The 130,931-nt window shown below is 44.1% G+C and overlaps 2 protein-coding genes across 5 annotated transcripts; one reads left to right on the top strand and one right to left on the bottom strand.

The window, feature by feature from the left end:
- Window positions 1–9,426: 9,426 nt before the first annotated feature.
- Window positions 9,427–36,502, bottom strand: IFT20 (intraflagellar transport 20). 3 transcript variants are annotated; one of them, XM_056558472.1, is made up of 5 exons: window positions 36,388–36,502; window positions 29,341–29,472; window positions 28,437–28,522; window positions 15,658–15,761; window positions 9,427–9,934 (listed from the first exon to the last, which is right to left on the bottom strand). In XM_056558472.1, the coding sequence occupies exons 2-5, from the start codon at window positions 29,465–29,467 to the stop codon at window positions 9,853–9,855; spliced, it is 399 nt and encodes a 132-aa protein (XP_056414447.1). In that variant the 5' UTR covers window positions 29,468–29,472; window positions 36,388–36,502; the 3' UTR covers window positions 9,427–9,852. The 3 variants fall into 3 exon arrangements, with proteins under 3 accessions (XP_056414447.1, XP_056414446.1, XP_056414448.1); XM_056558471.1 differs by lacking the exon at window positions 36,388–36,502 and adding an exon at window positions 36,043–36,182; XM_056558473.1 differs by lacking the exon at window positions 36,388–36,502 and adding an exon at window positions 36,043–36,149 and having other exon boundaries at window positions 29,341–29,469.
- TNFAIP1 (TNF alpha induced protein 1) lies at window positions 36,157–79,508 on the top strand. Of its 2 annotated transcripts, none has more exons than XM_056558470.1 (7): window positions 36,157–36,262; window positions 54,276–54,617; window positions 59,819–59,988; window positions 67,153–67,242; window positions 72,127–72,179; window positions 73,145–73,340; window positions 75,596–79,508. In XM_056558470.1, the coding sequence occupies exons 2-7, from the start codon at window positions 54,404–54,406 to the stop codon at window positions 75,830–75,832; spliced, it is 960 nt and encodes a 319-aa protein (XP_056414445.1). In that variant the 5' UTR covers window positions 36,157–36,262; window positions 54,276–54,403; the 3' UTR covers window positions 75,833–79,508. The 2 variants fall into 2 exon arrangements, with proteins under 2 accessions (XP_056414445.1, XP_056414444.1); XM_056558469.1 differs by lacking the exon at window positions 36,157–36,262 and adding an exon at window positions 36,464–36,569.
- The last annotated feature ends 51,423 nt before the right edge of the window (window positions 79,509–130,931 follow it).

Below are 130,931 nucleotides of genomic sequence, written 5' to 3'. Positions count from 1 at the left end.
AACCCCCTCAGGGGTGACCCTAAACTAAAGACAATAATTTTATCGGACTCAGTAGAGTTAATTCTACCCAGTGATAACTTAAAATCACAGCTAAGCCTCTGAGCCTTTGACAAAGCCGATTTATCGGCAAAACGTCGGGGAGGTTATTCTGCAGCAGTGTACTCTAAGCAAACAACCACAAAGTGGAAGCCCTAAGAGGTTACACGTATAGTGCATTGTCACAGGGAAAAAATATACCACACTGTGGAAGTGAGATCTGCACAATTATATGGTGTATAATGGTGCTCAAATCACAATATTAGAGTCATGCTGTGATTTTAATTTATCACTCGGTAGAATTAACTCTACGGAGTTAAATAATAGTTTAGTACCCTGGGACCTTCCGGGAGATTTGTTTATTGAGAGTAAGATTCTGTCAGGGACTTCGGCACATTTTAAAAAGGTCCACAAGAGTAATACTGATTCTATGCAGGTTATTGCCGTTGGACGGTTCTCCAAACCCACACGAGGTGGGAATCGGGGGAAAAAAAAAAAACTCTTGCCAGAGAAGCCTTTTGGATTCTTTCAATGGAGAGCAGGATGAACGAACCTTTGGTCTCACATACCACGGTAGCAAACTGCATGCTTAATGTCCTCTGGCAATCTGTTATGTATATCTGTCTAACTAAAGAATTTTGCCTTACATACAATGTATTTAAAAAGCCTTCACTCACTTTTTCCACATTTTGTAATGTTGTAGCCTTGTGCTTAAAGGGGTAATCCAAGTTTTTTCTTTTTTACAACTTTGGCATATAAAAAAAAAAGCTTTTACTCACCTATTGCGCTCCAGCGGTGCCTACGGTGTCCCACTCAGGTCCTTGCCTGTGCTGGTCTTCATGCCAAAAATCGTAATGCCTGAGCCTAGAGTGACGTTGAGGCCCAGTGTGTCACACTGCACCTCAGTCAGTCACTGGCTGCAGTGATGTCCCACCTCGGCAGTGATTGGCTGAGGGGCAGTGTATATCTCTGTTGTATTGTGGGATCAAGGTTGGAGGAATGGTTGCATTTTATGGGGTCTCATCCTACTTATTTTAGAAAAACTGCCTTGAGCCATTTTGAGTCTCATTTGGTATGTACTTTAGTAGGAACATAGCTACATACTGTGATTTTTGTTTCTGCATCTGACAGATATCTGGAAGTGGTTACACCCTGACAAGGCATGATTCCTGCCATTCAGGCCCTGCTCTTGCGCTAAGGCTGGGTTCACATCATGTTTTCTCCCATACGGGAGCGCATACGGCAGGGGGGAGCTAAAACCTCACGCTCCCGTATGCCTTCGTATGCGCTCCCGTATGTAACTCATTTCAATGAGCCGGCCGGAGTGAAACATTCGGTCCAGTCGGCTCATTTTTGCGCTGTATGCGCTTTTAACCCGGACCTAAAACTGTGGTCAACCACGGTTTTAGGTCCGGTTGTAAAAGCGCATACGGCGCAAAAATGAGCTGACCGGACCGAACGTTTCACTCCGGCCGGCTCATTGAAACATATTACATACGGGAGCGCAAGGTTTTAGCTCCCCCTGCCGTATGCGCTCCCGTATGGGAGAAAACGTGATGTGAACCAGCCCTAACTTGGCCGTTGCTATCACAAATTTCTGCTATAAAATACCTCCCCAAAGGGATATCTTGTCGCATTGCAAGTGATTACTACACAACCTACAAAGCACCCAATGGAGATTTAACTTGCTATGGCTGGAAATACCCTCTACAGAGAGAGAATGTCAATTGAAAATGGAGGCATACAGGAGTGGAAACACTGGGTCTTCTAACCCAATTACTGAGGAGTCCTGTAATATTGCAGTGATGAATGGGAGGTTTGGTTGGGGCAACCCACAGGGTGGACCTAACAGCTGAGCAATGCTTACTGGAATCAAGCCCCATGATTAACCATTTAGAGGGCATAAATTGACAGGTGATATTCGCAGAAATGGATAAAAATGGGGAGGGCTTTCGCATGAGCTGAGACTCTGCAGACAGTAAAAGAAATTGGAGACAAAACAGTGGGTGTTAGAAAATAGGTGTTAGGTTCTAAGGATATATGTAACTGATTTGCGAACTACTACACTCATCCCATGCCTTATATGCCTCACACCAGTTATCTAAGTGACCACCTAGCTGAGTCTTACCATGTTGCATTAGTGTGGATTGGAATAAGGCTCAACTATTTCAAAGGCCAAAATTCAGATAGCTATAAACAGAGTCAGCCACTCGCAAATCCCCTAAACACAACAGGTTAAATGAGCTACATATGGAACAGTATCACGCTATCTCCCTTTTTTCAGGACGGACTTTTTACCCCATCATTTCAAGGACCCACAATTGTGGTCATCTACACATAACTAGGTCGAGAGTGGGCACAGATCAATCAGGCTTTCTGCCCAGAAAAATTGCAGACATAAATTTCACTCTTTAAAATTAACCATGACAATTCAGGTAGCAGAGCCATTGCATTGTTGGACAAAAAAAAAAGCTTTTGATTCAGTTGAGTAAAGGTTTATGTTTTTAAGTAGGGAATCAACAAAGGAAATTTTGGGCAAAAACTTAAAATTTAGGCTGTGCTTGGCTGAAAAACGAAAATGCATTGCCTCGTCCAATTTTTTTTATTCTATACTTTTTGTAAAATTGTATTAAGATTTTTTTAATTCAATTTGTGAATTTAAGTGATCTGCAATTAAAAATAATAAAATAAACAGTTATTATTAAATAACACAAAAATTGGCCAACATTTTGTCCAAAATTGTCCATAATATCAGTAAAATGTAATTAATTAAATAAAACATACTGATGTAAAACAGTAAATTAAAGTGTCTGATCATGGGATCTGACCTCTGGGACCCTCCCCCCCATTGAGATTTCCTGAACGGGGCCCGGCTTTTCTAGATGAGTGCTCCAGCCCCCACCTTCCGAGACACACTTGTCTCTACAGTGATTGCCCGCTTGGTCAGTCACTTGCATCCGATGATTGGCTGATCAGGCAGTCAAAAAAACATGGAAGGAGGTGGCAGTGTGGCGCCGGAGAGAGCTGGCAAGCCTGAATTATTCAATACATCATCACGCCCTGTACACTAAACCAGCCCCTTTATAAACTATAGGCCAATGTGGGAAAAATGCAGCACGCATTATGTACTGGCCCTGCTTCAGATGTGCTGAGCCTGGGGGAGATGTGATGATCCTGCTGGTACTTGGCGCCAACTGCGCTTCTTCTGCCGGACTTGCCTGAGTAAGTTCCAATCCATAACCCCTTCGTTTTTTTGCTCCTCACATTCTACGACCCATCACACTGATAAAGTTATATTAGGGCCAACTTTTTATTGGTGCACTGTATTTTATCATAATATGTATTACGGAGCCAGAAAAAAAATATATGTAAGGCAACATTTTTTAAAGATTACATACATTTTTTTTTAAGGGTTCCCAATAATGGTTCCCAACCTGACGTCACGGCGTAGCGGCGTCTATGCAGCGTACTAGGCCGGAGCCTGCCCGGAGTGGAGAAGAGGACCCCTGGAGAAGGACAGCCTGGACCGGTTCACCCTCCACCCAGAATGCCGCCGGACACTACAGGAAGGATGGATGGCCCGGACCACCCCCATTACGGGTAAGTTTATATATTTTTTTATTTACTCAGAGGGTGGGGGGGGGGGGGGAGGGGCCCCACCGGTATAGCGGTATGGGCAAAAATCCATACCGTGGGAGAGAAAAAAAAAAACGGTATCCGGTTCATACCGGTATACCGCCCAGCACTACGGTGGGGGGTGCGACGCGGTGCAGCAGGTCGGGGGGGCGATCGTGGTGCAGTGGGGGTGGTGCGGGGGGCGGGGCATTATCGGCTTATCGGCAAGGTAATTGCCGATACCGATAATGCCCAAAATCGTGATTATCGGCCGATAATATCGGCCATACCGATAATCGGTCGATCCCTAAAGCACATAGAGCGGGACAAGGTCCGTAGCCTGTGAATACCCTCCATACACGTCTGCCTCCTGCATGTTATATTATGTTTGTTTTTTGCAAGATGAAGATATTAAACATCAATTAATGAAGTAATCCGTATGCACTGTCCTTTTACTCAATTGTTTCCACCTGCAGCCTTCAAATTACAGACCCAAGGGATTACCGGGATCGCAATTGATAATGGTACTTAACCATTTAAATGACGGACAACGAAGCCAGCTCCAATGTCCGTCATTACCGGCAGATGTTAGAGGGGATCTGTCGATTATGATGCGGACCCGATCCATGAGCCTGCATCATATTCTCCTCACACAACCCATGAAATACGGGTACGTCATAGGTTGGGAGGTGGGTTAAGCCACGCCCACCAAAATTATCGTCAGGAAATTCCCTTAGCTGAAAGTGCCATTTTCACCCGATAATTTTCGGCAGCCACAATTCGGTGCATCCCTATTTTTAAGCCTAAACACCAAATATGAAAATACACCTCAAAAATATACATGAAACACCAGCCATACAGTAGAACTCAAGAACCCAAACAACTGGCCAAAAATATAACAGGAACAAATTTAAATCCAATATTATATATTTTATTGCAATAAACATGATCAATAATTACATATCCCGGAGGAAGCAGTGGCGAAACGCGTCGAGGGTGAGCACGAGGTGAGGAGGGGAGCATGTTTCTCATTGCATGCTGTTCATGTGCCTTACATGATCACATCTAGACTGTATACCAGGTTACGGATCTAGCCAGGTTTACATAGAGTAAGCACTTTGCACCTTATAGATTTTGTCACCCCTTAGGCTGCTTTCACACTATAAGGAAGGAAATCGGCTGTTATACGACCGGTACAAAATCCGTAAAGGCCGTTAGAAAAATCCCATAGACTATAATGGGATTTTCTAATAGCCGTTTTAACCTGTTATCCCCTGTTATTGATAACTGCCATTATTTGGTGACGGGCGATAGTAACGGGAGAATTAGTGCATGGACTATTTCTCCCGTTCATTTGCCAGTCACAAAATAACATCCGTTATTAATAACAGGCGATAACGCGTTAAAACGGCTATTAGAAAAATCCTATAGACTATAATGGGATTTTCTAAAGGCCTTTAGGGATTTTGTACCGGCCGTATAACAGCAGATTTCCTAACGGGCGTTCATAATGGAAGTTGTTTTATAGTGTGAAAGCAGCCTTACCCATACTTCAACATTGTTCCATCTCGTGTCTTCCCACCATTATTTTAATTTGTCTTATGTGTTTATGTTTTTATGGGTATTTTTTGGCACTTAAGTTTTTAAGTGGTTGGGCATATACTGAGATTTTTTTATTTTATTTATTTTTAATTTTTTTTAATGGCTGCATCTACTGTACTAAAACTTGAGTGCCAGATTTAGAGTAGACACAGTCAGTGTGTCTGACTCATTTCCATTGACAACAGACAGGGGTGTTCGCTTTTGCCCCTGCTCTTTGATCTAGTAATGGAGCCTATTGGAATATATTAACCAGAATTGAGCCATTGTGATAACCTATGAAGTTGGGGCAGATGAGGTAACTTGTCTTAACATACATCACAAAAATGGCTGCATATCAGTCTTACATACAAAAAGTTTTGGTGTATGCATCGGAGCCTTGTGGTGTGGAAGCATTCTTAAAGGGGTTGTCCGGGAATAGAAAAAACAGAGCCAATTTATTTCAAAAACAGCTCCCCATCTGTCTCCAGGTTGGGTGTGGTTCTGCACCTCAGTTCCATTAAAGTGAATGGAGCCAAGTTGTAATACCACACACAACTTGGGGACAGACGTGGAGCTGTTTTTGAAATAAATTCACTTTCTATTCCTGGATAACCCCTTTCAGAAAATTTCTGTTTGATGAATGATAAATGATGATAACCTGCAGACTGGAAACAGATTACCTGTTATACTGTATATAGAGATGTATTTTCACACAAAACAAGGCAGAGCCTAATGGCATTATAAAACAAAAGACAAAAAAAAAAAAAATGACAAAAGTTACAAACAAAACACAAGCACAACAATTTGATTTCAACTCCATTTTATAAAACAAAAACAAATACAATACTGCATGTAAAGGCACTCAATTATAAAATACAATCTAAACGCACTCACTTTTTAAGTAAATCTAGAACAAACGTTAACATTTTTTTTTGTGTGTGTGAACACAGCCAAAAGGGTTCTCCGGGTGAGTAGACATCCTCTGTCCATATCAGTGCTGGATTCACACATTTTGCAGTTACTAGTAAAGATGACAGAAAAATATTTTCATGTCATTTAAAAAAATAAAATAAAATATTAAGGAAACAGCAGAAACCTCAGCAAAAAACTGTGTTTCTTAACTCAAGTCTCCTTAAAGGGGTAGTCCAGTGGTGAAAAACTTATCCCCTATCCTAAGGATAGGGGATAAGTTTGAGATCGCGGGGGGGTCCAACCGCTGGGGCCCCCTGCGATCTCTCTGTACGGGGGCCAGGCTCTCCGGCCAGATAGCGGGTGTTGACCCCCGCACGAAGCGGCGGCCGACACGCCCCCTCAATACATCTCTATGGCAGAGCCGGAGATTGCTGAAGGCAGCACTTCGGCTCTGCCATAGAGTTGTATTGAGGGGGCGTGTCGGCCGCCGCTTCGTGCGGAGGTCGACACGCCCCCTTCCCGCGGGCAATCTCAAACTTATCCCCTATCCTTAGGATAGGGGATAAGTTGTTCACCACTGGGTCACCACTGGACTACTCCTTTAACAGGCCGAGATTTTAGGATATCCATATGTAAATGTATATAAGCAATGCTAAAGCTGTGCACGCAAGAATTCTAGAAACACAAAGGCTGCACAGTGATGCAAAAATAAAAACAAACCATAAATGTCATAATGACTTCAAAAGCAAAATATTATCTGTATTAAAATAAGGAATGAATAAATATTTATAAATGACATACAGTAAATGACAATTCGGAATGCAATGTTGATGGACCGGTAACATATCTTACATACACATGTACAACATGATTTAGCTGGACTTAAAGGGGTATTCCACGAAAAACATCTTATCCCCTATCCAAAAGGATAGGGGATAAGATGTCTGATCGTGGAGGTCCTGCCAATGGGGACCCCTGCGATCTCCACTGCGGTACCCTAGTTATCCAGCCACGGAGCGAACTCCGCTCTGTGCCGGATGACTGGTGACTACAGCTACTATGGGAGGGGGCGTGGCATGACGTCATGAACACGGAAGCTCCAAGCTTCAGTGTTCCGGACGCGGCTGCTCCCCAGCGGCAGACCCCCGTGGTCAGACATCTTATCCTCTGTCCTTTGGATAGAGGATAAGAGGTTTTTCGGCAGAGTACCCCTTTAACCTGTTGTTTTGAAATGTTTATAATATATTACATAGGTTATCTAAGTGTATAATAGGGGTTGTCCTGGATATTGAAAAAGGGTATGCCCTCCCAAAACAGTGCCACTTTTGTCCATGGGCTTTGACTGGTATTGCAGATTTTCCCTATACTGGGCAATGCCAATATTTAATATGTAGTTCATTTCAGTGTTCCACTCTTTCTCCGTTATGTGGTATAGGTTGTATCAAGTGGTTTATCAGTAAACAAAGAAAACTACATCTGTGGCCAGTAACATTCAATGCACAAACAGTCCCCATGCATATAAGAAAAAATAACAGGGCAAACCCACCGATTTCAGAACACTTGAACACTCAGCCGTGCCAAGTGTGAATGGAGGGATCAGGAGAGGCAGCTGTCAGCCTGGACATATGTTCATCTGACAGGTATCCCGTGTACATGGGTACATTTAGGGCTTCAGCTAGACTCCATAAATGTTGTAGGTCCATCTTTGTCTATTGTACCTGTATAACTTATGTGTCCGAACCATTTTGTCAGGAAGCTTGTGCACTGTAACACATGAAGAACAGGATCTAACACACAAACTCCCAAAATTATTTTTTGAGATTGAACTTCTTCTGTCTACAGTATGCACACTTGTTAGGGTTAAAATAGCCAGTGAACATAGCTGTGGATTCTGCAATGAAAATCCACAACAGTTTACAGTGCACAAGCCCCCTCCACACACGGCGAGGAAAAACCCAAGAAAACAGTGTGCTGTGGATTTCTGTGATTTCATGGTGGGTTTTACACATTGGAATACAGAAATCTCAGGCAATCTTACACTGGTCTTCAGACTGTACACGGATATAATGTATAAAAATATAATGCACAAAAACTTTCCTTGTGAAGAAGAGTTGGTTGGTTTTTGAGGACATGCCCATCATCTTTCTGACAGATCTATTAATATTAAGGCCAGCAAATATTGGAAATTTCAACACAACTTTAAGAATTCTCATAACAGACATAGGTTACATTTTCTGTCTTTAGACTAGACCAAAATGTACCATATTGCCTTCAATGAATTTTATGCCATTTACTCCAATAAACTTCAGCTTTAAGGGGTACTCCACTGCTCAACGTTTGGAAAGCCAGCAGCTTGTGACGTCATAGCCCCACGCCCTCATGATGTCACGCCCCCTCCCATAGACTTGCATTGAGTAGGCGGGAGTGACATCATGAGGGAGCGAGGCTATGATGTCACAAGCTCCCGGTGCCGGCTCCAACGTTCGGAACAGTTTGTTCCAAACGCTGAGCAGCGGAGTACCCCTTTAAGGCAAATTAAATGAAGGCCTCTCTGTCTGCTGTAAATATTAAATGTATGCACATATCAAAGGCAATGTAATAACAGTTACTTACAATGATTAGATTTGATTCTTCCATCTATAATAAAGAAAACAGTGGCCACACATATTAGATGAACATCAGCCACTCCAACTATCTAATGTATATGGAGGTCTCCCGGCTCTGCCCCCTACAACAGGTGTTAGGGAAAGACCAATCGTGCACTTGGACTTAAAGGAGTTTTTCAAGAAAAATTGGTTGATGGCCTCTCCTTCCCTTATTAAAAAGTGTTGAGTTGAGCTGGAAGCCTTAACTCCATACATTGTAAAGAGGCCTGGCCAGGTTGCTGCAGTTCAGCTCATATTCACTTCAATGGGAGCTAAGCTGCAGCCACCCGGCACGGCCACAACACAATATATGGAGCGGTGGTCAGCAGATTATTTCTCTTTATTAAAAAATATGCATGCTCAGCCAAGATGAGCATGCAGGTGTATCGGGGAATCAGGATAAATTGCTGTCAGCTGAATAAGTGTTCAGCTGACAACTATCTAAGGTGCATGGCCAGCTTTAGTGTTATATTAGGGCAAAGTTAACACACCCTGATCTGCCTTGTATTCTTACAATAATGATCACAGAGAGAATGGATCTGAATGGTATTTAACTTTTATAATAGTTTTTCCAATTTGACCACTGATCATCGTGATAGCAGTTAGAAAGAAAAGAAAGAAGAAGAAGAAAAAAAAAAAAAAAAGAGGTGGGAGACCGCTCCTCATTATGGAGATTAGCAGGGATTTCTAAATAAAAAGTCTGTATGCGGGAGAATGGGGACTACTGAACTATAAACCCAGAAAGATTGTAATCCTGAAGTATTGTATAAAATAAGTAAATGCTCCCATGATAATGCAAGTATTGTAATATTTTAACCAAATTGGAGTAGGAAACAAAAGCCATGCCCTATGACACTTTACGTGGTCGTGAAAAGCATTTGTGTTAGCTTAATTTTACAATAGATCATATTTTTCAGAGATGTACATCCATGGAGAGTTGAGCGAGTTCCAAGCCTTTTAATAATGGTGTTCCAGTAAGGAGAGACCATAATACCACAAGTGTCTGGGGAAAACTGTAATATAAAATGTGTCCAGAAAAGAATTTCTTGAAATGTATTTAACATTATTTCTGTAAGATGAACTGGTCTATGAATTCATTCTGCTCCGCTTCTACTTTGCATAGTGCCTCATATTCTATTCGATACCTGAAAAGATAAAAAAAAATATATATATAGTTAAAGAAAATACAGTATGTCTGAAAGATGTTCATTTTACAAGCCTTTCTACATTAATTTCAGCAAGCTTCATTCCAACAAATGAAACCATTTTAACAGTGTATAGACAGTTAAAGAGAAGAAAGAATCCGTTATAAAGCTATTCTGTCTTCTCTGGGTCTCAGCTGAATACCTAATCTGTTCCTTCTACATTGCAGAAGTAGCTTTAAATCATCAGTGCCGTACATGTACAACACAAGGCCATACTAAAACACAGGGTTATAGAGTGGGTCAACCTAATTAAAATGATATATAACTTACTAACACCAGCGCCTCCCTGTCAGAGATAGAGGATGTATTAGCCACCGTTGGTAATATGTAAATATCACAATGTGCAATGGCGGCGGGACCCTGCATATCAAGCATTCCTCTTTTCCCTCTGCACCAATATGCCCATCCACCTCACATGGGTGAAGGGTCCTTCATGAATATTCATGAGGTGGGGGTACATATAGGAGCAGAGGGGATAGAGTCAGGGATGCTGGTTCCTGCCTCCATTGCACAAAGGCGACATTTACATGTTATCAACGGAGGCCAACACACCCTGTATCTCTTGAATGCGGGTAAATCATACCTAATTTTAATCTACATTATAACCCTGTGTATTGGGATTAGTGTGGGTGATCGGGCTGACATTTTTCCTTAAAAAAAATAAATAAATAAATAAAAAAAGCCACATTTTGATTGCTTGTTATGGGTATCAAAACCTGTATTACTTCTATATTATATTTAATGTTTTATTTATTGATAATTTATGCTATAATATATTATGTTAAAATTAGAGGTGCACCGAAATGGAAATTTCAGAACCGAAACGAAACTGAAATAAAAAAAAAATGTCCGGCCGAAACTGATACTGAAACCGAAAAGGACTTCTCCCCGTCTTCTGGTAAAATGCAGCGCTCCGCTCATTAGATTCCCCCACATTAGATTGCCAGCTCCCCCACATTAGGTCGGGAGTTCCCCCACATTAATAGGCAGCTCCCCCACAATAGTAGGGAGCTCCCCCACAATAGTAGGCAGTTCCCCCACATTAGGTCAGCATTTCCCCCACAATAGTAGGCAGTTCCCCCACAATAGTAGGCAGCTTCCCCCACATTTGTAGGCAGCTCCCCCCCCCCACATTAGGTCAGCAGTTCCCCCACAATAGTAGGCAGGTTCCCCACAATAGTAGGCAGCTCCCCCACAATAGGTCAGCATTTCCCCCACAATAGTAGGCAGTTCCCCCACAATATTAGGCAGCTCCCCCCAACAATTAGGCAGCTCCCCCCCCCACATTAGGTCAGCATTTCCCCCACAATAGTAGGCAGGTTCCCCCACAATATTAGGCAGCTCCCCACAACAATATTAGGCAGCTCCCCCCACATTTGTAGGCAGCTCCCCCCCCCCCCACAATATTAAGCAGCTCCCCCCCAACAATATTAGGCAGCTCCCCCCAACAATATTAGGCAGCTCCCCCCAACAATATTAGGCAGCTCCCCCCCACAATATTAGGCAGCTCCCCCCACATTTGTAGGCAGCTCCCCCCCAACAGTATTAGGCAGCTCCCCCCCCCACATTTGTAGGCAGCTGCCCCCCAACAATATTAGGCAGCTCCCCCCCAACAATATTAGGCAGCTCCCCCCCCAATATTAGGCAGCTTCCCCCCCAATATTAGGCAGCTTCCCCCCCAATATTAGGCAGCTTCCCCCACATTTGTAGGCAGCTCCCCCCAACAGTATTAGGCAGCTCCCCCCCACATTTGTAGGCAGCTGCCCCCCAACAATATTAGGCAGCTCCCCCCCAACAATATTAGGCAGCTCCCCCCACATTTGTAGGCAGCTCCCCCCACATTTGTAGGCAGCTCCCCCCCACATTTGTAGGCAGCTCCCCCCCACATTTGTAGGCAGCTCCCCCCCACCCCACAGACATACAGCTTCCAGCCATATACAGTGTATGGCTGGAGGCTGTATGTCTGTACTGCTGCCCCAACAGTGTTTCGGTCACCGCTCCTCCGGCCCGGGGTCACATCTACTGCTATGGCATATGGACCATAGCAGTAGGTGCCGGGACCAGGGGAGCGGTGACCGGAACACTGAACAAGATGACGCGGTCACTTACCAGGCCCCGGCCGGCGTGCGTTCTCCTGCGACGATCCTGCGGTCCTCCTGCATCTCTATGGTTGTACGCGCGGGACGTCAGTGACGTCCCATGCGTACGACCATAGAGGCGGAGAAGCGAGGGACCGAAGGAGGATCGCGGGAGGATCGCAGGAGGACGCCAGGGAATGGTGAGTGACCGGCGGACATCCTTATGTCCCGAAAAGATTTTTCGGGACACAGGGATGTCCGGGATAGGAATACTTTTTTTTTATGTGCCCGGGCCGGCTCCCATGCGTGGCTGCAGGCGGGGGTCGATCAGAGCATATAAAAACTAATACTGTATACTAAAAACCAGGGGGCCTCCAGCTGTTGTGAAACTACAACTCCCAGCATGCCCGGACAGACTTTGCCAGTCCGGGCATGCTGGGAGTTGTAGTTTCACAACAGCTGGAGGCCCCCTGGTTTTTAGTATACAGTATTAGTTTTTATATGCTCTGGTCGGCCCCCGCCTGCAGCCACACACGGGAGCCGGCCCGGGCACATAAAAAGAAGTATTCCTATCCCGGAGAGCGTGCCCCCCCAGATGTTGCGCCCGGCCCCCCCTGCACCCCCCACGAGTGCCTCTGCCACTGGCAGTGTTTGCAACTTGTGCTGTGGGCGGGCAGGGGAGGTGGTCATTATCAGCACATTTTTTGTTGTGTCGGCATTTCCCCGAAACAGCTATTTTCGGCCGATATGTATCGGCCGCCGATATATCGGTGCATCCCTAGTTAAAATTATACTGAAAAGACTTCTTGAAGTTTGGGGTTATTGCATTGAGTTAGAGGATATTGCACCATGAGAGACCAACTGTCATATCTTGTGACTACAAAATGCATGAACTGCCCATTGAGCATTGGTATCCCGGCCTTCTGGCTAGGATCAGCTTCATCTGGAGAAAAATGGACAGAGTTAAACAAACTTATGTACAAGGAGCCCAGCAAGGGTGACAAGGGAGTCCCCGATATCCCCACTCTGCTGCCGGCTTCTTTTGCATGTGTCAGCGTGCAGAGGACTTTGGTCGAAAAGAAAGGCTCCGCGGGCAGGTCCATGTCCCACCTGTTTCTCCTGCCCCACTGGAAGAGGATCGGCTGGGACAAGTGGGAACGCTCCATCCGTTACAACTTGCGCACTCCCTGGTTCTATGGGGATGTCGTCCGGTTCATAGGGGAACACCAACTGGAGGGACTCAAGCCCGACTTGTGGAAGCCTAAGACTGTTTACAAGCTCATCAGAGCTAAGGACTTGCTGGAGCCAGTTCCAGGGCTCCCTAAGGCCAGAGGCAGAGATTGTTTGGGACAATTTAGCCTCTGCAAGGCTAATCAATAGATACAAGGACTTGTCGTGGATGGCCATTCAGGGGGTGAGGTCATTCATGCATGTCTGTGGCCTGTGCAAAACCAGGTACTGCCCAGATGCCCCTATGTGGAGGAAACATCTATGCACGTCTTTTCGCAGTGCTCCTTTGCGCAGGGCCTATTGAACGCCCTGGAACCTGAACTTAGAGACTAGGTACTCAGGAACAACCTATCATACCATTCGGTGCTTTATGGACTTTTTCCTGGGGTTCACGACGTGAAGGCCATCCAGGAAGCCTGGGCCTTATGAACTGTTTTAAGGACGCTATATGGCTGGCCAGGAATCGCCTAATCTACAACAGGGAGGACATGTCCTTCCAGGACTGCTACAAGCTGGTCCACAACTGGCTTAGAGACTATTCCGTCTTGGACCATCCAGACGTCGATGAAGAAGAGGATTAACACCCCTCTGCTTCCCCTACCTCCCCATTCGATTGCCCAGTAGTTTGACCCTTTGATCCGCCCTTCCCTTCTCCTCCCCGATCACAGACTGTAATATGTTATTTTTCAAATTTGATTCTTCAATATCGAATGATGGAGCAGAGTGTTAGTGTAGCATGTGGTACGGTGTATAGCTTAGGGAACCTGTGCTGTATATTGTACTGTCATGCTTTGTGCAATTGTAATTTATTGTATGACTTGTAAAGCTCTTTCAATACCTTCTGGCTAGGATCAGGGAAATTTTTATAGATCCGACTGGATGACCGGGCAGCATATCTGCACTATTTATTTTTGTTTGTCACTGTGCCACTTTTGCATCTTTGGTTTTGTACACAGGATTTGTCAGGGTGCGGTAGCCCTTCTCGGTGTCCCTCCTGGCGGTCTAGGGGAGGTGTGTGTGGCCATCAGGTTCCTCACCTCACTGCAACCCCTGGGCATCTTGGCTTCAGTCGAAATATCATCAGTATATGACTCCTTGGCGGATACCTTGGTTAACGCCTAGGTTGAAGGCAGGTGCATTTGTGGCCTCTTAGTAGTTTTGGCAAAAAGGGGCATCGAACCTAGATCCTTGCAGGTGCTTTTTGGCCCGGAGGTGAAGGGTAGGTTTGTTGGGGGGGGGGGGGGGGGGCTCTCTCCTGTTGGAGAAGGGCTTAGTGACAGACCGCATCCTTTGTGCAAGTTTTTTTAGTGTGACGAGTTTTTCTTGCACTTCGGGTGATAGAGAACACTTGTCTCAGATCTAAAGAACACACAAATTTTAAGCTGCCTGAACAAGCTGCCTGAACACAGTCCCAAACACTCTCTTTGGGAATGGTTCATTTCCAAAGGAAAGTGGGCAGCTACAAGGCACCTCTTATCTGTGAAGCACATTAACCCCTTCTTAGTAGCAAGCTGGAGATTAATGGCAAAAGCAACTGAAATGCAACATTAGCCACCGCTACCTCCCACCCAACTCCCGTGTCTCCGGCTGTCTGCTACCTCCACCCGACCAATGTGTGTAAAATATGGTGCTGGAGCATGGGGGAAACATAAAAAAAAAAAAAAAAAAAAAATGATGTTTACTTAGTCCCCCTTTGGTCTGCCACAGATCCCTTTCTCCTCAAAGTAGTGGGTGTCTTCTCTGTTCTTCCTTCTTCCGAGACAAGCAGCTTGCTCTAGGACCTTCCTGCACAGCCAATCACTGGCCTCAGCAGTGTCCTGTTTTGGCTAGTGATGAGTAAGAAAGTCCTACAGAAAGCTGCTTGTCTCAAGAGTAGGAAGCACAGAGAAGACACCAGAACCACTCAGAGGAGAAGGGGATCTGGGGCAGACCAATGGGAACTGGGGAAAGGTGTGACAACAAATCGTGCAGCTCCAAACAATACCAGTAGAAAAGCAGTTCTACACAGAAAAAGGCTAAAGTTCCTTGAAGACATTTGAGATGATCAGTAGTTCCTGTATCAACTACTCAATCACTGAATATAACTGAATGGGAACTGTCAGTAAAATAAATCTTAGACTGGCTCCAAAAGGGTTAAAATGCAGTAGGAACCAACAATTATCAAGGGAAATGGCTCAGCAGCATTGTCCAATGGATGTCTAATCCTTCTTGTTTTTTTAAACTGTAGCTCAAATTTTTCAGATTGGCTCTTATACATAGGCACAAGCCCAGCACAAACTAATGCATACAGAGATGACTAAACTACAAGGGGCCTGGAGATCCCACTAGAAATTAGAAAATAAAGGCTACATCTACCTTTCTAGCTGCATCTTCTTTTCTGCTATCAATGCCTGCAGCTGTTGTTGCTGTGCTTCTCGCTGCTTAGCAATCGATTTTAAGAGATTACGAGCTCCAATGGCCTGAAAAAAAACAAAACAAATTTACATAAAAAAATTAACATACATTACAGTATTTTTAGTCAAGAGGAAATACTCTTTACAGTGTTATGGCTGCATCAATGGCATTGAACAGATCAGTCCTTTCACCAGTTGTAAAAAATTGTCTTAAAAGGGTCGGTAAGCCCTTTAACCCCTTAAATGAGCACTGTCAGATACAAAAACTTTTGATATGTTGTAAAGCATGCAAAACCAATAGGTTTTGCAATTGCTTTCATTCGAATATTCTCCGTATTTCATACTCAAAAAGCCAGTCAGACAACTGCCCCCCCCCCCCGCCTGCTTGGACACATACTAGTCCTGCTGTGTCCATGCCTCATCACCTATGTCATGGACACACTTCCTTGATTGACAGCTGTGAGTGCAGGGCTCACAGCTAGAGGAAAAATCCTCCCACTGTCAGCTTGTGTCCCGCTACTGTCAGTGAGGACAAGCTGGGAGTTGTAGTTTTGCTAATGCTAGGGGAGATGCGAGCAAACAGCATACTGAGGGAGGGGGCGGTGACCTGCACAGTGAGGACAAGCTGGGAGTTGTAGTTTTGCTAATGCTAGGGGAGATGTGATCAGCCAGCATACTGAGGGAGGGGGCGGAGACCTGCACAGTGAGGCCACGCCACTCCCTTTGGGAAGGAATTCAGACTAGTGAACTAAATTATAAGGGTAATAAAAAAAAATAAAGGTGCTAGACACATAAAAATTTGATGTACATGGTCAGGATTAGGTACTGAGTGATATATTTAAAAAATATGTTTTTGGTTGGATCTGACGGGCACGCTTTAAGGACGCAGCTCATTTTCACCTTAAAGGGGTACTCCGCCCCTAGACATCTTATCCCCTATCCAAAGGATAGGGGATAAGATGTCAGTACGCCGCAGTCCCGCTGCTGGGGAGCCCCGGGATCCCCGCTGCGGCACTGCGCTATCATTACAGCACAGAGCGAGTTCGCTCTGCACGTAATGACGCGCAGTACAGGGGCCGGAGCATCGTTACGTCACGGCTCCGCCCCTCGTGACGTCACGGCCCGCCCCTATCAATACAAGTCTATGGGAGGGGGCGTGGCGGTCATCACGCCCCCTGCCTTAGACTTGCTTTAAGGGGACGGACGGTGATGTCACGAGGGGCGGAGCCATGACGTCACGCGGCTCCGTCCCCTGTATCGCCCGTCATTAAGCACAGAGCGAACTCGCTCTGTGCTGTAATGATAGCGCGGTGCCGCAGCGGGGATCCCGGGGCTCCCCAGCAGTGGGACCGCGGCCTACTGACATCTTATCCCCTACCCTTTGGATAGGGGATAAGATGTCTAGGGGCGGAGTACCCCTTTAAGGACTCAGCTCTTTTTTTTGCAAATCGGACCACTGTCACTTTATATATATTGATAGCTCTGGGATGCTTTTACCTTTCATTCTTATTCTGAGAGGTTTTTTTGTGACATATTCTACTCTAACATAGTGGTAAATTTTTGTCGTTACTTCTTTCTTTGAGAAAAAAAAAAATTCATGAAAATTTCACATTTTTCTAACTTTGAAACACTCTGCTTATAAGAAAAATTGATATTCCAAATAAATTATATATTGATTCACAAATACAATATGTCTACTTTATGTTGGTATCATAAAGTTAACATTAGAGGGCTTCAAAGTTTAGCAGCAATTTTCAAAATTTTCACGATTTCAAAATCTCAATTTCAGGGACTAGTTAAGTTTGAAGTGGATTTGAGGGGCCTTTCTGTGAGAAATACCCCATAAATCACCCTATTATAGAAACTACACCCCTCAAATTATTCAAAATGGCATTCAGAAAGTTTGTTAACCGTTTAGGGGTTTCACAAGAATAGCAGTAAAGTGGAGGAGAAAAATCTCAATCTGCATTTTTGATGCTAACATGTTCTTGTAGCCCCATTTTTTTTTTTTTTAAAGTGGTATAAGGAGAAAAAGCCCCCCAAAATTTGTAGCCCATTTTCTCTCAAGTATGGAAATACCGTATTTATCGGCATATAACACGCACTTTTTTAGGCAAAATTTTTTAGCCTAAAGTCTATGTGCGTGTTATACGCCGATACACCCCCAGGAAAGGCAGGGGGAGAGAGGCCGTCGCTGCCCGCTTCTCTCCCCCTGCCTTTCCTGGGGTCTAGAGCGCTGCTGCCGGCCCTTCTCTCCCGCTGGCTATCGGCGCCGCTGCCTGTTCTGTCCCCCTGACTATCGGTGCCGGCGCCCCGTTGCCTCCCCCCATCCCCGGTGGCATAATTACCTGGGTCGGGTCCGCGCTGCTGCAGGCCTCCGGTGTGCGTCCCTGGCATCGTTGCTATGCGCTGCACGGCGCGGCGACTGACGTCAGTGCGCCGCGCCGTGCATAGCAATGACGCAGGGGACGCGCGCCGGAGGCCTGCAGCAGTGCGGACCCGACCCAGGTAATTATGCCACCGGGGATGGGGGGAGGCAACGGGGCAGCGGCGCCGGCAATGGGTGCCGCTGCCCCTTCTCTCCCCCTGGCTGTCGGCGCCGCTTCTCTCCCCCTGGCTATCGCCGCCGATACCGATAGTCAGGGGGACAGAACAGGCAGCGGCGCCGATAGCCAGGGGGGAGAGAAGGGCCAGCAGCAGGGCTCTAGACCCCAGGAAAGGCAGGGGGAGAGAAGCGGGCAGCGACGGCCTCTCTCCCCCTGCCTTTCCTGGGGGTGTATCGGGGTATACACGCGCACACACGCACCCTCATTTTACCATGGATATTTGGGTAAAAAACTTTTTTTACCCAAATATCCTTGGTAAAATGAGGGTGCGTGTTATAGGCTGGTGAGTGGTATACCCCGATAAATACGGTACCTCATATGTTGACATAAAGTGCTCTGCCGGCCCACAACATGGCTCAAGAGGGAAAGAGCAACTGTGGGATTTTTTTTTTATAACAAATTTTGCTGTCATGGTTTTTGGGGGCCATGTTTCATTTAGGAAGCCCCCATGGTGCCAGAAAAGCAAAAAAAAAAAAAAACACAGGGCATACTATTTTGGGAACTACACCCCTCAAGGAACATAACAAGGGGTATAGTGAGCCTTAACACCTAACAGGTGTTTGAAGACTTTGCGTTGAATTTGGACGTGAAAATGGAAAATTTTATTTTTAACACTAAAATGATGGTGTTATCCCAAATTTTTATTTTCACAAGGGGTAATAGGAGAGAATGGACCCCAAAATTTAAAGCCCAATTTCTCCCATGGTGCCCACATGTGACACCATTTTGGAAACTAAACCCCTCCAGGAACATAACAAGGGTTACAGTGAGTACTTATACCTCACAGGTGTGCCGCAAAAGTGAAAATATGATGGTCAGTGATGGTGTTACACCATGTGAAAATGAAAAATTTGGAGTAACAGGAGAAAATGGACCCCAAAATAATTTGAAGCCCAATTTCTCCCGATTAAGAAAACGCCCCATATGTGGACGTTAAAGGGGTACTCCACTGGAAAACATTTTTTTTTTTAAATCAACTGTTGCCAGAAAGTTAAACAGATTTGTAAATTACTTCTATTTAAAAATCTTAATCCTTCCAGTACTTTTCAGCTGTTGTATGGTCCACAGGAAGTTCTTTTTCTTTTGCATTTCCTTTCTGTCTGACCACAGTGCTCTCTGCTCACACCTCTGTCCATTTTAGGAACTGTCCAGAGTAGGAGCAAATCCCCGTAGCAAACATATCCTGCTCCAGCAGTTCCTAAAATGGACATAGGTGTCAGCAGAGAGCACAGTGGTCAGACAGAAAGGAAATTAAAAAAGAAAAGAACTTCCTGTGGACCATAAAATAGCTGATAAGTACTGGAAGGATTAAGATTTTTAAATAGAAGTAATTTACAAATCTGTTTAACTCTGAATTGAAGTTGGGGCCATGTGCATTTACAAACCTCCCATGGAGCCAGAACAGAAACCCCCCCACATGTGACACCTTTTTGGAAACTACACCCCTCCAGGAACGTAAACAAAGGTTACAGTAAGTACTTACACCTCATAGGTTTTTTGAACAGTGGGCCGTAAAAGTGAAAAATTAGATTTTTCGCACTATATTAATAATGTTACCCCAAAATGTTTCTTTTTCACATGAGGTAATAGGGCAAAAGGCCCCCCAAAATTTGTAGTGCAATTTCACCTGAGAAAGAAAATACCCCATATGTGGATGTAAAGTGCTCTGCAGGACACTGCAATGCTCAGAATAGAAGGAGCGCCATTGGGCTTTTGGAGTGAAAAGTTTGTTGGAATTGAAGTCGGGGGCCATGTGCGTTGAGAAAGCCCCCATTGTACAAGAACAGCAGTAACCCCACACGTGACACCATTTTAGAAACTACACCCCTCAAGGAACGTAACAAGGGTTATAGTGAGTACTTACACCTCACATGTTTTTGAACAGTGGGCCGTAAAAGTGAAATAATTAATTTTTTAACACTGAATTGCTGGTATTAATCAACATTTTTTTAGTTTCACAAGTAGTAAGAGAAAAATGCTTCACAAAATTTGTAGCCCAATTTCTCCAGAATAAGGAAATACCCCATATACCAATTGTAGTCCAGAATACAATCGGGCTTTAGGACCGGTCCCACGGTACCTCGCACAGGGACAGGGCTGCTGCCGTTCCCATGAATTGTGGTGAGCATAAGGACATCCCTCTTTGTCCTTATACCTGACCTGCAACAGGTTTTCATGGGTAAGGACACAGGACTCACTCCGGGGGATAGGAGTCTGCAGGGGATAGGAAGGAAGGCCTCTTTGATTCTTCTGGACTGTCCCACAAGAGAGCGTGGATCTGGCAGCAAGGGATGTGAAGAGAGGGATACTAGTATAAAAAAAGTTATCCATGTAAAGGTGGTAACCTTTATCTAGCAATGGGTGCAAAAGGCCACAAACTACTTTCCTGCTAACACTCAGAGTGGGGGGGGGGGCATTCTGGGGGTTCAAGATGGAAATCTCGTCCCTCTTACACTATAAACTTGCAAGTGTACCCTGAGGTACTCTCGCAAAGTTTATACATCTTCACGCCATACCTCGCCCACTTGGTAGGGATGCATTGCCAGAAGCTGAGACTCCCCTTAAAGCTGATGAGCAACCTCCCTTCCAGGGACATAGGCCTCCCAAAATTTGGACCCAAAGTGATTGATGATCGGCCTGATTTTATACAGGCGGTCATACGCGGGATAAGTTAGGGGGGGGACATGCCGCATTATCAGCATAATGCAAACATTTCCAAATGGCCTCGAACCGGGGACGTGCCATGGCCATATTGTACAGTGCGGTCTGGTAAAGGACGTCCCCACTCCAATATTGCCTGACACTGGGTTTTTTGACTAGGCCCATATGCAGCACGAGGCCCCAAAATGTCCTAATTTCGGCTGCATTGACTGGGAACCAGCCACTGGACAAAGCCAAAAGTGAGCCCGGATTTGCGGCGACGAACTGTTGGGCATACAGTTTAGTTTGCTCAACCACCAGATTGACAAAAGTCGGCACTGAAATAATGACTAAAAAAGTCTATTTCAGTGAACCCGACAATGTCAATCTTGATTCCTGAGTCTGCTGGCTCAGTCCAGACAAGTTCTCCGGTACGGGGCACCAGTGAACTTAGCTGGGGGGGCTTGACTAGTATGAGCGCCAGGGGGACTCCTACTAGCATGGGGCACAGGTTAAGAGCAGAGGAGGTTTGCGGTCCCGCATGGCGGAGTCTACGCCGCCTTGGTGGCTCATCATCAGAACCAGATGATAAGGAGGACGAGGAAATAAGGAAGGTGGGGTCTTCCTCGTCCCCTGGGGCGCTTTCAGTGTCGGAGGCAAGTATGGCATATGCCTCCTTCGCTGAAAACGCCATGCGGGCCATTTCCCTACTCTAATGGGGATGGGGGTGTGTGTATGTGTGTGGGGAAAACTTTATTTGTGTGTGTGCTGTGGCGAGAGACTACCTCCCCTAGCCCGCCCAAAAAAATAATTTACCTAATCAGTGGTGTGCACACTGATTAGCGCTTGGTGGCTGCTAGGGGTGCAGAAATCAGTGGGGGGGTCCGGCCACTCAGCCCAGAACTGTGGCTGGTGGCACGTACACAGACCCCCACACAAAATACCCGAAAAATTAAAAAAAAGGTTAACCCCGAAAAAATGCACCCGCCTGAACCCCCAAAAAAATGCTGATCAATGATAAATCACTGACAGCGGTGGGGCAGGCCGCATACAGAGGTACGGTCCGTCCACACAGCGCAGGCCTGCTACTGGTGGCACAGACCGCCTATAGGTGCAGAAAAAATAAATAAATTAAAAAGCCGCTATAACCCGAAAAAGTGCCTGCACAAAAAAAAAAAAAAAAAAAAAAAAACGCTGATCAGTTTTTTTTGTTTTTTTTTTTACTCCTAACCTGTCCCTACCTAAGCTTAACTGTCCCTAATTGCTTTCTGTACCAAGTGGCCACAGAAAGGGGGCACCTTTTTCACACTGAGTGGGGAGATGACAGCACGGGGCTCCGTCCTGCACCCCAGATCACAGAATTGTGGTGGGCACAATGGAGCAGCATGCTCCTTCACCCATCTCCCCCCCCCCATACTGCAGTGATGGGTGCAGTCACTACGGCCGCCCAATCACAGCTGTACTGGGGGGTGGAAATGGATCATCCTCCTTATCCAGGTCATAAGACCCCATGACCCGGATTCGCCGCAGATCGCCGGTTTGTACTTACTGGTGATCGCTAATATGAGGGGGAACCAAAATCACCGAAAATCACGGAATTGTGGTGGGCAGAACGGAGCAACATGCTCCTTCCCTTCACCCACCTCCCCCCTCCCCATACTGCCGTGATTGGTGCGGTCACTACGGCCGCCCAATCACAGCTGTACTGGGGGGTGGCAACACTGCCACCTCCCAGTACAGTATGGATGAGGATTGGTGGTGTATATTACACCACTGATCATCATCCTTATCCGGGTTATGGGTTCACATGTGATCCCCATGACCCGGAATCGCCGCAGATCTATGTCGACTATCACCAGTAAATACATACCGGCGATCTCCGGTGATCGTCGACATAGGGGGGTCTCAGGACCCCCCTCGGCAATGTGCTGGGATGCCTGCTGTATGATTTCAGCATGCATCCCTGTCCCTGACTGGCTAGCGGCAGGGACCGAAATTTCCACGGGTGTGCCTGTACACGCTGCGTCCTTAAGGACTCAGGGCGTATGCATACGCCCCGAGTCCTGAAGAGGTTAAGCCCACCCCAGTACCTTGTAGATGAAATCCAAAGGGGCAATCAAAAGCTTGTATAACATCTGTTCGACTGGCCTGTAAATGTTGTATCTGTACGATTGATGATACTTAACATTATAGTTAGTAGTGAGCTATAACCTCTTGCAGGGCCCTGCCCATAAAGGGCCAAAAAAAAACAATATCCTTTGACTCCCTACCATCACCTACCCATGATATTATTGCTCTGAGTACGTGTCAGTGACAATAATTACGTAGTACTTGACCCTGCAGGCATAATAGGTATGCTACCTCCTATGAGTCATGTTATTATTACTATTACTTATTAAGATGTGTCAAAAACAATAGACAGTACATTCCCCTGCAGATGTGGCAGGCACAAAGGGAATACCACCTCATAAGAGCCTTGATATTATTGCTCTGAAAACGTGTCAGTAGCAAATACATAGTGCATCTCCCTGCAGACGTGGCAGGCATAGTACCGCATACAGGACGTTACATTATTGATCTGAAAATGTGTCAGTAAAGTAATTGTGCGGAGCATTCCCCTGCAGACAAGGCAAACACAACAGGTATACTACCTCATAAAGTCGTAATATTATTGCTCTGAAGAGAGGTCAGTAACAACAATGGGCAGTGCATCCCCCTGCAGGCATGACGGGTATACTACCGCCTATGGGTCATGATATTCTAGCTCTGAATGGGTCATTAACAATAATTACGCAATGCATCCCCCTGCAGACGTGGCAGGCACAATGGGTATACTACCACCTCTGAAGGCATGTCAGAAACAACAATTAGGCAGTTCATCACTAAGCCGATGTGGCAGGCATAACAGGTATACTACCAAATGTGAGTTGTGATATTATTGCTCTGAAAACATGTCAGACGCCATAATTATGCAGAGCCCCCCCTTGCCGGTGTGGCAGGCCTGACATGTATGCTATTATCTATGAAAAACCTCTGAATATCGCTTAAAGTTAAGTAAGGCATCGAACACCAATTATTCCAACCTGAAGCAGCAACTCTCATCTATGGTACCATAAATAGAATATCAGCTATAATAACCTAAACACCAAAATCCTCTATGCCGAACAGTATGAATTATGAACATACACACATTCTACAATATAACGTAAACACGGTATATACTATAAATGGGAACATGCTAGAAATGCTAATGCATAATGATGTATTGAAGAAATATACGCTATGACTGCTATGAACGTATCACACTGTAATTCTATTCTATCGAGTGTTTACATCCTGTACGTGTTACCAAGAACATTTTACACTGACAATGCTATGACATATACAATTTTTTTTAATGAATACTATCTATGAATGCTAACAAACCTATGTACAGTAAATGTATGTATTCATACTATGTATGAATGCTAACAAACCTATGTACTTAAATACCGTATGCTGCTGCGTATGACTAATATGTTATGAGTGTGTGAACAGAATGAAAAAAAAATTAAAATTATATATATATATATATACACATACACACAGCAACAGGAGAATACAGCAGCACACTGCTAGCACAAAGATATAGATGAAAATAAATGAATAATATGAAGATATGAAACCATGAAAATATGAGGTACTTAGCTTGCAAATTTGGCGCCAAATAGCGTGGACCGTCCCACCACGGTAAGGAGGCATATACACAGTGTAGGGTCCGTCCCAGAATGAGGTCACCTTACCGTGGTGGGACGGTCCACGCTATTTGGCGCCAAATTTGCAAGCTAAGTACCTCATATTTTCATAGTTTCATATCTTCATTTATTGCATTACAGCTGTATAGCTTTTCATGTTCTTTCTATATACTCATGTTTTATCTATATACTCATGTTTCATCTATATCTCTGTGCTAGCAGTGTGCTTCTGTATTCTCCTGTTGCTGTATATTTAGCCCAGCAGCTTGCACCTGCAAGCCAGGTTTTCACAATAGTTTGGATCAGTAGTGCTGGCCAATTTATTCTTTGGTTATATATGTATTTTTTTTAGTTGTATTATTGTTTGTAGGGGTTTAGAGATGGGGGGGGTAAATAGAAGATAGGGGGAGATATGAGTGGATATACAGATTTTTATGAGGATAATCTATAGAGAGAGAGGGGTAGTAAGGAATACATACTTCGAGTATTGTTTATTAGTTTAAGATATCCGCCCTTATTAGGCGGATGGCTGAAGTGCAAAGATGATATCATTTGATTAGAGATTAACAGCTGGGAGGGGAAAGGCGGGAGTCCATATGTGTTTATAAGTTGTGCTTTACTTTATTATGCCTTACCTCTCTTAACTGTTGTTGTTTTGTTTCTTATGTTGTATGTGTAATTAACTTGAATAAAAATAAAAAAATTTAAATGAATGACTGCTATGAACATATATACCTTATGAAGCTATGAATATATTCCCAGCATAAAAGCTATGAGCTTACGATCAGTATAAAGCTATGCACTTATGTACCGCACCACACTATAGCCCAAGAAACTGCTGTAGGCGTATGTGCGATATACAAGCTATGAGCGTGTCTGCAGTATAAAGGCTAGAGCGTATGTTCAGTATGGGGGCTATGAGCGTACGTGCAAGATAATACTATGAGCGTGCATGCAGTATGAATTCTATAAGCATATGTGCAGTAAAATGCTGTAAGTGTATGTGCAGTTTAAAACTATGAGCATACGTGCAGTATAATGCTATGGGTGTAGATGCAGTGTAATGCTACGAGCGTACATACCGTACTGTTATGAGCGTACGTGAAGTCCGCACAATATAAACACTATGAGCGTGCGTGCCGTGTAAATGCTATGGGTGTACATGCAATAAAACTTAAAGCGTATATGCAGAACAAATGCTATGAGCGTAAGTGCAATAAAAAAAAAAAAGCTATGAGCATGTGCAGAATAAATGCTATGAACATAGGAGCAATATGAATGCAGTGAGTGTACATGCAGCGTAAATGCCAAGAGCGTACGAGCAGTATGAATGCTATGAGCGTGCGTGCAATATAAATGCTATGAGCGTGCGTGCAGTATAAAGGCCATGTGCGTACGTGCCGTATGAATGCCATGAGCGTACGTACAGTATAAATACTATGAGCGTGAGTGCAGTATAAACACTATGAGCACAGTATGATTGTTATGAGCGTACGAGCAGTATAAATGCAGTGAATGTACGAGCAGTGTAAATGCTATGAGTGTAATATGAGCGTACGTGTAGTATGAATGCTCTGGGCGCATGTCCCCATTGCAAAATACCTGCAAACAGAAGTAGGGCAATGATACGGAGTGTAGTATAGAGCTTATCATCCACAATCCAATCTATCATTAGCACAACTCCTAACTATATATTTATTTATTTTAACAATACTCCTACTGAAGCCAGGGACACTGCCGCCAGTGAAATTTCTATCTGTGCGCAGTGACTCTGGCAGCTACCCATGTGACCCAAAGCCATAATAATCACACCAACCATGCGCTTGCTGACTCCAGCGAGCCTGCAGGTTTGACAGGACAACCTGCGTGACACAGCGCTAATATAACAGAGGGTCTGACCTGTGCCACCATAGGTGCTGGGGCTGCGCCAGAACCAGTGACCGCGTCACCCAGACTAAGCTCAACTGATAAACGGGTACTAAAAGCCGAACAGCCGCTGGTGTGCAGAACCTCGTGCAGGACTCTGGCGCCGACTGAAAGCCTGTGTGCCCGGCAGGCAGAGATTTTCTGGCCGCAATACCGCAGCACCCGGCTGCATACCTGAATGCCGGAGACTGGCACTTAGCCCCACGTGTAGACACGTCACTTACGCAAATGTCATGTCACCAAACGCTGTACACGCCCTGACCTGTATGCAGGGGGCATTATGTACTCTCCCTCCCCTCCCAAAAACTTCACTTTAACAGGCTTACACTTGTTGGAGACTGATTTGGATGGTATAGTTGTCATGCTGCAAAGCATCTTAAAAGGTCAGACATTGACTTATAGAGTAGCTACTTCCAATAGGTGGCACTAGAGAGACACCTTTCTACCTTCTGGAGATGGGCTACTTTGCAGATAATAAAGGGAAAGATTCTAAACTTCATGATATGCAGATTTACATGAGTTGATGCTTAAAGGGGTACTACGCCCACAGACATCAAACCCCCGATCCAAAGGATAGGGGATAAGATGTCTGATCGCAGGGGTCCCGGCACGGGGACCCCCGCAATTTCTGTGCAGCACCCAGCATTCTAAACATACTGTTTTGAACGATGGGTTTCCGCGGCCGGACACGTGACATCATGCCGGTCCCCTCATGATGTCACACCACACCCTGTGCATTCATGTCTCTGGGCATCATGCCCCCTCCCATAGACATGAATGGAGGGGGCGTGACGTGACGTCAGTATGCTGGGTGCTGCATGGCGATTGCGGGGGTCACAGTGGCGGGACCCCTGCGATCAGACATCTTATCCCCTATCCTTTGGATAGGGGATAAGATGTCTGTGGACGGAGTACCCCTTTAAACATATGCCTATATATATATATATATATATATATATATATATAAAAATCATATTGCTCAGCTTCTCTCAGGTTTTTAGAATTCACCTGAAAGGTGCGAAAGCTGTCATGTGACCCTCTAGATGTCTTGATCACTATTGATCACAGCATCTAAAAGGTTTAACTGCCAACATCAGACAAAAAGCTATTTCATCAGTTATCAGCTAAAATCTGTCGCATATGGAGTGGGGTCTGCTTCCCTTTGCATTTCACAACAAACATAAGAGGTTGCTGCAAAGAGTGGCCAATGCTTCATTTCTCCTAGGCAGCTGCCTCCAACAGTGATCACAGGGAATTCCCGCTGAGAGACTCCCCGGAATCTATTATTCCGGGGGAAGTTGACAAGAGTAGGGGATTCTGCCTTTCAGAAGACATAAACTCATAAAACATAAACAGTTTCCGGAAGCATTACTACTGACATCCGCAGTGCTCACCTAAGACAATCTTACGGTAAATAGCATTTGTGTATGGGATTCTACAGCACAGCCAACATTACGCAGCCGCTGTATGTGAACACACAGGCTACAACAGCTTAACTCATATTTTATTCAAGAACCATATGTTGAAAGCTTCTATCTGTGATACTGAGAACAGACCCAAGAGTTCATAGCTTACTGAGTGCCAATGTTTTTTAAGCAATTTTTTAAGCAATTCCATATAGCTATAGAGTGGCTCCAATGTGGATACATACGGTTGTCACTCTAGTGCAGTGGTCTCCAACCTGCGGAGCTCCAGATGTTGCAAAACTACAACTCCCAGCATGCCCGGACAGCCGTTGGCTGTCCGGGCATGCTGGGAGTTGTAGTTTTGCAACATCTGGAGGTCCGCAGGTTGGAGACCACTGCTCTAGTGTCATAAGTCATGTAGGGTCTTACCTTCATTTTTTCATTCTCCGTCTCTTTAGCCAGCTGATCCACAAGCTCTATTAAACCTCCCACTATTTTCTGGAAATCATCTATTTCTGAAATACCAAAAAGAAGCTCACGTTACAGGACTATAGTATCAGTACAGGAGAAGAAAACCAGATTTGTGCAAGGGAATAAAGTAAATTTCATACACAGTATTAACTTCAATGCAATGGAAAATTGTGGTATATTTTCTACCCATTAACCCCTTAAAAGAGTACTCCAGTGGAAAACTTTTTTTTTTTTTTTAAATCAATCTGTGCCAGAAAGTTAAACAGATTTGTAAATTCATTCTATTTTAAAAAAAAATGTTATCCTTCCTGTACTAATCAGCTGCTGTGTACTACAGAGGAAGTTCTTTTCTTTTTTAAATTTCTTTTCTGTCTGACCATAGATAGAGGTGACACCTCTATGTCAGGAACTGTCCAGAGCAGTATAGGTTTGCTAGGAGGATTTTCTCCTGCTCTGGACAGTGGACAGAGGTGTCAGCAGAGAGCACTGTGGTCAGACAGAAAAGAACAACAACAAATAATTCAACTTCCTCTGTAGTATACAGTAATAAGTACTGAAAGGATTAAGATTTTTTTTTTATAGAAGTAATTTACAAATCTGTTTAACTTACTGGAACCAGTTGATCTGAAAAAAAGGAATACCCCCTTAGCGGTATATATATATATATATATATATATATATATATAGTACCTTCCTTTTTTCATCCTCACCTTCTAATAGCCCTAACGCTTTAAATTTTCCTCCTACAGACCCATATGAGGACTTGTTTTTTGTGCCACCACTTGTACTTTGTAATGGCGTCATTGATAATAGCTGATAACATGCAGAATTCTAGAAAAAGGTTCAAGAATATAAAACTTACTTTCTACAAACTCTCGGCATTCCTCCTTCAGTTCTGTTGTTTGCTGGGAGACATCTGGATCCAGTATGCGGAGCTTGTTCAGTTCATCAAAGTGCAGCCCAGCTTCAGAGAGGGAGTCTTTAGCCATGGCTACTGTGAACAAGGTAGAATACAACCCCACATGAGTTATCTAGCAGACATATTGTTAGGATACGTTTTTTAGTAGCAGTTGAAGCATTTTGATCAGCTCCAAACTTGAATTTGCTCTAACCCATGCCCTGTTTTCTAAGTTATACAACTGTGCCATGAATGTGAAGCAGAAAGAGTTAATTCATTTGGGGGTAGAGCAACTTAGTCCAGTAGGCATAGTGGGTGACTTAGAATCTACTAGGGGGTCATCTCGAGTCTTTATTGCTGTTCTTACTAAGTTTATGGAAAAGCACCTGTTATTTCTAGGTTTGAGGCGGCCATCGGTCCAATGAGAGGACATTTTACAGATGACTCCTAACTTTCTATAGGGAAACAGCACCATTTATCTCATTTACATCTTCTGTATTGTGTATATCAGTGGTCTCCAACCCAGCCCTCAAGGCTCCCCAACATTCCAGGTTTTTTCAGCTACTCCAACAAAATTGAACAGAAAATAAAATCTTGAACTGTTGGTGGGTCTTGTGGACTGGGTTGGGGACCTCTGGTATATATTGTACTTCAATTTGTAACAGATGTCACATGGAAAAGAGTGTCCAAAACTGTGCTTCCAAGATGCCTACTGCAACATTAACCCCTTAAGGACCAAGCCCATTTTGAACTAAAAGGGGTACTCTGCCCCTAGACATCTTATCCCCTATGCAAAGGATAGGGGATAAGATGTCTGATCGCAGGGTTCCCCAGCGGATCTCCACTGCGGCACCCCAGACATCCGATGCATGGAGCAATGCAGGGCGGAGGCTCGTCATGTCACGCCCACTCAATGCAAGTCTATAGGAGGGGGCGTGACGGCCATCACGCCCCCTCCCGTAGACTTGCATTGAGGGGGCGTGGCCGTGACATCACAAGCGGGGCGTAACCGTGACGTCACAAGCCTCCGGCTCTGTACCTGACGCTCTAAACGAATGCCAGGTGCAGCAGTGAGATCCTTTGGATAATGGATATGATGTCTAGGGGTGGAGTTCCCCTTTAAAGGGGTTCTCCGGTGCTTAAACATCTTATCCCCTATCCAAAGGATAGGGGATAAGATGCCTGATCGCGGGAGTCCCGCCGCTGGGGACCCCCGGGATCATGCACGCGGCACCCAGTTTGTAATCAGTCCCCGGAGCATGTTCGCTCCGGGACTGATTAGCGGCGACTACAGGGCGGGCGGCGTGTGACGTCACGCTCTACCCCTCAATGCAAACCTACGGGAGGGGGCGTGATAGCTATCATGCCCCCTCCTGTAGGCTTGCATTGCGGGGTGGAGCGTGACGTCACGCGCCGCCCGCCCTGTAGTCGCCGGTAATCAGTCCCGGAGCGAACACGCTTTGGGGACTGATTACAAACGGGGTATCATCACGGACAAGCATGGCATGTGCCTCCTCTGCCGAAAACACCCTACGGGCCATTTTTATTTTTTTTACAGTAGGTAGTGTGTGTAAATGTAGTGTTTTCACTTACTTTATTTGTGAGAAGTGTAGGTGCAGTGTAGTGATTTTGCAACAGTACAAAACGTAAACCATTCTGAAAAAGCTCAAAGTGCAGAACAGCGACAGGTGGCAGGGACCACAAACACCCTCTCAAAAAAAAAAAAACTGCAAAAAAGAAAAGAAAAAACTGTGGGGTGGGTGGATTACAAAAAAAAAATAAAAATACCCTGCACCAAAAATATAGGGGCAGTATGCAGCAGCAGAATGCACTGATGGGTCACTTAGACCCACAGAGCATTGCTGCTGCAAAATCCACTACCTGTCCCTAACTGCTCTACAGCCTGACACAGGATGCCATTGCAGCCATGGCACACTACACTTGCCTCAGAACTCCTTCCTCCGCTCCCTGCCCGGACTTGAGTGAGCAGGCAAAGCAGGGGAAGGAGTTTACAAAATTTCTTACTGTGCTGTCATTGACCGACCAATGGTAGCAATCAGAGATTTTACTGAATCGTGATTGGTGCTGTCTCGGTGGTAGGACTCAGGAGGACCCCCGGAAAGGCAGGGGGAGAGAAGCGGCTGGCGGCGGTGTTGCAGCGGTGTCGCGGGGGGATAAATAGCCGATAACTTATACCGAAATATCGGTATAAGTTATCGGCTATTGGCCCTAACCTCCACAGATTATCGGTATTGGCCCTAAAAAAACGATATCGGTCTATCCCTAGTTACTACTTTCCCTGCCCCTACATGTTCCCCTCCGCCTCTTCTTGCCCTCCGGTGCCTCCCAAACGATGCTGCAAGCCTGCGGCCTAGCTCCAGTAATGAGACCATGGCCTGGAGTGCAGTCCGGCGCCCTCTCCTGGTTGCCTCTGGTCCTGACATCCAGGAGCCCCCTTGATCTGACCAGAAGCTCTGTTCTCTATCCTCGCTGCAGTTTTGGTTGCTAAGGACAACAAAGTAGAAGTTTGCCCATTCCGAAAACCCATTTCAGGCAACACCACGCTCAGAGCTAATTCATGTAATCCGAAACATACACTTGAAAGTATACCCGTAGGAGAACTAATCCGTATCAAACAAAATAGCTCCACAGATGAAGTGTACCAGAGGGAGGCCGACAATGTATGTATCAGACTACGACAGAGAGGGTACCCCCCCCCCCCCTCCATGGCTTCTCCATAAAGCCCGGATCTACCCCAAGCAGCGATCACATCTTAGTAAGGTAAAACCAATTGACGATAAAAGTCATAAACTCACATTTGTCACCACATTCAGTGCAGAGTTAAACAAGATAAAAAAATATTGTTAATAAACATTTACCTATACTTTTTTGTGACCCTGATCTTAACAAGCTTTTACAAGGGGGAATGCGCTTTTCTAGCAGAAAAGCACCCCCTCTGTCTTCCATTTTGTCCCCCAGTCTGGTCGATCCTGCGAGCAAAAAAGAATCCTGGCTATCCGTAAAAGGTTTCCACAAATGTTCGGAGCCTAGATGTGTAGTATGTCAATATGCTGTCAAGTGCTCTACAGTTGAGGGCACTATTGACAATAAAAAATATTCCATCAATAAATGTATCAACTGTAACAGTAAATTTGTAATTTACAAGATATCCTGCACAGACTGTAATTTAAATTATATTGGTAGCACCAAACGATCATTGAAAAAAAGAATACAGGAGCATGTGAGACATGCAACTGGTCTTATTACTCCGAATATTTCCAATGTTTCCAGACATGTTGCCACTATACACTCAGGAAATTCAGCAGCTAATAAGTACTAGAAGGATTAAGATTAAGATTTTTTTTATAGAAGTCATTTAAAAATCTGTTTAACTTTTTGGCACCAGTTGATTAAAAAAAAATAATAATAATAATAAAGTTTTCCACTGGAGTACCCCTTTAACTTCCATAGTGTGTACTGTGCAGTGGAGTCCCATGGACAGCAATGGTTTTCTCCTAAACCGGAATTTCTGAGTTTAAAGGGGTACTCCAGTGGAAAACATTTTTATTTAAAGGAAAACTGTTACATGTTCACTCCCGCACTAACCACCGCTCCTAACTGGTCTTCACTTCGCATGTCAGGAAGCAGCACATGCGCATATATAGAAAAACTAAACTTGCGGGCAAACGGCTGACGGATCTGGGCAAGGTAGGGATCATATGAATCAGCGTCCCCCGCACTATCCGTACCTGTTATTAGTGCGGGAGTGAACATGTGACAGTTTTCCCTTTAAATCAACTGTTGCCAAAAAGTTAAACAGATTTGTAAATTACTTATATTAAAAAATCTTAATCCTTCTAGTACTTATTAGCTGTGGAATGCTACAGAAGAAGTTCTTTTCGGATTTCCTTTCTGTCTGTCCACAGTGCTCTCTACTGACACCTCTGTCCATTTTAGGAACTGTCCAGAGCAGCATATGTTTGCTACAGGGATTTTCTCCTGCTCTGGGCAGTTCCTAAAATCGACAGAGGTGTCAGCAGAGAGCACTGTGGACAGACAGAAAAGAAATCCAAAAAGAAAAGAATTTTCTCTGTAGTATTGTACTGGAAGGATTAAGATTTTTCAATAGAAGTAATTTACAAATCTGTTTAACTTTTTGGCACCGGTTAATTTAAAAAAAAATTTTTTTTTAAAAGGTTTACCACCGGAGTACCCCTTTAATTTTGAAGTGAAATTATGCTTGGAAATTTCGTAGTGTGAACTCCTCATAACTGAATGAAATGCGGTACAGCTGCCACTATCCCCATATATCTCAGCCACTGCAGGTAGGACATGTGTAGCTTTTCTTATCTAGCATACACAAATAAATGACTGCAAAGTCAACTGTATCCACCTCAGCCACTTCACACCGCTCCACAACAGCAGTCGTTGTCAGGCTATGTTCACACACAGGCTATGTTTTTGGAGGATTATAAAATATGCTTGTTCTACAATCAAAACAAGCCTCAATTCTTATAATACACATCACATAAAAAAAAATTAAAAAAATTAAAGACACGTCAAAAGTTTGATTGCTTGGGGTCTGAATGTTGAGATCTCGACGGATCGCTAGAACAAGCAGGGGAAGTACGAGGCCAAGGGCGATCTCTGTGCCGGAGACAATCCCATAGATTTACATTGCAGGTTTATCTCCGTCACATGGCACAAAGGCAGGAGAAGAAGGCGCTTAGTGCTCACGTTATATTGATCTGCACAGTGTTTCCCAACACTGCTGTACAAATAGGTAGAGATTTATGAAAACCTGTGTATAGGAAGGGTGGTGCAGTTGCCCATAGCAACCTATCAGATTGCTTTTTTCACAGGCCTCTTTAAAAATAAAAGAAGCAACCTGATTGGTTGCTATAGGCAACTGTACCACTCTTCCCCTACATAGGTTTTTATACATTCCCCCCCCCCCCCACACACACAAACACACAGTTTTTATTTTTTAAAGTGACAGTGCCCATTTAAAACTAGATAATTTTATGTCATTTTCTGGCGATTTTGTTAAGCACATTTTTGTTTAAGGGTACGTTCACACGTGCGGATTTTTTAGTGGGTTTTCCGCTGCGTAGTTGAAAGTGGGCGGGCTCTTCTCGGCTGCCCGCAGCAGATTTTCCGCGGCATAATGTACACTGTGGAAAAACCGCCGCAAGCCCCATTGAAGTCAGCAGGGACTGTGGCGGATTTTCCGCAGCGTAAATTCCGCTGCAGAAAATCTGCTGCGGACAGACGAGAAGAGCCCGCCCACTTTCAAATACACAGCGGAAAACCCGCTAAAATATCTGCGCGTGTGAAAGTACCCTAATCGTGTATTCACACACACACACACGATCCTGCGCATATTTTATGTGCAGGATCTGAAACTGCAGATTTGAATGTAAACTTAAGGGTACACTTTAAGGGTACGGATTTATTTGCGGGTTTCCCTCAGCGTATTTTAAAGGGGGCGGGCTCTTTGCAGTTGTCCACAGCTGATTTTCCACTGCGGAATTTCCGCTACGGAAAATCTGCTGCAAGCCCCATTGAAGTCAGTAGAGTCTGCGGCGGATTTTCCGCAGCAGAAATTACGCAGCAGAAAATCTGCTGCTGACAGCCGAGAAGAGCCCGCACCCCCTTTCAAATACGCAGCGGGAAGTCTGCAAACAAATCCGCCAGTGTGAACATACCCTAAGGGTAAGGTCACACGTAGCACATCCACTGCGGATCTTTTTTTTTCTTTCTTTGAAGTGCCGAGATACGTGCTCTCAAATCACCCAAGTGGAAATAAAAAGTGCAGATGTTCACACAAAAATCTGTGCACGAGGATGTGGTCCATCGCAAGCCCTTCTCCAAAAGGAGAGAGGCCCCCCAAACCTCCCTAGAGCAGTGGTCTCCAACCAGCGGACCTCCAGATGTTGCAAAACTACAACTCCCAGCATGTACGGACAGCCGTTGGCTGTCTGGGCATGCTGGGAATTGTAGTTTTGTAACATCTGGAGGTCTGCATGTTGGAGACCACTGCCCTAGAGTGTGCCTCCTGCTGTGCCCGTGTGTCCTGCTTTGTCTGCTCGTAGCAGCAATCTGCCGCAACAAGCAGACCCACAGGGATCTGCGAGTTGCATGCACATAAGCAGTGTACTCACTGGCCGCTCTTGACCTAGCTCATGGAGCAGGGGGAGAGACCACAATGTCTGGGAGTACACTGCGCATGCGCACGTGACTCACAGATCCCAGTGTGTCTGCTCGTAGCGGCAAATGCCCTATGTGTGTGATCCTACCCTACTGGAGTGAAATATGTGCAAAAATGTGAAATCGCTGCATCATTAAGGGGTTAAAAATTAGTCTGCATGTAACAGAAATAAGAAATTCTCACCAAGGTAGAGAAAAAAATTATAGGGACAGCCCCTTTAATTTTTTTTTTTTAACCTGGTCATCTGACTCTACATGCAACTTTATTTGCCATACATATGATGGGAGTTGTGGTTTTTTTCACACAGACTGGGGATCATTTCCATAGAGCGTGATACAGAGACGTAACAGATGGCGAGAAGAGGCTATGAGGGGTACACAGACCAAAGCGCAGTACAGCTCTGTATTGCAGGAGATGCCCTAATATACAGGTACACCGGTGTATATATGCTTTACCTGCTCACAGCTGTCCACGACCGTTCCCACTTCCCTTATCCGACCCCGGCTGCCACGGAGACAGCCGGCTTATGTTTACTGACGTCACTTCCGGGAATACACTTCTGGTACCATAGATACGAAGCGGAAGTACTATCGCGCAGCAGTCATCTTGTGTGAGGGCACGGTGCCTTTGCTATCTAGTCTCTCCTTTGAGAAGCGGAATGCTGGCGTTATCCCTGTAAGTATGGCAAAAACGCGATAACACAATGCTAGTGAAGGGAGATTTGTTTGAGAGGTAAGGCCTTGCCTCAGTGGATAGCTGCCGCGAAGGACTTTGGGACTTGTAGTTTAAGGACTACTTACTGTACTAGTTGTCTTGATTATAATAGACGGGCTCATGGGACTACACATCCCATAAGGCAGTGCGAAGCAAGGCACCTCCCTGTTCTTCAGTGTGAAGTGTAGTTACTGGGGCAACTGCTTACCGGAAGTGACCTCAGTCAGCTGGACGAGATGGGAGAAACTGGGAAGAAGTGAGCAGAGAGGTGAGAGGCCCTGACCTGGGTGACAAGTGGGTTCAGGGGCCGACACTGCTTTAATGGAGATGGAGGAAGAGTGTATACAGAGAAAGGGGGAGACAACCTGAGACTTGTGGTGCACTCGGGGGGCGTGACCGAGGCTTCTTCTATGGCCACTGGCAGGGAAGGAGAGAGAAGCTGAGACTTGTGGTTCACACAGAAGGGGGATAGCCCAAAACTCTTGATGTAAACAGGGAGAGTGGCCAAGTCTTGTGGGGCACACCCTTATGGTGTAGAATCTGAGACTTGTAGTGCACATACCCGGGGGGGACAGAATCTGAGACTTGTAGTGCTCATACCCTGGGGGGGACAGAATCTGAGACTTGTAGTGCACATACCCGGGGGTGGGTAGAATCTGAGACTTGTAGTGCACATACCCGGGGGAGACAGAATCTGAGACTTGTAGTGCTCATACCCTGTGGGGGGGACAGAATCTGAGACTTGTAGTGCACATACCCGGGGGGACAGAATCTGAGACTTGTAGTGCACATACCCGGGGGTGGGTAGAATCTGAGACTTGTAGTGCACATACCCGGGGGGACAGAATCTGAGACTTGTAGTGCACATACCCTGGGGGGGACAGAATCTGAGACTTGTAGTGCACATACCCGGGGGTGGGTAGAATCTGAGACTTGTAGTGCACATACCCGGGGGGACAGAATCTGAGACTTGTAGTGCACATACCCTGGGGGGGACAGAATCTGAGACTTGTAGTGCACATACCCGGGGGTGGGTAGAATCTGAGACTTGTAGTGCTCATACCCGGAGGTGGGCAGAATCTGAGACTTGTAGTGCTCATACCCTGGGGTGGGCAGAATCTGAGACTTGTAGTGCACATACCCGGGGGTGGGCAGAATCTGAGACTTGTAGTGCACATACCCGGGGGTGGGCAGAATCTGAGACTTGTAGTGCACATACCCGGGGGTGGGCAGAATCTGAGATTTGTAGTGCACATACCCGGGGGTGGGCAGAATCTGAGACTTGTATTGCGCAGAGAGGGATCGTTAGTTACATTAGATTTCTCTGTTTTATAATGTCGATCCCAGTATTGAGGATGTGATATTTAGAATACAATTTTTTTTTTCTATAAAAGTATGTTTTATTTATGAAACTAATGATACATAAGAAAAAGTTACAATGTAAAGAAAGTAGCAGCCTCCGCTAAGGCAGTTTTGGCATGTGTTTATTTTGTGATTTGTAGACATGGATACACATAGATAATTATAATGTCACATGATCTTGTAGATTGTTCTGTGGGGCCTCTGTCCATAGTTTTACTTGTTACCTTCTCCAATGTTAGTGGCAGCAGACACCGCCAACCTCTTCTAGGTGATCTCATTCTTCAATACTATTTATATCAGTAAGCAATGCATAGGGCAATAGCAATGAAAGAAGATGAAAATGTATTTCTACCTAGATAACCAAGAATAGGGAGGGGGGTCTGGTCACTTATTGTGGACTGAGGGAGCATACTGGAGTCATACTAAGTGGGAGATCCATACACACTCTGTTGTTTTCTTCTCTCTTGTAGTGTCAAATTTGTCTGTAATGTCATCATGGAGCCCTAGCCTATGGTCTTTTATTCTTGCTTTGTACATATCTGGGTGTAAGAAAAACTTTCTCCATAGGTCTTCATTACAGCCTCTATAGTTTTCAGTATAAGCTCTTTTTTCTCTCTATACTTCAACACAGCCTATATGATTCTCCCCTGTAGACTGCCTTTTATCTAATCTTCTCTCCATCAAGTTTTCTCTCCCACCCCAGATGCATTTTCAGTACAATTATGCAATATGGCTGCCGAACCCCTGCCACATCCTAGAGCTGGGCGGTATGACCAAAAATGCGTATCACGGTATTTTTGTAAGTTATGGTGGTTCTACGGTATTCCCCCCCCCCTCACCCCCCCAATCATGTGACCCACGGGGGCTGTTCTGCTTCTCTAACCCCCTCTCCCCCCCCCCGGTTTATCAGCCCATTGCTGCACTGTCCCCCACATCGGGGAACTAATCATATGTCACCTCGTCCTCCTGTGAGTTGCGAGCTGTCGGCACTGGAAATCTGTACATATTCCTTGTGCCCAGGCTGCAAAAATAAACTTGAACTCTCCTTCCCACGTTCCCACGTTGCTTCGGTAAGGGCCTCACGCTGGGCATGGGAACTTCACAGCCATCAGCCTATCACTGGTCGCAGCGATGTCCCGCCTCTGTCGGTGATAGGCTGAGCGCACTGTCATGTAAGGAGCCGGCCGGCTCCTTACATTACAGTGCGCTCAGCCTATCATCGACCCTGGGGGTTAGAGAAGCAGAACAGCGCCCGCTGGTCACATATGATTAGTTCCCCGGTGTGGGGACAGCTCGCTGCGGCTGATAATTCATTCATTCGAGGGGGCAGGGGCCCAACCGGTATTGCAGTATCAGAAAAATTCATATTGTGCAGGAAAAAATTTGGTATGAACCAGTATACTTCCCAGCACTACCACATCCCATTCATTTGAATGAACCAAAAGGAGTCAGTGATTCCGATCGGCTCATTTTTGTACCGTATTAGTTTTATTGCCGGACTGAAAACCGTGGCAGACCACGGTTTTATGTCCGGCAATGCAGACTCTTTTACTTTACTACATTCTGAGCTCATCCCCCATTCTGCCTGCCATCGGCGTTCTGGTGTTACAGGAGCAGTGGAGGTCAGGTGACTGCCGCAGTCGATCAACAGTGACTTTCTGTACTTAGTAAATTGGCTGGGGCAGTCACGTGACATCGGTGCTCCGATGGAAGACATCTGCTGCTGCACACCGGAGGCAGAATCAGTGTGGTATTGAAGGTAACTAATAACTGCAAAATGGGGGAGAGGAGAGGACACGGTGACTCACGGGGGAGATGAGGGGATCCTAATGACTAATATAATATCACATATTGTCACGTTGTGTAGTGATGTTACGTGATGCGCAGCATCCTGGCTCTTAACTTTTTTTTGTTTGCTCCTGGATTCTTAATAAATTTGTCAATCCCTGGTTTAGGGTACACAGAGGCATCCCACAGGAAAAAGTGCAGATCACATATGCACTTAAAGTAGCCTACAGGAGTCTTCTGTTGGTGTATTTGTCACAATGCTCCTGATGTATACATTTGACAAAAGACTCTAACATGATGTGAACAGATATTAAATGAGCAAAATACTTAAAGGGGTACTCCAGTGGTTAATTTTTTTGACTATATGGCATCTTCTTTGAAAGTTTAGTTTTTTTGCAATATACATGTGTTATATGTTTTGGCAGCATGTGTTTGTTGGGCAGGAAGTTCTGTAGTTCAGAGGGTTTTCTTTTACTGTTGTCCACAGTTCTGAGTCTGTTGTGGACAAGATGTCACAGCTTTTTTTTTTTTTTTTTTCTTCCTCTGTCTGCAAGAGAAAAAGCCATGCCCCCTCATCTCATCCAGCTGAGTACACAGCTCCTCCCCTCCCCCCTGCTCCTGTATTCTAAGGACACTTGTCTGCACAGGAGAAGGACCTCACAGAGAAGATAAGTGTTATCTGAAGGGGAGGATGAGAAGGTGCACGGGCTGGGGATGTATGGACTGCAGGGGAATAAATCTCATACTGGGAATGATCTCTATATGTGAAGGGGGAGGGGGGACTCCTGAATGACATTCATGCTGGGAGTTGTAGTCCCTGTTGTGTGTGTATGCTAGTGTTTACAAACCAGTGTGCCTCAAGCTGTTGCAAAACTAGCATGCCCAGCATGCCCTGACAGACTTTGGGCATGCTGGGAGTTGTAGATTTGCAACAGCTGGAGGCACACTGGTTGAGAAACACTGTTCTAGCCTATTCAGCATACACATCATGTTACACCAGTGTTTCCCAACCAGTGTGCCTCCAGCTGTTGCAAAACTACAACTCCTAGCATGCCCAAAGGCTGTCAGGGCATGCTGGGAGTTATAGTTTTGCAACACCTGGATGCACCCTGGTTGGGAAACACTGGTGTATGCCCTATAGAGGTGTGGTGAACTACAACCCCCAGGAGACTACAGAGGCAGCATGCTGGTGTTATACCACATACTGAAGACTCCTGAATGACACATGCTGAGAGTTGTAGTCCCTTTTGTGTGTGTATGCCAGTGTATCCCAACCAGGGCTGATTATATTAGTGTGCTGTGTATAAGGGGGCTGCCCCGGGAAAATAGTAGGGTGGGTAAAGGGCGGAACAAACAAACAAAAAAAGTAGCCACCCCAAACCAGCAAGGCATGTGGCATGCTGGGATTTGTAGTTTTCAGCACAGCAAGAAACAGGAACTAGAAGCAAAGATAGGAAAACAAAGTGGGGGATAAAAAGACAACAAAGAACGGAAACAGCAAGAATATAAATGAAACAAAACAAATAGGGTAAGTCAAAAACGGAAAAACACGCTGACCACCGGAGTACCCCTTTAAGTAAATATGTAGGTTTATATAGAAATGTCTGATTTCTTCTTGCAATAGACATACATCCATAGTAGTTCACATGATGTCCACCTATCCTAGCTACTCCTCATTATTGGCTCACTAATGTAGTGTCCTCTGAGTCAGTTATATAAAATTGACGGAAACAGGATGGTGGATAATCGGAACTGAGATTCCAGGGATTAAATTTAGCACAAGGTCCATCCCATAAAACTTCAACGGAAGTGAGCTCACAGTGAAAGCCAATAACAATACTGCTTTTCCTATGAGCTTTCCTGCAGACAGTGTGTATCTCTACATGGCATAGAGACAAGATATATCTAGAAAAGAAGTAAAATGTTCAGACCAGCTTTCTGTCATATGTATATAGAAAAAGACAAATGCATTGGCAGGAGAATAAAAATTCTGCTTTTGTTCATACAAATAGCAATACTCCTTGTCCATGGGCTGTGTGTGGTGTTGCACTTAAAGAGTACCTGTTATGATCTTCTTGAATTTTATAATTCTCCCAGTTCACTGATCCCACCATGATAAACCACCCCCTGCCTTTGTTTAAGTTTTCTGCCTTGATATTGCTCTGTATTTTTTTGCTCAGTCTGTCAGATCCTCAGCAAGCATGACATCATCTAAAGCCTTACAGGGGAGAACTTCCTCCCTCCCTCTGCTACACACAGCCCAGAGCAGTCCAGTGTGAACAGCGTATGGGTGTGTTCCTTGTTGTGCTCCTCCAGACGTCCAGCAGAGCAAGTGATCCATCAGCCTTTCCCAGGAGTGTGGCAGCCTCCTGGGAAGGGCCTCCCTGCATGGAGCCCCGAGAGTCCCAGGCCTCCACCTCCCGTTCTTCCAGGCTTGTGGGGGGTGGAGTGCAAACAGCAACAGCCATTATTACGGCCGGAGGGAGAAGATCAAGCAGAGTCTGCAGCAATGCAGGCTCTGCTTCCCAGACGATGGGTGCAAGCTAGAGATCCAGTGGCGGAAGGAAGGTGAGGAGAAAGAGTGTGGAGATGTGGGCTGAGAGAGGGCCCAAGGAGTTGAGCGCAACAGACTGCTCCCGCATGATCGCACGGATTGAGGAGTATGAACGGTGCAGTAAGGAGCTGTGGTTGGCAAGAGAAGACCTGCGCAGGACTCTGAGTCTGGCAAACTCTGGGTCCAAGAGGAGTAAGCCAGAGCTGAAGAAAAAAATCACAGCCATGAAGGCTGAGATAGTAAAGCTGGAGAAGAGGATCCTGGAGGGGAGCTGTCTCTTCCATGAAAAACTGGTGAATGAAGACTGGTTTGCCGCCGTGAAATCCCCAGGTAAGGTGGAGGTGGATAATGGGGAGAGTAGTGGTGGTGAAGAAAGTGAGAATGGAGTAAAGAAGGAGGAGGGGAAGTTGGAGGAAAGTGTACAGGTTGTGGAGGATGATGTATTGCCTGTCCCTACTCCCTGTGACACCCAGACAGCCAAGACCCAGGACAGCTACATCTAGCCAGCTCAGGTGGCACTACCGCCGAGTGATATCGAAGACGATGATGTGGAGAGTGAGGCTGAGGGATTGCTGAGGGCTATAGTGTTGCAGGAGTCCCCAGCCCACCTCCAGAATTTTACATTCGGTGACGACCAGTGTGATGCTGTAGTAGTAAAGAGGAAAGCAAAAAAAAAAACAGAAGACCCAGGAAACTGTGCATTATGTGTTCTGTCCTGTCCAGCAGTCTGTGCCAGCTGCAAAGCTGGTTAAGACTGCTGGGTCCCCCAGACTGCCATACCCCGTTTCTGTGGTGGAACGGAGCCAGCATGGGGGATACAGCATGGCATCAGAAAAGGCTGCGGACACAATAGATGTGAAGCCCACCCATCCTGCCGGTAGGGAGGGGCAGGATGGGCTCATGGTGGGCTGTTGCCAGGCGAGTTATGCTGCCGTGTGCTCGGTAGGCAGTTCCCTGAGTGCTGTGGGCATTGCCGGCGCTGTGGGGCACTCCCCTGGGAAGGGGGGGGGGGAGTGTCCTGGCCCTGGAATCATCCGCAGAGCCATGTGGTCGGGCAAAGTGGGTGCTGGCATTGTGGGAGGAGCTGGGGTGCGCCCGGTGGGGCAGCCCCAGACTTGGGTAGTAACATCAGACATGGAGGAGGAGCCATCGGCATCAACCCCAGCAGCAGCTAAGCCAGCACAGAAGACTATACTGAAGCCAGCTATACTAAGTCCCAGCCAGCCCAGAAACTATTAGGATAAGAGTGCAAGATGTCAGATTGATGGGTGTAGTAGTGTTGTGGATGAGAGGAGTGTATGTGGGAGTGTCTGTATAGTGAATGTTGGTGGGAGTGGTAGTGGTATGAATGGGAAGTCTAGTATGGAAGGAAATAAAGAGGATGAGTAGTGGTGTGAATGGTGGTATAGGTGGTGGTGGGTCTGGTCTGGCTGCCCCCCCCCCCCAGTAGTGACTGCTCCTAGGATCTATGCCAATGTATCTTCTGGGGGTTCAGGGGGTCCCCATCTCCGTCCGGCTCTGGAGGCCCTTTGCAACAGCGCCTCCTGGAGGCTCTGTGTAGGGGCGACAGGTCGATTCAGGTAGAGGGAAGGGGTGAGGTTGACTTGTCTTTCTGGATAGAGAGGCACGGTTTGGGGGCTTTCCGAGAGCAGAATGGGGAGGTGGTCTGGTCCCTTCCGACAACCGGGTTCCTCTGAAGCAAAGTACCTACTACCACATATACTCCGGAGGGCAGCAGACGACCTTCTTCTACATACCTATCCCATTGTTGTGTATGTGCTTACACAACCACCCAGGGTGAGCAGTTCTAATATATATATATATATATATATATATATATATATATATATATATATATATATTTAGCCCCCTGGGTCCAACAATATTATTCTATGGAGCGCTTACTTCCTTGTCTCTACTTTCTTGTTATGACATCATGACCTGGCTCGAACGGTATGGGGATGTGAAGGACATGCCCAAGAAAAACCTGGATGAACATCGGATCTGGGACATTGGATCGTGCCTAGGGAGAAAGAGCCTCTGGGGGGAACTGGGCCCTGTCCTGTTGGGGCACCTTCCTCAGAGGGCAGGGCTAGACTGGGGCTGGACGGAGACAGGGATGATATGGATCTGTCTTAGTCGCAAGAAAGGTTGACGAATGGTCCTGCCCTCTCAACTTCTTCGGAGGATGAGGCGGCAAAAAAGAAGGGAAAACAAAAGTAAAGGGTGTGGCCGTCTAATTTAATCACCCTGTATGGCGACACTCACCCCATTGACGTGGGCATCTATTAATTGTGCCAGGATAAAGTCTGATATGGCTAGATTTGCAGCCTTTGGTTTTCTCGGCCGTGTTGAAGCTGATATTTTCTTTTTACAGGAGACCAGGTTGTAAGGTCTAGCCTCTCTGGTTAAAGCCAGAAGAGAGTGGAGGCGCGGTCCCTCCCACTAGTCTCCCACAAACTAGGTGGGGTCGTAAGGATCTCTTTATGAAGATCAAGCTCTTTCTTTTTACAAGTCGGCAGATGATTTTTGGAGGGGACTTTAATAATTTCACGAGGTCCCAAGATTGGGGAGGTTCCAATAATCTGCTTACTTATGACTGTGTGGCCCTCAATAATATAGTTAGGGAAGCTCGCCTAGAGGATGCCCACATCTGGAGCCCCTCAGGCCACGCGGGTTTCACCTATCATCGAGGTAGCTGCAGGTCTAGGTCAGACAGGTTTTATTTGAAGGAGGAAGCCGTCTCTTCTGCAGTGTTCGTGGTTGAGGTGGAGTTCTCTGATCACTGTATGATTTTGTTTTCCTTGAATGTTTCAGAAACCCCCGGATTGGTAAAGGTTACCCATCCGGGGGGAATGGGTAACCCCTCAGCACTCCGGACTGCATTTCCGGATTTGTGACTTCTGCCAGGCCAGCAGGAGTCCGAAGTCTGTTCAAGATACTGTGCTCTGGACAAGTAGGGAGACACCTAGTGGCAGCTTTTTTAAACACAAATAAAACATAGACAACTTCATATTTTTTTTTTTTTTTTTTTTAAACAAAGTACATTAGAAAGATTTTTTTATTTACCATAAGGAGTGCAGTAGCAAAAATTTGTTTTAATGACCGTGCCTATTTAAATGTTACTGAGCCAACTTTAAAAATTTAGGAGTCATCGACCACCCTTTGGATCAACACAAATACTGGAAGGAGAGATTGTTAAAAAAATAAAAATAAAAAAATAAATAAAAAGTTGTCCAATGAACGGCAACTGGGAATGTAATGGCCCACCTTTTAAAATAGGCACTGACATTTCAACAAAATTAAACCGGAGCACAAGTCAATATATCATGTATCCTCCACCCTTCTAAACTCATCAATCGCCATGAAAAACTGCTATAAATGAGGGATCAGATTACATGCACGCCATTGAGATCTATGGAGGATGAGGAGGCCATGGCCGAAGAAAGCCAGAGGCTGACAGAGCAATTGGAGAGAGACTTTTTTTTTTTCCAATACACAGCATATTCAGATCTGTACTGGTACAGTTTTTACTTATTCTGTTTTTGCATATTTCACAACAGCAGAAAATAAATACAGATTGCAAATATACAACAGCCACCCTTCTAGAAGTTTGGACCTGACTCCAACAGTAAATCGAGTTCTTTACATATTCCCTGCGTGCCATTAAAAGCCTTTTATACACAGTGACAACCGTGATGAGGCTACTTTTTAATGTATGACTAGATATCCAAATGGGTGTTACCAGTTCGGAGCATGTCCCTACACTGTCTGACATTATCCAATCCGTGCCAGAAAGAACAGGGACCACACCCCATACATTGTTTAGTAAGAATAACTGCGCAATATGAATAACTGCGCAATGGAGCTGTAAAATGTTCCACAATTGTTATTTCATGGGAAATACAAGTATTTACTAAAATGGTCAGGTTACAGGTCATCTTTAAAGTGGACCTATCAGCAGAAATACATGGGTATATGGGTGTATTTAAACACATGGCTGGACAGGGCTAGTCATCAGAATTCTAGGTATACCTATTTATCAAAAAGTCCCATCGAAACAAAAATGGTACCGATAAAAACTACAGATCACGTCGCAAAAAATGAGCCTCTTGTATGGAAAAATAAGAGATATAGGGTCAGAAGGGGACCGTTTTAAAGTGTAAATGTCATCTACAAAAACTTTTTATAAAACGTAGATAATACCATTATATGTAAATTTGTAAATATGTTGGTTGTGCAGTGAGGGTCTGTGACATGCTATGGGCTTACACATGAGGATGATTGACAAGCCAGGAGCCTGCACAGACCCCTGCTTGTCCTCCCCCACTTCCTATTTTTGGACTCCTCATAGACACACACAGGCAATAGCTGCAGGGACAGCATTTTTTTCACCCATAAATATACATATTTTTTAATCAATGTATATTACAAATATACATATAATTGTATTATCTAAATTATATAAAAAGTTTTTGTTGACAACATGTACACTTTAAGCATACTCATTTGCTTACAAAAACTACTAAAATAAAACAAAACCGGGGGGGGGGGGGGGCGTAGCTACGCACGGCATGTGAGAGGACGCACCAGCTCAGGGCTCCACAGACATACTCTCTTTTATCCTGATAATTGGCGACTTACCTCACCTTGCACTTATCTGCAGTCTCCTTAAGGTGCCTGGAGCCATCATCATGACGGGGCGCAAACGTAATAAGAAGACCCCGGAATAGCTGGGCGGTGGGGAGACGGAGGTGCGGGGTGGGCTGCCGCCATCTTGCCCAGCTTCAGTCGCAGAGCACCTACAACGCTTTGCGCACGTGTCTGCTAAGCCGGCTAATATCATGGAGTCGGAGCCGGGGAGCCCCTGGAGCGCTGCGGACGGTGAGGGGACTGATTGGCCAGCTACAGTGATGGATCCCCTGGTGGTTCCGGTGCCCGCAGTGAGTAGAGGGTCTGCGCTGTCTGCCGCGGCTCAGAGCTCCTGCATTAACCCTGTTAGTGCTGGGATGCAGCTTGCTATATCTGGGGACCCATCTCCCATTCCCCCCCAGCCATCATCTGCTGCACAGAGCTCCTACAATAACCCTGTCAGTGCTGGGATGCAGCTTGCTATATCTGGGGACCCATCTCCCAAACCCCCCCAGCCTTCATCTGCTGCTTCCATCCTGGAGCCCCATACCACTGCTACCTGCTCTCCTTTCCATGTTAACCCCTCCTCTGCTGGTGTGGATGGTGTGCCTGCGCCTGTGTCCTTCTCTCCTCCTTCTAATCCTACCTTGAAGGATGTATTCCTGGCCGTATCTAAGGGCAATGCAGATGTCAAGCTATTGCTCGGTAGTCTAAGTGAGGATGTTAATCTCATCCGTCATGACATGCAAGAAGTGTCTGAGAGAGTCAGTGCGGTGGAGGACAGGGTGGGAGATATTGAAGATCAAGTACCTCCGCTACAGAGGGACATGCACCGTGTGATTTCTCAACTGACTGCTCTTACCGCTAAGTCGGATGACATGGAGAACCAACTTAGAAGGAATAATGTACGCTTGGTAGGCGTTCCCGAAAAAAGCGGAAGATCGCAATCCTGGAGAGTTTTTTGAAAGCTGGCTCCTTAACCCTTTCGGTCGGGAGACTCTGACCCCTATATTTGCTGTAGAACGCGCTCATAGAGTGCCTTCCCGCCTTCTTCCAACTGGGGCTCCGCCGAGGGCTGTTCTTATCCAGATTCTCCACTATAAAGACCGGAACATTATTCTATGCAAGGCATGGGATATGGACTCTCTTGCTATTGATGGTCATCGTGTCTCCATTTTTCCTGATTTCTCAGCGAAAGTTCAGAAACGGCGTGCTAAGTTCACTGATGTCAAACGTCGCCTGCGTGCATTAAATGTCATGTACTCTATGCTTTACCCTGCACGCCTCCGTGTGGTTGCTCTAGGAACTACTCATGTTCGATACCTATGTGGCGGCTGCGGAGTGGCTGGAATGACATGAGGCACAGATCCGACGTGCTGGACCTTGAGATCCCTTCTTGGCTGCTCTACTGGCCTCCTGGTAGAGGAGGATATCCTGAAGCTTGGATCTCCTGAAGACTGCACACTGACCCATGTCTGGTGTGGCACTTTTGAGACTGCCCTTATATATAATCCTGTGTTCCTTGTCTTGAGGTGCCTTATGTTGTTGCCAAATATCCCTTTTAAATTTTTTGTGGGAGGGGAGGGTTTTTATGCTCGACCCTGAACGAGGAATATTGGAATTGTGACCTATTTGTTCCCTATGCTACCTGATCACTCTACATGGGCTTTTTGTTTGCCTCTGTTGTCGCAAGTTGCGATTGCTTGGTTTGTTGTTTGTCTGGGGTGTTTATGTGGTACCATGTCTTCCTTCTCGATTTTTTTGTGCACTGATGTCTTCCTTTAATGTGTGTTCGGTCTCTGTATCTGTCTGTTCCTGTTTGGTCTCTGCCTTTTTTCTCTTGTACTTTGCTTCCAATTTCTTTTCCGTCACTGTAGACTGCGCTCTGTGTTGTTGCTCCTGTTCAGGGCCCCTTTGTATCTTCCTGGTCTCCGCCTGGTTCTTTTGCTGACCTACCTGATTCTGTTCTCTACCTTTTGCTTGCTTTTCATATTTCTCTCCTTTTGGTTGTCATTTATATTCCTTAGGTGGAGTTATGGCTAATCGTCTCACTGTGGTGGCATGGAATGGGATCTGAATGACCCTACTAAACGTCTAGCAATTTTTCAGGCACTTAAGCCATATCATCCGGCTATATTGTGTCTCTCTGAGACTCACCTGACTACTGATACTACCCATACTTTCCATGCCACCTTCTCCTCACATGCTAGGGGTGTTAGTGTACTTATCCATAACAGCATTCTCTTTTCTTGTATTTCCAGTTTGCTTGACCCTGAGGGCAGGTTTGTGTGTCTCTATGGCACGTTTAATCGTATTCTCTGTGTGTTGGTTGCTCTCTATATTCCTCCCCCATACTCGGGTGATGCCTTACGCAGAGTAGTGTCCTTCATCTCTTCTCTGCCTGATGCTCCACTCAAGGTAACGGGGGATCTCAATAATGTATTAGACCCTACTGTAGATAGATTTCCTGCCGGGGGCCGGACTGGGACCAGTGGGGCTACTGGCTTGGCTCGATTTTTAGAGGAGGTGGGGTGGGTTGATTTATGGAGGCGTCGACACCCTAATGACTTGCAATTTTCTTGCTACTCCAGTTCTCATGGTACGCTCTCATGCATTGATTTTGCGTTAGGCAACGATTTGCTTCTCCCCTTAGTTAGCTCGGTGAAGTATCTTCCCCGTACCTTGTCTGGTCACTCTCCAATCCTTATACTTTATACTCCTGACCCCCATCCCAGGTCGAGAGGCTCTCTGTGGCGCTTGAACCCGTTTTGGCTTTAGGTTCCTGCAGTGGGTGACACTATTCAATCTGACATCGTTGCCTTCCTCGAGATTAATGTGGGGAGCTCTTCCATATGTACGATATGTGATTCCCTAAAAGCGTATGTTCGAGGTATCTTTGTTAGAGATATCTCGACCTGTAAATCAAAGAATAGGGCTATTTAAACCTCCTTACAGAGACAGGTGCTCCTAGAGGAACGTAAGTTCCTTGACGACCCCTCTGATTTCAATAGAGGGAATTGGCAGTCTACCCAGGCCCTATTGGACGCACATTTGTTACGAATATCGAACAATAAGTGCTTTTTCAACAACAACGTTACTTCGAAAGTGGTGAGAGTACGGGTCGATTACTAGCTTGTACCGTCAGGGCTCAGTCTGGTTCGGCATGTATTCCATGTCTCTGTGATGGTGCCGGGGTGATGATCCAGGATGATCAAACTATTCTGACTACTCTTGTCTCCTTTTATGAGGAGACCTATTCCTCTAAATTGACGTACAGCTCTGCTGATATTGACCAGTTCGTGACTGGTATTTCACACCCCAGCCCTATCGCAGACTCGGAGGGATATGTTGGACGAGCCTATTACAGTTGAGGAATTGGAAGTGGCATTGGGAACATTATCTTCTGAGAAGTCGCCGGGAGTTGATGGCCTCCCTAATGAATATCTCAAGCAATACCGAGAGGTATTGCTTCCTAACCTGCTTGAGGTGTGGGGGGGGCGGCAGCCAGGGGAGAGGGACTGCCGAGATCTATGTTAGAGGCTGTTATTGTATTTCTTTTGAAGCCGGGTAAAAATCTGCTGTTTGCAGGTTCGTACAGGCCGATTTCTTTTTTGTGCCACATGTGATTTGGACCAGTATTTTGGGTTCCATTATTATATGCTGCCCCTTGTGCTAGAATTATAGCTAATGGCCTGCTATCCCGTTCTTTTTCGTTGGGACGTGGCACTCGTCAGGGGTGCCGTTATCCCCCTTTTTATTTGCCATTGCTATAGAGCCTTTGGCAGCATTGGTTATAGCCTCCCCTGATATCCGGGGTTTTTGTTACAGTACCTTGGAAGAGCATATTGCTCTGTATGCGGATGACATGCTCCTTTTTTGGGGCGATGCTCCGCAATCACTGCCCGCTTTAATTGATCTTATTGAATTCTTTGGTAGTTATTCGGGCCTAGCTATTAACTGGGATAAGTCCACGCTACTTCCCCTGGATCCTCTCCCCCCGATGCCTATAACTACTAGGGTTGGGCTTCCCATAGTTTCTGGGTTTAAATATTTAGGTATATATGTAAAGGCTTCCGCCTCTGATTATATTCCTCTCAACCTAGTACCACTGTTGGATCGTAGTTCCCAAAAGGTGGCTACCTGGCGCAAGCTCCCCTTATCTATGATAGGCAGGTGTAACTTGACTAAAATGATTCTCATGCCCCAGTTTTTGTATATTTTGCATAACACTCCTGTCTGGATTCCCATGAAATATTTTCATAAAATTCAGACTTTATTTCGGGAACTTATTTGGAATGTCAAATTAGCTAGGATTCGCCTCGAAACGTTACAATGTGGTAAGGAGGCAGGAGGTTTATCTGTCACTATCCCCTGGTTGTATTTCTTAGCATCACAGGTCCAGCAGCTGAAGGGATGGGCGCAGTTAGATACCATGGGACGTACAGGGGCTCTGGTTGCACAGCGTATTGGGGGCATGACCCCTCTCTATTTCTTGGAAATGGCGGCACAACCACGCCCCCCAGACTTCCCTCCTACCTTTCTTCTTCTCCGTAGGGTGTGGTTGAAGTTTAAGTCTCTCTTGCATTATCCCGCTTTTGTGACATACTCCCCATTGTGGTATAACCCAGGTCTTCCTGAACTGAATTCCCTACCTGATATCACTCTATGGCGTTCTTATGGGATATTATATGTTTCTCAACTGTATGATGGACCGGTGCTGAAGTTATTTGCTCATCTGCAAGAGGAATTTCATTTACCGCACTCCTTTTTCTTTCGTTAATTGCAGTTACGACAAGCACTGGATGTGCAGTCACGAGCGGGTGCCTTGACTATCGATTCCTCTGCAGTGGTGAATGAATTGTTCAGTAGGGTCTCTACTAAAGGAGTGATATCCTTGCTCTATAGGGAATTGTTAATTTCTTACCATGAAGCTTATCCCTTACATGCTAAAGAAAAATGGGAGGCAGACGTGGGTCCCCTATCAGATTAACAATGGGTACAGATTTTGACTATGACCCCGCACCTTGCTGTGTCAGAGGCCCACCGGGTATCTCAAATTTTTCTGTTCCATCGGGTGTATTGCACCCCAGCAATTTTACATTAAAATTGGGGGGCGCCCATATTCCTGTTGTCCCAGGTGCTCCATGTATGATTCCCATTTGTTTCATATGATGTGGGACTGAACTTCTCTATCGCAATTTTGGGCTGATGTAGGACAATTGCTCGAGAGAGTGTTTGGTTGTCCGTTTCCCTTGTCTGCCTTGTCGTGTGTTTTGGGGTATATGGATGGTTTGGATGAAGACGGTGGCTTATACATTGGTACCAGTAGAATTCTCTATCAGGCTAGCAAGTTGATGGCACAACATTGGCTGCGAGCCTCTCCACCTACTATATCCGAGCTTATTACTAAATTGAACCATGTTATCCGGTTAGAGAAGGGTGGGTATCTTAAACGGAAAGCTGTACATAAATTTGAGCTTATCTGGGGGCCCTGGATTGACACCCCGGGTCTGCCTTCCACATATTTGCGGAGAACCCCTGTTGAAGTGTTGTTAGGAGGAGCGAGCTAATCTGCTTATTTCTGTTCTATATTGTCTTCTCTATATCATTTTTGTTCTACATGGCTTTTAGTTCTGTATATGTCTGGTGCTATATTATGTCTTCCTACTGTGCGACCCTTTTTATGTTCCTCTTTGGAGTCCTCTTTCTGCTCTCTTGTTACCTTCTCTAAGTGTGCTTTTCCGAACTCTGTGCGGACTATTGATGGTGGCGGCCCTCCCTTTGCTGCTGTTGCGGCGCCTCTCCACTTTTTTCCCTTCCCTTTTTCCTTTTCTTCCTCTTCCGTTCAGATTGTAATTACTATATATACCCAATGGACAGATACTGCACTATTTGTATATATTGCAGTTTTATATTCTATTCTTCTGTGAGGGTATGACACGGGACTTGGGGCTGGGGGGTGGGTGCCTTATGTGGGTGGGGGGTTGGGGTTTATAGTTTTGTTTTGTTTGTTTGTAAACTGTAAAATGTTTAATAAACCTATTTGATAAAAAAAAAAAAAAAAAAAAAAAACTATATGAATTAGATATTGTTGTAATCGTATGGACCTACAGAATACAGATAATGTATAATTTTACTGTAAAATGCACTGTCTAAAAACAAAAACCCCAAAAAATTTACATAAGGGTTTTTTTTTCCGCCCAATAATTTTTTATTTTTAAATTTTTTTACTTTATACATTTACACTGTAAATGTTGTGGTAAAACAAGGGACATAATTACAAAGTACAATGAGTCCCGTAAACAACAAGCCCTAATTATGGAAAATTGGAAGAGTTAAGAATTTTAAAATGCAAGGAAAAAATGAAAACCGTGCAGAAAATGAAAAATTGCTGTGTGGCTGGGCGGTATACCGGTTCATACCGAATACCGATAATGTTTGTGCTGCACCATATGAATTTTTCCCAATACCGCAATACCGGTTTGGCCCCTCCCCATTTGAAATGAAAGAATTATCAGCCCAGCGCAGCGCTGTCCCTACATTGGGGAACTAATCCTATGTGGCCCGCGAGCACTGTTCTGCCAGCCCCCCCCGCCCCAATTAATTATCAGCCCTCCATCGGGGTACTACTCACATGTCACCCGCAAGCGCAAACCTCCTCGTCCTCCTGCTTGTTGCGGGCCGCCGGCGCTGGCACTCTATACTATACGCCAGTGGTTTTCAACCTGCGGACCTCCAGATGTTGCAAAACTACAACTCCCAGCATGCCTGGACAGCTGGTCCGCAGGTTGGAGACCACTGCTGTACGCTGTATCCCTATGCTCGGGCTCCAAAAGTTAAACAAAATAAACTTTTACTCCCCTTCCCCGTCGGTCAGGACCAGCTACCTGGAGACGGGAACATTGGACAGCCGTCAGCCTATCACCGGCCGCATCGATGTTCCGCCTCGGCTGGTGATAGGCTGAGCTCACTGTCATGTAAGAAGCTGGCTCCTTACATGACAATGGGCTCAGCCTATCACCTGGCAAGGCGGAACATCGCTGCGACCGGTGATAGGCTGACGGCTGTCCGACGTTCCCATCCCCAGCGTAAGGCCGACGTCGGAACATGCGTTCGTTTATTTTGTTTACCTTTTGTTGCAGCCTGGGCATAGGGATGCCGCACAGTATAGAGGTCAGTGTCGGCGGCCGCAACAAACAGGAGGACGAGGAGCGCAGCGCTTCTGGTGATATGTGAGTATTTACCCCCATGGGGACAGCGCAGTGCCGGGCTGATAATGAATTTGGGGGGGGGGTATATTTGGGGAATACCGTTATATACCGTGGAACCCATAAGTTACAAAAATACTGTGATACACATTTGGTCATACCGCCCAGCCCTAAATTGCTATGTCATTAAGGGGTTAACAGTAGTAAAGGCCAGCATGTATTTTCCTTTTATTGTTAGTTGAGGTATTTTCACAGTAGAGGAGGATTATCTCCTACATACCCTGGTGGCCATCATTTTGATCAAATCATAAATGCTAGTATTTACATGTGTCAGGTGGTAAGTCCTGTATATTTGATCATTGCAGTAAATGATTTTCATAACATGTTATAGTAATGGTCTCCCCTTGACCTTTCTTTATTTTCTTTCCAGGAATTTGGATAAGTTAGCAGGCTCCACTTTCCTGCTAACCAGGGTGCGTCTTCCACTCGCGTCCTCCCACCACGGCGGCACACGTGAAGCCCACTGTGTGCAGAGTAATTGTCTATTTGCAACGAGAGATGTCTGGCGACACTTGTCTGACGGCTATGTGCCCCGCTTCAGGGGCCAAACCAAAAACGTACAGCTTTAAAGGGGGCTGCCTTGGGAACAAATATGTGCGACTGAATGTGGGAGGATCTTTGTACTACACCACGGTGCAGGTCCTGACCAGACATGACACTATGCTTAAGGCAATGTTCAGTGGTCGGATGGAGGTTCTGACAGACAAAGAAGGTAAGAGATTCTGATACTGGTATACAGGTGACATTGGTTGGATTACATTTTTATGTTGTTTGGGAGATTCTGAAAACAAAAGCTGTTGAGGTGCCCAGAGCCCGGATTCAAGAAAAGCTAGAATTTGGGAAAAATAGAATATGCAATGGTATAGTGTTATCACATCTCATCTGTTTACCTAATGGAGCTATGCTTTCATCCAGTGATTATCATTAACTACCTGTTTGTCCCATTTTATTTAAAATTCACACTATTAAATTGACATTTATGTATTATGTTGCGACAAAGACATGTGGTCACTCTAAAACCTATTGATAAACCTACCAATAGATAGCTGAGGGGGTGGGGACAAAATTATACTTTGTGCTGTGTTCCATGCGGTAACTGCAACCGGGGCATGCACTTTTTTTCCCCCCTGAATGATAAAGTTTCAGTCCCATTGCTTGCCTTCATGAGTATCTGCACCCCACAGCGACTGCTATGTGCAATGGAAGTCACTTTTTTTCTATGCATCTTTTCTCTCTGAGAATTACTTTGAATGTCTCATAGATATGCATAAACCTGACTGGTCTTGTTAGATTAACCCTTCAGAGTGTTAACAAGGTGGTTTTAGTGTTCTCACTTGTGTTATTGAGCCCCTAAAAGTGTTTTCCATGGTGCACAGCTATTGCTCATTCTCTCCATTTCAGGGGGCAGGGCAAGAGCTGTGCTGTTTGCCAGTGATTTGCGTACATGGACTTTTGTTTCCTCCTTTAGCTAGTCAAAGCACATACTCCTCTCTGCTGTGTCACAACAGTGCTTAAGAAAGTGTACTAGACTGAACAGGCTACACTATGCAGCACAATACTATAGATGGCATTTGGAGAGAGAAGGGGTTGCTCATACACTGGGTTTGCAAGGTGTGCTATGTGAGCAAAAAGAAAAGGATTACAGCAAAGAATGGGTTACACTAAGCACTGATCTGCTGAGAAGCTAATAGGAGAAGATTACACTACAGCACTGTGGACATACAGAATTAAGTACACTATTATTTAGACCAGAACTTTATGGATAGTGAGAAATAAGAGGGAAGCTTTGATTTGTTTTTCAAGAATTGTGTGAATCATCTACAGCAGGCAGACTGCTCAGCGTGCAGGTATGTGGCAAGACTCTGACAGACTCTCTGTCTTGCACATAGAAAACGTGCATATGTGTTACACTAAAAAAAAAATGCACAAAGGATGCGATCTATTGCAAGGCCTTCTCCAAAAGGAGAGAGCCCCCCCCAACATACCTTACTATTCCCCTTAGGGCCAGAAGACACCTGCACCGTTCCAGGTTCAATGTCCCTTTTTGCCGAAGCTGCGAAGGCATTAAACGGTCGTTACCCTGCCTGTGCAGGAGTACCCGGGGTTTTTGCATGGATGTTCGGAATCTGATGGCCACATCTGTGAGTTTCGGCACTTCCCGAGGCACAAAAGTTCCTCGGCTTTAAACCCTCCCAGCCTCGTGGCAAGACCCGGACGGGACAGGTCACATCGGGGCAGAAGTTGAGCTGATTCCTCGGAACCAACCCCGGAATGCCCTGGTACACCTGCCCCCTCCATGCAGCACCCATCCCCACCAGCCCCACATCAGTGGAGCCTGATCCACTGATAAAAACAGATACTACACTTGGTTTTAGCCAAAAGGCTGAGAAGCAATGCTAAACCCTTCCCTTACTTTATTTTCTGAAATTTGGTCTAATCTTGCTGTTACAGAGACAGATTTCCCACGACACCAGGCAGTGGACAGAAGAATGCATGTGAGATTACTGGTGGCCAAGATTTTACAGCTGTTTTCTAGAATAAAGAGTTATTTTTGGTTAAGGAAGTGATTTCCAGATATGTTAAGAATCACACTGGCTATCACATGTTGGGACAAGTTTTAATTTTCAGCGGCACACTTTATTTTATGATGTAACTATGTGTCAGTAGGATTCCAGTGATACCAAACTTACATTTAACCTCTTAAGGACGCAGGGCGTACCTGTACGCCCGGTCCCGGTATATAACGTGGGGTCGCGTTAATGAAAGCCGGGACACTGGGCTAATAGCATGTGGCATCGATTGTTGTGCCGAGTGCTATTAACCCTTTAGATGTGGCATTCAAAGTTGATTGCCATGTCTAAACAAAAATACACTCCCGACAGCTCAGTTGGACTGATCGGGACCATCGCGGTGAAATAGCGATGTCCCGATCAGCTAGAACGGGAGCCTTACCTGCCTCCGTCGCGCCTGATCGGCTATTGATTGCTCTAAGCCTGAAATCCAGGCTTGAGCAATCGACAGCCGATAACACTGATCATTGCCATGTTAATGCATGGGGGTGATCTGTGTATAAGTTCCGTATGTGCAGTGTAATAGCCACTAGGGGGTTATAACACTGCAGAAAAAAAAGTGTGGAAAAAAAAAGTTGATCATTCAACCCCTTCCCTAATAAAAGTAAGAACCACCCCCCTTTTCCCATAAAAAAAAAATAAAAATAACAATAAAAATAAACATATGGTATTGCCGCGTGTGGAAATGTCCAAACTATAAAAATATATCGTTAATAAACCGCACGGTCCATGGCGTACTCGCAAAAAAATTCCAAAGTCCAAAATAGCGTATTTTTGGTCACTTTTTATATCATGAAAAAATTAATAAAAAGCGATCAAAAAGTCAGATCAATACAAAAAACGGTACCGATAAAAACTTCAGATCACTGCGCAATACCGGCCCATACACGAAAAAAATTAAAAGTTATAGGGGTCAGAAGATGACAATTTTAAATTTATAAATTTTATGATGTAGTTATGATTGATTTTTTTTCCAGAAGTACCACAAAATCAAACCTATATAAGTAGGTTATCTTTTTAACCGTATGGACCTACAGAATAAAGATAAGATGTCTTTTTTACCGAAAAATGCACTGTGTAGAAATGGAAGCCCCCAAAACGTCACCTTCCACCAACTGCAGTAACGTTCTCGATGACCTATTACGATATCTCCTGCGGGGAGCACATACAAGTGTATGAAGTATAAATGTATAGCAAACGAAAAAGTGCACTCACCGCTCAACGGAGAAGGCTGCGTCAAGGAGTCCGGTTGGCGGGGTGCTGCGTCAGAGCATAAGCGCAGGTGTGTGGTGCTCGGAGGCGTAGCCTACGAGCGCCAGACACCTGCACTTATGCTGTGACGCAGCACCCCGTCATCCAGACTCCTTGACGCAGCCTTCTCCGTTGAGCGGTGAGTGCACTTACGTGCTTTTTCGTTTGCTATACATTTATACGTCATACACTTGTATGTGCTCCCCGCAGGAGATATCGTAATAGGTCACTGAGAACGTTACTGCAGTTTCCCACTTAATTTTTTTTGTCTGAGATTTGTAAATCACTTCTATTAAAAAATCTTAATCCTTCCAGTACTTATCAGCTGCTGAATACTACAGAGGAAATTCTTTTCTTTTTGGATTTATTTTCTGCTTTTCTGTCTCTCCACAGTGCTCTCTGCTGACACCTCTGTCCATTTTAGGAACTGTCCAGAGCAGGAGCAAATTCCCATAGCAAACCTCTCCTGCTCTGGACAGTTCCTAAAATGGACAGAGGTGTCAGTAGAGAGCACTGTGGACAGACAGAAAAGAAATCCAAAAAGAAAAGCATTTCCTCTGTAGTATTAAGCAGCTAAAAAGTACTGGAATGATTAAGATTTTGTAATAGAAGTATTTCACAAATCTGTTTAATGTTTTTGGCACCAGTTGATTAAAGAAAAAAGTTTTCCACCGGAGGACCCCTTTAACCCCTTAAGGACTCAGCCCATTTTGGCCTTAAGGACTCAGACAATTTAATTTTTACGTTTTCATTTTTTCCTCCTCGCCTTCTAAAAATCATAACTCTTTTATATTTTCATCCACAGACTAGTATGAGGGCTTGTTTTTTGCGCGACCAGTTGTCCTTTGTAATGACATCACTCATTATATCATAAAATGTATGGCGCAACCAAAAAACACTATTTTTGTGGGGAAATTAAACCGAAAAACGCAATTTTGCTAATTTTGGAAGGTTTTGTTTTCACGCCGTACAATTTATGGTAAAAATGACGTGTGTTCTTTATTCTGAGGGTCAATACGATTAAAATGATACCCATTATTACATACTTTTATATTCTTGTTGCGCTTAAAAAAAAAATCACAAACTTTTTAACCAAATTAGTACGTTTATAATCCCTTTATTTTGATGACCTCTAACTTTTTTATTTTTCCGTATAAGCGGCGGTATGGGGGCTCATTTTTTACGCCATGATCTGTACTTTTTTTTGATACCACATTTGCATATAAAAAACTTTTAATATATTTTTTATAAAAAATTTTTTAAATAAAATGTATTAAAAAAGTAGGAATTTTTGACTTTTTTTATTTTTTTTCGTTCACGCCGTTCACCGTACGGGATCATTAACATTTTACTTTAATAGTTCGGACATTTACGCACGCGGCGATACCAAATATGTCTATAAAAAAAGTTTTTTACGCTTTTTGGGGGTAAAATAGGAAAAAACGGACGTTTTACTTTTTTATTGGGGGAGGGGATTTTTCACTTTTTTTTTTACTTTTACATTTTTTTACATTTTTTTTTACACTTGAATAGTCCCCATAGGGGACTATTCATAGCAATACCATGATTGCTAATACTGATCTGTTCTATGTATAGAACAGATCAGTGTTATTGGTCATCTTCTGCTCTGGTCTGCTCGATCACAGACCAGAGCAGGAGACGCCGGGAGCCGCACGGAGGACGGAGAAGGGAACCTCCGTGCGGCGTTATGAATGATCGGATCCCCGCAGCAGCGCTGCGGGCGATCCGATCGTTCATTTAAATCGCGAACTGCCGCAGATGCCGGGATCTGTATTGATCCCGCCACCTGAGGGGTTAATGGCGGACGCCCGCGATCTCGCGGGCGTCGGCCATTGCCGGCGGGTCCCTGGCTGCGATCAGCAGCCGGGATCAGCCGCGCATGACACGGGCATCGCTCCGATGCCCGCGGTTATGCTTAGGACGTAAATGTACGTCCTGGTGCGTTAAGTACCACCTCACCAGGACGTACATTTACGTCCTGCGTCCTTAAGGGGTTAATGTAAAATAACACTGTGTGTAAACTGGTGTCAATAAATGAACTTGGCCTTTAACTCAGTCTTCCTTTTTCTAGGTTGGATTCTTATTGACCGTTGCGGAAAGCATTTTGGGAGCATTTTAAACTATCTTCGAGACGACACCATTGCACTTCCAAAGAACAGACATGAGATTAAGGAGTTAATGGCAGAAGCCAAATATTACCTCATTCAGGGCTTAGTAGACAAGTGCCAGGCAGCATTACAGGTGAGGAAATTTACTTACTAACCCTTCCCCCCTGTGATCTTTGTTTTTATTCCTTTCATGATGTGTTTTATGATAAAATTTGCTCTTTAGTGTGTTTGATACATTAAGTCAGGGTTTCCCAACCAGGGTGCCTCCAGCTTTTGCAACACTACAACTCCCAGCATGCCCGGACAGCCAAAGGCTGTCCGGGCATGCTGGGAGTTGTAGTTTTGCAACAGCTGAAGGCACCCTGGTTGGGAAACACTGCATTAAAGGGGTACTCCGCCCCTAGACATCTTATCCCCTATCCAAAGGATATGGGGTAAGATGTCAGATCGCCGGGGTCCCGCTGCTGCAGCACCCCTCTATCATTACTGCGCAGAGCGAGATCGCTCTGCACGTAATGACGGGCAATACAGGGGCCGGAGCATCGTTACGTCATGGCTCCGCCCCCTTGTGACGTCACGGCCTGCCCCCGTCAATACAAGTCTATGGTAGGGGGCATTGCGGTCGTCACGCCCCCTGCCATAGACTTGCATTAAGGGGACGGGCCGTGATGTCATGAGGGGCGGAGCCATGACGTAACGATGCTCCGGCCCCTGTATCGCACGTCATTACGCACAGAGCAAACTCGCTCTGTGCAGTAATGATGGCGGGGTGCCGAAGCGGCGATCCCCGGGGTCCCCAGCAGCGGGACCGCGGCGATAGAAACATCTTATCCCCTATCCTTTGAATAGGGGATAAGATGCCAGGGGCGGAGTACCCCTTTAGGTGACACAAAAAGACCTGATTTTCCACAAAGTTTGACGCTGAGTCACTCTGATGTAATTCTCGACAAAAAGACACTATAGGTTTAGATTTTATGTATGTTTTATGAGACATTGGGATTAAAGCATTTTTCTGAAGACTGAAAATGATTCATTGGTGTATTAGCTTCCCAGAGGCGTTGGTATGGAAATAAAGGTCATGTATACAGTTGTAGCTTGTGCACTCGTAGTCCAGACACCAGCAGTCCAAGGAGTGTGTGTTGGCCCGTCGTGACCGCAGATGCTTTTGACGTAAAGTAAGGACATCGGGGGACATGTATCATTTCCAGTGTATAATAGAAGTTTTTTACCCCTCTGCCTGTTGTCTAAATTTGGCGCAGCTGCGTTAAATTTATCATTCTTGCGCAGCTACTTTCTTGAATTGCGTTTGAATTTAGAATTCTCCTCAGAGCATAAATTTACACCGCAGCTCTATTTAGTAGGAGCTTTGTCTGCAGCGTATCTTCACCTAAACAGTAATTGTGTCCTCGTTATTAGTTTTAGAATTTTTTCTTCATTATGTAGAGTTTTAATCTCACAATAATACCACTTTTTGCACCCAATTATAACACATCAATTATACCAATGTCCTTATTCTTCATTTAACATCTGTGACACCCCTGTGCAAATCACCTCAAATGTACATGGTGCACTCTACCTTATGGGCCTTGTGCGCCCGCAGAGCACTTTGCGCCCACATATGTGGTATCTCTGTACTCTGGCTAAATTGTGTCCCAAAAAATGTTTTTTTTTTTTTTTTCCCCCATTTACCTCTTGTGAAAATGTAAAGTATGCGGCAACACCTGCATGTCAGTGTAAATAATTTTATTTTTATACACTAACATACTGGTGTAGACTCCAACTGTTCCTTTTCATAATGTGTAAAAGGAGAAAAAGCCCCCCAAAATCTGTAAGGCAATTTCTCCCAAGTACGGCGATACCCCAAATGTGACCCTAAAATGTTGCCTTGAAATACGACAGGGCTCCAAAGTGAGAGCGCCATGCGCATTTGAGGCCTAAATTAGGGTTTTGCATAGGCGTGAGCATAGGGGTATTCTATGCCAGTGTTTCCCAAACAGGGTGCCTCCAGCTGTTGCAAAACTCCCAACATGCCTGGACAGTCAATGGCTGTTCGGCAATACTGGGAGTTGTTGTTTTGCAACAGCTGGAGGCTCCATTTTGGAAACAGTGCCGTACCAGACGTTGTTCATATTTATTGGGGAGGGGAGGGGGGCTGTGTAGCGGTATGTGTATATATAGTGTTTTTTACTTATTTTATTTAAGTGTAGTGTAGTGTTTTTAGGGTATAGTCACACGGGCGGGGGTTGACAGCGAGTTTGCTGCATCTCAATCTTGCAGCACTCCCTGTAAACCTCTGCCCATGTTAGTGTACCCTGTCCATTCACATTGGAGGGAGGGGGGGGGAAACATCCAGCTGTTGCAAAACTACAACTCCGAGCATGCCCTTTGGCTGTCCGTGCATGCTGAGAGTTGTAGTTTTGCAACAGCTGGAGGCACACTGGTTGCGAAACACGGAAACAGACTCAGTGTTTCACAACCAGTGTGCCTTCAGCTGTTGCAAAAACTTCAAATCTCAGCATGCAGTGACAGCAGAAGGACATGCTGGAACTTGTAGTTATGCAACAGCTGGAGGCATACTGCTACAACTCCCAGCATGCCCTTTGGCAGTCCGTGCATGCTGAGGGTTGTAGTTATGCAACAGCTGAAGGCACACTGGTTGCAAAACACTTGAACGTTTTTTACTTAACTTAGTGTTTCCAAACCAGTGTGCCTCCAGCTGTTGCACAACTTCAATTCCCAGCATGCATGGTCTGTCAGTACATGCTGGGCGTTATAGTTTGGAGGCACAGCTGGAGGCACACGGGTTGGGAAAAAGAGTTAGGAAACGAACAATGTTTCCCAACTAGTGTGCCTCCAGCTGTTGCAAAACTATAATTCCCAGCATGGCCAGACATGCTGGAAGTTGTATTTCGGCAATATCTGAAGGGTCAGATTTTGACGAACTACAACTCCCAGCATGCTTGGGCAGTCTGGGAATGCTGGGAGTTGTAGTTTTGCAACAGCTGGAGGTCCACAGTTTGTAGACCACTGTATAATGGTCTCCAATCTGTGGTCTTCCAGATGTTACAGAACTACAACTCCCAGCATGCCTCGACAGAGTGGGCATACTGAGATTTGTAATTTTGGAACATCTGGAAGAGCACAGATTGGAGACCATTATACAGTGGTCTCCAAACTGTGGCCCTCCAGATGTTGCAAAACTACAACTCCCAGCATGCCCAGATGGTCACATGGTAAGATGGCTGGCTATCAGTGATAGCCACCATCTTACCGGGCGCTGGGGGAAAGTATAACGGAAAGCAGCAAATTGTAAAAATAAAAGGAGAATGATCTACAGTGTTAAATGGATTACAAAGCTATTTTAATGTGACGGAGCTTGTGCAATGATAAGTAAGATATCAAACATTTCCTATGTAAATGTATTAAATTGTTGGATCATAAAACAACAAAATACAAGTGATCTAATGAATAACTGAACTGTAAACAAATATTCTATATGCAAATTATTTTAAAAGTGCTTTGGAATAACCAAGGAGTAAAAATATAAAGCAAACCAAATGAGGAATTGAGATAGGAAAGTTAAAACATTCTGGTGGTTCCTTAGTAGAACTTTCCTTCAGAAATAGAAAGGATCGCTACGTGCAGTTAAAGTTGGCTTATATTTACGGGGAAAAAGACGCACTTGCGTCAAAATATTTGGTGCAAAGGAAAAGAACGCAGGTAATAAATCCATGTGTACTATAGATGTCACTCCAAGGTACCCTGATTAGGCCACATCTGGAGGACATGCTCTACCAAAACGTGCGCAAAAAAATACACACAAAACGGGTAAAATCTTTGATACATGTCCCCCATCATTTTTACTTCTGGACAGGAGAGGGGCACAAATCCCTAGTTTCATATGGCTGCACAGGGTTATCCTATATGCCAGAAGAACCCAGGAATCCCATCACTATTGCTGCTTGCCTCCTGCTGCATGTGATCTGTGCTGTTTTCTCTCTTCCCCTTATTCATTGTAATTTCGAGCAGCTAAGAAGTTGTCAGTCACATGCTGTAGGAGGAGGTGTGTGGCGATATGGAATGGAAATCCTGGCCACATGCGGCTTTTGGGATAGACTCATGGCGACCTGCCTCATTTTTTTTTATAAAAAACAAAAACCTACTTGTCCAAGGGACTCAAAGGAACACAATCTACTTGTCCCTCATGGAAATCCACTTGTCCTGGTACACAAAATAATTTCTACCAAAATTGTAAATAAGCTTTTTATTTCGTTTTTTATTAAAAAAAATAATAATTTGTGAGGTGAAATTGAAAACAAAAATGCTAATTTTGGGTTTTTCTTTTTTTACGCCATTAACCTTGTGGTCAAACTTACATGTTCTTTTGATACTTTAGGTTGGCCTGATTACAGCAATACCAAATTTGTTTTATAAATTAAAAAAAAAATCGAAACTTTTAAATAAAAAACATTTCGGACCCCCTATAACATTTTTTTCCCCGTATTCTGGGCTGTATGAGAGCTAATTTTTTTTTCAGTTGTAATCTGGTGTTTGTATTGGAACCATTTAGGTATTGATCTGACTTTTTGATTACTTTTCACTAAATTTTTTCTGGGATATGATGTTATAAACATAAAAAAAAAGGCAATTCTGTGGTTTGGTATTTTTTTATGTTACCCCCATATGAGATAGAGATATATATAGTTATATTTTAATAGTTCAGGCAATTACACAAGTGCCATTACCAAATACATTTATTTTTATATTTTACACTTTACTAGTCCCCTTAGGGGACTTTTAGGAGGAATCATTAGAATCCTCATACAGATCAATGCAGTTCTATTGAACTCCATTGATCTGTGTGATCTGTGCTCATTTGGTCAATCAAATACAAATCCATAGTAGCCATGGATGAGAGGTAAGCCCTCAGTCAACCTCCGCAGTGGATCGCCTTCCACCCACTAGACCACCAGGGATGGTTAAAAGGTCCCTTTAGACGCTGCTGTCAACTTTTACAGCGGCAATCTAAAGGGTTAATAGCCACCCGCGATAGCCGCATGCCGGCTATTAGCGGCAGCCCCCAGCTACTGAAATCAGCTGGGCACCACCTGGTATGGTGCGGGCTCAAGTCAGGAGCCCACTCCATTCACCCTGAGCGCCACCGTAATAAAATCGGTCCAGCCCTGCTTGCAGGGCTAAAGGTATGAAAAATTTGCCTGCCCGGAACTGCATGTCGCAATAAGATTTCCACATCGCTGCCTATGTGCCCCTCTCAAACACATTAAATTATATATATAATTTTCTAGTGCAAAGGTGTTGAATTCATCACATGTACAACAGAGCATGCCACTGAGTTTCTCGGACATCGAAAATGTCAAGTGTCAATACATGACATCTAGATGCTCCTTCCAAGGCCCTCCCAGTTTACCTTCTGTATGGCCACTGTTCCTTCTTGTTTTCTTCCTGTGTATGGGAACAGCACTTGAAATACCATGCAGCACATTGTGTGGCATTTGCCTGCCTAGGATATATTTACCATGGACTGCAAACGTTCTGCAGCACTGTATGTTATTGGTTAATAAACATGTCAAGTTATCCAGCGGCTGACACTGTGAAAAAGCTAAATAGTACCATGAGAAAATTTTACAGAAAGAGATCTGCAAATTTTGGCATCCTCTGTGTTAAAGTATGCAGTTTAAAAAAATAAATAAATAAATAAGTTTAAAACCTGCTCGGATTTGTTAAAGGGGATGGTCAGTATTTAAAAAAAAAAAAAAACTACTTTCTTGCATAAACAGCACTACACCTGTCCACAAGTTGTGTCTGGTATTGCAGCTCGGCTCCATTGAAGTGAATGGGACTGGGCGGCAGTACTACACACACACTGTGGACAGGAGTGGTGCTTTTTTTGCAAGACAGAAAGGTTTCTAGAATCCTGGACAACCCCTTTAAGTAGTTGTGTACTTTTAATATGGTATTGTCTCCAGTTTTTGGCTTTTTCTTTCTCCCAATACAACACGTCATCCTCTGCTGTCTCAGGAGGCTTGGCTGGATCTGGTCTCTTAGCTCTAGTAACGTCATCACCTCTGATAACCTCCTACATCACCATCTCCCTGTCATGTACACATATATCTTTATTGGGGCATTTAGGGGAAAATGAGTTGTGTTTTATTAGCAGTGCTGTGCACGTTCTTGTCATGTCTTATGGAAACTTACCGAAATCTTGATAGACAAATAGCATGTTTTGCTGCAATGTTAAAATTGTGCAGTTTATACCACAATTTTGGAAAATTGTGGCTAAAAAGGAGTAGTACTGCAAATGTCCCTCAAGAGTACTACTAATAATAAAACTCAAAGTGTGAACACAGCCTCACAGCATGGTTCATAATGAATGATCCCTCAGCCCGACAAGCAGAACAGGAAGGAATAGCAGGAGCTGCAACCTCACTATGCAACAGTTTGCTGGGAAATAAGTTGTCTGGGCCTGGAGCTGGCAGGATTGTTGAGGGGAGGGAAGTAGGCAGCGTGCATTCTGGGAATTGTAGTACTGAGAAACTACTGAACAGCACTAAGACCCCCAAAACATATGGATTTTTGGTGTGGCAGACAGGTAAGCAATGCGTATGTGATTCTGAAGTTGTTGTTTTTTTTGTGATATATATACCTACCTGTCGGTGTACTCCGCTGCTAGACATCTTATCACCTATCGAAAGGACAGGGCATAAGATGTCTGATTGCAGGGGTCCTGCTGCCACAAGCTCCTGTAGCACCCAGCGTTCTAAACAAACGCCAGGTTCCTGCGGCAGTGGTGGGGATGTCACGGCCACACCCCCTCCAATAGACATGAATGGAGGGGGTGCGGTCGTCATGTCCCGATCTCTGCCTCCAGCTTAGAGCGTTCTGAACAAAATGTTCAAAATGCTGGAGCACCTGAGTACCTCTTTAAAGGTTCACCACTCAAGCCCTAGTTGCTTCTGCTTTGTATTTTACTTTCCTCACAAAATGTATGTCTGTTTTAACTAATGTAACCCCAGCTTATGTTGTTATTAGAAGGAAATCTGTCTTTTAAGTTACTCTTCCAAATCCATGAAACTTTTGGAAATGTTCACCATAGAATTTTATTCATAGAAAATGTCATCATAGGGCACCAGCTGTTCCCAGCAGGCTGTGATACATTTGATCAAACCTATTTCTGTTCCTTTATAGTCCAGGACATCATAGGGGTGTGGGACAGACACGACTGCAAACAATGTAACAGATTTTCTCTTCTAATTGTCTCCATTTTTCTTTCTGTTAGGATAAGACTGAGTCATACGAAGCTGTATGTAATATCCCTATCATCACGTCTCAGAAAGAAGAAGAGAAGCTGATTGAATCATCTGCCAAGGTGCATACTCCACTGATACATTGTTAATGTCAGCACAGACCAGGCTGCTTCTGCTTTCAGGCATCGTAATGCACGATTATTCTTAGTCTTATTTTTTACATTTAATGGCGCCAGAAACTACAATGACTTTTAGAATAATATTGCGCCAGCTAGCTTATTTTACTGGGGGTATGACAATGGAATGCTTTCACTGAATCTTTAAATGGGCACTCTCATTAAAACGAATTTTAATATACTTTGTTTACAAAAAATGAAATTTTCTATGTTTTATTTGTGCTTAAAAAAAACTCAAGAGAACATTTTCCCGCATCTTATACACAGACTTAGGACCAAAGCCCAAGCACAGGAAGTGCAGCCTGGAGTGCTGAGGGGGGTGTGTCCAACCAACAGCATATGGCAGTTAAGTGTGAGAGGAGCTATGATTGGATGAGACTGGACCCCCCCCCCTCAGCACTCCAGGCTGCACTTCCTGTGTTTGGGCTTCGATCCAAAGTCTGTGTATGAGATGGGGGAAAATGTTCTTTTGAGCTTTTTTAAGCACAAATAAAAACATAGAAAACTTCATTTTTTTTAAACAAAGTGAATTAGAAATGTTTTTTATTTACCATAAGGAGTGCAATAGCAAAACTTTTAATGAGAGTTACCCTTTAAATATTAGAAGAGTTGTTTGACCGGAGTTCTTGGGCGCCAACGAACCTGCCTCAGTCCCTCACTGTGTCTGTCTTGACTCTGCTCATTTGTAGCATACCTTAACCCTTTAAGGACGGACCCATTTTTTACCTTAATGACCAGGCTCTTTTTTTCTTATTTATTTATTTATTTTTGACATGTGTCTCTTTAACCCCTTAAGGACGCAGGACGTAAATGTACGTCCTGGTGAGGTGGTACTTAACGCACCAGGACGTACATTTACGTCCTATGCATAACCGCGGGCATCGGAGCGATGCCCGTGTCATGCGCGGCTGATCCCGGCTGCTGATCGCAGCCAGGGACCCGCCGGCAATGGCCGACGCCCGCGATCTCGCGGTCGTCCGCCATTAACCCCTCAGGTGCCGGGATCAATACAGATCCCAGCATCTGCGGCAGTGCGTGATTTGAATGAATGATCGGATCGCCCGCAGCGCTGCTGCGGGGATCCGATCATTCAGAACGCCGCACGGAGGTCCCCTTTCCTGCCTCCGTCCAGCTCCCGGCGTCTCCTGCTCTGGTCTGTGATCGAGCAGACCAGAGCAGAAGATGACCGATAATACTGATCTGTTCTATGTCCTATACATAGAACAGATCAGTATTAGCAATCATGGTATTGCTATGAATAGTCCCCTATGGGGACTATTCAAGTGTAAAAAAAAATGTAAAAAAATGTAAAAGTAAAAAAAAAGTGAAAAATCCCCTCCCCCAATAAAAAAGTAAAACGTCCGTTTTTTTCCTATTTTACCCCCAAAAAGCGTAAAAAAAATTTTTTATAGACATATTTGGTATCGCCGCGTGCGTAAATGTCCGAACTATTAAAATAATATGTTAATGATCCCGTACGGTGAACGGCGTGAACGAAAAAAAAAGTCCAAAATTCCTACTTTTGTAATACATTTTATTTTAAAAAAAATTATGAAAAATTAATTAAAAGTTTTTCATATGCAAATGTGGTATTCAAAAAAGTACAGATCATGGCGCAAAAAATGAGCCCCCATACCGCCGCTTATACGGAAAAATAAAAAAGTTAGAGGTCATCAAAATAAAGGGATTATAAACGTACTAATTTGGTTAAAAAGTTTGTGATTTTTTTTAAGCGCAACAATAATATAAAAGTATGTAATAATGGGTATCATTTTAATCGTATTGACCCTCAGAATAAAGAACACACATCATTTTTACCATAAATTGTACGGCGTGAAAACGAAACCTTTCAAAATTAGCAAAATTGCGTTTTAATTTCCCCACAAAAATAGTGTTTTTTGGTTGCGCCATACATTTTATGATATAATGAGTGATGTCATTACAAAGGACAACTGGTCGCGCAAAAAACAAGCCCTCATACTAGTCTGTGGATGAAAATATAAAAAAGTTATGATTTTTAGAAGGCGAGGAGGAAAAAATGAAAACGTAAAAATTTAATTGTCTGAGTCCTTAAGGCCAAAATGGGCTGAGTCCTTAAGGGGTTAAATGGTAATAGCTTTAGAACACTTTTTCTGAGCGGAGCGATTCTGAAACAGTTTTTTTTTTCGTAAAATAATGTGCTTTATGCAAGTGGTGCATTTTTGTTGACACATGCAGCAAAATTCCAAAATATTGTAAAAACCTGGAAAACATTTTTGGTCTTTTTTTTTTTTTTTTTTTAAGCTGTTCACTGTGCAGTAAAAGTGATGTTATATTTATTCTGTGGGTCAGTACGATTATGATGATACCCATTTCATATAGCTTTTTATGTTCTTTTTCCTTTTCTGATCAAAATTAATTTTTCCCTTTTTTTTGTGTTATCATTTTGTGTGATCACTTTTTTTTATTTTTCGTCCGATGCCATTGATTGAGGGCTTATTTTTTGTGGGACAAGCTGTACTTTTTATTGGTATCATTTTTGCAATACATGCTACCTTCTGATCTTTTTTTTATTCTGCTATTTGTACCAAAATTGGCGAATTTTGCGCTTTTATGCAGTTTTTTTTACGGTGTTCATTGTGCAGGATAATTTACATTATAGTTTTATAGTACACGTCATTACAAATGTGGCAATACCTAGTATGTATATGATTTGTGGGTTTCTTTATGATAATACAGGGCTTTTATTGGGAATGGGGCATTTATAAAAAAAAAAATTACATTTCATACTTTTTATTATTTTATTTTTCACTTTTTACAGGTTATACTATGCTGCAATACATTTGTACTGCAGCACAGTATAACCTGATGAGCTGCACACACTACAGCTGGCTGGATCTCACTGGCTTCGGTAGCTGGCAGACAGGAGGCCATCAGCTGGCCTACTGTTGCCATAGCAACCAACGTCAACCCGTGATTGTATCGCGACGCTGCTGTTGGTGACAGGGGAGCACCCTCCCCCTGTCAACACCATAGATGCCGTGATCAGGATTGATCACGGCATCTGTGGGGTTAATGCTGCCGGGACCGGCACGATCGTGGCAGCTGCGGCGGGACCCCAGCTGTGATTGACAGCCAGGCCCCGGCAGCTGCGGTGGGTCCCCGGCTGTGATTGAGAGGCGGGTCCCGCCGATGTTTTCCTGAGCAGGAAATCAGCAGGACGTATGTATACGTCCCAGAGCGCGTTGGGTGCTGGGACGTATTTATAGGTCCTGTAGCAGGAAGGGGTTAATAGTACAAGCAGATTAATAGCCCCCCCAATCTCTTGTCATACTGTTTTTAAATATTAAAACCATCTCAGCTTTGTTCTGTGTCTGCAAAAAAGCCAATACAAGTCAATGGAGGTCCTTCAGTCAGGTCCTACCTACATACATACATACCTATCTGCGTGACTTCGTACATATTTACCTACCGGGTGTGTGTTTGGAGGTGGGGACTACCTAATAAGGGAACTATCTATGTTCTGTTGGACATACAATACTTGCCTAATGGGAGAAGTACCTGCCTACTGTGGGGGATATAACTAGTTAATGGGACTTGACTGTGTAGGACACCAAGGGGGGCATTATTACAGTTTGAGGACCTATAGATGGGGAGATTTTATAGAGATGGGGAGGCCATTGGAAAAAAATTGCTAAAGAGATGTGTTTTGGCTGGAAGAAGTTGTCATTGTGGTCTGAGCCGGACAGAGAAGAAAGAACGAAAACTACTGTGATCAGAGAAGATGTCGCCTGTGATTTTCTAAATGTAACTATAATCACTTTATATGGTATACAGATACTGTGTACAGCTGGTATCTACCTCTGTATGGTCACTGTATATAAACACTTATATAGTCTGCAGATTTTGTATAAAGCTGGTATGTACCACTATATGGGAACTGTATGCGGGAATACTGATCTGTGTATAGTGGTTTTATTCAATACAGTATGGTGCATTAGTCAGTGACTGTGATTTATAGTGTATTCATAATGTGCCGGTATTATTTGGTCCTTGTATTGTGCACTGGTATTATTTGGTACTTGTATTGTATTGTTGCTCTGTGTATAGTGGTTTTTACTCAGTAACAGTTTGGTGGTATTATTTGTGTGGTGTATAATTTGTTCCATACATACTGGTATTATTGGTCTCAGTGTAGAGGATTTTGTCAGTAACAGTATGATGGTAATATGGATGGTGATAATATTCCACCTTGTAAACTGGTGTTATTGGTCATGGAAAATTATCTTTAGCTATGTTAAGATTATATATTTGTGTAGGGGGGGGGGGGGGGGGGCATGAGAAGGAATTTGGGTACAATAGGAACGGGGCAGACATGTGACCTGGGATGGGGTCTCAGAGGGGGTCCTTGCCTTATTTGGGGCCCTGAGTGTTGCCAGTCCGCCACTGCATATACAAGTGATGTAATGGTCAGAAATAGTGCTACATGTGAACTTGACAGATTATCCAAAAAAGTAACTTTAAAATCAGAGGTATGCTCTAAATATATGTAATCCCTGGTACAACACAAGTTACACAAAAATATCTGCTTTTGCTAATGAAGAGGTATTCATAGTGTTGGCGTTGGTTGCCTGTTTTGTTGGTGCTGTAGTCTGTACACATCTGCAAATACAATAATAACTATCTGCATCGCAATCTCTGGTTTGTGAATCCTTGACCTATTCTCTGCTTACATACAATCATATTGGAGAGCATGATGTCTACAGGTGACTGACTTTCTTCATCATAACATAGTCATAGTTCACAGTCTGTCTTAAGGTTAATATGTTATGTTTTTGTGTTTCCCAACAGCCTGTGGTCAAGCTCTTGTATAACAGAAGCAACAACAAATATTCATACACCAGGTGAATTACTACTTTACATTTTGTTCATTTACTTGCATTAAATCTGCATATTCACTGTTCAGCAATAACCTTTAAGCTAAACTAGTGCCAGAGCATTGCCAAAGCAGCAGGTATGGGGTCTTTCATGAAGGTCCACCAGGAAGCTTACAAGAGTCCATGCCTTGACAGGTTAGAACAGTTTTGGTGGCACCAGGTGGACCTGCACAATATTTTGTTATGGCTGATTATTATACATTAGTAAAAATAAAATCTGCCTAAGGGTACTTTCACATGTGCGTATTTTTACTGCCCTTTGACTTAAATGGGTAGCAAAATCTGCTACGGCAAATCTACAGCAAAAGTATGCACATGTGAACGTACCCAAATGGGTTCATCTAATGAATGAGTGAAATTTGCTGATTTATGCATTTCAGAAACTGGAATACTCTGTTCTAAAGGGATATTGTATGTTGAGGAATGTTGATTAGTTTTCTGCGATGGTTGTATGTAGATAGATAGATTTATTTTTCAAAATGTATTTTATTCGAAAAACAGAACTATCAATAGCAGAACAGTCAATATCAATATTGTTGACAGAGTGCACCCAGTTCTCAAGGCCTTGGTCAGAGGCCCGAAAGACCAAAGGCAAACAAAATATATATGTGTGTGTGTGTGTGTGTGTGTGTGTTTTCTGCTTGCACATTTTAATGACTGATTCACCCATGCTGGTTTTTGTTCTATTTTTGTTAATTTTCATAATATTGCATCTAGGAGCAATAATCATTTTTACCCATTTAGTTAAAAACTGCAGCAAAAAAAAAAAAATCAACAAAACTGGAATTTAGGATATAAATGACCTTTAACTTAAGCAATGCAAAACATCTGCAGCTGTGACTAATCTTAGTGTAGGTACGGAATAAGCTAGTAGGTCTTTATTAATACCATATTTTAATTTTCTTCTTTTTTAATGAATGTGACTATTATAGCAACTCTGATGACAACCTTCTGAAAAACATAGAGTTGTTTGATAAGCTTTCTCTCCGCTTCAATGGCCGGGTCTTATTTATGAAGGATGTGATTGGAGATGAGATCTGCTGCTGGTCTTTCTACGGTCAGGGACGGAAGCTGGCAGAGGTCTGCTGCACCTCCATTGTTTATGCCACTGAGAAGAAGCAAACAAAGGTATGGAAACACCTCATCCACAGTGACTGGAATATACAATTTGTTTATCCAGACATGGACAAACATGATTTGCTTTATTTAAAGGGGTTTGCTGGAATTTATAGAAAACTGTGTACAGCCTGGAACTGGCTTAACACCTTAAGGACATTTGACATAAATGTACATTCTGTTGCCCTGATACTTAAGGCACCGGGACATGCATTTACGTCTTGAGCGGCATTCCGACCATAAGACAAGTGCAGGAGCAGCTCTCTCTTCAAAGATTGTAAGTGACGGCTGCTATCAGCAGCTGTGCACTTACAGTCCTTGACAGAGAACGGTGACCCCACTGTTGTAAGTGATTAACCCCCTTAAGTGTCGTTATCAATAGCAATAAATTAATCAAATGTAGTGTAGGGGATAGAAAAAAAGTGCAACACTGCAAACCTGACACTATAAAACCTTATCCGCTATGCATTGTCTTACCAATTTTGGATTATCAGGGAGACTGACAATAGGTAGTTGCACCCAGTTGGTCAACTTCGCTCCGTGCCTGATGACTGGCCATGCAGGGGCAGGAGGCTCGTGACGCCACGGCCCGCTTCACTCAGTGCACCAGATGACAGGGGGTGCTGCAGGAAAGATTGCGGGGGTTCCCAGCGGCGGGACCCCCGCAATCAGACATCTTATTCCCTATCCTTTGGATAGGGGCTAACATGTCTAGTGGCGAAGTACCCCTTTGAGGAGATCTTCAAGCTTCTTTACTAAATCAGCCTGCTATACACAGCTGAACAATTGTGCAGTACCCTTCCAGAGGGAAACATCACACTCCTCATAATACAGCTCCCTGCGCCTTCCCTAGTGTAGCATCCTACAATATCCACCCCTCAAGGAGGTGCCACACTATCCAGTGTACCTCATAGGGCATAGGGCTGGGAGTAGCCATTTCTAAATCCAGTTACCATGTCAGTGTGTCCCTGGCAAGCTAAACCCTTGTCAGAATAATCACAGCACCCCGCTGAAGGCCCGAACCATGTTGCCTGCACAGGGCAGATATAAATAATGCAGATCCCAAAGACAAAGATTTGATAAAGTATAAGTACACAATTAATGGATATTGGTAGCGCTAGTCTAGTAGGCTGATTGGTAAGGAAGCTTAGAGTTTAAACTTGAGGGGCACGTTTCAGAGCATAAATATGCCGCATGTCAATATGTTCTCTGCCATTGCTGATTTGAACGCCATTGTCAGTGTCCCTGATGAGCCAAAATTGGTGAAATGCTGTGTAGGAGATAAGGTTTGATAGTGTTGTGTTTGCACTGTTTCACTTTTTTATCCATTACACTGCATTTTATTAAGCTCTGTCTGGTTATATTCTTACTCACTGTTTACATGAGGGTCTTTGTAGAGTAGTATTCAGGGTCCTGTTGCATGGCAGTCACCCTTTAGGTTAGGTTACATACCACACACATACCCAGTTACACACCACACGGTGGGGGGGGGAAGTATATTGCAGGGACTCCACAACTGATTGCTTAGGGACAATTGAGATGGTCTAGGGCCAGATATCCATATATGCTGTCTCCTGGATGTTTTATGAGCGAGTGTTCCTCTCCCGCCCTTAGGGGTCCCACTGTTGATTTTGCTATTTTTGTACATATGTGCTGTGACAATTTTATTTTGCTATTCTCAGCACATTTTGATAAATGTAAACTGTTATGAGTGCTATTACAGTACATATGGAGTTGTGGGTGGGTGATCACTCTCCTGCCATATTATTTTTGTGCAGTAAAAATGATGAATGAATTATCAGAGTAGTGGTACTGTCATTACATGTTGTTTTTAAGGTAGCTCATAAAAAGTTATATTTTACTTGTTACCCCAGTTTTCTAAAGTGACTCCAGATTTATGCTAATTAAAAATGTATCAAAATTAATAGTTGAACAACATAAAATCCAGGGTTTTTTTTTTCTATCATAAATATACATACATTGTTCTGTGCATAAAATCCAGTGTGAAATCTGCTGCATATACTGTACATATGAATATACCTGAAAAGTTTATTTTTTTGTGTTTTTTTGTTTAGTTTTTTTACAGTCCTCTGGGGCATACTGTTTCTCTTTGAGGAGATTCAACTGTGGCATAGCATCTACCAGGCAATGCTCAATGGGAAATGCTATTTTATTCTGAAATTCCTTTAAATCTTACAGTGTGCAAACAGTGAATATGAACTAGACTATGTGCAGTAAATAAGACCAGCAATGTGTTTCTCTCCCAGGTTGAATTTCCCGAAGCAAGGATTTATGAAGAAACCCTGAACGTTCTGCTCTATGAGACCCCCAGAGTCCCAGACAACTCTCTACTTGAAGCCACCAGCCGCACACGCAGCCAAGCATCACACAGTGAAGATGATGAGGGTTTTGAACTTCGAGATCGTGTTCGTCGTATTCATGTGAAAAGATACAGCACGTATGATGACAGACAGCTTGGGCACCAGTCTGCATACAGGGACTGATTCTCTCTGCAGCATAGGTGTTTTCTAAGAACGCGGTCAAGTGCACTTTGCCAAGTGACTTTTGGAGACCAAAGTTTTGGGAGAAATGTACTCGCCAGTTCATGATATTGAAGTCATCCTCTATAAAGGTTTTAGAGTCAATTCCATTATTAGCACAATAATTAATCTAGAAGACACATGCGTCTTAATAGGGAGCTTGATTCTGTCTAATATCCACTACATGTTCTTTCTGCATCCCGCGACATTGAATTGAGTGACCCTTATGCATTAAGTGACCCTGACACTGATCTCTGTATTGAAGGTTTTTAAATATCTGCTTCCTGAAAGAAACCCCTGCAGAGCACTTATCTATTGTAAATCTTTATGCCACTGAAAAATTCCCTTCACCTTTAGAACTTAAAGTAGACTTCTAGCATACTCTCTAGTGAGGGGGATTACATGATAATCTGTTTCTTATCATTAACTTATTCCAATGATAAAAAAAAAAATTTTTTATTGCAGTAATAGAAATTGGCGCTGATGTAGCTTGTGCCTAAACCTTGTCCAATATGAGCCACCAAGCTGCAGTGTAAAGCATGGTAAAGGTGAATTTCACACTATCTAGAATCTATTTTGAAAATGCAGTTAATCTGACGATATTGATCATAGCAGTGCCCTAAATGAATATCAGTAGCTGGTATACCCTGCCAATAGCTAGTGACTTAAAAGTAATAATTGAGACCGTACCTGCAACTCGGCTTTAAAGGGAACCTGCCAGCTGTTTCATGCTGACCAACCATGGGCAACATGAAACCGGAATGGTCTCCATCTCTACAGTGCACTATAAATCAAAGTCGGGAACTTTGTATAAAGTCAAGGGGGCCAGCTCCTTACTGTTTCTCCCTGTCTTGCTGAACTTGACTGACAGGTCTTTATTCATGTATGTATAGGGAGACAACTACCAGTCAAATCCAGGAGGATAAGAACTGAAGACATCATATTAATGTTTAGGTGTCATGGGTTAGATAGTGCCTTTATACTATAGAGAAGTGGAGGTCAGCTCACCCGGCGTAGACCAGCTGCGGCACGGACAGGTGCAGACTTTCACCTTTAATTGAGGTGTGAGGAAAAAGCAAAACCAGCGCAGACTAATGCAGAAGGTGCGGTTTATTCAGTATTGCACACAGGACGAACATGGCAGTGACGCGTTTCGGCCGGCGACACCCAGCCTTACTCATACAAAGGTAAGACAAACCACGCTCAGCGTATGTATGAGTAAGGCCGGGTGCCGCCGGCAGAAACGCGTCACTGCCATGTTCATCCTGTGTTCTGTGTGCAATACTGAATAAACCGCACCTTCTGCATTAGTCTGCGCTGGTTTTGCTTTTTCCTCACACCTGCCTTTATACTATGCATTGTCGGTGATATTGCCTATATTGAGTACACAATATGGGGGAGATTTATCAAAAAATGTCTAGAGGAAGAGCATTGCAGTTGACCATAGCAACAAATCAGATTGCTTCTTTTATTTTTCACAGGCCTCTTTAAAAATGAAAGAAGCAATCTGATTGGTTGCTATGGGCAGCTCAGCAACTTTTCCTCTGCACAGGTTTTGATAAATCTCCCCCTATATTCCTACACTGCATGCATATGTCATGATCAGCTTATTTGCTGCTGAAATGAAGGATTTATGGCTGAAATCAGACTAACTGCATAGTTAATACATATGTGGTGAGAGAAGTAGTTTATTTAGACCACTATGTGTTTTATGTGTTCGTATGAAATTGCGACCGATCACATAGTTTGATCAGACACTTCTTCTCTGCCATGCTGTACAGTTGGCTTCTTTGTGCTTTTTTTACATTTATATTCTAGTATAGAATTTAAACTGGTAATGTACAGTAAGTGCAATTTTAGGCTCTTTTGTTATGAGTAAATAGTTGGGTTCTTTTTATTTTTAATTTTTTTTATTTAAATATATTTATTCTGACTTTGAAGGAAACACTAGTAAAGTATGGTGTTTCATGAACTCTTCATATTGGTGGCACAGTTGATCAGATGGTGAAGGCAGTTATGGATTGAAAACCATTGGCCGCATTTATCAAAAAATTTAATAGTAAGACTGTCATTTTTGCTTGTCGTAGGCAATTAGAGCTCTGCTTAAATTTTTTAAGCTACTATGGAAAAATTAATGCTGTGTGCTAATTCTTTTCTGTGGCCAACAGTCTTAATGTAAAGTCATTACATTACATATACATTAGATCAATGATGTCCAAACCTGCCGATTCCAGAGTAAGAGGATTACAACATACCTGATTCTTTTATTCTCAGTTGAGTTCCCAGTGGTGTTGGCCAGCTGCCCACACCCCTTTTCTGATCCAGACCACACTCAGCTGAGCGTGCATGGGTATGTGGTGATTGGGAAAGAAAGCTGTCAGTTGAATAAGTATTTAGCCAATCTGAAATGTATGCCAGTTTTGATAAATGAGGCCTATTGTAGTACGATTCAACAGATCAGATATTTATATGCTTACATTTACTAAATTCCATCACACGCCTTATATTGTGCATGTTAATAATTTATAAAGAACAAAGCTAGAGGATCAGTCAAGCTTTCATTTAGTATGTTCTATAAAGATGAATTGTGGTAAACAATTCTAAAGTGTAAAAAATTCTCCTTTTTCCTGAAATTTGTATGGTGTAATGGGAGAATTTATAGTTAACTATAAAAACTATTAGTTGCATTGTGCTGACAAGGATTTCCTGTTTTTAGCTAATATATTTTTGTACTACTTAGTCTTAAAAACAAGTCTTGCACATTATGTCTTAACCCTTGTTTGTTTATTAAGGTTTTCTTTATAGTTGGCAAATCTGTTTTTACATTAAAGCAGATATGACAGCTTTCTATGGTTTTGTTTTTGTGTTTTTTTAGCCATAAGAGGTGGATCTTGTAGATGGAGAAGGCCCTCACCTTCATCTGTTATAAACTTAAAATAAAAAAGTTAAAAAAAAACTACCGTATTCAAAGAATATACATCTTCCTGTAAAACAGGTTTTCATTTTTACCATAGTTTTAATGTGCCGTCTCTTAAAGTGTACCTGTCATCAACAAAAACGTTTTATATGTGTATTTTATATGTGTATTTTGTAATATACCTTGGTTAAAAAAATATGTATATTTTTGTCCCTACAGCTATTGCCTGTGCGTCTCTATGAGGAGTCCAAATACAGGAAGTGAGGGTGGACAAGCAGGGCTCTGCACTCTGAGGACAAGCAGGGCTCTGTGCAGTGAGGCTCTGTGACATGCTACGGGCTCACACATGAGGATGATTGACAAGCCAGGAGCCTGCACAGAGCCCTGCTTGTCCTGTCCTCACTTCCTGTATTTGGACTCTTCACAGGCAATAGCTGCAGGGACAGCATTTTTTCACCCATAAATATACATATTTTTTAACCAATGTATATTACAAATATACATATAATTGTATTATCTACATTATATAAAAAGTTTTTGTTGACGACGGGTACACTTTAAGCAACTATATGATTAGCTCTGTGTCCATATGGGAGGGAAGCAGCTCTTTCTACCAGCAGAAAATCTCAGCACAATCTCAAGCACTGTTCAGCAGCACAGTTATATTCTGCAAGCCTGAAATCTACTTTAAAGGGGTACTCCGCCCCTAGACATCTTATCCCCTATCCAAAGGATAGGTGGATAAGATGTCAGATCGCCGCGGTCCCGCTGCTGGGGATCCCCGCTGCGGCACTGCGCTATCATTACAGCACAGAGCGAGTTCGCTCTGCACGTAATGACGGGCAATACAGGGGCCGGAGCATTGTTATGTCACGGCTCCGCCCCTTGTGATGTCACGACCCGCCCCTTTCAATACAAGTCTATGGGAGGGGGCGTGGCGGTCGTCACGCCCCCTGCCATAGACTTGCATTAAGGGGACGGGCTGTGATGTCACGAGGGGCGGAGCCATGACGTCACGCTGCTCCGTCCCCTGTATCGCCCGTCATTACGCACGGAGCGAACTCTCTCTGTGCTGTAATGATGGCGGGGTGCCGCAGCGGCGATCCTGGGGGTCCCCAGCAGCGGGACCACGGCGACCTGACATCTTATCCCCTATCCTTTGGATAGGGGGATAAGATGTCTAGGGGCGGAGTAGCCCTTTAATGACTAATTTAGACTCATTTCAAAGATTTTACAGAGAACACTGCTGAAATATGTAACTTCTGTATTATTCCATTGTTTATCAAACTCTATTTAGGGTCCCTGTAAACTTGCACATGGATGTGTCTCATAGTTAGGGAGTAAAATGTAATTGCGTTACACTGCTTAAAGTTTTTTTTCATATTGTAGTAAGAAGTGCAAAATCTGAATATACAGGTGTTTGTAGTTTGTTATCAAGGAGAAACATGTCTGTATAGAAGCTGTAGACACAACACAATGTGCGATACTCATTGACTACTTCCAAAGTTGCTCCTGTTTTCCTTTTAGATGCATTGGAGCAATATAAATTATGCAAAAGTGGGCACAGCCTTAAAGCATGGAACATTGTGTTTCAGGGAGCAGGTCTTCCTGACATTGTAGAAAATGTAGCAATGAAGCTAGGAACCCCCCCAACGATTATTAACTCTATTTTAACAAATTGAACTGTTTTTTAAACTTGCTCCTTAGTTTTTCAGTTTATACAAAATGGATATAAATCTATGAACTCAAAACTTAAATATGAAAAAGAGGCAACTAATTGCTAAGTTCTGGAGATCTGTTGCCTGGTTTGGACCTATACCGAGATTTAAACAGGCTGGGATGAGTTTCTAATTCCTACTGGGAAAGTGACCTGTAAGGAACCTGCACTGGAAAACACAGTTTTATGCTTCATTCATTCATCAAGAGGGTTGTCCCATCTGGAAAACCCAATATGTATATGCTTTTGGGAATATAGATGCTTAGGATGCCCCCTTTATGCCAGAGCAGGGAGCCTCTATACAGAGCACCTTTCACTCCATCAGATTCAATACATATACACTTTATCAATGAGTAGCCATCTCATGCTACCTTTCCCATGTGGTTGTATTAGAAGAGCACTAGTTCCTGGGCATCTGTGTTTTAAAAGATGTCCCACCTGGACAACACAAGTCTTCCAGACAGAGTTAATGCAGATGCTAAATAAACCTGCAAACCTGATAATATACACGATATACTGTTACACTATGTTATTAAGCTTGTAGAACTGAAATGTGTGGATAATGAATATATTGTAGAATTCTTTGCTGGTTAAGAGCAACAGTTTTATTCTGGTAAATGCTTTATTAAACAAAAAGTATAAGGTGGTTTTATTCATGTTTCCCAGATAGAAGGCAACAAGATCTGCTTTAGATTTCACGATTGGAGATGTCTGGCTGCAGTACACAGTGATACTGTATGAGGAGCAGCTATGCTTCACTTTATTGACTTGGCTTTGACTAGATAATGGGCACATTTCCACTGATGTCTATGGAAAGTATCTACTGTTCTGGCTCCTGTCGTACAGTTTTGTGGCCTCATACGTTATTCTAAAGTTCACTCTTAATTTTTATGCATGTCAGTTTTCCAGTAAAAAAAAAATAGGCTAAATAGCCAAAGATCAGTATTAGCCATCTCAATTATTGTTAACACAATTTCATAATTCTAAATGACGAATTTAATATTCAGCAGGTTTGCTTTTGTTGTCTTCTAACTTATTTAACCATAGAATTTATTTCTGTAATTATAGGAATTTTGACTGGAAAACAAACACTAACTTTTTAATGACAATAAAACTTCATTATTACAATTAACACACATGCCTTCTTTGTTATTTGTCCTAAGATCTTTTATTACTGTGATAATAGGGCTCTTTATCAAAAATTTTAAAGGAAAGACAGTCATCAGGAAATCCACCTTTGTTTGATTACATTTTTGGTAATCCTTTTTTTTTTTTTTTTTTTTAATCATTGTTCCTATTAACCCCTTTAAGGACTGGGACAATTTTCATTTTTGCACTTTCATTTTTCTACCTCACCTTCTATTAGTCATAACTCTTTTAATTTTCCTCCTACAGACCCATATACTGTATATACTCGAGTATAAGCCGTGTTTTTCAGCACGATTTTTCGTGCTGAAAACACCCCCCTCTGCTTATACTCGAGTGAACTCTCCGCCCTCAGTGGTCTTCAACCTGCGGACCTCCAGATGTTTCAAAACTACAACTCCCAGCAAGCCCGGGCAGCCATCGGCTGTCCGGGCTTGCTGGGAGTTGTAGTTTTGAAACCTCTGGAGGTCCGCAGGTTGAAGACCACTGCGGCCTTCTACATCATCCAGCCCCCCCCCTCTCACCCCCTTTAGTTTTGTACTCTCCTCCGCTCGGCGGGACGTTAGGGTGCGCTGGTCCGGTGCTGCAGGACGGTCCGGTGGGGCGGTCGTCCGGTGGGATAGTGGTTCCGGGCTGCCATCTTCACCGGGGGGCCTCTTCTCCGCGCTTCGGGCCCGGCCCCGAAATAGTCACGTTGCCTTGACGACAACGCAGAGGGACGTTCATTATCAACGTCCCTCTGCGTCGTCGTCAAGGCAACACCTCTATTCCGGGCCCGAAGCGCGAAGAAGAGGCAGCCCAGAACCACTATCCCACCGGACGACCTGCCCACCGGACAGTCCTGCAGCACCGGACCAGCGCACCCTAACGTCCCGCCGAGCGGAGGGGAGTACAAAACTAAAGGGGGTGGGGGGGGCTGGATGATGTCGAAGGCCGCAGTGGTCTTCAACCTGCGGACCTCCAGAGTTTTCAAAACTACAACTCCCAGCAAGCCCGGACAGCCGATGGCTGCCCGGGCTTGCTGGGAGTTGTAGTTTTGAAACATCTGGAGGTCCGCAGGTTGAAGACCACTGTATCAGACATTGACAAGCGGTGATGATGAAGGGGGGGGGGGGGGGGGCTGATGACATGTGGTGATGATGACAAGGGGATGATGAAGGGGGGTGTGGGATGATGACAAGGGGATGATGAAGGGGGTGTGTGGGATGATGACAAGGGGATGATGAAGAGGGGGTGTGGGATGATGACAAGGGGATGATGAAGGGGGGTTGTGGGATGATGACAAGGGGATGATGACAGGCGGTGATGATGAAGGGGGGATGATGACAGGCGGTGATGATGACGGGGGTCTGGATGATGACAGGGGGGATGATGTATTTCCCACCCTAGGCTTATACTTGAGTCAATAATTTTTCCTGGGATTTTGGGGTGAAATTAGGGGCCTCGGCTTATATTCGGGTCGGCTTATACTCGAGTATATACGGTAAGGTCTTTCTTTTTGCGCCACCAATTGTACTTTGTACAACCATTTCACCACAAAATCTACAGAGAAACCTCCATAAAATTTTGTGGGGCAAAAATATAAAAAAAAATAACATGCCAATTTGTCTAATTTTTGTGGGCTTCTGTTCCTACGCAGTGCACTTTTCGGTAAAAAATGTAAGATTATCTTTATTCTGTAGGTCCATATGATAACAACAATACCTAATTTATATAGGTTTCGTTTTCTTTTACTACTTTTAAAAAATAACTTTTTGTACATAAATGAGTATGCTTAACTCCATAAGAACCGGGCCATTTTTAATTTTTGCACTTTCGTTTTTTCCTTCTCCCCTTCTTAAAATTATAACACTTTCAGTTTTCCACCTCGAGACCCATATGAGGGCCTGTTTTTTGCGCCACCAATTTTATTTTGTAATACCGTCAATCATTTCACCACAAAATCTACGCGAAACCAGAAAAAAAAATTTGAGGCAAAATTGGGAAAAAAAAACACCATTTTGTAAATTTTGGGGGCTTCAGATTCTACGCAATGCATTTTTCAGTAAAAATGGCACCTTTATTTATTCTGTAGGTTCATATGATTAAAATCATACCCAACTTATATAGGTTTGATTTTGATTATAACTTTTTGTGCGAAAATTAGAATGGTTAATATTGTCCTCTTCTGACCCCTATAACTTTTATTTTACCATATACAGGCTGTATGAGGGCTCACTTTTTGCGCCTTGATCTGAATGTTTTTTGTTTTTTTTGGGGACTTCTTGAACACTTTTTATACATTTTTTATATTTTTAAGGGTACACAAAATGAACAAAAATACGCAATTTGGGACTTTGGAATTGTTTTTACGTATATGCTATTGACCGCGTGGTTAAAGTAACGTTATATTTTTATAGATTGGACATTTACGCACGTTGCGATACCACATGTTTATGCTTATTTTTGTTTACATTTTTTTTCTTTTAATGGGAAAAGGGGGGTGATTAAAACTTTTATTAGGGAAGGGGTTAATTGACATTTATAAAAAAAAAAAAATGTTATACTATTTTAGTCCTCATAGGGGACTATTACATGCAATCCATAGCATAGCAGTGATCAGTGTTATCTGTGTATAATTGCTCCAGGCTGCTAAGGCTTCCTGGAGCATCGAGGCACAGATCGGACGGCAAGGAGACAGGTAAGGGCCCTCCCGATGTCCTCTCATCTGATCGGGACACCGCAGTTTTACTGCGGTGGTCCCGATCAGCTCTGCTAAGTTGCCAGGACTAAGTTGCCAGGACTGCTGTTGCCAGGGAGCAGGACGAGGGCGTATGGGTACACTCTTGGTCCCCAAGAGTTTAAAATTGCCCTCCTCTGACCCCTATAAATTTTATTTTTCTATATATGGGGCTATATGAGGGCTAATTTTTTGCACCGTAGTTTTTATTGCTACCATTTTTGTTTTGATGGAACTTTTTGATCGCTTTTCATTATATTTTTCTGCTTTATGAAGTAACCAAAAAATACACAATTTTGGACTTTCATATTTTTTGTTTTGTTTACGCCATTGACCGTGCGGTTTAATTCACCAGTTCACGACCATTGACATCTATACTAGTCCATGTGCCGTTAACAGAGTATGGCGCGGGCTCCCGACTCGAGCCTGCATCATACCGGCCGTCCCCCAGCTGATTCCTGTAGCTGGGGGCCAGCGTTAATAGCTGACATGTGGCGATCGCCGTGGGCGGCTATTATCCCTTTACATGGCCACTATCAAAGCGGACAGCAGCATTCAAAGGTGCCTTTATCCCGTCCCTGGTGGTCTAGTGGCGTGGATCGCCCCCCTGCAGCGCGATCGGGGGGGAGGAGGTCGATCCACTGCTGAGGTAGCCAGGGACCAGGCTTTATCAATCAAGCTCAGAGCACACAGATCAATGTGGTTAGTCCCTAAGGGGACTAAAAGTGTAAAAAAAAATAAAACATTTAAAGCACAAACATTTACCCCTTCCTTATTAAAAGTTTAAATCACTACCCTTTTCCCAAATTCCATATAAAAAATATATAAACATAATAAAAAATAAACATATGTAAATATAATTAAACCGCACGGTCAATGGCGTATGCGCAATAAAAATTCCAAAGTCCAAAATAGCGTATTTTTGGTCACTTTTCATACCATAAAAAAAATGAATAAAATGCTATCAAAAAGTCTTATCAAAACAAAAATGGTACCGATAAAAACTTCAGATCACGGTGCAAAATATGATCCCTTTTACATCCCCGTAAGTGAAAAAATTAAGTTATAGGGGTCAGAAGAGGATCATTTTTAAATGTATTAATTTTCCTGCATGTAGTTATGATTTTTTTTAGAAGTACGACAAAATCAAACCTATATAAGTAGGGTATCATTTTAATCGTATGAACCTACAGAATAAAGATAAAATGTAATTTTTACCGAAAAATGTACTGTGTAGAAATGGAAGACCCCAAAATTTACAAAATGGCGTGTTTTCTTCAATTTTGTCATACAATGATTTTTTTTTTCTTTTGTTTCATCGTAGAATTTTGGGTAAATTGACTGATGTCATTACAAAGTAGAATTGGTGGCACAAAAAATAAGCGATCATATGGTTTTTAAGGTGCAAACTTGAAAGGGGTTATGATTTTTAAAAGTTAAGGAGGAAAAAACGAAAGTGCAAAAAACAGAAAAATGGGGTTTGGATAGGGGATAAGATGTCTAGGGTGGGAGTACCCCTTTAAGAGATTCAGTGGGAAAGGAATAAAGGCCCCGCAGTGCAGTCAAAAAATTACCCGTGATCCCAAATTTCTGAAGGGATGCTAAAAAGGAATGGCCACCCAAGTCTATCAAAAGCCTTCTCGGCATCTAAGCTAAGGATTAACGCTTGTTCAGACCTTCGATTGACTAAGTCAACGAGATCTATTACCCCCCTGGTGTTGTCACCCCCCTGTCGGCAGGGGATAAACCCAACCTGATCCTTGTGGATAAGGGAGGGCAGAAAAGAGCAAAGTCTGGTTGCAAACACCTTAGAAAACAATTTCAAATCCGAATTAAGAAGGGCAATAGGATGGTAACTAGAACAATCATGAGGGTCTTTACCTGGCTTAGGTATCAGTGATAAGAGAATGTAGGAAAGACTGCATAATCGGCTCGCCCCCCCATAAAAGAGTTAAAAAATGGAACAAGCTTAGGGACAAATGTAGAAGAGAAAGTCTTATAGTATAGATATGTGAAGCCGTCTGGGCCGGAGGAACGGCCCGCATGTAGGGACTTAAGGACCTCGAGGAGTTCCTCCCCTGTTATAGGCGCATTCAAGACACCTCGATTGGCCTCCGTCAGTGAAGGCAGGCCACACCGGGAGAGATAGGAATCAAGGGCCACAGCCCGCTCCACTGGATCAGACGGTAGTTGGGATGGAAGGGAATAGTTTAGTATAGTAATCTACAAAGAGGCAAGAGACATCGGCCGGGTGATAATGAAGAATCTTTAAAGGCAGAAGGGGAGTGAGCAACCGCTTGTTCCTGCAGGCGCCTGGCCAACATAGTATGGCCCTTCTCATAAAAATGTTGCCTAGCAAATAGCAACTGACGTTCAACTTTATGAAGAGCTAGGTCACCCAACTGGGCCCGCGCAGCCACCAAGCTCCGAAGTATCGATAAAGAAGGAGCAGACAGCAAAAGAGCCTCCAGGCGAGTAATCTCCGCACGGAGTTCCCTGGAGCGAGTCAGAGCATCAGGTTTAAATTTAGCGCCAAGGGCGATACAATGTCCTCTAACTACAGATTTATGGGCCTCCCAGAGAACGGCCTGAGAAGAGACCGAGCCCTCATTGGTAGCGAAATAATCAGTGATACAGTTCTGAATCGACTCCCGGGAAGGCAATGATTTGAGGAGAGAATCATTTAGTCGCCAGTGGCAGGACCGAAAAGAGGAAGGCGAAGAACGGAAGGATAAGAGGATAGGACAGTGGTCAGACGAAGATATAGGTTCAAGGGAGGCATCTGAGAGCATGCGTACCATAGGCAGGTTTCCAAAAAAGTTATCTATATGTGTGTGCAATTTATGGGGGTGTGAATAAAAGCTAAAAGAGCACTCTGTCGGGTGATTTATACGCCATAGGTCATGCAGCAAAGACGCCCTGATGAAAAAAAAAAAAGCGATGCTAAGCACAACTGGGAGGGGGGTGGGGGTTCAGCAGTCAGAGAGTGACGGTCTAGAGAAGGAGAATAGATGAGGTTAAAGTCCCCCCCAAACAACCAAGCAGAGGAAGGATATTTGTGCAATTTAGCGACTACTCTTCGCAGAAAGGGGATCTGGGAGGTATTCTGGGCATAAACATTACAAAGGAGCAGTGAGACTCCACCCAGAACACCCTCCACCACCACAAAACGTCCCTGAGGATCAGGTTAGGAAGAAGTAACCTGAAGGGGGCAAGTCCTAGAGACCAATATAGCAACCCCCGCCACCTTCCTACCAGAGACAGCTGAGTATACTTGTGGATACAGATTGCTTTACCGGCAAGAATTGCTTCTCTATGCATACGAATGTAATAATTGAAAATGTGATGCTGGGACAAAGAAAAAGTCTCTTTTTTTCTTCTTCAAAAATATTTCTAGAGAACGGGCGCAAAATGTGAAATGTGGTAGCTTAATGCTTTGGAAAAAGTTTTGGGGCCAATCACATAGGCCGAATGGGGAAGTATACTGAAAAGATACAGACAATCTCTCTATAGAGAAAATCATAGGCTGATATAGTTCATTAATTGTACAGGGTGGGCCATTTATATGGATACACCTTAATAAAATGGGAATGGTTGGTGATATTAACTTCCTGTTTGTGGCACATTAGTATATGTAAGGGGGGAAACTTTTCAAGATGGGCGGTGACCATGGCGGCCATTTTGAAGTAGGCCATTTTGAATCCAACTTTTGTTTTTTCAATAGGAAGAGGGGCATGTGACACCTCAAACTTATTGGGAATTTCACAAGAAAAACAATGATGTGCTTGGTTTTAACGTAACTTTATTCTTTCATGAGTTATTTACAAGTTTCTGACCACTTATAAAATGTGTTCGATGTGGTGCCCATTGTGTTGGATTGTCAATGCAACCCTCTTCTCCCACTCTTCACACACTGATAGCAGCACCACAGGAGAAATGCTAGCACAGGCTTCCAGTATCCATAGTTTCAGGTGCTGCAGAATGGGCAAAACAAAAATTAGAACAGGACCCTCAGTTTACGCAAAAGATTTTGTTCAGTGATGAGGCAAACTTTTATGTGAATGGTGAAGTTAACAAACAAAACCACCGCTATTGTTCTGACACTAACCCACATTGGATAGATCCCTCCAAGACTGTTGGAACACAAAAATTGATGGTATGGTGTGGTATATGGGGTACAAAGATAGTGGGGCCATTCTTTATCAATGGAAACCTCAAGGCCACTGGATATGCGAAATTGCTACATGATGATGTGTTTCCCTCTTTATGCACTGAAGCTGGCACATTCCTTGAGTTTTTCCAGCAAGATGGTGCGCCACCACATTATGGGTGTCGGGTCCGAGCATTCCTAGATGGACAGTTTCCTGGAAAGTGGATTGGTTGTCGTGGGCCAGTTGAATGGCCCCCAAGGTCTCCCGATCTGACCCCCTTAGACTTTTATCTTTGGGGTCATCTGAAGGTAATTGTCTATGCTGTGAAGATGCGAGATGTGCAGCACCTGAAACTACGGATACTGGAAGCCTGTGCTAGCATTTCTCCTGCAGTGTTGCTATCAGTGTTTGAAGAGTGGGAGAAGAGGGTTGCATTGACAATCCAACAAAATGGGCAGCACATTGAACACATTTTATAAGTGGTCAGAAACTTGCAAATAACTCATAAAAGAATAAAGTTACGTTAAAACCAAGCACATCATTGTTTTTCTTGTGAAATTCCCATTTTATTAAGGTGTGTCCAACCATTCCCATTTTATTAAGGTGTATCCATATAAATGTACTATTCACCAAATAGTCTCTTTAGGATAGGAATTGGACAATAAGACAACTGCTTAAAATGTGATATGCAAGGGGCAGATTTCCTCATTATGACTTAGAAGTACCCTAAGGTCATAAGACTATAGGAAGGAGCTGGGTCAGAAATGTTCAATACATTAGTTCAAAAGGTAACATGAGGCCTGAAAATATGTATTCTGGGGGAATTGCTTAGTGCAGGGAATCCTATAATACTCAGGAAATAATTTGCTAGGACACCATCCTCTGTGGAAGCATGGAAGAAGCTTACTGGTAAAATTAAATGTTACAAGCTATTATTGCTAAAACAGGTAAAGACATATAGTTACATAGTTTGTAAGGTTGAAAAAAGACAAGAGTCCATAAAGTTCAACCTAAAACCCTACTGTGTTGATCCAGAGGAAGGCAAAAACCATCCTATGAGGATGATGCTAATTGCCTTAATGCCTAAAACGTCTTTTCTCCAAACTAAATAACTATAAAGCTTGAAAATCTGTAATCCTTAGCACATAATTGTACATGTTGTTTTTATTGCCCAAGTGCTTACCCTTAACCTTACATTTATCCACATTCAATTTATTTTGCCATGTCTGTGCCCAAGCCTCCAGCTTCCTTAGATCCATCTGTAATATTATGTTATCCTCCTCTGTGGTGATCACCTTACCCAGTTTAGTGTCATCTGCAAATATTGCAATTCTACTCTGTAATGCCTCTACAAGGTCATTGACCCCTTCCCACAGAGGGTCGTATATACACGTCCATTTACTCCATGCCTTAATGTAAATGGACATATACAGTCATGGCCGTAAATGTTGGCACCCCTGAAATTTTTCAAGAAAATGTAGTATTTCTCACAGAAAAGGATTGCAATAACACATGTTTTGCTATACACATGTTTATTCCCTTTTTGTGTATTGGAACTAAACCAAAACTGGGAGGAAAAAAGCAAATTGGACATAATGTCACACCAAACTCCAAAAATGGGCTGGACAAAATTATTAGCACCCTTTCAAAATTGTGGATCAATAAGATTGTTTCAAGCATGTGATGCTTTTTTAAACTCACCTGGGGTAAGTAACAGGTGTGGGCAATATAAAAATCACACCTGAAAGCTGATGAAAAGGAAAGAAGTTCACTTAGTGTGGCATGCACAGACACACAATGCAAAGACTAAGCATGGACAACAGAACGAGGAGAAGAGAACTGTCTGACTTGAGAAACAAAATTGTGGAAAAATATCAACAATCTCAAGGTTATAAGTCCATTTCCAGAGATCTAGATTAGCCTTTGTCCACAGTGCGCCACATTATCAAGAAGTTTGCAACCCATGGCACTGTAGGTAATCTCCCTGGACGTGGATGGAAGAGAAAAATTGAATAAAGGTGTCAATGCAGGATAGTTTGGATGGTGGATAAGCAGCCCCAAACAAGTTCCAAAGATATTCAAGCTGTCCTGCAGGCTCAGGGAGCATAAGTGTCAGTGCTATCTATCTGTCGACATTTAAATGAAATGAAACGCTATGGCAGGAGACCCAGGAGGACCCCACTGCTGACACAGACATAAAAAAGCAAGACTACATTTTGCCCAAATGAACTTGAGTAAGCCAAAATCCTTCTGGGAAAACGTCTTGTGGACAGATGAGACCAAGATAGAACTTTTTAGTAAAGCTTCTTCTGTTTACCAAAAACTGAATGAGGCCTACAAAGAAAAGAACACAGTACCTACAGTGAAATATGGTGGAGGTTCAAAGATGTTATGGGGTTGTTTTGCCTCCTTTGGCACTGGGTGCCTTGAATGTGTGCAAGGTATCATGAAATCTGAGAATTAGCAATGGATTTTGGGTCGCACTGTACAGCCCAGTGTCAGAAAGCTGGGTATGAGTCAGAGATCTTGGGTCTTCCAGCAGGACAATGACCCCAAACATACATCAAAAAGCACCCAGAAATGGATGGCAACAAAACGCTGGATACTTCTGGAGTGGCCAGCAATGAGTCCAGATCTAAATCCCATTGAACACCTGTGGAGAGATCTTAAAATTGCTGTTGGGAAAAGGCACCCTTCCAATAAGAGAGACCTGGAGCAGTTTGCAAAGGAAGAGTGGGCCAACATTCCGGCTGAGAGGTGTAAGAAGTTTAATGATGGTTATAGGAAGTGACTTAGTTATTTTTTCCAAAGGGAAAGTTAAACAGATTTGTAAATTACTTCTATTAAAAAATCTTAATCCTTCCAATAGTTATTAGCTTCTTAAGTTTTCTGTCTAACTACTCAATGCTGATGTCACATCACGGGAGCTGTGCATGATGGGAGAATATCCCTTGCATGATGGGAGAATATCCCCATAGGAGCTGGACAGCTCCTGGGACGTGAGTCATCAGAAAGCAGTTAGACAGAAAACAGCAACTCAACTTCAGAAGCTAATAACTATTTAATAGAAGTAATTTACAAATCTGTTTAACTTTCCGGAGCCAGTTGATATATAAAAAAAAGTTTTTGCCTGGAATACCTCTTTAAACACTTCAGTGCTGCAGTCAATGTGACTGCAGCACCAATCGCCAGTAACAGAGGGAGCTCCCTCCCTCTGTTTTCCAATGAGACCCCGCAGTGTCTCATTGGTAGCCATGGCAACCAGGGACCTCCAAACGGCCCCTGGTTACCTGGCTACGGAAGCCAAAATGCAAAGTCTGATCTTTACTGTGTATCAGTGCAACACTAACAGGGATAATACACTGCAGTACAGATCTGTACTGCAGTATATTATGTGTCAAGTCCCCTAGTGGGACAGTAAAAAAAAAGTAAAAAATACACTAAATAAATAAAAAATAAATAATAAATAAATAAAAATAAATATTTCCCACCCCCAAAAATGACATACACATATTTGGTATCACTGCATCCGTAACAACCAAAGCAAAAATAATATCACATTATTCAACCCGCATGGGGAACGCCATAAAAAAAAAGATAAATCTTTGCCAAATTTATGTCACCTCACGGAAATAATTTGCTATCACACAACATTCTCTGAATAAAAATAAAAATACATCTCTCAGAAAATAGTAATGCACTAAAAAGATTTTTTTTTTAATGAAAATGTTTTTATATTGTATATATGATAAACCATCAAATAAAGTACATAAAAGGGTTATTGCCACAATCATACCGACCTGCAGAATAAAATTGCCATGTTATTGATACTGCATGGTGAACACTACATAAAAAAAATTATAATCTTGCCAAAATGAGTGCTTTTTGGTAATCCCGCTTCACTAAAAATCTAATAAAAAGTGATCAAAATGTCAGACATACCCCAAAATAGTACTATTCAAAGCCACTACTTATCCCGGCAAAAATAAGCCCTCCCATAGCTCCATTGGTGAAAAAATTAAAACGTTAGAGACCTTAGAATAGGGTGACACTAACTAACTAAAAAATAGGAAGACCCAAAATCCACACTTCCGCTTAGGAAGATGGCCGCATAATCTGTGAGCTCCCGCTCCCTGGGGCCTAGTACCTGCTATATTCGAGCGGGATCGGCACCTACCTCATGTGGAGAACCTCCCGCCGCTGTCAGAAGTGGTCCTCTTCACTCCGGCCTCTGTCTCCGTCCTCTGGCAGCATCACCTGGTTCCTGCAGCCCTCTTCAGGCCACGCTGCGGGCTGCGTGTCCACCATTACAAGGCCGGCCTCCAGTCCCCGTTTCCCGTTCCAGCGGCGCCTCCTCTTTCCGGACTCCTCCACCTGCTGCAGAGCGGTTGCACTCTTCTGCCACTGTGCGAACTGCCGGACGGCGGTTTTTGCCATGTCTTTCACAGTGTTTCAGTTTTTTTCTTCTTTGCATTCACATTTATTATAGACATGTTATTTGCTATTTACAGTCACTTTTTAGCTTTTTGGTACTCCTCTTGGCATGGCCTCAGGGGGTGGAGGTGCACCCTTTTTGGTTCTCTTCTTGTCAGTCGTTTTCTCACTGTCCCTCCGAGGTGGTGTCAATTGGACTGACACCATACTGGTGCTGGTATTGTTCTGACTCCTCTCTGACATTTGGGTCATTGGTCCATTTTTTGGATGTCTTTTTTTTTTTTTTTTTTCTTGTCTTTTTTTGTTTGTGTGGTCTTGTTTTGTAGTCTCTTCCTTGTTGTTTTTTTGTAGTCTCTTCCTTGTTGTTTGGTCTCCCCTCTGGTCTTTGTTTTCCCCCCTCCTTTTCTTCTCCTTTTCTAGGCTCACTGGGATTGGACTCCATTCTTCTGGAATATGCCGCGGGTCAACTAGCTTCCGGGACATCCTTATTTGCTCTCTGGGCTTTGGTGAGTGCTCTTGTTTACTAGCGTTTTCCTCTCCTTGGTATCCATTATGGTCAGGTGTGTCTCTTTGAATATAATGGGCCTTAACTCCCCCCTAAGAGATGTCTACTGCTGCGGGAGTTGACTACGCTGATGACTGACATTGCGTTCCTTCAGGAGACGCATTTTGACCATGCTGGCTCCTCCCAGTTTTTACACCACCTCTATCCCCAAGTTTTTTCAGCCACCTTGGGTAGGAAGGTTGCGGGTGTGGCTATTTTAATTTCTAGGTCCTGTCCTGTTGAGGTAGCTTCCTCCGTTATTGACCCTGGGGGGTGTTTTGTTATTGTTGAAGGTTTTCTGGGTGGAAAGCCTTTTCTTCTCTGTAATGTCTATACCCCAAACACCTCCCAGATTCCTTTTCTGCACAGGGTCCTAGCTAAGCTCCACAAGTATCCTCCATCTGCATTGCTATTGGGGGGTGATTTTAATTAGATTTTTTTTCCCTTCTATGGACCGGCATTCCTTGGCTGGTACCCCTCCCTTCACTGCTCACCTGCGCTTGGCGTCGGTTTTCCGGCTTGTGATTCGTTCCTCCTCTTTATACGATCTTTGGCGAATAAATCACCCGACAGACCGGTCTTTTTCTTTTTATTCTACCCCGCATCAGTTACATATGCAAATCGACTATTTTTTCGGGAACCTCCCAATGGTGCGCATGCTCACTAACGCGTCTTTGAAATTAATTTCCTGGTTGGACCATATTCCGTTCTTACTTTCCTTTTCTCCTCAGTCTACCCCTCCCCGTCGCTGCCACTGGTGCCTTAATGACTTTATGCTCAAATCTCCGCCCTCCCAGGATTTGATCCAGGCTTGCATTTCTGAGTATTTTGCTACCAATGATGGCTCTGTCGCTTCGCAGGACAGTCGATGGGAAGCCAATAAATCTGTGGTACGGGGCAGCTGTATTGAAAAAAGATGCCTTGGCTCGTGCCCTGGAGCATTGTGATGAGATTTCTCAGCAAGAGGCTTCTCTTTTGGTTCCCCATCCCTGTTGGGGCTAAGGCACTTGGTTGCGGCTCATGCTCAACTGGGTGATCTAGCTCTTCATGAGGTCGAGCGCCTTCTTCTTTATGCTACCCAATGTTTTTTATGAAAAGGGCAATAAGGCCATTACTATGCTTGCTAGGCACCTGCGTGACCATGCCGCTGCCATGCCGATGCTGTGGGCACTCTTCACTATGACCCTGAAGCTATTTCTTGCCACTTTCTAGACTATTACTCTAAATTTTATTCCCTTCCTTCACAGCTTCCATCTGATCTGGGGGAGCGTGACACTGCCTTGTGCTCCTTTTTATCGCAATGTAATTTACAGACTCTCTCTGGCTTTGATCGTGCTGTTTTGAATGCACTGATCACTCCTGAGGAGTTGACGGAGGTCCTTAAGTCTCTTCCCTGGTCAAGATGGCTTTACTTATTTATACTATAAGACTTTTGCTTCTCTTCTACTGCCTAGGCTTGTTTTTCTGTTTAACTCTTTTCTCAGAGGGAGGGGATCCCACAATATTTTCTTCACTCCTTGGTTACTCTTATCCCCATACCGGGTAAGGACTCCCATGACTGTAGTTACAGACCCATTGCTCTTCTTAACCCCTTCCCGACCTATGACATACCTATACGTCATGGGTGGCAAGGTGTTCCCGACCCATGACATACAGGTACGTCATGGACATTAATGCCGCTACTCGCGGCATCCCGCAGCGCCCGGAAAGATGGTGGCTATCACTGATAGCCAGCCATCTTACCGTGCGACCACGGGGGGTTTCGTCCCCCACCCCCCCCCAGCGATCGCTGCTATCAGCTGGTCAAATCTGACTAGCTGATAGCAGCGTTTCGCTATCAGAATACTTAGCAGCGCGGTGTGTGAGTTCCGATCACGGGGATCGGGACACACACCGCTCTACTAAGTGTCCCTGACCCGTCCCCCGGCGTCACTTACCCGTCGGAGCGGTGTCCCGAGCGGTCCCGGCGTCCTCCGTGCGGTCCCGGCTGCGCTGCGTCCCGGCGGTGAGTTTCCGGCAGCAGTGCGGCATCTTCATTGGCAGCAGTGAGATCGCCGTAAAGCAATCTCACTGCTGCCTCTGAGAGTTTCAAAACTGCAACTCCCAGCATGCCCAGACAGCCTTTGGCTTTCTGGGCATGCTGGGACTTGTAGTTTTGCAACATCTGGAGGTCCTCAGTTTGGAGACCACTGTATAATGGTCTCCAATCTGTGCTCTTCCAGATGTTGCAAAACTACAAATCTCAGCATGCTCAGTCTGTCCAGGCATGCTGGGAGTTGTAGTTCTCTAACATCTGGAAGAGCACAGATTGGAGACCATTATACAGTGGTCTCCAAACTGTGGACCTCCAGATGTTGCAAAACTACAACTCCCAGCATGCCCAGACTGCCCAAGCATGCTGGAAGTTGTAGTTCGGCAACATCTGATCCTTCAGATATTGCCGAACTGCAACTTCCAGCATGCCTTGGCAGTCTGGGCATGCTGGGAGTTGTAGTTTTGCAACAACTGGAGGCACACTAGTTGGGAAACATTGTCCGTTTCCTACCTCAGTGCCTCCAGCTGTTGCAATTGTTGCAAAACTATAACTCCCAGCATGCACTGACAGACCATGCATGCTGGGAGTTGTAGTTTTGCAACAGCTGGAGGCACACTGGTTTGGAAACACTAAGTTTGGTTGCAAAACACTTGAAAGTTTATTACTTAACTTAGTGTTTCCAAACCAGTGTTCCTCCAGCTGTTGCAAAACTACAACTCCCAGCATGCACGGACAGCCAAAGGGCATGCTCGGAGTTTGCAACAGCTGGATGTTTGCCCCCTCCCCCCAATGTGAATGTACAGGGTACACTCACATGGGCGGAGGTTTACAGTGAGTGCTGCAAGTTTGAGATGGCGCAAATTTTGCGCTGCAGCTCAAACTTCCAGCGGCAAACTTGCTGTGAACCTCTGCCCATGTGACTGTACCCTAAAAACACTACACTACACTGACACTAACCTAAAATAAAAAGTAAAAAACACTACATATACACATACCCCTACACAGCCCCCCTCCCCCCAAAAAATGAAAAACGTCTGGTACGCTACTGTTTCCAAAACGGAGCCTCCAACTGTTGCAAAATAATAACTCCCAGTATTGCCGGACAGCCATTGACTGTCCAGGCATGCTGGGAGTTTTGCAACAGCTGGAGGCACCCTGTTTGGGAATCACTGGCGTAGAATACCCCTATGTCCACCCCTATGCAAATCCCTAATTCAGGCCTCAAATGCGCATGGCGCTCTCTCACTTTGGAGCCCTGTCGTATTTCAGGGCAACAGTTTTGGGACACATATGGGGTATCGCCGTACTCGGGAGAAATTGCCTTACAAATTTTGGGGGGCTTTTTCTTCTTTAACCCCTTATGAAAAGGTGAAGTTGGGGTCTACACCAGCATGTTAGTGTAAAAAAATTAATTTTTTACACTGACATGCTGGTGTTGCCCTATACTTTTCATTTTCACAAGAGGTAAAAGGGAAAAAAGACCATCTAAATTTGTAACGCAATTTCTCCTGAGTACGGAGATACCTCATATGTGGGCGCAAAGTGCTCTGGGGGCGCACAACAAGGCCCAGAAGGGAGAGTGCACCATGTACATTTGAGGCGATTTGCACAGGGGTGGCTGATTGTTACAGCAGTTCTGACAAACGCAAAACAATAAATATCCACATGTGACCCCATTTTGGAAACTACACCCCTCATAGAATTTAATAAGGGGTGCAGTGAGCATTTACACCCCACTGGCGTATGACAGAGTTTTGGAACAGTGGTCTGTGAAAATGAAAAATAAAATTTTTGATTTGCACAGTCCACTGTTTCAAATATCTGTCAAACGCCAGTGAGGTGTAAATGCTCACTGCACCCCTTATTAAATTCCATGAGGGGTTTAGTTTCCAAAATGGGGTCACATGTGGGGGGGGTCCACTGTTCTGGCACCATAGGGGCTTCCTAAATGGGACATGCCCCCCAAAAACCCTTTCAGAAAAACTCACTCTCCAAAATCCCATTGTCGCTCCTTCCCTTCTGAGCCCTCTACTGCGCCCGCCGAACACTTTACATACGCATATGAGGTATTTCCTTACTCAAGAGAAATTGGGTTACCAATTTTAGGGTGATTTCTCTCCTTTTACCCCTTGTAAAAATTCAAAAATTGGGTCTACAAGAAAATGCGAGTGTAAAAAATGAAGATTTAGAATTTTCTCCTTCACTTTGCTGCTATTCCTGTGAAACACGTAAAGGGTTAAAACACTTACTGAATGTCATTTTGAATACTTTGGGGGGTGCAGTTTTTATAATGGGGTCATTTATGGGGTATTTCTAATATGAAGATCCTTAAAATCCACTTCCAACCTGAACTGGGCGCTGAAAAATTACGATTTTGAAAATCTTGAGAAAAATTGGAAAATTGCTGCGGAACTTTGAAGCCCTCTGGTGTCTTCCAAAAGTAAAAACTTGTCATTTTTTTAATGCAAACACAAAGTAGACATATTGTATATGTGAATCAATATGTAATTTATTTGGAATATCCATTTTCCTTTCAAGCAGAGACTTTCAAAGTTAGAAAAATGCTAAATTTTCAAAATTTTCATGAAATTTTTAGATTTTTTACCAAGAAAGGATACAAATATCAGTGAAATTTTACCGATAACATAAAGTAGAATATGTCACGAAAAAACAATCTCGGAACCAGAATGATAAGTAAAAGCATTCCAGAGATATTAATGTTTAAAGTGACAGTGGTCAGATTTTCAAAAAATGCCCAGGTCATGAAGGTGAAAATGGGCTGGGTCATGAAGGGGTTAACTCTGACCTGAAGCTGTTTACCAAGGTCTTGGCAGCCCGCCTTTGCAGTCTTCTTCCCTCCCTTATTCATAAAGACCATGTTGGCTTCATCCACTGTCGCCAGTGTGGGATAACACCAAATGGGTTGTGGGTCTGATACACTTAATTAATCAGCGCTAAGAACAGGCCCTGGTTCTTAGCCTTGATTCTGAAAAGGCCTTTGATAGGCTGAGTTGGCCATTTCTTTTTGACACTCTTCAGAAATTTGGGATTACAGGGCCTTTCCTGACTGCTCTACTCCTCCCCTACTGCCTCTATTAAGCTTCCTCATGTGACTTCCCCGAGTTTCCCCCTGTTTAATGGGACCAGACAGGGATGTCTGTTGTCACCTTTGATCTTTGCTCTTTGTATTGAGCCCTTGGCTGCTTTGATCCATGTGGGACCGGGACATCTCTGGGGTTCGGGTGCACGATAGGGATTTTAAGATTTGATTGTTTGCGGATGATGTTCTCCTGACCCTCACTCGTCCTCTACTTTCTCTCCCCGCTTTTTACTGGATTTTGCACTCTTATGGGGTGGTCTCGGGCTACAAAGTGAATCTCATTAAGACTGAGGCGATGCCTTTGAATCTCTCACCTTCTCTGACTTCTCTTCTCCGGGCTAACTTCCCTTTCTAGTGGTCTCCCTCTATGTTTAAATATCTTGGGGTTTTCTTGACTCCCTTTTATGCTTCCCTTTATTCTGCTAACTTTCCCTCTTTATTTTGGGAAATTCAGGGTCTTTTGGTGAAATTGTGGTCCCAATGTTTTTCGTTTTTTGGGCGTATAGCAGCTGTTAAAATGACGGTCCTCCCTAAATTGCTGTACTTTTTCGAGATGTTCCCAGTATGGGTTCCCCTTTCTGCCAGTTGCTCCTTTCAGTCCGCTATCTTTTGTTTTATTTGGGACACTAAGAGGCATTGTCTCCCGATGTCTGTTTTGATGGCTAGTAGGTCCTTTGGGGTTCTAGCTGTGCCAGATGTGGCCACATATTATTGGGCTGCCCATTTACGCCACCTGGCCATGTGGTCCATATATCACGCTTATAGCAGATGGATGGAGTTGGAGAAGCTTTGGCTTGCCCCGTTCATCCTAATTCTCTCCTTTGGACTCCCCCTCTTTTAGGTCCGATGGCTTTCTCCTGGTATGTTTGGGGCTATTATGTTTAAACTAACGTTCTTGTTTTCCCCTATGCTGTCATTTCTCTATCACCCTGACTTCCCGGTTGGCTTAACCTCTGGTATGACGAGGAAGTGGGGCTTTAGGGGGCTCTTTTTTTTTTGGCGGACGTAGTACACTTCCGTTCACGTACCCTTTTGCCATTTGATCAACTGATGTCTAGGAATGGTCTTCCCTCCTCTGAGCGGTTACATTATCTTCAACTTAGTCATTATATGTCCTCTTCCTTGGGCTCCCTGGTGGTTTCTCTACTCACCGGCTTTGAACAACTGTGCCCTCAAGGACCACAAGTTAAGGGCCTCCTTTCGGCTATTTATTCCATTCTCAATTCTCCTCTTGGAGGGGCTGCACCTGCACACCGTTATATGGACCGCTGGGAGGAGGTTCTGAATACCTGTATTACTATCCCTCAATGGTGGGTGATCTGGGAGAGGGCCTCTAAAGCCTTGATTTGTACTGCCTATAAGGAAGCCCAGTTTAAAATGCTCTTGGGTTGATACCACACTCCTGAACTTCGCAATAGATTGAACCCCTTCCATTCCTCCACAGTGCTGGCATTGTGGGGTGGGAGTTGGGTCCACGTTTCATATCTTTTGGTCTTGTCCACACATAGTGAGCATCTGAACTGTTTAATTAGCTCAGTTCTGGAGGTGTCCATCCCCCTTAACCCCCTTGTTTATCTCCTGCTTTTGTCCCATAGGGCCTTGTCCAAGAAACCGTTTAAACTTTATATGTATATTGTCCTGGCCGCCAAAATGATGATTGTTAAGTATTGGAAGCAAACGCCTCACAGTTCTTCCTGCCTGTTTCACCTTGGAGTTTAGATGCGCTGTGATTTTTTTAATTTATTTTTAATTTATTTTGGTTTGAGGCTGGATATTGTATAACTTAATTGCTTTATTTTCCGGCAATTCCCGGCCTGTACTATTTTGCATTTGGCGCATACTTGTATTATTTCTTGTTGCATTTTCTTTGTTTGAAAAACTCTTTAATTAAAAAAATAATTAAAATTTGAAAAAAAATTGACCAAAATGGCATATTTGCAAAAAATTAAATTTTTGAATTCCACTTCCACTTTGCTTTAGTTTCTGTGAAACACCTAAAGGATTAATAAACTTCCCAAATGTAATTTTGATTATGTTGAGGGGTGAAGTTTTATAGTGGGGTGATTTATAGGGGGTTCTTACATACAGTCCCTCAAATCCCCTTCAGAACTTAAAGGGGTATTCCAGGCCAAAACTTTTTTTTATATATCAACTGGCTCCGGAAAGTTAAACAGATTTGTAAATTACTTCTATTAAAAAATCTTAATCCTTACAATAGTTATTAGCTTCTGAAGTTGAATTGTTGTTTTCTGTCTAACTGCTCTCTGATGACTCACGTCCCGGGAGCTGTGCAGTTCCTATGGGGATATTCTCCCATCATGCACAGCTCCCGGGACGTGACATCATCATTGAGCAGTTAGACAGAAAACTTGAGAAGCTAATAACTATTGGAAGGATTAAGATTTTTTAATAGAAGTAATTTACAAATCTGTTTAACTTTCCTGAGCCAGTTGATATATATAAAAAAGGTTTTGCCTGGAATACCCCTTTAACTGGCCCCTAAAAAGATATGATTTTGATGTAAAGATATGATGTTCTCTAACTTCTAAGTCCCATAACGTCCTAAAAAAGTAATACAACTTTTAACAAATGATACCAACATGAAGTAGACATATTGTAAATGCGAATTAATAACTGATTTATGTTGTGTGACTATATTTCGTAAAAGTAGAGAATCTGGAATTCGGAAAAAATGCTAAATTTTTTAATCTTTCATGAAATTTTGGAGTTTTTAACACAAAAAGGCAGATTGTATTGACCAAAACTTTCCACTAACATTAAGTACAATTAGTCTCAAAAAAACAATCTCAGAATCACTTTGATAAGTTAAAGGGTCCCGAATTTATAACAACGTGAAGTGGGACAGGTCAGATTTGAAAAATGGTCCTTGGTCATTAAGGCCAAAATTGTCCCGGTCCTGAAGGGGTTAATAAAGATATTGAAGAGAAGTGAACCCAGTACTGACCCCTGTAGTACCCACTTGTAACTGTCACCCAACCAGAGTAACCCCCCCCCCCTTTCTTGTTGGGAACTGCACTAGTTGGGAAAGGTAATTGTCCTTTATTATTGCCAAAAATCTGTTTCCTTAGTTGAACCTGCAGATTTTAGCTTCCCGGTCTATATAAGGGTTGTTAAAGTACCCCATAATAACAACACAAATGTGGACGAAGTAACAGACCCAGGCGCTGCAGTTTCTTGACCATAGAAGTGAAGTGAGGTGAGGTTTAATAAAAATAAGGTCCGTAGCAGGACCAATTTATAAAGGTAAAAATAATTTAAAAAAATAACAAACAATTGGTAGATGACGTGTTTCAAGGAAGAGGGGGTTACCCTCAAAGTGCGTCATCTACCCATTATTTGTTATTTTTTTTAAATTATTTTAACCTAAATAAATTGGTCCTGCTACGGACCTTATTTTTATTAAACCTCGCCTCACTGCACTTCTGTGGTCAAGAAACCGCAGCGCCTGGGTTTGAAAGGTCTTTTTCTTCATCCACATTTTCATAGTTTCAAGGACAGAGTGTTCTTCTGCTCCCTGTTACCTCCTGGCTCCAGCAGCATTCTGACTTGGTGGAATGCTGACTATGTTTGGGGTAATAGCAAATGTCCTAACTATTTGTGGTGAGCGGTCATCCACCTCAAATAGTTAGACCTATTTAAGGGTGCTCCACCCTCCTCTTCTTGCCTGAGCAATACTATAGTTTTCTGTAAGCGAAGGTGGCATCTGTCCTATGATTAGGTCTGTTCCATAGCGTGTCGCTTTGTCCATAACCTGTAGTCCGGTTTAGTTCCTTTGTCTAGTGTGTAATAGTTCTAGAGAAATCTGAATCTTGAATGGTGTTTAGACTTCTCCTCTAGCTATGTTGTGCACCTAAACTGGAGTCAATTTGGTTTTTGTATTCCTCTATTGGTTGGAGTTTGGTTTTGATATATGTCCTGTGTTATCCAGTGCCTGTCTGCCCTGATCTATATAGTGCTCTGACTTCAGCTAACCTTCCAACCCCTACATCCCTGGTTAATCTTGCCACTATGTTTTTCCTGTAATCCAGTTTCGTTCATATTCTCATACCTGCCATATCTTGCTTAGTTTCTTAGGCTGTTGTCTGTTCACTATATACCTGCTGTTATCTTTCCCTGATATCTGTTTGTATCCGCTTTGCATTCCTGCCTTTATTTAGTATCCTTATTCCCCGTCTTTCTTATCCTGACCTTCGTCCCTGACCTCATACAGTTCAGTTTATTGTTTTCACTATGTGGCCCCTGCACTTTAGTCAGCGGAGGAACTGGCACCCAGTTGTAGAGCTGCTGCTTATGGTGGCTGTGCACATAGGCAGGGAAAGGGGCTCTGGGGTTAAGCTCAGGCACACTATTTCCTGCCCTACACGACACTCTGTGACACCTATTATGTAACTTTAGATATTACTGGGTAAATGCAATATTGGCTGCTAAAAAAGGCTGTTAATCTACAAGGTTATGAATATATTTCTTTGTGCAATGTTGTATATTATGGAGATACATACTCTGATTTTTATGGATTATCTCTAATTGTTTATCAAAGGCTGACTAATATATTCAGTTTGCAATTTTAAGTTTAAATAAAATAAAACTTTTAAAAAACCTACATGTGTAAATGTAACCTTACATTCCAGTACCTTTTAAATAAGTACTGTGACAGGGTGGCAAGGAAAGGGTGTATTTCCTTTGCTCACCCTGAACAATCTCTCACCTGCCTCTTAAGTAATGAGGCAGCAGGGAAGGGAGTGGTATATAAGATGGAGACTCAGTCTAATCTGTGCTCACTCTGGGAAACTGTGAGTGGTCCAAGAAATGGTGTGAACTGTGAGTAACAGGTTGCAGGAGTCACATGTTTAACTGGCTGAGGGTAGCTCACCAGTTCGTAGTCAGGGCATGCTGATATGTGTAGTCAGTGACCAGACGGTCTAGGATTTTATTTTGTTCCTGTGTTATGTTTGTTTTTCCCATGCAACCTGTCTAAATAAAGCTGGCAAGGTGCCAGGCGTGCATGAATAACCGTTGTCTGTGTCCAGGACGATCCCGGAGCTATCCCCAAGGAGGAATCCTTACATTTTGGTGGAGGATGCGGGCACGCTGTTGCTAAGGGCAACCTGTTGCCAAGGGCAACCAATGGGTGAGTCGGAGAGGAGCCGTTGCTAGGAGCAACCCCCTGCAAGATTGCAAGTCGGAGGAGCCCAGCAGAGGAGTTCAAGCACAGGATGGTGTCTGTGGAGAAGCGTTGCTAGGGGCAACGGATCGAGTTTTTTTCTGGAAAAAGGACATCGGCAGGCCATTGCTGGGGGCAACTGACGTGGGCCACAACCGGTGGTCGCCAGGATGAAGCCGAGGTCCCGTGAGTTGTTGGTGGGCGGAATCCCACTGTGGGTGGACTTGGATTGTTGCCAGACTGTATCTCAGTTAATGCCGGAAATAATTCCCTTTGTGAAGTCCCACCCGGAGCCCGGTAAGACTGTTTAAATTACCTTTGATACATGTTTTGAGACAATAAGCCATATGATGGAGGTATGTGCAGAACTTACAGTTGAAATTGTACTGGGCAGAGACTTTCCGTATTTCTGGCAACTGTGGGATGCTGAGAGTTCACACACAAAGGTTCCGTAAGTAGTGAGGACTGGGGGGTCTCTGCTGGACTGTGTGAATGGTGCTGTATATTGTGAACCCATGCAGGCTGATAATGTTTTTCTTGAAACACTTATGTTAATGTGTTCTGATGTACAGAGTACTGTTGCCACCTCTAGCAGGACAAAAGAAAACCTGTGTGAGCTGGAAATAGAAGGTAAAAAGACAGTTTTGTTAGATCCAAAATGTGTAATAAGTCTGGTAAAGACCAGCGGCAGAAAGCCAGACCCTGCTGTAATATCTATACAAGCCGGTATTTGGGGTTATAAAACAGTTAATGTGTGTATTTCTACTCCCTATGGTACCATAAGTCACAAGGTTGCAATAGAGCCTACCTTAGAGTATGAAGTAGTGCTGGGGAAGGATTTTCTGTTTTTTCAGCAGTTGTGGGAAGATAGTCGTGGTTCAGCAGTTGTGGGAGGATGAGGACGGGGAGTGTCAGCAGACCCTAGGTATATGTCAGGTGCGAGTGTGCCAGACCACTAGGGGAGCTGAAGAACTGTCCACGAGTCAAGTTAAAGAGGTGACTGGAATAGAAGCTACGGAGATGGCTGCGGGAAAAACCAAAACTCCGGAAGAGAGTACCAGTGGAGCTGGGGGCTGCGCTTACGGTCACAGACAGAGTCCTAAATGAAGGAGATGTGGCGTCTGGACCAGAGAGGGGTTGTAACCAGGAAGGTGGAACCACTGGACCACATATTGTTGCAGACCCAGGAGCCCTAGTCGTTTTTGCCAGGCCGTGGAGAGACTGTGGCAAGACAAAAGAAAAGTCTGCCAAGGAGCCGCGAGACAGTTCAGAGGAACTGTTCGGGAATCGCCCTGACTCGCTGCTGCCAAGAGCCATTGAAGCTGTTGCTAGGGGCAATGAACTTACTGCCAAGGGATTACCGGTCCGACGGGAGTGTTTAGCAAGAGTCTCCAGAGTTGCCAACGTGGTGGGAGAGGAAGAGTGCCAGGTGTCGGTGGCACCTGTTGTTGATGATAATAATGAGGCACAAGTGGCCGCAACCCCGAAAAAGGGGGAGACTTCGTCTAGAGATGGAGAATTTTGCTGGGTCGAGAGTCTGACAGAGGACCAGAGGATGTCTCAAGGTCTAACAGCGAGAGTGAGGAGACCGCTGTCAGTAAAAGGTCTCGGAAAAGACGAGCTGGCCTTGGAAAAAAACTGGAGCAGATCCAGAATCTGAAAGAATCCCTGCAGATGGTTTCTGTGAAGTTGACGGAGAAAGAAAAAGAGGTACAGTAGCCATGGAAAAAAATAGAAAAAAGAGAATAATGAAATGAAGATGGAAGTTGATGATCTAGCCAGCAATCTGGAGAGTGTCTCTAAAGCTAAGAGACAACTCAAGGAGGAAGTCAAGGCTAAGAATGCCCTTGCACATGCTCTTCAATCTGCTCATCATGACCATGACTTGCTCCGTGAGCAGTATGAGGAGGCCCTGGAACAAGTCGAGACTCTGCAACATGAAAACAAGGATTTGCAACAGGAACAGATTGGTGAGAGTGGAAAATCTATTCATGAGTTAGAGAAGACCAAGAAACAGTTGCTGGACAGTGAGAAGATGATCTCTGCAAAGCTCAAGAGTGAGCAGCTGAAATATATAAAGCTGGAAGATTACATGAAGATCTTAAAATAGAGGCTGGAAGCGCAGAATGAAATGCGCAGAAGGTCCCACGTAGCTGCCTTGGTTTTGCTGGGAGCGCAACTCTACGAGCAGGTGGCTATGCTGGCGGACAATGAACAGTTGAGGAAACAATGGCTGTCCTTGGAAGATACTGTCAGTTACTTGAAAGTGAGAGGATGAAGTCCGCTAAGCTCTAGTGTAAGCAGCGAAAATGTGAGAAAAAGGAAGAGGACCAGGAAGTTCTAAAAGAGAGCAGAGACCAAGCTATGGTGGAATTGGCTCAAGAAAGGTTTCTGGGGCAGAAGTTATGGGATACAGGGATGCTTACTCTGAAGCCCGGTAAAAAGTCCTCTAATGCTAAGATTGAGGTGAAGCCATGGAAGAAGTCTTCTGAAGCTAGGACTGAGCTGAAACCTGGTGTGAAATCCTCTGAAGTGGAGACTAAGGAGAAGTCAGGCAGGAAATCCTCTGAACCTGAGCAGGCCAAAAATTCTGAAGGTAATGCTGAGGCAGAGAAATCCTCTGAAGCAGAAGCTAAGCCAGAGTCAACCTTAAAAGCTATGAGTAAAGAGAATGGCACAACTGAAGCTACAGGTGAAGAGAAGAGTAAGCTTGAAGAAGCTGCAGAGAAGAGCCAAACAGTAGTAGAAGCTGATTCTACACAAGAATCTGAAGGAGCCAATGACTCCGAAGCCAAACCTGAGGAAGCTGGTGCCCCTGAAGAGAAAGCTGGAAGGGGTGAGGTGAAACCATGTGAGAAATCCACTGAAGTCAAAACTGTGGGGAAACCAGGTGGGAAGTCCTCTAAAGTTGAAACTGAGATGGACCCATGTCGGAGGTCCTCTGAAGCTACAGAGAACAGGACAGTGGTTGGTGAAGCCACTGAGGCCGAAAGATTCTCTGAGGCAGAGGTCTGGCAAGCCAGAAGAAGACAAAGGTTAGAAGCATCGGTCCTCTCTGTCCTTAATTTCAAGAACCCTGCCCACACCAGGGTGAAGAACCTGGTACTGGAGAGGTGTAACCGAGAGACTTGCGATTGGTGGCTGGTAAAAGTCTGGAAGAAAAAAGTCAAGTACTTCAGAGACTGTGGGACAAAAGTTGTCCAAGAGAAAGGAAAGGCAGATGGCTTCTGCCTTTCAAATACATGTGCTTCTTCCCGGTGGTCTGAGCAAAGGGGGGGCGGGGGGATATGTGACAAGGTGGCAAGGAAAGGGTGTATTTCCTTGGCTCACCCTGAAGTATCTCTCACCTGCTTCTTAAGTAATGAGGCAGCAGGGAAGGGAGTGGTATATAAGATGGAGACTCAGTCTAATCTGTGCTCTCCCTAGGAAACAGCATGTTGCTGTAGGGGGAGACACGCGGACCCTGTTGAGGAAGCACACAGCTGGAATCTGTGAGTGGTCCAAGAAGTGGTGTGAACTGTGAGTAACAGGTTGCAGGAGTCACATGTTTAACTGGCTGAGGGTAGCTCACCAGTTAGCAGTCAGGGCATGCTGATATGTGTAGTCAGTGACCAGACGGTCTAGGATTTTATTTTGTTCCTGTGTTATGTTTGTTTTTCCCATGCAACCTGTCTAAATAAAGCTGGCAAGGTGCCAGGCTTGCATGAATAACCGATGTTTGCGGGTTTATTGAGTGGAAACTTGTTCCGTGGCAGTGTCCAGGACGATCCCGGAGCTATCCCCAAGGAGGAATCCTTACAGTACATACATTCATGGCCGTAAATGTTGGTACCCCTAAAATGTTTCAAGAAAATGAAGTATTTCTCACAGAAAAGGATTGCAGTAACACATGGTTTCCTATACACATGTTTATTCCCTTTGTGTGTGTATTGGAACTAAACCAAAAGGGGGGGGGGGGGGGGAAGCAAATTGGTCATAATGTCACACAAAACTCCTAAAATGGCGTGGACAAAATTATTGGCACCCTTTCAAAATTGTGGAAAAATAAGATTGTTTCAAGCATGTGATGCTCCTTTAAACTCACCTGGGGCAAGTAAAAGGTGTGGGCAATATAAAAATCACACCTGAAAGCAGATAAAAAGGAGAGAAGTCCACTTAGTCTTTGCATTGTGTGTCTGTGTGTACCACACTAAGCATGGACAACAGAAAGAGGAGAAGAGAACTGTCTGAGGACATGAGAACCAAAATTGTGGGAAAATATCAACAATCTCAAGGTTACAAGTCCATTTCCAGAGATCTAGATTTACCTTTGTCCACAGTGCGCAACATTATCAAGAAGTTTGAAACCCATGGCACTGTAGCTAATCTCCCTGGGTGTGGACGGAAGAGAAAAATTTATGAAAGGTTTCAACGCAGGATAGTCCGGATGGTGGAAATGCAGCCCCAAACAAGTTCCAAAGATATTCAAGCTGTCCTGCAGGCTCAGGGAGCATCAGTGTCAGCGTGAACTATCCGTCGACATTTAAATGAAATCAAACTCTATGGCAGGAGACCCAGGAGAACCCCACTGCTGACACAGAGATCTAAAAAAACAAGACTACATTTTGCCAAAATGAACTTGAGTAAGCCAAAATCCTTCTGTGAAAATGTCTTGTGGAAAAATAAGACCAAGATAGAGCTTTTTGGTAAAGCACATCATTCTACTGTTTACCGAAAATGGAATGAGGCCTACAAAGAAAAGAACACAGTACCTACAGTGAAATATGGTGAAGGTTTAATGATGTTTTGGGGTTATTTTGCTGCCTCTGGCACTGGGTGCCTTGAATGGGTGCAAGGCATCATGAAATCTGAGGATTACCTACAGATTGTACAGCCCAGTGTCAGAAAGCTGGGTTTGCGTCCGAGATCTTGGGTTTTCAAGCAGGACAATGACCCCAAACATACATCAAAAAGCACCCAGAAATGGATGGCAACAAAGCGCTGGAGAGTTCTGAAGTGGCCAGCAATGAGTCCAGATCTAAATCCCATTTGAACACCTGTGGAGAGATCTTAAAATTGCTGTTGGGAAAAGGCCCTTCCAATAAGAGAGACCTGGAACAGTTTTCAAAGGAAGAGTGGTCCAACATTCTGGCTGAGAGGTGTAAGTAGCTTATTGATGGTAATTGGAAGCGACTGATTTCAGTTATTTTAGGATGTGCAACCAAATATTAAGTTATGGGTCCAATAATTTTGTCCAGCCCATTTTTGGAGTTTGGTGTGACCTTATGTCCAATTTGCTTTTTTTTCTCCCTTTTTTGATTTAGTTCCAATACATACAAAGGGAATAAACGTGTGTATAGCAAAACATGTGTTACTGCAATCCTTTTCTGTGAGAAATACTTCATTTTCTAGAAACATTTCAGGGGTGCCAACATTTACGGCCATGACTGTATGATCTAAAGTTGGAGGTGTTTTTGTGTTTGGAATTAAAAACAAAAGGAATGTACATCTTCAGCTGTCAGGCATGAAGAGAGTTGTAGTTTTGTATATACTGGCAGAGTATTCATCATATGCCGACGTCATATTTTGTCCTCATATCCCATACTCATATCCTGTCCTCATATGCCAACCTCATATCCCTTCCTCATATCCTGTCCACACATCCCTTCCTCATATCTTGACCTTTTATATTTCATCCTCATATCCAGACCTTTTATCCTATCCTTATATCCTGACCTCATGTCCCGTCCCTATATCCTGTTCTCATATCTCATCCTCATATGCCATACTCATCCTGTCCTCAGGTAGGGCTAAGTTGTGATGTAAATATTGTAAGCCAAAAATAAAACAGGGTGTGGCTTTGTGGGAGTGGGCTTGATTTGCAAGCCAGACTGATGAACAAAAAGGGTAAAACATAAAAGGGGTGTGGCTTAAATGGTGGATGTGGCTTTGCGAAATAGGGCTTGGCATGCAGGGAAGGGGGGTGGCTGAAGCAGGACTGACGCACTCACCAGGAGATGCAGAGCTGAGCTTGTGCCAAAAGGAAAAGGATTTAGGAAAACTAGAAGAATCGTCAGAATTCTGGCAACTGAAAATTAATGTGGATAAGTGTAAGATAACGCACCTGGAGCGTAAAAACCCTCGGGCAGAATATAGAATATTTGACACAGTCCTGACCTCAGTATCTGAGGAAAGGGATTTAGGAATAATTAAAGGTAGGAAGACAATGCAATAGAGCAGCAAGAAACGCTAGCAGAATGCTTGGATGTATAAGGAGAGGTATAAGCAGTAGAAAGAGAGAAGTGCTCATGCCGCTGTCCAAAACACTGGTGAGACCTCACTTGGAGTATTGTGCCAGTAGTGGAGGCCGTATCTCCAAAAGGATATGGATACTCTAGAGAGTTCTGAGAAGAGCTACTAAACTAGTACATGGATTGCAGGATAAAACTTACCAGGAAAGGTTAAAGGACCTTAACATGTATAGCTTGGAAGAAAGAAGAGGGGATATGATAGAGACTTTTAAATACATAAAGGGAATCAACACGGTAAAGGAGGAGAAGATATTTAAAAGAAAAAAAACTACCACAAGAGGACATAGTTTTAAATTAGAGGGGCAAAGGTTTAAAAGTAATATCAGGAAGTATTACTTTACTGAGAGAGTAGTGGATGCATGGAATAGCCTTCCTTCAGAAGTGGTCGCTGCAAATACAGTGAAGGAGTTTAAACATGCATGGGATAAGCATAAGGCTATCCTTCATATAAGATAGGGCCAGGGACTACTGATAGGATTCAGATTATTGGGCAGACTAGATGGGCCAAATGGTTCTTATCTGCCGACACATTCTATGTTTCTATGGGAATTAAGACAAAAACCCTGACCCTCACAAATATGGGATGGTTAGGGTTAAATTAACTATCCTATATTTTTAGTGGACTTAAAAGAAACATGTGACCAAGTATTATCAAAACATCTCCAGCCGTTTGGAAGATATGCTGTAACATATACAGTGGTCCCTCAACATACGATGCTAATCCGTTCCAAATGAACCATCGTTTGTTGACCCCATCGTATGTTGAGGGATCCGTGCAATGTAAAGTATAGGAAGCTGTACTCACCTGTCCCCGCCTCTCTGGACCCGTCATCGCTGCCCTGGATGTCGCCCTCAATCGCTGTTGCAGCGTCCCCGTGGTGTCCCTGACGCTCCGGAACGTCTCTATTGGATGACGGGAGGGCGTGCGCCACTCCTATTGGATGACGGGAGGGCGTGCGCGCGACGTGATGACGTCGAAGAAGAGCACCGGCAATGGAGGGAATCGTGAAGATGATGCTCCGGAGTCCCGAGGACAGGTAGGAGACCATCACCGGAGCACACGGGGCACCGTAAACGGCTATCCGGCAGAAGCTGAAGCAGTCTGCGCTGCCGGATAGCCGTTAATGCGATGGCCCCGACATACAAAAGCATCGGATGTTGATGCTTCCTTCAACATGCGATGGCCTCTGAGAGGCCATCGCATGTTGAAATTATCGTATGTCGGGGCCATCGTAGGTCGGGGGGTCACTGTATTTCCCATAGACTTGTAAGGGACTTTAACCCCTTAAGGACACAGACCATTTTAGCCTTAAAGGAGAACTCCGGAATATAAAAATTGTCGCCCATAGTGCCGGCAGTAAAAAAATAAAGATGTACATACCTTCCTCCGCTCCCCCGGGGCCTTTGGTAACCGGCTTCGGCCTCCGCCGTGATCCACTTCCTGGTTGCCGGTGGCCGGAGAGTCTTATTGTACTCAGCCAATCACCAGCCGCAGCAAAGTCCCGACTCGGCCGGCGATAGGCTGAGCGGCAGTGTGATGTTTTCGGCCTCCAGGTGCTGGTGTAGTGAAGAATTTTGTATCCTGAAGCGTTCTCACACTGCCGCTCAGCCTATCGCCGGCCGAGTCGGACTTCGCTGCGGCTGGTGATTGGCTGAGCGCAGTATGATTCATCCGACCACCGGCAGCCAGGAAGTGGATCGCGGCGGAGACCGGAGCCAGTTACCGGTGGAAGGTATGTACATCTTTATTTTTTTACTGCCGGCACTATGGGCGACAATTTTTATATTCCGGAATTCTCCTTTAAGGATGCAGCCAATTTTGTTTTTGCATTTTCGTTTTTTCCTCCTCGCCTAAAAATCATAACTCTTTTATATTTCAATCCATATGTATTTCAAGCCCTAGTATGAGGGCTTGTTTTTTGCACGACCAGTTGTCCTTTGTAATGACATCACTCACTTCACCATAAAATGTATGGCGATATAAAAAAAATATAATATTTGTGTGGGGAAATTGAAAAGAATTTAGCATTTTGGAAGGTTTTGTTTTCACGCTGTACAATTTACGGTAAATAGTGCGGTAAATTTGTGCATTTAAAATCCCTCTAATTTGAAGACCTATAACTTTTTAATTTTTTCCGTATAAGCGGTGGTATAAGGGCTAATTTTTTTTTGTGCCGTGATCTGTACTTTTTGATAAACCATTTGCATATATGAAACTTTTAATTTTTATAGATATATATTTTTTTTATGGAATATTATGTGACAAAAAAGCAGCAATTTTTTTTTTACTTTTTTTTTACGTTTACGCCATTCACCATACAGGATAATTAACAATATATTTTAATAGTTCAGACTTTTACGCACGCGGAGACACCAAATATGTTTATTAATTCTTTTTTATATGCTTTTTGGGTGGGAAATGGGAAAAACTGATCATTTACATCCTGGTGTGTTAAGTACCAGGGCACCAGGACGTACATTTATGTCCTATGTCATTAAGGGGTTAAATAAAATCCCCGACCCTCGCAAATGGGGGTAGGTTAGAGTTAATTTTCCTTTCCTATATTTTTAGTTGACTGCCTACAGTTGACTGCACCAACATGGTGGAAATAGTCTGACAACGATATGATCACCACCCTAGAAGCAAATAAAGGAGGCTGAATAAGTGATCTGCTGCCATCTAGTGGGGGAATGTAAAATCTAAATAAAACTCGCACTGGATCTAATTTTTTTCTTGCACTAAACACTATGAGGATCAGTGCTCTATTTAGCGTGTCTTGAAAAAACCCTGCCACTGTTTTTCAATATCTATAAAAAAATAAATAAATCTGTAAATCCATAAGAGCCGAGGTACGTGCTCTCAAGTCACCCAAGTGCAGGTAAAAAGTGCAAAACGTGTTCACACAAAAACCATGTGGTAAATCACAAGCCTTTCTCTGAAAGGAAAGAGGCTCCCCCAATAAACCAAACTTTTCAACTTGGTCAGAAGGCACCTGCAAGGTTCCAGGTACAATGTCTACTTCGCCAAAACTACTCAGGGACAGAAAGTGCTCCTGGTGAACAACTAGGCATAAACAAAGTTGTCACTAAAGAGCCAGTAAAACAGGATTGGCATCCTTGCTAAAGCAGGGATGCCCGGGGCATGTCAGGGAGGTGAGGAACTAGATGGCCACACCCCCCCCCCCTAGATCAGCAGGAGGGACACCCAGAAGGGCTAACGCACCCTGACCAATCCTAGTGACACACATAAGGAACACAAAACGTGAACACAGTGACAGACAAAAATAAATAAGTGAATGTGCGCAGTGTAACACTATAAAGATTCCTCTGCTGACCGGAACGCTAGAGGTGAGTGCCCAGAAGAGTGAGAGAAAAAATGCATTGCTACGTATCTTTCAAGTAGGGTCACAAACCCCAGGTGAATTCCGGCACCATGGGGTCAACACTCCCAGGGCACCTCGGCTCTTATTCTACCCGGACCTTAAAGGGGTGGTCCGCTGGAAAACATTTTTTTAAATCAACTGGGGCCAGAAAGTTAAACAGATTTGTAAATGACTTCTATTAAAAAAATCTTAACCCTTCCAGTACTTATCAGATGCTGCATACTCCAGAGAAAGTTCTTTTCTTTTTGACTTTCTTTTCTGTCAGACCACAGTGCCCTCTGTCTATGTCAGGAACTGTCCAGAGCAGGATAGGTTTGCTATGGGGATTTGCTTCTACTCGGGACAGTTCCTTAAATAGACAGAGGTGTCAGCAGAGAGCACTGTGGTCAGACAGAAAGGATATTCAAAAAGTAAAGAACGTTTTGGAAAGTACTGGAAGAATTTATATTTTTAAATAGAAGTAATTTAAATATCTGTTTAACTTTCTGGCACCAGTTGATAAAAAAAATATATATATTATTTCCAGCGGAGTACTCCTTTTAGGCCAGATCCAGGGGGAACAGGCCACTTCAGGCACAGCTGCTGCTCTCTGCAGCCACTGTAGAGGGAGCCGGAGGGCTTACCTCTCCTTTTGTGCTGTCTGTGGCTTTGCATTTGATTGAGCTTGCCTGGAGCAGGCTCAACCAAATGAGCACAGATCACACAGATCAATGGAGTTCTATGGAATTGCATTAATCTGTATGAGGAATTTAATAATTCCTCCTAAAAGTCTGCTAAATAAGAATAATAAAAATAAACATATTTGGTATTGCCGCATGTATAATTGTCCAAACTATTAAAATAAATCATTATTTATCCTGTATGGTGAAACCCCAGAATAGTTTTTTTTATTTTTTATCACATCATATCGCTGAAAAAAGAAAGTAAAATGCGATCAAAAAGACTGATCAATACCAAAATGGTACCAATTAAAACAACAGATTACGGCACAAAAAATTAGCCCTCAAACAGCCCGGTATATGGAAAAATGAAAATGTTACAGGGGTCAGAAAATTGCCAAATTGGTTTTTTTTTCAATTTCATCTCACAAATATTTTTTTTCCCCGTTTTGGAGCATATGTTATGGAAACATGAATAAAGACATTACAAAGTACAACTGGTCCTACAAAAAACAAATCCTTATATGAGTGTGTTGATGAAAAAATAACAGAATTATAGCTATTAAAGGACGAGGAAGAAAAAACAACAGGTCAACAACGAAAATTGGCCTGGTCTTTAAGAGGTTAATCTCAGTATAAATGAACTGGTTCTGTAAAGGCCTCAGAAAGCATTACTGAACAAACCAAGGAGCTCACCAAACATGTGAGGGATAACATTTTGAAGATGTACAAAGCAGGGATGGGTTACAAAAAAAATATCCCAAGCTTTGAACATGGAGCACCATAAAATCCATCATCAGAAAATGGGAAGAATATGTCACAACCGAAAACCTACCAGGACAAGACCACCCACCCAAACATACAAGCCACGAAAGAAGAAAATTTATTAGAGAAGCTATCAAGGGGCTCATTGTAACTCTGGTGAAACTGCAATGATCAACAGAAAGCAGTTGTTGAAAGTTGGCGGCTGTGGGTCCGTTTTGTCGACAATGTGTTTGTCCACTGGACAGGCACACAGCCACAATTAATGTAACTTATTAAATATCTTAATGATTGTCATACCCTAATCGTATTTACCTATTAGTTTGATAAACAGAGAATATATTATCTTGATATACAGGTTACAAAAAATTAGAATTGTTACTTAGATACCACACTTTATGTCAAACGGACGGATTGAAATAATATGCTGTTAAGAAGTAGAGGACATGCCTCTCAGGTGTTTAGAGGTATCCAGAGGTATACCAAAAGGGCAGTTTGTAAGAGCCAAGAGAATTTGTAATGCTGATGAAGAATACCATAAAATAAAGATATGCTAGTGCAGAAATGTATTAAAAGAGGGTACGACGAAAAAAGACATTTAAGAAATTGCAGAGGGTGTTAATAAAATACCAAGAGAAGATCTTAGGAAGAGAAAAAAGAAAAAGAAGAAAATAGAGGAGGAATTTCATTTCTTCTCGACGTATGATGGTCATTCCAGGTTGATAGGAAAGACTATTAACAAATATTGGGACATATTGAAATCTGATGAGAAATATAGCTGACTTTTTCAGCAGGGACCAAGGTGTATACTAGAAAGGGAAATCCATTGGCAATTATTTGGTTAGATCTGACATGAGAAAGAAAAAGGCACGCAAATCTAGGACAGTGGCATGTATGTCCTGTCAAAATTGTCATGGCATCATTAAAGAAGACACGGTTACCCACCCTATGAAAGGAAATGTGTTTCTTATAAAAGGGTGGTTTACCTATGATAGCAAACAAGTGGTTAACCTTCTTAAGTGCCCCTGTGGCAAAGTATTTGTGGGACAGACAGCGGGAGCCTTTAAAATGTGATTAAATGAACATAAGAGCGCTATCGGGACATATGAAAGAAGAAAATTGGAAGGAAAAATGGAGGGACTAGAAGAAAAGGTTGGCGAAACCAGCCTAGTGGGGTAATTTATCGAGAATAGGCACCAGATTAAAGAACTAAAGTGGATGATACTAGAGGAGGCAGCAATTCAGCACAGGTAAAGAAAAGACTCCTGCAGCAAGAGGTCTTTAGGTTACAGAGACTTAAAGGGGTTCTCCGGTGCTTACATATTTTCCCCTATCCAAAGGATAGGGGATAAGATGCCTGATCGCGGGAGTCCCGCCGCTGGGGACCCCCAGGATCATGCACGCGGCACCCCGTTTGTAATCAGTCCCCGGAGCGTGTTCGCTCCGGGTCTGATTACAGGCGACCACTGGGCCGGCGGCATGTGACGTCATGCCTCCGCCCCCATGTGACGTCACGCCTCCGCCCCTCAATGCAAGCCTACGGGAGGGGGCGTGATAGCTGTCATGCCCCCTCCCGTAGGCTTGCATTGAGGGGTGGAGCATCTTATTCCCTATTTTTTTCGAAATCGCTTGGTGTGCCGGCAATATGTGTGTGGCTTGCTTTGGGTGTGGCTTTTCACAGGGTGTTTTTTTTCCCCCCAGAATTGTCCCTATATATTGTTCTCCCTGTAAGGACCTTACAGTGAAAACAACCATTTTAACTCAGACCTGTATACTACAGACCCCCCCTACATAATACAGTCCTCAGAGTCAACCCCACCATAATACAGACTCCAGAATCACCACCATAATAAAGACCCCAGAATCACCACCCACCATAATACAGACCCCAGAATCACCACCAAAAATTATACAGACCCCAGAATCAAACCCCTCCATAATACAGACTCCAGAATCAGACCCCATGATAATCCAGACACCATAATACAGACCCCAGAATCACCACCACCATAATACAGACCTCAGAATCACCACCCCAGAACAGGGCCGGTTTTAGACTAAGTGTGGCCCTGGGCAAAAATTAAAAATGGGGCCCCCAGATTGCGTGACCAAAGATCACTATGTTGCGCCCCCTGAATTGTGCTGCATCTCGGCTAATGCGAGTAAGTGAGACTGCGCTCCAAACTACAAATGGCTGTGACTACAATATGAGAAACGTAATAATTCCATCCAGGATGAATTTGTGGCTGTGGTCATTTGGGGTCGCAATGTGACCCCATTTAGTTCAGATCAGCTCCCCCTTTGCAAGAGCGAAGCGCACGGACAGCTGTGGAGCAACAGCAACTTGTAAGGACACATGTAGAGAAATACAGCACAAAAAGGCATCATAAAATATATGGTCACAGAAAGCCATACATTTTTTGATGCTGTTTTAAGGGTTTAATAAACCACCTAAAGAGCAAGAACTGATTTGTGCCGGATTTCTCTATGTGTGACCACATTTACTTACATTAGCTGAGATTCAGCACAATTCAAGGAGAACAGCATGGCAATCTTTGACCGTGCGACCCATTTTTGCCATGTAGCCCTAACCTTATATTGTAACCTTGTTCTTTATACAGTAATAGTCACCGCACACAGAAAAACAGTGATCTCAATGCTACCTATCAGTAATAGCGCCCATATGTACTATAAGGCCAAGTTCACAGACAGAATGTCCACATGGAGAATCTCCGTGCAGATATTCCGCAAACTACAGGACACCGACATAATATGCGGGTCCTAGGACTGCACAGGAATACACCGTCTCATAGACAGCCATGCATTCTGTGCGGACACAGAAAATGGAATTTCCGTGTCGGAAACATCTGTGAATCTGCCGGTGACCCGACCCATTTTGTGCCTCCAGCTGTTGCCACCCCCTTCCCCCGCCTCGCCCGCCCCTGGCCTGCTGAAAATGTTCCGAACACTGGGGCAGTTCCGAACACTAGTTTCCCCCCCCCCCATATTAAGTTGTCAGGACAGTTCCCCCCCCCCCCCCACATTAGGTTGGCTGTATAGTTCCCCCACATTAGGTTGACAGTATGTTCCCCCACATTAGGTTGGCAGTATAGTTCCCCCACATTAGGTTGGCAGTATAGTCCCCTCACATTAGGTTGGCAGTATAGTTCCCCCACATTAGGCTGGTAGTATAGTTCCCCCACCTTAGGTTGACAGTATAGTTCCCCCACATTAGGTTGACAGTATGTTCCCCCACATTAGGTTCGGCAGTATAGTTCCCACACATTAGGTTGGCAGTATAGTTCCCCCACATTAGGTAAGCAGTATAGTTCCCCCCACATTAGGTTGGCAGTATAGGTCCCCCACATTAGGTTGGCAGTATAGTCCCCCCACATTAGGTTGGCAGTATAGTTCCCCCACATTAGGCTGGCAGTATAGTTCCCCCACATTAAGTTGGCAGTATAGTTCCTCCACATTAGGTAGGCAGTATAGTTCCACCCACATTAGGTTGCAGTTCCCCCACATTAGGCTGGTAGTATGTTCCCCCACAGACATACAGCCTACAACCATATACAGTGTATGGCTGGAGGCTGTATGTCTATGTATTGCCCTGCTTCAGTGCTCCGACCACCGCTCCTCCTGGCTTATAGGCCATAGCAGTAGGTCCCGGGACCGGAGGAGCAGTGGTCTGAGCACTGAAGATGAAGTGCCTCTGGTGACTTACCATGCTGGCCAGCGGGCGTCCTCCTGCTCGATGCTCTGCGCCACCGTTCCTATGGGCGCACGCACGGGACGTCAGTGACGTCCCAGCGTGCGCTATCTCTGGCGTGCGCCCCTGTGTTTTTAAAGTTGATGCAGTGCCGCAGAGAGTTAATGCGGGCAACCTTGCGTCCCGTAAAGATCGTCCTTAATAGTGATGGGGGAAATTAATCCTCCCCCTGATCCGCCACTGATACTTACACTACCAATACTGCCAGGGCCATCTTTAATTTTGATTGGACCCCATGTAATCTCCTTACTACAGGGGTGACACACTGTAACAAACACCCTCCTCATGTAATCTCCTTACTACTGGGGTGACACACTGTAACAAACCTCCTCCTCCTCATGTAATCTCCTTACTACAGGGGTGACACACTGTAACAAACCTCCTCCTCATGTAATCTCCTTACTACTGAGGTGACGCAGTGTTACAAACCTCCTCCTCATGTAATCTCCTTACTACTGGGGTGACACACTGTAACAAACCTCATCCTCGTGTAATCTCCTTACTACTGGGGTGACACACTGTAACAAACCTCATCCTCGTGTAATCTCCTTACTACTGGGGTGACACACTGTAACAAACCTCCTCCTTATGTAATCACCTTACTACTAGGGTGACACACTGTAACAAACCTCCTCTTCATGTCATCTCCTTACTACTGGGTTGACACACTGTAGAAAACCTCCTCCTCATGTAATCACCTTACTACTAGGGTGACACACTGTAACAAACCTCCTCCTCATGTAATCTCATTACTACTAGGGTGACACACTGTAACAGACCTCATACATACACATATCATACATATATACATAGACATCTAACACACATACACACATCATACATACACATACATCTTTCATGCACACATAATACATGTACACATAAAAAATCATATACACACATATACAATACACATCCCCAACCCAAAGCCTCTCCTTACCCCCAGGAGATGATTGCTGGAGATAGGGTTGGCTGAGGCTGCGTTGCTTCTGTGCCAGGGTCACGTCAGTAGGTGCTCCCAGCAGCCCCTGGCCTCCTCAGCCCTGCGGGTTTGCACATAGTAGAAGTAAAAAAAAAAATAGCTGACAGCGATCGCCCGGCCCCCGAGCAGTGGAGCGCAAGCAGCGTTCATTCCTCCACTAAATATGATGAGGATGGGAGGGGGGTTTACTAGGGGAGCGCTGCCTGAGCGTGGTGACGTCTGATTAGTGGAGCGCAAGCAGTGCTCCTCCAGAATGGTGAGGACAGGGGGAGGAGTGTTAGTGCCTTAAGCCCTGAATACTGCATTTGGCGTGAAATTGCGGCAAAAACGCCACGATTTTACTGCGATTTTGCCCAAAATGCAGTATTGTTAGTAATGCCCTAAAGCTTTTCAGGGGCCCCCTTTTGGATGGGGGCCCTAGGCAACTGCCTAGGATGCCCCTCCCTAATGCCGGCCCTGCCCCAGAATCAACACCCACCAAAATAAAGACCCAAGAATCAGACCCCTCCATAATACAGACCCCAGAATCAGACCTCATGATAATCCAGACACCATAATACAGACCCCAGAATCACCACCCACCATAATACAGACCCCAGAATCACCACCCACCATAATACAGACCCCAGAATCACCACCCACCATAATACAGACCCCAGAATCACCACCCACCATAATACAGACCCCAGAATCACCCCCCCCCCCCATAATACAGACCCCAGAATCATCACCCACCATAATACAGACCCCAGAATAACCACCCACCATAATACAGACCCCAGAATCACCACCCACCATAATACAGACCCCAGAATCACCACCCACCATAATACAGACCCCAGAATCACCACCCACCATAATACAGACCCCAGAATCAGACCCCTCCATAATACAGACCCCAGAATCAGACCTCATGATAATCCAGACACCATAATACAGACCCCAGAATCACCACCTACCATAATACAGACCTCAGAATCACCACCCACCATAATACAGACCCCAGAATCACCACCCACCATAATACAGACCTCAGAATCAGACCTCATCATAATACAGACCCCCATAATGCAGACCCCAGAATCCGACCCCACTATAATACAGACCTCAGAATCAGACCCACCATAATACAGACCTCAGAATCAGACCCCACCATAATATAGACCCCAGAATCACCACCCACCATAATACAGACCCAGAATCACCACCCACCACAATACAGACCCCAGAATCAGTCCTCACCATAATACAGACCCCAGAATCAGACCCCACCATAATACAGACCCCAGAATCACCACCCACCATAATACAGACCCCAAAATCACCACCCACCACAATACAGACCCCAGAATCACCAGCCACCATAATACAGACCCCAGAATCACCACCCACCATAATACAGACCTCAGAATCAGACACCACCATAATACAAACCCCAGAATCAGACCCCACCATAATACAGACATCAGAATCAGACCCAACCATAATACAGACTCCAGAATCACCACCCACTACAATACAGCCCTCAGAATCACCATCCACCATAATACAGCCCTCAGAATCACCACCCACCATAATACAGACCCCAGAATCACCACCCGCCATAATACAGACCCCAGAATCACCACCCACCATAATACAGACCAGAGAATCAGACCCCTCCATAATACAGACCCCAGAATCAGACCCCATGATAATCCAGACACCATAATACAGACCTCAGAATCACCACCCACCATAATACAGACCCCAGAATCACCACTCACCATAATACAGACCCCAGAATCACCACCCACCATAATACAGACCTTAGAATCACCACCCACCATAATACAGACCTCAGAATCAGACCCCACCATAATAGAGACCTCAGAATCAAACCCAACCATAATACAGGCTCCAGAATCACCACCCACCATATTACAGACCTCAGAATCACCACCCACCATAATACAGACCCCAGAATCACCACCCATCATAATACAGACCCCAGAATCACCACCCATCATAATACAGCCCTCAGAATCAGACCCCACCATAATACAGACCCCAGAATCAGACCACACCATAATACAGACCCCAGAATCAGTCCTCGCCATAATACAGCCCTCAGAATCAGATCCCACCATAATACAGACCCTCCTCCCCTTTACATAATACAGACCCCAGAATCACCACCCACCATAATACAGACCTCAGAATCACCACCCACCATAATACAGACCCCAGAATCACCACTCACCATAATACAGACCCCAGAATCACCACCCACCATAATACAGACCCCAGAATCACCAGCCACCATAATACAGACCCCAGAATCACCAGCCACCATAATACAGACCCCAGAATCACCACCCACCATAATACAGCCCTCAGAATCACCACCCACCATAATACAGACCTCAGAATCACCACCCACCATAATACAGACCCCAGAATCAACACCCACCATAATACAGACCTCAGAATCACCACCCACCATAATACAGACCTCAGAATCACCACCCACCATAATAGAGACCTCAGAATCAAACCCAACCATAATACAGGCTCCAGAATCACCACCCACCATATTACAGACCTCAGAATCACCACCCACCATAATACAGACCCCAGAATCAACACCCACCACAATACAGACCCCAGAATCACCACCCACCATAATACAGACCCCAGAATCACCACCCATCATAATACAGACCCCAGAATCACCACCCATCATAATACAGCCCTCAGAATCAGACCCCACCATAATACAGACCCCAGAATCAGACCGCACCATAATACAGACCCCAGAATCAGTCCTCGCCATAATACAGCCCTCAGAATCAGATCCCACCATAATACAGACCCTCCTCCCCTTTACATAATACAGACCCCAGGATCAGACCCCAGTTGTGTTGCACAATAGCATACACACAGTTACATTAACTGACTCACAATTCACATCTTTTATGGTCGTCATCGTCCTCTTTCCTTCTGTTCTCCATCTGGCTCAGACCACCATGACGACTTCTTCCAGCGAAAACCCATGACTGCAGCATCTGCAAGACAAACATCTTAGTTTCTGCATTTTTCCAGTGCAGTCCCCAGAAGTGCAGAATTCGGTGGAGTTTATTCCATTCAACAGTGTTACAGGGCTGGCTCCATTTCAGCGACCTGTCTTCGCCTTTGTCAAGCATGAGAGGTGACGAAATGAAGCCTGCTCTGTAACTCTGTTTGAAATGGAATAAACTGCCCTGAATTTGGCACTTTGGTGAGTTTCAATTTTCCTTGGATATAAGTAGGTAGGTAGCTATGCAGGTAGGTAAGTACATATGGAGGTAAGTTCATAGGTAGGTAGCAAGGTAGGTAAATGGGTAGCTATGTATGTAGGTAGGTACTTAGGTTGCCATGTAGGTAGGTAGCTATGTAGGTAGGTAACCAGGTGGCTAAGTAGGTGGGTATGTACCCAGGAAATTAATAAGGTAGGTAGCCAGGCAGGTTTTTGTGTAGGTAGCCAGGTAGGGAAGTAGCCAGTGCTCCTTCACATCCAAATATTCATCCCCCTCCCTGTCACCTTCACCCCCCATCTCCTGCACCCCCTCCCCGTCCCATACTTCCCCCCTCCTGGTCACCTGCACCCCCCTCCCCATCACCTGAACCCCCCATCACTTGCACCCCTCATCATCACTTGCACCCCCCATCATTTGCACCCCCATCATCACTTGCACCACCCCCGTCATCACTTGCACCACCCCCCCCATTACTTGCACCCTCCATCATCACTTGCACCATCCTTCATTATCATCATCACTTTCACCCCCTTATCATCATCAGTTGCACCCCCCTCCTCATCATCTGCACCCCCTCCTCATCATCATCATTTGCACCCCCCTCCTCATCATTTGAACCCCTCCTCCCCTCATCATCATCATTTTCACCCCCCTCCTCCCATCATCATCATCATTTGCACCCCCCCTCCTCCCCTTATCATCATCATTTGCATACCCCCTTCCTCCCCTCATCGTCATTTGCACCCTCCCTCCTCCCCTCATCATTTGCATCCCCCCCTCTCCTCCCCTCATTATAATAATCTACATCCCCCTCCCGTCACCCTTGCCTCCCCTATTTCCCACGCAGTGATCTCCTGGGCAGCACAAGCTGGCTGCGTTCTTCTCCCACTACCATGCAGGCGCCTATGAGTGACGTCATCAGCGCCTGCACTGCGTGGGGGCAAAGTTCACAGGTCTCCTCTCACTGAAGCCGCAGGTCCTGCAGCTCACACTGAGAGGATGCTTAAGCTGTGTGTGTGTGTGCACACAGCTTAAAGGGGTTGTGCGCTGCCCTGCAGTTCGGAGCTCCGCTCACAGCGTCCGGAAGTTCATTACTCCGAATGCTGTGTGCGGGCTTCCGTGTTCACAGCCGCCGGGCCCTTCGTCACGCCCGGCCCCTTCGTGACATCTCGCCCGCCCCCTCGTGACGTCACGCCCGCCCCCTCTACCAAAGTCTATGGGAAGGGGGCGTTACAGCGGTCGCGCCCCCTTCCCATAGACTTTGGTAGAGGGGGCGGGCGTGACGTCACGAGGGGGGCGGCTGCGAACACGGAAGCCCGCACACAGCGTTCGGAGTAATGAACTTCCGGACGCTGTGAGCGGAGCTCCGAACTGCAGGGCAGCGGAGTACCCCTTTAAAGCGGCGCTTGCTCGTCTGGAGATCTGGGACAAGTGTCCTGGATCCCCATTAGCGAAGTGAGGGCCTCTTGCCCAGAGCCAGCCCCGCGTGCCACTCAAAAGCACCCCGCGTGCCACGCGTGACAGGGGTTGCCGACCCCTGCTCTATACCTCATGGTATAAATGAATCATGTAATTTAAATATATTTCTATAAGATTATAATGTTCCAATTGGTTTTTGTATAGTACTATTAGATTTTATACAAATTTTTATTACAGACGTGAGATCTCGTCTATGTAATACGGTGGTGGGTGCACTAATGCTATGCTTGACAAAGGGGGCGGTAGCTCCAGAAACATTGCCGAACACTCAGTTTGCAGTGATCTGCTAACTAGACAGCTGGATCTATGAGGCTTCGTGTACAGTGAAGGAATCCGTGATGTGCCGAACATGAATATTTGCTGCCTTCACCTGGGTAATTATTTGCTTATGAACAAGATAGAATAGAATTGTTCATAAATGAAAATTGGATAAAACTTCAAAGGGGTACTCCGGTGGAAAACAAATGTTTTCAGATCAACAGGTACCAGAAAATTTGTTATTCAGACTTGTAAATTCCTTCTATTTAAAAATCTTATTCCTTCCATTACTTATCAGCTGCTGTATATTTCTGAAGCTGAGAAGTTCTTTCTAATCGGACCACGGTGCTCTCTGCTAACACCTCTGTCCGTGTCAGGAACTGTCCAGAGCAGGAGAGGTTTTCTATGGGGATTTGCTTCTACTCTGGACAGTTCCTGACAAAGACAGAGGTGTCAGCAGAGAGCACTGTGGTCAGACTGGAAAGAAAGTCACAATTTTCTCTGTAGTATGCAGCAGCTGATAAGTACTGGAAGAGTTAAGATTTTTAAATAGAAGTCATTTACAAATCTGTTTAACTTTCTGGCACCAGTTGATTTTAAAATATTTGTTTTCCACCGGAGTACCCCTTTAAGTCATCATAAGCCAACATATTCTGTGTCTGTTTTGTGAACGTATTACTGTCTGGGGTTAATTGGAGACTCCAGCTGACACAACGTTATCCTATACCCATGGTGAGAGAGGCCATGATTTATTAAGAGTGGAGTGGAGTTTTCTTTGTGAGTTTTGTTTTCCTTCAAGTATTTTTCCACGGTATTTACTAATGTTTCCCAACGTTTTGCACTTTTCCCTACGTTTAGCATTTTTACATTTGCTCTGAGCTGTGGGGTTTTCCAGAGCTCAAATCCATTGCATTTTCTGTGAAAACCTTAGTAAATATGTTTGGATTTTTCGAAAATGTCGGAGACACACCCTTTTCAGCTGCCATGCACCCTTTGTGGCGCAATGCACCAAATTCTGGCACATAACCTTACAAAACAGTTCAGGTTTACAATAGTAAATCAGGACCATTGTCTTGGTTCTGAGCATTACCCTGAGCATACCACCCCCACAGTGAAACATGGCTGTGGGGATGTTTCTTTTCAGTAGGTACAGGGAAACAGGTAAAAATTGACATAAAGATGGATAGAGCCAAATACAGGGCAATCATTGAAGAAAATCTGATGCAGTCTGCATTAGACTATTAGCAAGGCAATTACCCTAACTATAAAGCCAGAGCTACAATGGAATGGTTTAGATCCAAAATGGCCCAGTAAAAGCCCAGACCTGAATCCAATTGGCAATACTTTAAAATTGCTGTTCACAGACAATCTCCATCCAATCTTGCTGAACTTTGACTTTTGTACCAAAAAGAACAGACAAACATTTCCATCTCTAGATGTGTAAAGCTTAAAGAGACATACCCCAAAAGATTTGCAGTTGTAACTGTAGCAAAAGGTGGTTCAACCAAGTATTGAATACTTAAAGGGGTATTCCAGGCAAAACCTTTTTTTATATATATCAACTGGCTCCGGAAAGTTAAACAGATTTGTAAATTACTTCTATTAAACATCTTAATCCTTCCAATAGTTATTAGCTTCTGAAGTTTTCTGTCTAACTGCTCAATGATGATGTCACGTCCCGGGAGCTGTGCATGATGGGAGAATATCCCCATAGGAACTGCACAGCTCCCAAGACATGAGTCATCAGAGAGCAGTTAAACAGAAAACAACAACTCAACTTCAGAAGCTAATAACTATTGGAAGGATTAAGATTTTTTAATAAAAGTAATTTACAAATCTGTTTAACTTTCCGGAGCCAGTTGATATATAAAAAAATTTGGCCTGGAATACCCCTTTAACCCCTTAAGGACACATGACGTTCTCATACGTCTCCATTTCCGAGTCCTTAAGGACACATGACGTATGAGAATGCCATGTGCTTTCCCGGCCCCTCGCAGCCATCTGGAGCGGAGCCGGTGCCCGATGCCTGCTGAAATCGTTCAGCAGGCATCGGGGCATATCGCCCAGGGGGTTCATGATGAACCCCCATGTCGGCGATGGCCGCAGATCGCTGGACAATTCAGTCCAGTGATCTGCGGCGGATTCTGGGTCAATCGGGTCTCCAGTCACCCGGTGACCCGGAATTACTGGCTGATCGGGGCCGTCTCTCACGGCCCCGAACAGCCAGAGCCAGCAGGGGTGAGGTGGCACTGGTGCCACCTCACGATCCCCCTGATTCGTCGGCCGGTTTACCTGCCAACCAATCAGGGCACCTGCTGCGGGTGTCACTCCCGCAACCCGCTCCGCCCCTCTTCCGGAGGACGTGAGCGGGTGCGGGACGTGCACCCCGGGAGCTGGGGACCCCGATCCCCGGCGTCAATGTTGGGATCGGGGCCCCAGGAGCAGTGGCGGCGGCAAGGGACTGACCTGCAGCGTGGATCAGGAGTTGGGTGAGTGACAGCCTCCTGCTGTTGCTTAGCAACAGCTCCCAGCATGCAAAAAGGGCATGCTGGGAGCTGTAGTTATGCAACAGCAGGAGGCAGACAACCACAACTCCCAGCATTCCCTTATGGGCATGCTGGGACCTATAGTTTTGCAACAGCTGGAGGCACATTTTTTCTATGGAAAAGTGTACCTTCAGCTGTTGTATAACTACAACTCCCAGCTTGCACAAACAGCTAAAGTGCATGCTGGGAGTTGTAGTGGTGCATCTGCTGGTTGCATAACTACAACTCCCAGCATGCCCGTTGGCTGTCTGTGACTGCTGAGAGTTGTAGTTTTGCAACAGCTGAAGGCACAATGGTTGTGAAACTCAGAGTTTTTTTTTTTTTACCTAACTCAGTGTTTCACGACCGGTGTGCCTCCAGCTGTTGCAAACTACAACTCTCAGCAGTCACCGTACACCATGCACCGTACATGCTGGGAGTTGTAGTTCTGCAACAGCTGGAGGCACACTGGTTGTGAAACACTGAGTTAGGTCACAAACTCAGTGATACATAACCAGTGTGCCTACAGCTGTTGCAAAACTAAAACTTTCAGCATGTACAGTCTGTCAGCGCATGCTGGGAGTTGTAGTTTTGCAACAGCTGGATGTTCCCCCCCCCCCCCCCCCCCAATGTGTACGTACAGGGTACACTCACATGGGCGGAGGTTTACAGTAAGTGTCCGGCTGCAAGTTTGAGCTGCGGCAAATTTTCTGCCGCAGCTGAAACTGCCAGCAAGAAACTACTGTGAACCCCCGCCCGTGTGACTGTACCCTAAAAACACTACACTACACTAACAAAAAATAAAATAAAATCATCTGGTACGCCACTGTTTCCAAAACGGAGCCTCCAGCTGTTGCAAAACAACAACTTCCAGTATTGTCGGACAGCCGTTGACTGTCCAGGCATGCTGGGAGTTTTGCAACAGCTGGAGGCACTCTGTTTGGGAATCACTGGCGTAGAATTCCCCTATGTCCACCCCTATGCAAGTCCCTAATTTAGGCCTCAAATGCGCATGGCGCTCTCACTTTGGAGCCCTGTTGTATTTCAAGGCAACAGTTTAGGGTCACATATGGGGTATCGCCGTACTCGGGAGAAATTGTGTTACAAATTTTGGGGGATATTTTCTGCTTTTACCCTTTTTAAAAAAATGTTAATTTTTGGGAAAACAAGCATTTTAGGTAAAAAAAAAATTTTTTTTTTTACATATGCGAAAGTCGTGAAACACCTGTGGGGTATATAGGTTCACTTAACCCCTTGTTACGTTCCCCAAGGGGTCTAGTTTCCAAAATGGTATGCCATGTGTTTTTTTTTTTGCTGTCCTGGCACCATAGGGGCTTCCTAAATGCGGCATGCCCCCAGAGCAAAATTTGCTTCCAAAAAGCCAAATGTGACTACTCCTCTTCTGAGACCTGTAGTGCGCCAGCAGAGCACTTTTCACCCCCCATATGGGGTGTTTTCTGAATCGGGAGAAATTGGGCTTCTGCTATTACCCTTTTTTTAAAATGTAAAATTTTTGGGAAAACAAGCATTTTAGGTAAATATTATTATAATTTGTTTACATTTGCAAAAGTCATGAAACACCTGTGGGGTATTAAGGCTCACTTTATCCCATGTTACGTTCCCCAAGGGGTCTAGTTTCCAAAATGGTATGCCATATGTTTTTTTTTTTTGCTGTTCTGGCACCATAGGGGCTTCCTAAATGCAAAATGCCCCCCAAAAACCATTTCAGAAAAACGTACTCTCCAAAATCCCCTTGTCGCTCCTTCCCTTCTGAGCCCTCTACTGGGCCCGTTGAACACTTTACATAGACATATGAGGTATGTGCTTACTCGAGAGAAATTGGGCTACAAAAACAAGTAAAAATTTTCTCCTTTTACCACTTGCAAAAATTCAAAAATTGGGTCTACAAAAACATGTGAGTGTAAAAAATGAAGATTTTGAATTTTCTCCTTCACTTTGCTGCTATTCCTGTGAAACACCTAAAGGGTTAAAACACTTACTGAATGTAATTTTGAATACTTTGGGGGTGTAGTTTTTATAATGGGGTCATTTATGGGGTATTTCTAATATGAAGACCCTTCAAATCCACTTCAAAACTGAACTGGTCCCTGAAAAATATCGAGTTTGAAAATTTTGTGAAAAATTGGAAAATTGCTGCTGAACTTTGAAGCTCTCTGGTGCCTTACAAAAGTAAAAACTTCTCAATTTTATGATGCAAACATAAAGTAGATATATTGTATATGTGAATCAAAAAAAAATTATTCATAATATACATTTTCCTTACAAGCAGAAAGCTTCAAAGTTAGAAAAATGCAAAATTTTCTAATTTTTCATCAAATTTACGGATTTTTCACCAAGAAAGGATGCAAGTTACCACAAAATGGTACCACTTTGTTAAAGTAGAATATGTCACGAAAAAACTATCTCTGAATCAGAATGATGACTAAAAGCATTCCAGAGTTATTAATGTTTAAAGTGACAGTGGTCAGATGTGCAAAAAACGCTCTGGTTCTTAACGCCAAAATGGGCTTGGTCCTGAAGGGGTTAAACATCCAACAGATGTCAAATGTTTGTTCTCTTTATTGTTTTGCATTAAAAGCATGTGCATGTTGTGTTGATCAAATGGTAAAAGTGTACTTAATGGGGTACTCTTGAGGGGAAAAAAAGTTTTCAAATCAAATGGCGCCAGAAAGTTAACCAGATTTGTAAATTACTTCTATTTAAAAATCTTGATCCTTAAAGTCCTTAAAGATCCTTTAACTGCTTTATACTACAAAGAAAGTTGGGTAATTCTTTCTAGTCTGATCACAGTGCTCTCTGCTGACACCTCTGTCCGTGTCAGGAACTGTCCAGAGCAGGAGCAATCCCCATAGCAAACCTCTCCTGCTCTGGACAGTTCCTGACATGGACAGAGGTGTTAGCAGAGAGCACTGTGGGCAGACAAAAAAAAAACTACACAACGTCATTATGAGCATACAGCAGATAAGTACTGTTACAGTAGCAAAATGAGTAAAAAAAAACAAGAGGGGTGAATACTTATGCAAGCTACTGTAACTGAAACTTGTTACAAAACCTGAAATCTCCATTTGTGACTAAATACGGGCTTGTTCACATGCAGCAGATTTGTTACATATATGTTGGGACAGTTTACATACACCCTGGGCTATACAGATGTGGCCAAAATTGTTGGTACCCTTCTGTTAAAGACAGAAATACCCATGATGCTCCAGAAATAACTTGAAACTGAGAAAAGTTATAATGAATGTAAATTTACTGGGAATTAACTGATGAAAATCAGACATTTCTTTTGACTTGTGGTTCAACAGAATCATTTTGAAAAACAAAATAATAAAACTGGCCTGAAACTTAATTTTGGGTTGTACAACCTTTTAAGGCAGTCATTGCGCGATCAAGGGATTTCTGTAAATCTCTATGTTCACATGGCAGAATTTACGCAATTCTACACAAATTGCGAAATTCTGTGGTCTCTAAACACAGAATTCTGCCAAAGTTAACCCCTTAATGAAATAGGACATAAATATATGTCCTGGTGGCCTGGTACTTAACGTACCAGGACGTACATTTACGTCCTATACATGACAACAAGCATTGGAGTGGTGCTCACGTCATGCACGGCAGGTTCCGGCTGCTATCAGCAGCCAGGGACCCTCCAGTAATGGCAGACATCAGCAATCGTGCTGATATCCGCCATTAGCCCCTTAGGTGCCATGAT

Source organism: Hyla sarda, chromosome 2, assembly GCF_029499605.1.
Source record: "Hyla sarda isolate aHylSar1 chromosome 2, aHylSar1.hap1, whole genome shotgun sequence".
Classification (NCBI taxonomy): Eukaryota; Metazoa; Chordata; class Amphibia; order Anura; family Hylidae; genus Hyla; species Hyla sarda.
Note: the sequence above shows the minus strand (reverse complement) of the source record. Positions and strands in the feature narration are given on the sequence as shown.

Excerpts from the sequence above, each read along its gene's own strand:
- TNFAIP1 (XM_056558470.1), top strand. The coding sequence starts at position 54,404 with ATGTCTGGCGACACTTGTCTGACGGCTATGTGCCCCGCTTCAGGGGCC. Across the intron at positions 72,180-73,144 it reads AACAAATATTCATACACCAG|CAACTCTGATGACAACCTTC; the intron begins GTGAATTACTAC and ends TGACTATTATAG. Across the intron at positions 73,341-75,595 it reads CTGAGAAGAAGCAAACAAAG|GTTGAATTTCCCGAAGCAAG; the intron begins GTATGGAAACAC and ends TTTCTCTCCCAG.
- IFT20 (XM_056558472.1), bottom strand. The coding sequence starts at position 29,467 with ATGGCTAAAGACTCCCTCTCTGAAGCTGGGCTGCACTTTGATGAACTG. Across the intron at positions 28,523-29,340 it reads ATGCCGAGAGTTTGTAGAAA|AAATAGATGATTTCCAGAAA; the intron begins GTAAGTTTTATA and ends TTGGTATTTCAG. Across the intron at positions 15,762-28,436 it reads CGGAGAATGAAAAAATGAAG|GCCATTGGAGCTCGTAATCT; the intron begins GTAAGACCCTAC and ends GTTTTTTTTCAG.